This window comes from Sabethes cyaneus, chromosome 1 (assembly GCF_943734655.1).
Source record: "Sabethes cyaneus chromosome 1, idSabCyanKW18_F2, whole genome shotgun sequence".
Classification (NCBI taxonomy): Eukaryota; Metazoa; Arthropoda; class Insecta; order Diptera; family Culicidae; genus Sabethes; species Sabethes cyaneus.
In genome coordinates this window covers 139,314,507-139,458,685 of record NC_071353.1, presented here as the reverse complement: position 1 = coordinate 139,458,685, position 144,179 = coordinate 139,314,507, and the positions used below count along the sequence as shown (strand labels likewise).

Below are 144,179 nucleotides of genomic sequence, written 5' to 3'. Positions count from 1 at the left end.
AGTTTTTGCAAGGATGTTAAATATTTGCTTCTGGTTCATCAATATTTATACTGTAACTAATTGTTTGATACAACGCCAAGCTCCAATCGGCCTCCATTCCGGTCGAGTGGATGTGCATTCTTTCCGGTGTCCTTCCTGCGGTCAGCGAGAACAGCCAATCTCCTCATGCGTTTAAGTAGATTCTTCCTGGCTGTAGGTGAGGTGGTGTAGCAGTGCGTTAAAACAATTGAAGAAGAAGAAGAGAAAAAATTTAACAACAGGTAGCAGCTGAACGATGGTCCAAAATGATTTCACATTAGCAAAAATATTTCATAGGCTAACGGACGCAACAGTTGAAGTCTGTTAAAACACTGTTCACTGTTTTCCAGTTGAATAAATAATGACAACATTCATTGTTTGAAATATTGCGATTGGCGTTGCATCTTTTAGTTGTTATGTGATTGTCGGGCATGTATGCAATTAATGAATCCATATGCTTTAGTTCGTTTTCTAAAATTTAATTATAGTAACAAAAATCAAAACACTCTACATGAAACTGTAAATGGTGAATGGGTAAACTGGCTTCTGTTTTAATTTGTATTATTCTATTTAAAGCGTAATTTGTTTTCAACCCAACCATGAAGGAGTTTCGTCTCGAACTTAATATTTATAATATTATTCTTCTTGAATCATATAAACCGAGAAAGAGAAAAATAATGCCTTGACACGGCTAAATATACTAGCGCGCTCAGGATGGTTCACACAGTATGATTTCCGAACGATAAGGATTTTTATATCCATTAGGTTTTTTTTGTCAGAAGATTAGCACCACTTCGACCATTAGTTTGATCTACTGTGGTAATCAATTAAGTATTCAGTATGGAATTGCTCATAAAAAAATACTGTCGAAATTCAAAAGTGCTCCGATTCAATTGAAAGTGTGTGTATACTTGTTGTTTTTATTTGGAACCTAGGGTGACATTTGTTGGGGTGGTTTCAAAAGTAATCATTTTGCTAACTTTTCTTGCTATGAAAAATCTTAACTTTTAAATCACTAAATCACAGGGGGCAGCGTACAATAGGGGCAGCGCACAATAGCGACTGATTCGGAGCGGGGGCTGTGTCTCGCCAGGTATACTCTAGACGGCAGACTTGTCTGCGAGACTAGGCATCGCAGCCCTAGTAAGGCGGCATGCTGAAAATAGTACTCGAAAAATTTGACAGCCCGGCATCAAGGCGCGTATAAAATGCATTTAGGGCATGCAACTTTACCTCTGGTATCATTCTTTTATGTGTCAGCCCATGGACATGATTACTGAACTGCTGACAGTACTTGTCTTTCTCAGCTTTATGACAGCATCCACGTCGTCCGCAAAGCAGATAAGTTGGCTGGATTTATTGGAAATCTTGCCCCGTATTTCGATTGCCGCTCGTCTTATACCATGCTGCATGAAAATCCGGACGGTACCAATATCCGGACGCCTTCTCTAATTTATCCTCAATAAGCAATAATATATACAATTTATGAGGTGTAGCTATGTGGATTACTTTGCAAATATATCTAAGATCCTTTCAACATAATCGGTGGTTAAGTAGGCTGCGCGAAATAACTTTAATAAATCCAAACGTAACGTTTGTGTGAAACAGTGTCTTTTTTCTGCGAGTTTTTTCAGATTACTAAAAAGTAGTGCTTTCGCGATTTAAGGTTTTGGGAACTTATTATTACGAAGAAACCAACTTTTTAGGCTTTGTATCAACAAAGAAGGTTTGTTTTAATTAATTGAGACGGTGTCATTGATTAAAGTGGTAAAATAAAGTGCATTTTTATAAATAATTACGCTGTCCGGATTTAAAACCATGTTTTTAACCTATAAAGCACTTTATAGGCGTCATTCATGATAGTGATCGCTCGGTAGTTCTCACAATCCAGCTTATCGCCTTTCTTGTAGATAGGGCAAATAACTCCACTCTTCCGGTAGTCGTTTCGTATCCCACATCTTGACAACCAGTTGATGAAGACAGCAGACCAACTTGTCCGAATCCATTTTAATAAGTTCTGCTCCAATCCCATCCTTTCCAGCTGCTTTGTTGTTCTTCAGCCGCTGGATGGCTTCTTTAACTTCCCATCTTGGCACATCTGGGGTGGCACATCTTCGTTGCTTCCTACACCAATGTGTCACTTCCTCCGCAATCAAAGGTCTTCCGCCTGCACGCTATTCAGGTATTCATCGTTGTGCTGCTTCCACCTTTCGGTCAAGATACTTCCATCTTTATCTCTTCACATTTCGGCCCGCGGCACAAAGCCTTTACGAGATTCGTTGAGTCTCTGACAGAACTTCCGTGTGTCGTGCAAGCGGAACAGCTGCTGGAGTTTTTCGTACTCCCTCTGCTCCTGGTGGCGCTTCTTCTCTTGGAAGAGTCGGATTTGAGATCTCTACCTCTGTTTGTATCGCTCCACATTATGACGGGTGACTCTACGCAGCACTCGTACCCGCGATGCGTTCTTCTCTTCCAATATCTGCTGGCACTCCTTGTCAAACCATTCGTTATGTCGATTCGGTGCCACACGGCCTAGGACGTTCTCCGCAACGCTGTTAATGACTGTTTTCAAGGTCGTTTCCGGGGCTTCATCCAGCTCATCCTCTTCCAGCGCGGATTCGACAGATAACGCGTAGCTTTCGGCGATATCCGGTTGCTTCAGTCGTGTTAGATTATACCATGGCGGGCGCCGGTATCGTAAGTTGTTCACAACAGATAGTTTTTGACGTATCCTTACCGTCGCTAGGTAGTGATCCGAATCAATGTTAGCCCCCGGATGGGTTATGACGTCGGTAATGTCTGAAAAGTGCCGATCACCTTTTGGAACGTGTTCTGGTTGGGCTTGGACTTTGAATTGGATTTGAAATTAGACATGAAATCGAACTGGCAATGAGTCGTAAAATAATATAAATGTCTGTCAAGAAAACTGCGGCTACATTCCATTTGCCAGTGAAGATGTTTAATCTTTGAATCAGTTCTTTGAGCTTTATATTAAATTTATTGGCATCACGGCATGCGAAGGTCTTACGATTACAATAATATAGCAATAATATAGCAAATAGTATTTATGCTCGCATTGGATTTTATTTGTATTTGTATTTGTTTTGGCTAATTAACTGAATAAAAACATTATCTCCACTGTGCTGATTGTATAAGTGAAAAAAATGGCTCTTTTGTGTGAGTAGCTCGGAACAGTCTATTTTCTGCTAAGAACCGATTCAAATGAGCAAATCGCAACGAGCAATCGAGTCGAGCATTCGAATCAAGCAGTCGAGTCAAGCTGTTAAGTCGAACAGTCGTGTCGAGCAGTCAAATCGAACAGTTGAATTAAGTTGTTTAGTCAAGCAGTCCAGTTGAGCTGTCCTGTCGAGCAATTGAGTCAAATTATCAAGTCGAGCAGTTAAATCGATTAGTCTAGTCGAGCAGTAGAATCAAGCAGTTGAGTCAATTGAGTCAGTTAAATCGAGCAGTTGAATCAAGCTGTCCAGTCAAACATTCCAGTCGAGCAGTTGAGCCGAACTGTCAAGTCGAGTAGTCGAATTGAACAATACAGTAGAGTAGTTCAAAGGAGCATTTAAGTCGAGCAACCCAAGCAACAATGTGAGTTTTAATGTTCTCTTATGGTGGTCTTCAAGACCAATTTTGATCTTGAATGCCATCATAAGATTGTAATAAAACCCAAATTATTACTTGGGAATGACGTCGAGCAGTCGGGTCGAGTAATTAGTCGAGCAAATGAGGCAAGCATAACTGCTATTCGAGCTGTTCAGTCAAGTCAATCTGTTCAATCGAGCAGTCGAATTGAACAGTTCACAGTCAATAGTCGAGCAGTTCAGTTGAGCAATCAAATCGAGCAGTATATTCGACCAGTCCAGTCGAGCAGTCTTGTCGACCAGTTGAGCAATCGAGTAGTCCAGCAGTCGATTAGTGAGGTGACTGAGAATAGCACCCTTTGCGTCGAAAGCAAAACGTCATGTGCTGTCAGGGACCTGTTTCAAGTTACCGATAAGCCTCTTATGAAGTCCTGTCAGAGATCTGGTTTTGGTTACAGACAAGCCGCTTATATATATAGAAGATAGAAAATAAAAGATGCGAAAAGTTTAAAAAATGGCGAATATTTATTTTTGTTACTTTTGTTTTGATATTGATTTACAGTCATAGAAAATCAATGGCACTGTGGCATTAGGCAGTAAAGTGTAATGATCCATACACAAAGCATTTGGTTTTTTCATGGATTTTCTGTCAAATTTTCGAAATAGCTCCAAACTTGACTACCTTATTGCTAACAATACTAATGTCAAGCTATGAAAATAAATACTAATGTTAACAAATGTGTTGCTCTGAAAACGAAGGAGTAAGCATTCGAAACATCAGCTGAAAACGACAAATAAAGTTTTCGTAAGAAACCGAAGACCGAAAAGCTTTAAATGTTTTAACTATAATAAGTTAAGTGGTTTATTGTTGTCATCTCGCTGTTGATACTTTTTATTTCATTACTTTCTTCTACCATTTCCTTTGTCTATTGTGAGGACTCGAAAAAACAAAAAAACATTCGAGTATCTCACTTCATCAAAATTCAACCCAATAACAGATGACTAAATCTATATCAAGGGACATTATAGTAACAAAATCCCAAACAAACTGAATGATACAATTATGGTTAAACCTTTTGTTTGTAGCAAATTTATATTTCATGTAATATTAACCGGAATTAGCGTGGTAAATGACCAAATGGTTTAAACCACATTAAAAGGATCCCCTCAGTTTAATTTGTGAAATGTAACAAAAGTATGTAATGCGATTGATTGATTTGTGAAATGTAATGTATGTTACGATGATTATTATTGTTTGCGAGTTTTACGTAAACTGTGAATAAATAATAGGAATATTGTATTGCGGATTTTCGGCTTTCCAGTCAGTTTTATATAGAAAACGGCTTTTTTACACTGCCTGACGTTTCGGCATTTGGTTTTGGCCTTTTTAAATTCGAACTTCCTTCCGTTGGCAATCAACGATTAAACAAGAAAACGTAACCGTATTACCTTTGAAAAAGGCCAAAACCAAAGGCCGAAACGTCAGGCAGTATAAACAAGCCGTTTTCTATATAAAACTGACTGGAAAGCCGAAAATCCGCAATACAATATATGTACTTCAGTCGATCTTAACAGCATTAATAGGAATAGTTTATAGCATGAAATACTTTGGCAGTTCTGCGTGACCACAATCAACTTTTAGTTGATTAATGATAGACCTTTTTAACATATTTCAATAGCACATACTATCAGAAAATATTGAAAGCATCCAAGTATATAAAATAATTTGAATGAATGCACGCGTATATTTACAGCTCAATGTGCTTAGACCAATCATGATAATACCTTTTATGATTATTATATTTAATGTACAGCGAATTAGCTATTATGTTATTAATATGAATGAATAAGTTATTACTGTTACATCTAGTGATTTTTTGATAAGATTTTTTTTAAAAGAAACTCATTTTTATATTCGCCAATAAAACGCACAGCTCCGCATGTTTGGTACAAAGCCACTCCACGTCGCGATACATGATGAACAGGTATTTGAGTTTGACAGACAACAGGAAAAGCATGACATGTACAGCGGCACATGATACAGCAAATTTGGACTAAGTATAAAGTGAGCAACAACATTCGGTCGTCAGCACGGGTGGTACAGGTGTGGAGAAGCACATTCAGTGTAGGGGTTCCATAACGTGTGCTGAAGTTCATTGATAAGAAAATATTTACCTCGTAATGTTACTTTCCATGCTAGAGTAAAATAGTATCGCTAGAGTTAAATCGTATATCGATTTTACGTGTATTACTCGTTGTTTAGCTACCTACGGTAGCCCTTCAAAAGAGTTGAAATATTTACGATGAACGCTGCCTATATGGTGTAGCAGATTATTGATTCAGTTACTTCTTACATCGTAAGCATAAACGTTTAAGGGGCAAAGGGGAAATCAATAAAAAAGCAGTTTCTTACGTTTGTAGTGTTGACAGGAAGGAAACGGTTGCCCGATCGGACGGTAAACATTGACCAAAAGCCTCCAGTAGTAAAGGTTCCTCGGCTATTGCATCCTGGTAGTCTTGGAATGAAACCTAAAACAACAATCAACGATAATTAAATAACACAATCACAATTCTAACCCCATCCAACCTTTCCATCCTTATCCATATCCAACTTTCTCAAAGCAATCTCCACCAGATCCTTGACACCTTCATCGGGATCCTCATCCTGTGGTTGTTTAATCAAACAATTCCTAAGCAGGGCAAACATTTCATCCTTGGTGATAAAACCGTCACTGTTCAGATCGTAAACCCGAAAGCAGAACGCCGTCTTCTCGGCTTGCGAGCCCTTCAGAAACGTCGACAGCCCCAGAATCCAACCCTCCAACCGTATCGGTAGACCCTCGAAGCCCTTCTCCCAGGCGCAAAAGATCCGCTCCATCAGCGTTTCCTCCGTTACGATGTCGAACGTACTATGCAGAAGCTCCCGGAAAACGGACCGATCGATGCCGTCCGTCGACGAGCCCGCCTTGGCAATCACACCGGCGTTGTTCGCCGCCAGCGCTTTCGAGTTCAGGGTAGCGTTCGTTACCAGTTTGCGGAAGATTTTGCACAAGGCTTCGACTTCGATCCTGTGCGAAAGAAGGAACAAGAAAAACGGTATTTGTTTATTTTTTAGGCATTGTTTGCTAAGGAATGGAGGCGTTTTTTTTCTATGTGTAAAACACAATCTAGCGTAATTTGTACCTTTTGGTTGAGGTGATAAATTGGTTTAGATCACGCACTAGGACTCACCCTTTTTTTACTATTAAATGTCGTGAAAAAGATAAAAGACAGAGTAACCAGTAACCTAATCTGTGCCCCTTTGAATGCGGAGGATTTACTTTTCAGTCTGACAGCAAAATTGCAATTCACTACGGGGTACGGTACCTGTTGTGCGGTAAACACGAAATATTTATGGGCGAAACATATTCGAAAGGCAAAGTTTGTCTTGGTAAAGCATATTAATGCTTCTGACAGCAGCCTGTCGTGACACAGAGCAATTTCATGTGGTTAATTATCAGAGTTTGGAATAACAACTTTAACTATGTCAGGGAGTCTTTATCAAACGGTAACGGTTTTAACCATGAAAAAAAATCTGACTGTCTTGTGAATTTGTAGAGCACAATGAATGACCTAGAATTTGTTTTTTTGATTGACGAGAAAGTAACAAAAATGTTAAATTAGCGCTAATACAAAAAGTATGTTAGCTAGTTCAATTCAGTTACTTTGATTTGAAAGCTTAGAAAACTGTACTGAAATTTTGTACTGAAAATTTCTCTCCCAACTTTCTACTTCATTAAATTTAGTAACTTTTCAGAAGCAAGTAGCTGTGAAATAAGTGTTTCTCGAGGCGATTTCATCAAATTTCTGCTAAAAAAGTGTATTAAAGTTGATTGTTTTTATCTGCCAATTTGAAACTCTGGTATCGTTCAACAATCCGTTCTTTGGCGTGAAACGACTAGTTCTTTTAGTTTCGTTGCAATTTAATTGTATCTTTTTGGGTGTTGAAATAGTATCTGAAAATTACCCGAATTCCTACATCACGCATTGCATGCTAGATCACCGCGTGCGATCAACACGATATGACATGTATGAAAAACAACAATACTAACAACAGTGTATTTCATAAATTGAGTGTTCGCCTCCACTTTTGCTTGCATTATTCTGCAAAACTCAAGCCACTTAGGTTTATCCACAGGCAGCAGCTGTTGAACCTGTAGCGTGGAAAGAATGCAATTTTATCCGGTGCAGCACACTTCACACCTTCCAGTGTGACGTGAGGCTGTTGCACAACTTGACTTATGCTTGCTTGAAATCAAGCGAGGACTCATTGCGTTCCTCTGACCAGTATACTTAAACTATAAGAGTGACTTTTGCACTGTCAAGGGGTAACTAACATCGGAGTAATCCCTTCGAGACATGTGCTGATTGGGTAGTGCCCTCCACCTCGACGCGCACTCCGTCAAAACCACCCTCGCAAGGTTCTCCGCCAGTTACGAACATTGTCCAATATTCAGGGGTCCATTGGGTACAGGGATTATTTAGGGTGCAAAACCCATCCCAACACATATGAGTCTGATCAAGGGTTTTACCGTGCCCAGAACCGCGTTGCTTTGGATCAAGATGTCAAATGCGGCCCAAGGACGTTTGTTCAATTGGTTACATCGCCGTCATTATCCGCTTCGCACTGTTGGATATCTGACGTTAGCTGGTGCCATTGGAACGCTGTTCAGCTCTCCATATTCGCTGCAGATCGAACAAGATTTGTGTTATCACCCATCCATATATTCCCGTCTCTACACATCTCACTGACTATATTATCTGCATTAAGATATGGTAGCTCGCTTCGCACAGTCTGGAATATTGGATAGACGAAGACTACGTGCTCGTGTTTCCTCCTCATTATCGCACTCAGGACATAGGGGAAACCTTGCTTGTTCGAACAGTGCCAGTGTAATGCAAATAGGGATCATTCCGGTGGTAACACAAGCTACTTCCAACGAGATGGTTCGGTAGGCAGTAACAACTCGTACACACTTAAATTTTTTCACCGAACACCGCTATGTTTTGACGAAATTAGAATTGCTGAACGTTCGGCAAAAATGTCGATGATGCCAAACGTTACTAAAGATCCAAATACATTGAAATCTATCACCGAAATTTTTACCGAACGTTCAGCAGTTCTAATTTCGTCAAAAAATTGTGGTGCTTGATAAAAAAAATTTAAGTGTGTATGGCTATCAGCCGAAAGGTGTGGTTCAACTTTGTCGTATTCCACTCGATTTTCAGCGTTGCACTCCATGCTTCTTCTTCTTCAGCAGCATAGATCCGGGGTGGCTCGTGCTGTTTCAAGCACTCGTCTCCATTCAACTCGGTCTTGGGCCACTCGTCGCCAATTTCCTAGTTGTCTCAGAAGTCGCAAATCGCTTTCGACCTGGTCGAGCCATCGTGCACGTTGGCCCCCCCTGTTCCTGGTGCCGGTGGGGTTGTTGAAGAGGACTATTTTCGTCGCACTGTCGTCCGGCATCCTTACGACGTGTCCGGCCCACCGTAGCCTGCTTACTTTCACTGGATGTACGATGGAAGTCTCCCCAAACAGTGCCTGTAGCTTGTGATTCATACGCCTCCGCCACTCTCCGCTTCCAGTTTGTACTCCGCCAAATATCGTCCGCAGAACTTTCCGCTCGAACACGGCAAGGGCGCGTATGTCCTCCGTGAGCAGCGTCACGGCTTCAAGTCCATTAAGAACTACCGGTCTAAAATGGGTTTTGTACATTGTTAGTTTCGTACGCTTCTTGATCATAGCGTTTTCCGAAGGGCAAAGTAGGCCCGATTTCCCGCTTGGATGCGCCGCTGGATCCCCTTACTAGTGTTGTTGTTCGCGGTCACCAGCGATCCCAAATACACGAACTCCTCTACCACTTCTAATTCGTCGCCGTCAACGGTTACCGTCCGTGGGAGACGCGCGTTTATTTCCTTTGAGCCTCTTCCTCTCATGTATTTGGTCTTCGACGCATTTATTTTTAGCCCAATTCTCCTAGACTCCGCTTTCAGTCTGGTGTAGATTGCCTCCGCCGTCGCAAAGTTCCTGGCTGTGATATCGAAGTCATCTGCAAAGCCTAGAAGTTGGCCACCCTTGGTAAAAATCGTGCCTCTCGTTTCGATGCCCGCTCGTCGGATCACCCCCTCAAGAGCGATGTTGAACAGCATGCAGGATAAACCGTCACCTTGTCTCAACCCTCGCCGCGTCTCGAGTGTCCCAGAGATGCGTACGAAACACATCACTCGATCCAATGTAGCTCTGATCAGTCGCGTCAGTTTGTGCGGAAAACCGTGTTTGTGCATTATCTGCCATAGCTTGTCTCGATCGACTGTATCGTATGCTGCTTTGAAATCAATAAAGATGTGATGCATGAGCACGTTGCGCTCCCGACATGCTGGGCCCGCGTATTTCAGTATCGCGTAAGATACGTGAGCCAAAAGACGCCTCTTAATGCTGCTTGGACCAGCACTATTCGACATAATTCTGGAGATTGCGTTGAAGACCTTGGCCGTCTTGTTGTAGGCATAGTCGATGTGGCTATTGAAATTGAGCCGATCGTCGTCCATCACACCCAAGAATTTCAGCACACGCTTAGAGACTATAGTACGCTCACCAACGTTGAATTTCAACCGTTGCACCGCTCCACAGTTGCTAACTAATAGCACCACTGTTTTGTGGTGGGCAGCCACGTAGCCAGAAGGGGGGGGGGGGGCGGGGGCCCAATTTTAATTTAAACTGTTTTATATGCATATTTTTGCGTTTAGAACTACAATACATTTAATGTATTTATAAGCAGTAAGATATGCATATAATGTATTAGGAGCCAAGATAGGGCTCCTGGCCCCCACCTCTGGCTACGTGGCTGGTGGTGGGCTATTTGCAACTCCACTCCTTTCATCCAGGTTTCGATTATGTCTATTATCTAGGACGGCAGAATGAAATCTCAGCTCGTCTTCCTCATAATCGACGATTTCCACACCTCTAGGCAGTTTCAGTATTATTACTATTTTCAGTGTTATTACTCCGTTATACATAGCATTCCCTAGCGACAGGCCGATGAGTGAGCCTTGTGAAACTCCCGCGGTAACCCTAATCGACTTCTGGCCAATGTTCGTTTCATAAACCTGAAAGCGGTTCTGGAAATAGGTACTGAGGATTACAGATAGACATGGACCCTCATTGTGTGCTATTGAAAACGTTCTTGACGTCAATCGTGATAACAGTGCTGTAACCGTCGGTCTAGTCTCCGCCCAAGATTTAGGAGACTGTCGCGCGTGTAAAATGTATGATAAATATCACGAAATAAAACGTCAAGAAAATAGTTGAAATACTGTATTGCAACCAGCTTTCCCCGGCGACGTACGCAGCCACGCGTCAACGGTTTCCACCCACCCACCACCAGGGGGCGGAAAAATGGAGTCGAGCTAGCATGGATTGACTATAGTAGGGTTCGTGGCGCGAAGAAAGGTCATAGGTCGTTGGACATAAGATAATTGAAGCCATTACCTTGTCTGAAGCCAAACCGTTAAAAGCTAATCACTGTTTCACTGCTAAACAGAAAGATGAAATTAGATCAAAAGGTTCTATAGGAAGACAGAAGTGAAAGACAGAAATACTCGAAGGAGGAAAGGAAAGCCGCGTATAACAAAGCAAATAACAGGTATGGCTATTCAGAGATTCTTCTACCATAGTCCCGACCTTGACCGCCTCGAACTGGATGCTAAAAAAAACTCCTCTCGCTCTTAGGACCCCTGTACTTATTCTGTACTTACCCTGTACTTACCCTGTACTTACCCTGTACTTACCCTGTGCTTACCCTGTATTTACCCCGATTACCTGACGGTATCAACGTGATCCGGAGCTGTACCTGAGTGTATCGAATTTGGTCCTCACGTCCGCCGCTGCCACCACGATCGTCAACCCCGAAGCTGAGAGAGCGTCCCCGCCATCGACGCCATCGCAGTAACGTCGCGTCGTCGCCATCGCGCTTGACAGAAGCCCTGAGTGAGCCCGCAGTCGGAACGCCGGAGGTTAGCCGTCGAACCCCGTTCCAACATCGCCGACCTGACCGCTAGTGGATCCCGGTCAGCCTCGAAACCGGAAGTGAAACCCCGAAGCCAAAAGGTAGGAGTTATCGAAGTGAGAAGTCGTGAATAAACGGGAATAGTAGAGCAGAAGGTTTTCAAGTGTTTTCTTGACAGTAAGTCGCGAACGTTTGCCGTCCCTGAGGCTTGATTTGGGGGGGTCTCGCAGATGCTGGGCAGTTACGACCCCGTCAGTTACAGTGCAGTGTCCATTTCCTCTTATCTTCCGCTTAATTATCTTCTCAGCTCTTTCGATCACTGTACGTACGGCGTTTACCGCACACATTCCTTTCCTGAACAAATTGCCTCACTGACACTTCACTTTCTGTGTATTTTGTAAGCCGGTTGAGAATAATCCTCTCTAGGAGTTTATCAAGTGTGTCCAGCAGATAGATGGATCTGTAAGTTGCTGGTTCTCCCAGGCTCTTTCCTGGTTTCGGTAAGAGTACTAACTTCTGTATCTTCCATGGCCATGGAAAGTAGCCTTCCTCAATAAATGTTTGTAGCACCGTTCTAAACATGTCTGGAATTGCCTGTAATGCCGCTTTCAGCGCTACATTGGGGATTCCATCTAGCTCAAGCTGTTTCTGAGCTTTCATACTTCTCGCGGCAGCTACGTATTCCTCGTTGGAGACTTGTCTATCATCGGTGTCAACTCCTTCAACTTCACCTATTGGACAAGGTGGCCAGATCGTCATGTTATGCTCCGGAAAAAGCCCTTCAATGTCCCAAGGTTTCTAGTAATGATGTCGAGGTCTTCTGCGAAGACTAGGAGTTGTCTACTCTTGCTGAAGATCGTTCCTCTCGTTTCGATGCCCGCTCACATCTTCAATGGCGATATGGAATAACATACAACAGTCCTTCTCCTCGCCGAAATTCTCTGTGCGATTCGAATAGACTCGAGAGCGCCCCCGAAACGCGCAGGAAGCACCTCACTCGCTCCAAAGTAGTTTCGATTAGCTGCGTCAGTTTGTCCGGAAAGCCGTACTCGTACATTATCTGCCATAGCTGTTCGCGTTCAATTGTATCGTATGCTACTCTGAAATCCACGAAAATATGATACGTAGGCACGTGGTAACCCCGATATTTCTGGAGGGTTTGTCAGAGAGTAAAAATTTGATCCGTAATAGCACGGGCCCCCGTAAAGTTCGCTTGATACTGCCCTACGAATTCTCTTGCTATTGGGGATAGACTACGTAATAAAATTTAGGAGAGCACCTTGTACGCGGCGTTGACCGGCGTAATGCCATGGTAGTCACAGCAATTGAGCCGATCGCCCTTATTGTAGCTGGGACAAACCACACCTTCCATCTACTCTTCCGGTAGTTTCTCCTCCCACATCAATAAAATTATCTAGTGAAGTGCCGTTGCTAGCGGTTCTTCGCCTTTTTTGTAGACTTCTGTCGGGAGTTGATCGTTTCCGGCGGCTTAATTATTCTTCAGCTGACAAATTTCGTGATCGGAAGTCGGTACGCTGTTATCGTTTGTAGGCACTCCTAGGTTAACTTCCTGCGTCTCCTTCTGTTATAGTGCCGTTGAGATGGCCATCGAAGAACTGGTTCCACATGTCGACCACCTCGTGCTCGTTTATTTCCATCCTCGTTCCTGTACATATCAGGTTTCGGTGAGGATCCTTTACGAGGTTACGCGCCTTATTATGTGCAGTTCGCAGTACTTATCCGTTTACCAGCATGGATTTTTCCCTAGAAGATCAGTTGCCACTAATCCAACGCAGTTTGTTTGTCGTTTTGCTTAAACATCATGGAGGAAAATGCGCAAGTAGATGTTATATATACACGCTTAAAAGCTGCCTTCGATCGGGTTGATCTCGCGAGATTGTTGGAACGGATGCAAAAACTTGGAATTTCTGTCGCTTTCATCAGATGGATGAGGGTTTACCTCACTGACCGTAGTTTATGCGTCAAAATCGGTCCGGTAGAATCGGAACTATTTTGTAATCTATAAGGGTTGCCACAAGGAAGCAACTTGGACCCTTTGCCGGCGAGTTCCGCGATCCGTTTTGTCTTCATTCGCTATACTGCGCATTGGTACGATCATTATTCGAGCTCAATAGACTGGTGCCCGTTTCAAGCTAGCTGGATTGCGAGAATTGAAGCAGTACAAAAAAGTTCGTCCGTTATGCTTACCCGATCTCCGCTAGTGATGCTCGTATTCCGGCTGGTACCAAGAGGAGGCACGGATAGGAGTTACTAGATAAGAGGGTAAAGATCACTATAGAGTCTGTAATACGCATTATCCAGCCATTTAGCAACCCTTTTATTGTTGAGACAACGTCAAACGTTGTCAGCAATATAAACAATATTGAGGCATTCTTCTTCGATGCGTGATTGTTCAGCAGATTTCTTGTTTCGCAAACTCTAAATTACCAATTCGTTTAAACTGGGCGTTGTTTCATTTCTCACTCCACAGCTGACTGACTACGGTGGTAATCTTAACCTCTTAATGCCAGGTTATTTTAATGCAAACTGATCCACCATGATAAGTTATAAAAAATCATCGTTAGTTTTCTTGGAATAAGCTTCAACCCACCTTTTTTTGCTGTCAATAAAAAATTATTTCTGATGCTTGCATGAAGAATTATGACTCCGACAAAATAACACTGGTAGAAAAGGGTTGCAAATCAACTGAAAAATACACCCATTTGAGCGTTTGACAGCGCGGCTGTTCGTACAAATCGGAAACAGAACGCGCGCCCGTGTTTCTTGGAAAAACAACGGCGAAGCTTTCATTCGCCACCTTCAGCCGCACCGCGACTCCAAAGAACAGGTGAAACGCATTGAAAGTTTGATTTCCTGTCAGCGGTAAATTTGGGTGCTTACGCTTCCGTTTCTTGTTGGGTGGTCGATTTTACCTTCGATTTTGCAGGACAAACTGCTGAGCTGTAGTAAAACAAAAACAACAACAGTCTTGGCAGGTGGAAAATTCTTTCGCGTAATCCTTTCCCATCCCCCACATGGAAGATATTACGACGGCCGTCAACCGAGCGCACAGCTGTTGGTTCTAGAGGGTTGCTTGTTTCTTTACTGAACGGGGTAACGATTGAAATGTACAACCCCGTGAACATTTCCATAATATTGATTTGGTTACCAGTCGAGCCGGTGATTCGATTTGGCCTAGACCGACCGAACGAGGGCCGCTTATTTTTAAGGCAATAACAAATCAAATTAAAATGAAGAAATGCATGTCGCGTGAGGAATCACTGCCGAAAACTGATGTATGACAATGTAGAACATTTATTTCTCCCCCACTCACTCGAGCCAAGAACTGAAATGCCGCCGATTCTGAAAGTAACTGCTGTTTGAATTGCTGTTCTGTCAGCAGTTATTTATTTCTTTCGGTTCAAGGGGGATACTTTGGGTAATTCACGGAATCCAAACAGGAGCCAGGATTTTTTTTCAAGAATTTGTTCGTGGAGGTTTGTCAAAATAATTCAAGAATATATAATTTTCAGAAAAATTTTGGACCCAATCATTTACTAAATGTCGCCCCATGTGACGGTAACTATCACTTTTATTTGACTAGTCATGAATGAAGATTTGCGTGTGAATCTGATGATGGTGATGATGATTTAAGAACACAAATCAATCAATTTTTGATTCACTATAAATTCAACAATGATAGAATAGTAACGAGTTTAAACTTTCCTTACGGATCTTCATTACGAACTTGGAATTCCACCATTCTTGCAACATTCAAACAAAGCTTAGTTAAAAATCTTTTAAACGAACAAATAATTATTAAATGGCAAGTAATAAGACAACCGTTCAATGATTCACAAAACCATGAAACACCAATTTTTCATAATTTTCATAACTCACTTGGAAAAATGTGTCTTCCGCTTGTACATCTCCAGCATCTTTGGGTTCAGCTTCCCGTTCAGCTCGTCCATTTTGGCCAGTATACGCCGATTGCGTCGCGATTCACGTTCACCCGGTTTCAGCTGCTGCTTGTCCGCTTTGGAACCGCGCGCCGATCGGTCGCCGGCTCGATCCGGTGATTCTCCGGGCACGGTTCGTTTGCCACTGGCCAAAAATATCGAAACCGTTTTTATTATCACCGAGCTTCGGTTGTTTAGGGCTGCCGCGAGGTCGCCGCGGCGACCAGCGTTACCGCCTCCGCCTCCTCCTCCGCCACCGCCTCCACCTCCTCCTCCTCCACCTCCACCGCCGCCCATGGCATCAACGGCAAAGGAAAGTCTCGCAGCGGCAGATTGTTGCGTTTGGCTGCTGGTTCCAGCAGCGTTCGGTCGGCTCATGGTTTTGGCTACCAAGGATGGAAACATACGCCAAATAGTGCTATGGAAACCCGACGGCCCGAGCTAACCCCGCGGCTTTGTCTATTTAATGGATAAGCTTTCTGGGTTAGTCTAACACCAGACGTGGAACCTGTATAATCAGGAGGGAAATGGAATATAGAAGCTGCAGTTAGTATATTTTTGCGCATTTTCGTAAAATGTGAGCTATAAAGTTTAGTCTGAAAAATAATTGTACAAGCTAAGTCAAAACGGCAATTTGACGATATAGTGTGCCGAAATGTTCCTGCGAGGAACCAATTCCTGATTTTTTGGCAAATGATCCTTTCGGCGTTTTGGTGCTCTGCTCTGCTCTGCTATCATTGCAATTCAAAAGTGTTCGCATTCGATAATGTAAGTATTTATTCCTTGGCGAATTACCACCACGCAAAAATTCCTGTTACAAATCTACAAATTTTATTTCAATTTGTTTAAAATCAGATCAAAAATGTGGTCCAAAATCTAATAAAAAATGAAATCCAAAAACTGGTCAGGGGGGCTCTGTAGCCGCAAGGTTACCGAGTCTGCTTTGACAAGCGAATGGTCATGGGTTCGAATTTTAGTAGAATCAGGCCATTCGATGGCAAAGCGACTTTAGCATGGATTTATTCCCAGGCCCCTCACCAGCACCACTCTTCTTTCGTGCTAAATTCTATGTTATCCCGTTATGGCCTATTGACAGTGCAAAAATGACACCCTTATAGTTCCAGGGATGGCTATAATTGGGGACAGCGCTGTCATGTGGAACGAGGTGGGTAAAGTAGAGAAAAAGCATTGAAGGAAGGGTACTCAAATTACACACAAGCACGCATAAAATTCAATAAGCATATCGCTCAATCAATAGCGACTATAGCCAAAATAAATGCAGTGCGGGTTATACAACAAACACCCGGGCGATATCACAATAGATCTAACCATACTGGTCGCAGTGATGAGTCCATACAGGAAAAAAAAACCTGGTCAAGTTTTAAAATCTGGTCTAAAATTTGATCCAAAATGTGAACTAAAATTTGATAAAAAAAATGTGCTCCAGAGACAGATCCAGGCTCAAAATCTGGTCTTGTTCCATTATATGGTTCAAAATTTGGTCCCACATCTGATCTAATCGCGAAAAGAACGGGCTATTCGAGCCACAAATGCTGCTGCTGATCTAAAATGTGGTCCAAAAAAATATCCAAAACCTGGTCCAAATTTGATAAAAATGTGGTTTACAATCTGGCCACACATTTGATGGAGGTCCAGCATCCGATTCAGGTCCAGAATCTGGTCCAAAATGTGACCAAAATTTGGTCCAGAATCGAGTTGAAATCTGTTCCAAAATTTGACACAAAATCTCTTGTCCAGGATCCAAAATCTGGTTGATGGTTTAAAATTTGATGAAAAATGTGGTCCAAGATCTTCGGTTCCAGACCCAAATTTGATGTAGAGTCAAGTCCAAAATATGATAAAAAATGTGGCCCAAAACCCAGCTAGCACCAACTCGTATATCAATGTACGAAAACTATCGTAAATATCTCCTAACAAACTCGAAATCGTAACTAAAGCTGGATAAAGTGGGATCAAGTTGATTTTTTGTCGTATATAATGATAATGCCTGACATACATACGATTTTCAGCACAAAATCGTAGAGTAGTACGGAGCGACTCGCGCTAAATCGGATATTATCGTATATAAATACTTATATAGTCGTAACGCTCAAAATTATTCGTAATCACGTATATCGCCTCCAAAATAGTACGGATATACTAATTTTGCGCATGAAATACGATTTATTTAGCATGTATATCTGTACTTAATGCTGATTTTTACCTTTTTTATACATATGAAAATGCTAGCTGGGAATCTTATTCAAAATCTGGACCCAGTGTGATGTGGTCCAAAATTGGATCCACAATTTGATACAGATCTAGAATGTTGTGCAAACCCGGTCTAGAATCTGGGTCCAAGATCTAATTCAAAGTTTGATTCAAATAGTCTGGTGTAGTGTACAGCCACCGAAACAGATGTTCTGCCGATAATACCCATGTCATTAGATGTTATCGTCCATGATTTTCCATAGCTCGTTTCTGTAGATGGTATCGTATGCGGCTCTGAAGTCAACGCACAGATGGCCCGTGGGAACTCTGTATTCACGGTTCTTTTAGAGGATCCGCAGCAGTATAAATATTAGACAGGCTTCATTTTCGATATTTTGCTCATTTGACTACAGCGCCTCAGCGAAACAGAATTCGAAAAATAGTCTAAAGGGCAATTCCCTCGAAAACCCGCGCCGAGAAACGCGGCTAACACAGGCTGACAGACGAACAACGTCACATGCAGTACCTTGCAAGTCGTAAGGGCCGACATAGTGTCGTCGTCCTGAAAGTAAATTAATTAAAACTTCTCGCTCGGTGGTAATCTGCAATTGATGCAGGAAGCGGCACAATATGAAGTAATTTGCGGTTTCGTCACCAACGAGAATGACATTTGCTGAGGATCGCTTATGTAGGAGTGAGAGGGGAGCAAAGAGTGGAGGAGGGGATCCGGGAGTTTGGAATTTGATGTTGTTGATATTACTCCTACTGCAAACAGCCTCAGCGAGGGCCTCAGCTAATGTCAAAAAATCTTTATATGTGTGCGTGGTGGAATACTTCATGTGTCGATAACCCAACCAAAACGCGTCGCTATTCTTGAGAAGTGGATTTTGCGGTCTCCTTTTGTCCAGCGCCTCTATGGTTCAAAGGTACAAGTACCAGCGAACCACATGCCCTGGCGGGTGTTGTGGGTTCGAATCCGGTTGTAATCTTAGATTACAGCTTGGTTCGACTCATGCACCTTCCAGTATTGGACAAAAGGGACAAAAGGAGTCAAAATGACTACTTGCCAAGCATAGCTACCAATACCCCCCCCCCTTCCTTCCCGCTTTTCCCCTCCTTCACCAAAAATTTTCGTTTCTTTCCCCTACCGTCCCTTCATCAATTGTAGAACCATCGTTTCAAAAAATATTAATTTATATGTATGACCTCATTTCAAGGTCAAGACTAAAAACTTGAGATTAGTCTAAAGGGCAATTGTAGAGTCAATTATTATCGACAACATTGTTGAAGAAAGTTGAAGACAGCTACAAAGAAGCATTGGAAACGGTAATCGCTCAATAGTTCTCCCAGTCGAACTTGTCACCCTTCTTGTAGATCGGGCAGATAACTCCATCTTTCCACTTCTCCGGTAGCGGTTCTGTCTCCCAAATCCCAACAATTAGCCAGTATAGACAAGTGGACAAGTGGAAAAGCTGGTCCTATTTTAATAAACTCCGCTCCGATACCATCGTTCCCGGCCGATTTATTGTTTTTTAGCTGTATGATGACCTCCTTTACTTCGCATATCGTTGGGGCACCACTTCTCCTTTTCTCACGCCATCGAAATTGCTTTTCCGCCTGAGCGCCAGTCAGGTGTTCATCGAAGTACTACTTCCACCTCTCTATCACCTCAACATCATCCGGCAAAATACTGCTTAACATAATCCGATTCATTTCAGCACGCGGCACAAAGCCTTTGCGAGATCCGTTCAGCTTCTGGTAGAATTTTCGTCTCAGAACGATGAAGCCGCTCTAATTCCGCATACTCCTGCTCTTCCAGTTTCGCTGCATCTACTTTTTTTGTGTCCATCACCTTCCTACATTCACCGTCAAACCAATCGTTTTGTTGATTCCGTGCCTCATGCCGATGGAACTCTCTGCTACACTGCAAATGGTTATTTTGATGGTGTTCCAATAGTCCTCAAGAGGGGCTTCGTTCAGGTCGCCCTCTTCCGATAGCGCAGCTTCGAGTGAGTACGTGTAGTTTACAGCGACATCTGGCTGCTTTAGCCGTTTTGGCTGCCGTCGTACAGTGGGACGGATTCAAAAATAGTGAGACATAAGTAATAGCATCGAAACCTTAAGACATAACACAATAGTTGCTTCAGAAAAGATTCTTCATTCAAAAAGCAAAGCGCTTTCTAGTGGCGAAATTTTTTTTGAACATTAGCGTGTTCCTAAGCAGATACAGGAAATATTTACTTGATTTCAGGTGAAAAATGGTTGTTTTCTTAAGAAAATTTGTAGCTAAACTATTTTTAATAAACTTTGTTGAATATTGAAGATTTCTATCTCTTACGTGACAGGAGTTATAGAGCCAAACTCTAGGGGACACAATTAAAAACAGTTTTTTCGATCCAGCTCTTTAATAGCGCTTCGTACGTTTTTCTAATGTTCTAAGAAATTGTTAATCAAATTAAATTACATATTTTCGTCGAAGATAGTACATCTCTATCTTTTTCACTTTAGAAGCAATCAAGGATTTTTTTTTCTATTTTTATATGTAATTTTCAAGGGAGTGTATCTCGGGGGAGAGCAGCTATGAGCAGCTAATCTCGCCTGTTTTTTATGAATCAATTTATGCTGTATCCCACCATGTACAACTTAGTGTAGAACACTGTGGAACATATAAATAAAATTAGTATGAAGTCAACTGTTTTTAAAGCCTAAAACTATGGAAACTATAGTTTTGAACCGTTTTCGCAAAGCAAAAAACTTTGAATCCATCCCACTGTGTGTCGGTACAAAACGTTGTTGACAACGGAGAGTGTTGGGCGCATCTTGACCATCACTAGGCCCGAGACAACGTTAGCGCTTCGATTGGATCTGACATCGATAATGTCTGAGAAGTGCCGACAGTTGATCAAAACGTTGTTGATCTGTGATTCTTTCTGATTTGGTGAATGAACCACCTCCTCGACAACGCTATCTTGGTCTACAGAGTTTGACAGTACCCCCATTAAGTTGGACCCCTCACTATTGTACCCCAAACAACAATGGCCGTCGCATTGATTTTCTATGAAGGGATTTCCCGCCCAGCGATTTTGACGTTTCAGTTTCAGTCACAGAAAAATGGCGACGTGCCGGGGGGTCGGAATGAACTGATCCAGATGAACTTATTTAAAAGTCTGTACCGGAAGAAGGTGCTACGTACGGTTAAGAAGTCGATAAGTCTTAGGCCCATCTCTTTGGTCAGCTGAACCCAGCAACCAATCCTGGTTTGTGGCCCTCCTCCTGCTGACCGACCTGAGCTTTGAAATCCTCGATGACGATCTTGATACCATGTTTTAGGCAGCGGCATATTTTATTCACGCTCCAACTGCGCGTAGAGTTCCTTCTTGTTGTCGTTGGTAGGGTAAAGTGGTGCAGAACGCACCGCTTAAGCAAAACATCATTTTATAGGGCAACGGTGTGTTTGTTCCACGTTTTTCAACCTCTAGAAGACTCTGGGTCTTTTTTACACTTACTCCTGGTGAAATTTTTTAACGAAAACCTGTATTTTTTGTTATTTTTGACGATTTTTAGCAAGAGTCAAAATCATTATGTTGGGCAAAACGCCAAAACCCGTGGGTAAAACGCACCAAGTTTGCCCAGCCAGGCGTTAAACGCTACCAGCAAATTTACATATAATCACGTGTTGTGTAAACTCCCAAAACTAGGCTTTCAAACTGGCGAAGGCGTTTGTTATAGCGTTTGTCCATACCTTTGTTTGGTGGGATATAATGGGTTCATATCTCAACACAATGGGCAATAAAATTTATTCATTTATTTTTTTCCAACTGATGTGTGATGAAATATTGTAAGTTAAACAATGTACAGTTAGGTTTAAGGCAAACTCTAAGTCCTATACAATACATAATATTGCATAATATTGAAACAAAAGATATACTACAAATTAAAAATATTTTATAACTGTTCGATCCCGCTGTGGTACATTCTACCCCTGTTTTGTATTTTGAAGTTTTTTGCAATTTATGTGAAAAACATGCCTAGTTAATGTTGTTTTTGTGATGAATCATCGAGTATGACAGTATATCAATTAGATAGACTGTTTTTAATTAATAAGGAATTTTGCATACCGACTAGTGGTAAAAGCTTAAGAGAAAACCGCGATTTCTTACATGTGGAATGAGATCGCAGATAATCGCTTTATTTTATTGGATGTGGCTATGTTTGATGCTATTACATGAATTAGCTTGTTTTACACCAAAATAAAATGCGCATTCATAATTTTATAAAATAGTTTCCGCGTTTTTTAAACAATTAATTCTACTCCCCGGTGTATTCTGGACAGTCTTCCCCTACTTCTGAAGTGAGGGCTTTGCACGTTGATGATACTTATGTTGAAGAACCGACCCTTGATTCTCAACCTACACATTCGAGGATTGCCCAACAAAAATACCTTGTAAAAATCCAGTGATGCTAACACCAGTACTTGTCTAGTCTGTATGAGGTCTGTTCTTCAAAGATATATTTTTTAAACAACTATGCTCAAGTAGAAGACTGACTTTGTTCATAACATTCATCCCGTTTCGCACGAGAAGAATTTATTTGATTCCTTTTAACAATACTTTGTGCAAACCTCGATTACCCGCAAGTTAGGTAGGGTATGTTGCTACATCGTCGTAATTGCCTATTCCCGTCCTATCCAACACAAATTATTAAAAATATCAGCATTTTTATGACACACAATGCAAAACTAGTTATTCCCTAATATTTTAGTTAGTTGTCTATCATACGCGATCAATTAAAGTGAGCTGAGATCTATTTAAATGCTTTTTATCATTAAAGAAGTCCTACCAGCCAAATTTCCTACGTTTTTTCGAGCGACGAAGAAGACAATGTTGACTAATTGTTTTAATTTCCGTCATTCATAAATGAAAATAACTCACGCAAGCCATTGTCATTATTCTACAGCCAGAAAAACTTGCCTGACCTGCAGAAATTTTGTAGAATAACATTTGTCATGCCGTCCTACACAAATACATGCGCGTTAGCTTCGTAAACATTGTTGTGATTTTTAGTTCGGACGATGAAAAATTTTGATGGACGTATTTTAAAACGGTACGACGAATTTTAGAAATAAAGTCAGTTGCGTAATTTCAATAATATGCTTTAATAGTCGCTTTTCAGTGATTTCAAAGCTCACGGATCGGAAGGTAAGTGTGTTTTAGTCAAATCAGCACAAGAACTTTTGGAGTATTCATTAAATCCATCCAGCAAATGATGAAAATTAGAATGGGTTTACTTATTACGACGGGAATTAGAAAAAGACCCTACATAGCGAAATAAATTCGGAATAAATCTTAAGGCCCCCATACACGTACGTACATGTTGGCCAAAAATGTTGGTGAATTCATGTTCGTCCAACACGCTCGCTTGTGTGTGAGTGCCACGAACCAAACTGGCAGAAGAAAATGTTCGGCTCGGCGCTCGGTCGGAATGAACCTCCAACATTTTGTTCATTTCCAACCCAACATATGCGTACGTGTATGGGGGTCTTTACACTAGTAGGTACCTGACAGTATGACGCTAGCGGTTGCTATGGTTTGGTTGGAACAAAATCGTACAAAGTCATTTCGGTTCATGCAACAAAACAACACGACAAGTTGAGTCCATGCAACAAACAAACAAGCCTCGGTAGCTCATTGGGCTTTAACTGTATCCTTTCGCTAGCGTTCAACTGCTTTAATGTAACAAACACAATTGAATTAAAAACACCAACAATAAAAGTAATAATAATTTTTTTTAAATTGCCTTTTCTGGCGATTTGTTATTTGAGAGTTATGCCTCTCATAAAATTATACTCATATATATTATACCTTTTATCGTTGAATAAAATCAATGTATATTGGTCAAGCATAACAATTTCAATGTCTGATTTGTTATTCTTCAGCTAACGAACAAACAAGTGTTGATCTCTGTGATAAAACCACCGTAAAATGTACACCGTACTCCCCTAAGTTTTGCCCGGTAACGAGCTTTACCGTTTGCATTCCAAGGTTTACATAACTTTAGGCGCACACAACGTTTCGACTGAAAGCTCGTACAAACTTCACATTTACTATGTTGGGACGACGGACAGGTTTTACGCTCCCACAAGCTATCAACAATGCTTACCGGCTTTAGTGGAACGGCAAACTTTTAATTACCCCAAGCAGTGGCACTAAAACTATGTGTGGTTCTTATATGGGCGCTGAATTATCGTTTTTTCAGTTCCAAAATCAGCGTTTTTATTTTACTGTTTCATACACAAAGCACACAGCACCCTGGCACAGTTGATGATGAGCCAACAAATAGGTGTTTATTACAGCGAGAAGGTCACAACCATACCTACAGCTGCTGTTAGATTAGATTCGTTTGAAGGACGATCACAGCACAGTCTCAAACTTTCGGTGCGTTTTCACGGCAGATCTTTCGCCAAGGTCTTGGCCGAATGGAGAAAACTTTTTTTGTTCCGCAAACACTATTTTGCTTTGAACGAAGCGATGCAGAATCGATCACTGGTTCACGTACATACGTTAGGTACCAAGTGAAGTAGCATCACGTTTGTTCATTATTATTGATATAAACAAACTTTTTTTTTGTTCTGCACCACGTGGGTGGTGATGGTGATGGTGCAGCGCACGAGAGAAGTTGCTATCTTTTTGTGGCGGTAGGTAAGGCTTTGACCTACTTCACCTGCGGTGAACCTGAATAGCCTATTTATTTGTGTATCGTCGAGTCACTTCGAAGACTTTAGACTTATCGTCGTGATCGAACAGTGGGCGTTCTGGTCGTGAGGCCGATAGTCGCAGCCTCAACACCATTAAGTCGGGGGAGAAAGCAATTGTGACGTTCACAAGTTGAGTTCAGATTTGTTTGTAGTAGATAGTGGAAAGCCCAAATTCGCGTGCTGAACCGTGGCTCAGCACCCGAAAGCGCTGCAACTGCACTATGCCCTTTAGTGTGGTGCATACCGGAATGATCCCTTTGTTAAACCTTACTGTTAAACTGGACTTATTTAGAAATAAGTAGAGACAACCTTATCATACTTTGACAAGCCACTGACTTTAAAATGTTTATTTTCCAGAATTTTGCCAACTTATTTTAATAAATCTGAAGCAGCACAGTTTTTAGACTTCTGGTTGAAGCAACATATATGGCTGAAATAAGTCATATATCGGTTGCAACAACTAATTTTTAACAAATGTGCTATCAGGGGTGTTATGTCATGGATTGGACGTTGATTTGCAAAAAAATATATAAACACGTGTATTAAATGGATAATCTCCCCAAAACTTTACGTTCGAACTTTCCCAACAAATTGTACCTTCGCTTGGGACAACACAATCGCGTGTCGTTTATGCAACAATGTGTCATCCTCAACGGAGAACAATACCAAAACCGGCCAAAGCGTGCCAAAAATCACATAACTAGCCATGTCAATGCGCCATAATCCGCGGTCAGTCTGTAAAACGAAGGGAAATAGCCATTTTCACTGCCGGCTATGGCTGGTTGGTCGCAGAGTTTGATGGAATGCAAACCGCATAATGCTGCTACTAACAGCACACTCCAAAACTTTTGGCATGCCATCAGAAGCTAACAGCGGGAGTAGACGGATGACTATGTAATGTCAACCGGTGCGGTGGTCGCTGGTGCTGTGGTGAACTTTACCGGTCGCTGCCGCCGCCACCGGTACAATGCAAAAAAGTAAAAGTAATTGTTACGCTACCGAACTGCAGTCACCCGTGATTAACAATAAAGCCGCGCCAGTTGATTATTGTGGGAGGTTCAAAACAATGGCCTTTTCTCCCCATACATAAGTCAAAACACGATTCTCATAGGTGTTGGAAAAAACTGCAGTTCAATTCAATTCAGGGTTGCATGACTTAGTGAAACCTAAACGAATACGTTACGTCTCGGTTGTTAAATTCCATAGGAAATATCTTCAATTATATCTAGACACTATCTGTCAACTAATCGCTGCTCTGCGATACGTAAAAATCGTAAAAAATGCTTATTAAGCATTTTTTTAGCCAGCTGTGGTGAGTTGTATTAGTGCAACATAATATCATTGCGATAGATCTTAATACCAATCATTATTGCAATGCTTGGTTTGGTGTTTGTTGAGTTGTAGAAAAAGCATGAACCAAAACAGCATTATTCTTTACCACAAGTCCCAATACAGATACAGACCAGTGGATTCATTGAATTCGTTCTACAACGGTCCATTGTCGGAACTGGCATAGTTTGGTACATATAAAGGCCAACCTCATGTTGGTTTTATTGCGCATAGTCAGCAAATGACGTTTAATTTTTGACAGAAGATTCTTCCACTAGCATTTTGTGTGTATGTATGTATGTTTGCAATTTTAAATCTATATTTATGTATCGAGTTGTGTGACCTTTTAAAACTACAACTACACAGTACTATTTCCTTGTGAAGAAGAGATAATGAATGCAAAACGCACCTGGCCTGGCTGAGCAGCTGAGCAGATAGTTTGCCGCGGGTGTGAGGGTGTATGAGTTGTGTGATGATGAGAAGTGAGATGAAATTTCATACTGTGGGCGACAACCGTAAGCATGCGCTGGCTTTGAATTGCTAAAGTGGTCGATACGTACGGTTGTGACTGATTCCATGGTACAGCTGAAACTCATTTAAACTAGTTTTATAGATAGATAATCTTTTGAATGTTTATTTTTTGTCGTTCACTTCATGTTTGGAATCAGCAGCTTCTAAAAAAATTTATAGATGGGTAGCATGCCATCCGAATCTGGAGTCTTCATAAGTTCAAAGGAGCTCATTGGCCAGTTGATTGATGTCTAGCCTAAATAGTCGGCGTGCAAATTGCACCGAGTCGTTAGACACATTGCGTGGTGACTCACACTACTGCCTACCATCGATGTCGCCTCCAGAAGTCGAACCAGGGAAATGCGTGTTCATAGGAACTTCCAACGTTTCCCTAGTACACTGTACAGTGAGACTACCATCCTCTTTTATCAATTGCCCTAGGTCATTGTTATGGTCCTTGGCTAACGCGCAGCCTCAGGCAGAGTTTGGATGCTTTCGTAAAACTCCTTTGGCTCCTCTGGACCTCCTTTTGGTCTAGCGACGTTCTGCGTTGTATTTGGTGAGAGATGCTCTGTAGGCTTCTCAGTTGGACGTGATGTTGAAGAGACGCTTAGCTTCCCGACGGAGGTTGCTGAGTGTCGTATTCCACTAGGGCACGGCAGATTATCCGCTTGGTTAACGGACAGTTTGCGGTAAACGTGTTAATGGTCCTACTGTAACGTCCAGCTCAGTTGATGTGCGTATATGAATATGACAGAAATTCCCTGTACGAACGCCAGTTGGTCTTTATCGGGTTTCTCGGTATACAACCCGCCCCCTCAAGCTTTTCTCAATATAAAAAATGAAATGCCGCTGGCGTGATAAACTGGGTTCATCAGAGGCATGCCAGTTTTGAACTTCTCAGGCATAAAAGTGCTGCACAAGTGCTGCAGCTTTGGACCTCATCTCTGATAGCATTAGCAAAACTGGGGACGTTCTATACATTGCATATATTGACATTGTTAGCAGTTAAGTCAAATAGGTACTCACCCCTGTTGTTTACATCCATTCTGTCCCACACCGTGTGGTGGGCGTTGACATCGCAACCGATCAGGAACGGCACGTTGATGGCCCTGCAGTACCGCACGAGCTCAGCAACTTCGGATGGCGATATATCGTTTCTGTCACCCGGGAAGTACATACGTGGATGCCACGACCTGATTCTCCGTAGTCGTTGGCACTTTCAGTTTGACGGCGACGACATCGCGTTGTATGAATTCTGTAATGGGAGAAAATTGCTTTAGTTAACAGAATTGTAACCTTACGTTTAGACGGCGTGTTACAGTAGATTAACCTACCGAAATTTCCTAGGCCGTGAATTCTCGTACCGTGAACCCAAAGTTCTTGAATGAAGGCAGCTATTAGCTGATGGTTTACGAACCTCTGACCAAGACCACTGGAAGCGCCCTTGGCGTGACGAAGGTTCACTTGCAGGCAGCGAAGGCTGCCTGCTATGCTTGAACTGTGCCTTCCTTGGTAGAGTAGTTAGACTCGCAAACTGGAGGACGGCGGTCAGTGGTGTAAATGCCTTGTTGATTAGCCAGGCTAATTTAGCCTTCTTCCCTACATCAGAGCGCTCTGGTGGCTCCCTTGGGAGGTTCCCCCACACGTACCTTCGCTTCCCCTGGCACAGTATCCCCTAATCGGCAGTATAGTAGCCGCTCCTCGAATGACGAAGTACACGTCACGCTTGCGTAGAGAAGCCGTCGTTCTGATTTTGGAGCAGATGGAGGATCCTCTCACTCGAAGTATCCACGCTGCTCTGAAAATACCCCATGAGCACTAGAGGCCTCGGGAAGTCCTTCATGGTGTATGTTCGTAACAGCGCTTCATCCTACGGCGTAAAGGTCGGTACCGTAGTCTCCAGCCATTTTACTGTCTCATCGTAGGTACAAACGAGGAGCAAATAGCTATTCTTGAGTCGGCAGCTCCTGAACTTAGACCGTATGGCTGGAGAATCCTATTCCGCAATGCAGTTCAGGATTTCGTTGTGAATAGCCGTTATCTGATCCGTGGTAAGTATAGTGGATGGGTAATCACTCGATGTGATTGGAATGCCGTAGGAATCCACCATTTCACTATATGAAACCCCCGTTTGGGGTTTGGGCGCAGACAGCGCTTTATTTTTATGTACTCTAGGTCATTTAGCACTAGGACCTTTTGCGCTAGTGTTAGTTAGAGAGGTTGCGGTTGTTGATTGACAGAAGGAAGGGCCAGTTTTCTGGCCTCTTCCTGTGTGTATCTTTCACTGAGATACAGCTTGTACTGCCTTTTTTGTGCACTGGAGAGTCGTTTGAGCGCAACACGAGACGACTGGCTGCGTTGCCGGCTGCGTCGTCCACATGTGCTTTTGGAGAACTCAGAATCAACGAAGACTGCGAAGGTCCTGCATACAGCGAGTCGCTGTCTAGATTGAAGATTTCCTGCAGCTCTTCCTCCTTAGTAACGAGTAATTACGCGCGGTTCCGTAGAATCGCGTGCAATAATGTCCTCTGCCTCCACTGGTTTCTGCCTCCATTGTAAGGCAAACGGTGGCGCTGCCTAAAAATTTTGAGGGGAAAGAAAAGTGCACCGCATCACAGCCCCTCATGATGTGGTAAGTGCAGGTTACTGTGGAGGGCGCCCTGGTACTGGTACCCTCCCCCCATACATCTCTCGGCACGGGTCGCATGACACCTTGGATAAGGGATTTATCCATTCAGCTTTTTACGTAACAGCCATGAATAGCGGCTATTAAAACCATCCTCCTTTTAGGGGCTCAGTAGTTTCAAGTTCAATTGAATATGATCTTACAAAAATCCGTCATTTGCAAGAGGAGAGTTTACTCTCAGCATTCGCATGAGTGCCTCTTTCCCTGCCTGCATACGACCGGTAATCTGAATTTCAAACAAATTAACATTACTTATTCGGTCTGCATGAAAAATTGGCAAACTTTGGAGTTTACCCTTGCCATGAGGGTCAGTGCAGACTTGTTGGCAACCAATTTAGCTGCGTTTGTCCAAGATTTTCGAAATTTATCTATAGTAGTTGCTTGTTGTTTGTGCTGGTACAGCTCTTTCATCACCAAAGCCCAATACCGCTCGATGGGGCGTAACCCTGGACAGTGGATTCGCCTCCTTCGGTACAATATGGACTCCATTAGCATCATACTATTCCAAAACATCTTTGGCGTAGTGACAGGATGCCAAATCAGGCCAAAACAGCGAGGGTACATCATGGCTGTGTAGGAACGGTAACAATCGTTTTTGCAGGCATTCTTCACGGTATATTTCCTTGTTAACCGTTCCCGTAGTGATGTAACTTTTGCTTGCTCGACCACAGCTACATATGGCCTGCCATTCTAAATATTTTTTGAGGAACTTGGCTTTCTTATTTGTCCTAAAATGCTCTGCAACGCCATTCCGTTTCATGGCAGTGTAAAAAGACATACCAGAAAACTGTTTAGTCTTCTACGACGTACGTTTCATCGTCCATTATAACGCATGTAAACTTCGGTAAATATTCGCGATAAAGCTTACGAGCGCGTGTTTTGGCCGTCATATTTTGCTTAACATTACGGGTTGGCACAGTCCTCACCTTGAAAGACTTCATGCCTTGTCGTTGCTTAGAAGTGTGCACGAATGTTGGCGACATTTTTATTTCACGAGCAATTGTACGTACAGAAAAATCTGGTCTCCTCCGTAATATTTGTTTTACCTTCGCATCCTTGTGCTGGTTCCTCAGATCCGTTTTTGTTCCACTTCCCTTCTTCCTAGCTGTTGTCAAGCGAGTATCGAACGATTTTAAAACACTGTGAACAGTGCTTGGAGAAAATCCAAGCTTTTTGGCAAGATTTTCTTAACGAGAGACCCGGATTTTCATTGCGACCGGACACAATTGCTTTTCGCAGCTGCTCGTCTTTCGACGACATTTTACGCTTAGCGCTTGTAGTATAAACAAGTGTTATATTTTCAGAAAGAACAGACATACTTCTACCACTCCACAGTGGTTCAAAGAGCGAAATACGTGATCGTGTGATATTGCGCCGAAACGTGAAGTTTTTCGTATGTAGTGTCTTTAAGAACATTTCTTGGTTGACTCTGCAAAATATTTCACTCATTGTTAATGTGTTTCCGAAGCTGTGTGTGTTTAGGAGTTTCCAAATTTTGTCGCGAACAAGCCTTAAACCGAACTTCATTCTCAACAAAGAACCGTTAATATTTGTAGTAACTTGAAAATTCAGCATGCAACTTGAAAGTAACCAAGAGTTCGGATAATGGTGTTTAGGGAAGGTTAACAAGCTTTATGTCTAGCTCACTAAGCAGCATAGGTTATAAGTAATTAACCGAACTTTAAAGTTGCCTTGAGTTTGCTGCATAAAACGCTAAGCAGCTGGTGTCTGGTGTCAAGGGTAACGTGCAGGCATACGTTCATGGAAACGAAATCCAATGAAGCAATCAAGTAGAAATCTAACCATAATGTTGCAGTTTATTATCTGATAGTTTGAAGAGATCCGATTTAAAGTGAATTTTAGGTGACCAGTTTTGTTTGCCTCACGTTTTTTGAGTACATATAACTTTTTGTGACTTCCAGGAGGAAAAGTTTGGGTTCCATAATATTTAAAAACCCTGCCGCGGTGCCCCAAGGAACTATTCTGAGGCCCATTCTGTATAACATATATATCCGATTGCACCACACTGCAGGTTTTGCGCTCAAAATAACAATTTTGTTCATGAAAATGTATTCATTTTGTGCTAAGATAGTCAGAAAGAATGCAGTGAATATATTTTTATGAACAAAATTAATATTGTGAGCATAAAAATAGCTTTTAAAGGAAACGCGCTGAAGGAGAAACGAGTCGTCATTGATTTTGTAAATTTCAAAAGCAATTTTTTTGTTTGAAACAAAAATTCTGTTCATGAAAATATATTTACTGTGTTTAGATTGGCAAGAAGAATGCAGTGAATACATTTTAAAAACAGAACACCTGATTTGGACCTAAAAATCGCCTCCGAAATTGGGCTTTCCGACCAAAAGTGATTGCTCATTTCCCCTTAAATGCCTTTAAAGACATGTCCCTTATCGACGATCCTACTGGCTATAATCTAGATGCATCATCCAGCCTAGATTCGAGGATGCGTCGATTGGCTTGTTAGCCCAACATCGTACTTCGAAGCTAATTGACAGATTGGGTTATTTGTTTAAAATCGTGTTAAAATTGTGAAAGAAATCCCAATGTGCACGGCTGTCGCGTAGTCGACTCATCGTTGAATGCTGAATGATTCATCATTCACCTGTGCACATGACATGACGGAAACCCACACCAACATTTCAATGAATGAATATTTGCCAGTGACCAACGTTTAGATACACTAAAGGTACCGTACAAACGACTATACAAACACAAACCTCGCGATGCGGTGAGTAAACAGTGCAAACAACACGCTCACCTGCATGAGAATGTGAGAAAAATACCTAAAGAGAGAACTCCATCAATGAAGCTGGAGAGCAAACAGTCATTATTCTCGCTTCTCGCTCGACTTCCAATTCCAGCTTGTGCCGTTGCCAAACGCGACGCAATCAACAGCCAGACAAACGGTAGTTACACTCGCTTCTGAATGGACGTATCGATTCGACGTCGTCGGTTTGCATACGATTGATACACCTGAGCCAGCCCCTATACTGTGACTGGCGATTTACAGACTTTACGGGTGGTTGTTGGTTGCGCGATGTGAATAATAATAATAGATCGGTTAAGCAACTCAACTCAGCTGTGTGTGAGAGCGTGCTGCTGGGATAATTCTCGGATTCTTCCAGTCGAGTGATTTTTATTGTGAAACCAATGAATATAAAACATTCCTTGTTCGAATTCTAATTTACTGCATCACCAAGCGAATACGTACTACACCTATTAGTGAACGAGATTGACGTGAAACAAAAGCGATTATCGAGAGTGGTTTTCAAGTGTTTGAGAGCAGCAAGATCAAATCTGTGTGTTATATCTGCGGTTACGCCAGAGTGTGTTTATTTGTATAATAAAATACGCAGTAGATTATCTGTTTCTGGACAAATCCAGTAATTACTGCACAAACTGAATGCGCTAGTAGGCTGTACGTCCCTGTTTTTGCTTTTGCGTGAAGAAAAGGTTATTGTGCAAAACTTCCCTTTTCCCGTGTGTGTGAGTGAAAAACTGACACAGTAGGCTGCAGCATAGAACGTCAAAGCAGCAGTAGCAGGAAATAGCATCGAGAGTTTATTGACATTTTGACTTCGTACCGTGCTTGTCATCATACATTCCTCGCTTGTGTGAAAATTGAAAAATTGCTCAACCAAAACATCGAGCATCATCGTTTCGATGAGAAAGTGAATTAAAACACCCGGCACTGATGAAATGTAGCAGCAGTGAAAAGCAACGCCAAGTTTGCTAAATATCAAAGCTCATCCGTAGTGGTGCATGATGGAAGCAAACGTCATGCTGCTTTGTTAGTCCACATAAGGTTAACATTGAACCTCTTCCCGGACAAGTCAAACGAACAAGTGAAATGTGAATTGTGGGAGGCTCAATTTTGGCTTGGCCCTTCTGCCTGAGTGCTAGGAGAAGTGACTATAAAACAATTCAAACACCGCCTACCGTACGTGTTCGCGCTAATGAGCTTTCAAAGAAAGAAGGAAAAAGTTGGCCCATCATCTATCTGCATTATAGCGTGAGGCGTATCAACGAACGAACCGAATGGAAATAACGCTGACAATTCACGCGAGTGAAATTGCATAAATGGAAGCAAACATTGATCGACAATCGGCAGTTTAATTGTGGCTGAAACGGTGCACACATGAAAACGGTACAATTCCTGTACAACAAAAAGAACCACAACATAACAATTGCGCATATCGGAAAACACACACGCTGCACGCTGGTGGATGCTGTCAATGACACTTTGGCGAGCGGCGTAAACACAACAACAGACGGCGGTGTTTTTTCCAGAGCCAGCACAGCGGGCCCCGCTACTGAAAACCGTACAGGTATAATAGAGTGAACTGTTTTGTTGTATCATAAATTCATAAACGGTTGGAAACAGCTGAGTTCTCACTGTTTTATTTTCTTTTTTTGCTGCGGAATGGTTCCCGGGAAATCCATTATTCAGTGACGGGTTGCTCGGAACGGGGATTCAGCCCCGATATGGGTTTTTTAATGGTCTACTAACGGTTGTAGACAACCGATTGAAATGTACCCTAATAATGCTGATCAGAGCGAACATTTGTTTTTGGTTTTGTTCTGTACATCCATGTAACTTTCTACTTATTTTTCGATTTTCATTTTTAGGCTCTAAGCTGTTTTTCGCTGTTTAATATTTGGTATTTAATGATTTAATCGCTCTAATGAATAATGAACTATGGAACTATGAAAGATTTTAAACAACTTTATAATTACTGCATGAAATTCCACCATCACTAAGTCGGTGGACAGAAAAAATATCCAGCACTTTAGTTATTTGATGATTAAATTTTGTAAGCAAAAAAGTAACAAAGTCTCTCCATTCCAACTGGTCGGGGATTGCTGGCTTGGATTGAACCTAGCCCAAGTTGATGTCCTGAAAGTAAACTGTGTTTAGAAATTGGGGCAAACAGCAGACAGAAATCACTTTCTTATTTGATTTTCGATATGCTGTTAGGGTTTTGTTAGAACTTAAGATTTGTATGAAAACGTGGTTGACGGAATGTAACATTTTGTGTAAAGACGGCTTATTTTATAATTTTTAGTAGGAACTAACTTTATTATGGAACAAATTCATGAGTTTGGGTTATGCGTTAGTATGTATCTAAGGAAATGCAAGAAAAAAATAAGCAGTAAAATTTTTGAAGAATGCTCTAACTTTTGTGAAGAAGCATTTGGAAATTTGCACTAGTTTAATTTGAACGAAACGTGTTCCGAAGATTTTTGAATGACTGGAAAATCGTTTATTGCAAACTAACTAAATAGTCTTCATCCATCGCTACTGCGATATGTTCAGGTTATACGACCTGACTGACTTCCAAATGCAAAATGAAATCTGTGACAAGAATATTTAACCCAATTTTGTGGAATTTTAATTACTCGTTTCATAAACACGAAAAGGTTTTAATCAAATGACTATAAAATTCCGCACGTCGGTTTCCCGCAATTGCACTTCTGATACAAGTGTTTCTCCCGCACGTAGTACCCAAGAAAACGTTCAGCCCTGCGAAGTCCTCGATTTGTCGTGTCAAGCAACCAAGGATATTTTTTTCCTTACTCCGTTAGAGCTTTTACAGAGACCTCTAAGTGTGCGGTTACATGGCTAGGCAGCCAGCTAGAGAAACGCTCGTTCGAGGAAAGAAAACTACCGTGCAGCTGCACACAATTCCTAGTACCTATCTACCTAGCTATACCTGGTACTGCAAGCAAGAAACAAAACTTTTCCATGCGACTCGAAACAGCTGTGTGGCCGCGCCGTTCGGTTAGAACACAATCCGCGCTGCTCCTGCTGCTGGCTGCAGGCAAACAGCCCAGTGAGTGGAGCACAAACTGGTACTGCAGTAACCTCAATTTGGACCGTTTTCAACCGGAGCTAAAGTTGAATTTGGCCTCCTTATTAAATGGATTATCCACAACTGGCACCCGGGCGGTCGTCGGTTGGTCCGGTGATGGTAAATCACAGGTACTCGTGGTTCTGGTGCTCTAGCCGTTGCATGTTGTGCCGTTTTGTTCGGATTTTGTTTTGCACTTTGCCGAACGAACGACATCTGTGCGGTTCCGATAATTGCATTAACATTTGATCGAAGTTTTCAAGCTTCGTTGTGCAGCAGTTTTTCAGCAGTAGTTTAGTGCACTACGCTAATGCAGAAGTTTGACAGTGCAGTCCAATCATAAAGTTACGCTTGTGATTAGTTTGAAATTCAGAGTCTGAATTTAGTAGATTGAGAAAAAGTTGTTTCCAACCAGCTAATTACAGGTTTCCCAAAAGTTTTCTGAGTGACAAAAATAAGTGACCAAAGTGAAGTCCTGAAACTAGTTTAATCATCGACATATGTCTAAATTTTTATCGAAAAATAGATATAGAAGAACATTGGAAAACAGGTCTCAACGAATCTGCTCCAACAAGCCAGTTGCCGTAGGTTCGAATTTCAGTTGAAGAATAGCCTGTTTGCGTCAATAGTGTACCCGGACATAAACAAAAGGTGAGGCACCCGGCAAGTAATCAAGTCAAGTCATCGTAGGATGTAAACTGTAAAATCAATGTTGAAATCAGACTAGAAACTAAACTTTTAACTAGAGTTTAAATTGGACTTGAAATCGAACTTGACTTAAGGCATTAAATTAGACTTGAATTTCAACTAATTCGGGCTTGAAGCTTTATTTCCAATTGAACTGGAAGATGGACTTAAAATAGGATTTAAAATTGGACTTGAATTCGGGGTAATTTGGACTGGAAGTTTTACTTGGAATTAGATATGAAATCGGACTTAAAATGAAGTTTGATGTTTTAATTTGAAACAGGCCTTGAAGTTTTACTTTTACAGATTTAAATTAGATTTGAGTTTCGACTTGGAATTACATTTGAAATTTGATTTGAAATTGAAATTCAAATTGTACCAGAAATTTGACTACAAATCAGAGTTTGAATTCGACTCAAAACTGGAACTATATTAAACTTGAATTTGAACATGGACATAAAATTAGACACGAAGTTTTATTTGGAATTGGCATTGAAAGATTTAGTCTTACTATCTCACACGATTTACTACTATTCTGCTCCATTTTTCCTCGTCCCAGTCCCAATTTTCAAATTTCGTTTCTTCTTCTTTTTCGTACAATTTTTTTTGCATTTTTTTTTACAAATTTGGTTTTTGCACACTCTTTTCGTATTTTTCTTCCGTTTTTCCTATCTTTCTTAGTTTTTTTTTCGGTCGTGTGTGATTTGTTTCACTGTTCCGTGTTTTCGTTTCCTCTTGTATTTTTTCTCATTTTCTGTCCGGTTTTTTCTGTTTTGTTTTTCTTTTTATAGGAAACCGAAGAATGATAAACTAAGGCTAAAAATATATTGGGTCGTTCAATGGCAGGTGGCACTCCAATCGATTGGTTGATACCCAAAGGTTTTATGCAATTAAACTACCGCCGCATCCTTATATTAGATAGTCCCATAGCCAATTTGGTTCCTCCAATTTTTATCATTTCATATACGCACCATCCGCTCAGACAGTAATACCACCGACAGTAATTATTTTTTTGTATGATTGCCATTTACTTCTACCACCGATGGGATAGACGGTTCGAACCAGACATTCCCTCACTTTCCTATGAAGAGTTTACGTTGGACCGCAACAGGGTCAGAGACAAGTTTGTCAGAAATAACTACTTTTCTTTCCCGTTTTCTCACTTTTTCTGTCACTTTTTTCTGTGCCGTCTTCTTTCTATTTGTTTCGATTACCTTCCTTGCTTCTATCAATTCTTTTTGTTTTCGTCTGTTCCATCCTTTCCATCCATCCCGTATTTCTTTCGTTTTCTTTTCTTTCTTTTCTGTCCTGTTTTTTCCTTTTGTGTTCCGTTTTTCCTCCTTTCCTGTCCCGTTTGTCTTCATTTTTTTACCGTTTTCTTTCTATCCTGTTTGTCCAGTTTTTGGTCACACTTCCTCCGTGCTTTTTTCCGTTTTTCTACAGGAACAGCAAGACGGACTCAATATCAAAGTAGAAATTGGACAAGAAATCAAGAACTTGACATAGCACATAATTTAGAATTGAATTTGAACTAATTTGGTCTTGAGGCTTTACTTCAAATTGAACTGGAAATTGGATTGAAAATTGAACCTAAAACGAGTTAGAAAAAGACGAAAACTGCCAACTGGAAGTGAAAAAGGAAGGAGAAGTTGGAAAACGAAAAAGAAAATAATATAAAATGAGTGAAAAGAGAGAGTAATTCGCGCTGAAACGGGGCCACTACTGACACGACGTCTTCAAATATTGGACCTGTTGCTTAACTGGTTGAAAATGGTCAAAAAATATGTATTACACTTTTGATACCTCGAAATAGTGGACCCCTCGTTCGCCAAGGGTCCTAACAGGTTCAAAAAAAGTTGAATTTAGTGCAAACCTTGAGATCTATATCATGTGATTTTTCATAAATTTGCCATGAAACAACTAACAAATGGCCCGGTTCTGTTAAAAAAAAGAACAGGGCTTTCAAATGGAGTAAAAAATTTCTTGGCGACCATCTTGGATTTGGTCGCCATATTGGATTTTATCAATAAATCGCCGTTTTCACCATGAGCCCCCCCACCGATTTTCATTTCAAGACCACTATTGGAAAGCTATAAGCACTATTAGGTGTGCAATAGTGCAATGTTGATAAAATCCAACATGGCGGCCAAATCCAAGATGACCGAAAATTTTTCTTTCACCTCGTTTATAAGCCCTATCTCTCCTCTTTATTAAACTGTGTCGTTTGTAGTTTGTTTCATAGCAAATTTTGGAAATATTACAATATTTATATGAAAATTGCTACTAATAACTTATTGTTTTATTCAGTTAATGCCATTACACACCTAATTTTATGAATGTTTCTTATAGCATTCCCAGGTAACAATCTGGGTTTTATTACACTCTTATGATGGCATTTACGACCAAAATTGGTCTTGAAGACCACCATAAGAGTACAAAAAAACTCACATTGTTGCTTGGTTTTTTTCTCAGCTTTCCAATGGTGGTCTTAAAATGAAAACCGGTTGGGGGGCTCATGATGAAAACGGCCATTTTTTGATAAAATCCAATACGGCAACCAAATCCAAGATGGCCGCCAAGAATTTTTTTACTCCATTTGAAAACCCTGTTCTTCTTCTTTACAGAACCGGGCCATTTGTTAGTTATTTCATGGCAAATTTATGAAATATCACATAAACTCAAGGTTTGCTCAAAACGAGGGGTCCACTATTTCGTGGTATCAAAAGTGTAATTCTAATTTTTAACCATTTTCAACCAATTAAGTGCAAAAGTTCCAATATTTGAAGACCGCGCGTCAGTAGTGGCCCCGTTTCAGCGAGAATTACTCGAACTGAAAATAAAAAAAGAGACAGTAAACGAAGATTAACGGAATAATAAAATGAAAAAACACCTGACAGAAAGTAAGAGAAAAAAAAAGGAAAAACGGAAGGAAAGTGAGTGCTAAAAGCAAGAAAAAGGTACAGAAAGATAGAGAAAACGGAAGTGGAAAAACGGGACTGGGAAATTTAATAATTTAATTGAATTTAATAATTAAAATAATTTAATTTCAATTTAAGCTCTGATTTTAAATCGAAGCTAAATACAATTTGTGTCAAATTTCAAGTCCGATTTTAAGTTAATTTTCGAGTTTATTTTCAAATCTAATACACTTCCAAGTCAAATACAATTCCAATTTTAAATCAAATTTTAGGTCCCATTTTAAAGAAAAACTTCAAATTCTGTTTTAAAATCGATTTCATGTCTAATGGGAATGTGTCTAAAGCGAAACTTTCAGTTCAAATCTGCTTTCCTTCATGTTTTTCGTGTTTATCTGTTCTGTTTTTCCCCTTTTTGCTGTGCTACTTTTTCTCTTTTTCACTATTATTTTTTTCCCTTTTGGTTTCTTTTGTTTTCCGTGGGAACTTCCTGGTCTCGCTTTCCCTCCTTTTCTCTTTCGGTTTTTCCTCTTTTTTACCCGCTGTTCTTCCTGTTTCTCTGTTCTTTTTCTCCTTTTTTGCTGTTCGCTTCGCCTTTCTCAAAAGTTTTGATTTTCTTCTGCTCCGGTGTTCGTTTTTTTTCCTTTCATTTTTCGTCTGCTTTCTTTCCTTTTTATTCGCTTTTAAACACGTTTAGTATTAATTCTATCCTGATTTCTGCTTTCTTTTTTCTCTTTATAACTTCTTTTCTATGCCATAGTTCGTTTTCGTCTGTTCCATTCTTTCTCTTACTATGTGCTGTGTTGCCTTTTTTCTGTTACGCTCTATTTTTCTTTTCCGTTTTCATTTTCTTATCTTCATGTTTTTACTGTCCAGTTTTGCTTTATCTGTTCTCGTTTCTCCATTGCCTTAGTTCCATATTTTCCGCTTTTATTTTCCTCCCATTCTATTCAGTTTTTTCAACTCTTCTCTGGGTCTTTTTCTTTTACATTATTAAACTTTTTCTGTCCAACCTCCTCGTTTCTGGCCTCGTTTTGCATCTTCTCTCGTTTTCCTCTTTACCATTTTTTCTCTTTCTATGTCCCGTCGCAGTGGCCTTTTAACCCAATGACCTTCTGGCATACAAAAAAAATGTCCCGTTTTCCCTCCCATTCTTACACGATTTTTCTTTCGTTTATCTTCTTTTCATACAGTGGATTCTAGGAAAAGTTAATCGATTGGGGATTGGGTCAATTAAGTTTTCCGCAGTGATGGTAAAAACTCAAAATCTCAAAACTCAGCAAAAATCAAAATCAACTGTGAATTATGTCAGCTTGATCCTATGCAGAATAAAATCACACGTGAGTTTTTCTGTTTTCATAGCAAGAAGCACAAAACTCACATATTTCTTCCCGCATGATCACATTCTGCTTAGCTTCAACTGCTGCCCGGATCTATGTACATGTACATACAAAATCCTTGTTAAACAGCATAGGCATTCTCTCGTGCGATACGTAGCTGTTAGCGAGCGCGAGGGAATGAATCTCTAAATAAATAGCAAAGTTAAACTAAAACGCACATTTAAATTACATGTTTATCTAATTCTCATTAGGCTTGCTACTTTCTAGTTAAGAAAATGTCGATTCCCGCGAAGGAAAAATGTAAATTCCGCCAATATGTTTCCTTTCTTCATTCATGAATGTAAGCTGCGCTTTTCGCTGCTGATGTTTTCTCTGTCGGTAGATTCTTTTTTGCTTTCTGGTTCGTTGTGTGAAATGCCAGCTGTGGAATAATTAAGCAAAATGCTCACAGCTGAATTTGGTTCACATCGCATAGCAACAGAGACATCCCGTATAATAGCGAGAGAAATTCATAAGTGAATTTCGCGCTTGTGATCAAGGTTGAAATTTCATGTGCTTGAAATCTCATTGAGTTTTTTGCTGCTATGAATTTTTCAACACTGCTTTTCCGAATTATAAACTTTTAAAGACAAAAGCGAAAATAGAACCGCGGATATGGGATGCACATTTTAAAGTATGTGTTATGTGTAAATTGCAATGAGAGGGAATATGTAGCAAAATCTTTATAAAATAATACTAGTTCCTTTCATCAAGTTTGAAATAATCTTTTATACTAGTTTCCTTTGTTCTTTCATAGTCTACGTTTTGATAATGTTCACGCAAATTTTCTGTCCCTTTTTTTGCATTTTATCTGAGTTTGTGCTTTTTTAGCATGTTATCAAAAATCCTGAAGTAACTATGTGCTCGTATTGAACTATAGTTTTTTTTTTTTGTTAAATTATAGTCACTTTAACAGCTTGAGTCATTCGTGATTCCTGCGGGGTTGATATTTGAACCCGGGTCCTTGGCGTGAGAGGAGTGAATGCTAACCACTACACCGGGACTGACCTCTCTATAGTTGCAACTGTCCGGTACAAGATTTTAATTTAATCCCTGCTATGGTTCAACTCTGTATAAACGTTAGAAAGGTGACAATAAACCAAAAATGAAAAATAAAGATAAAAGGAAAACACACGTGTGTGAACGCTGCTGCTTCTGTCCCATTTTTCTTTTTTTTGCTTCTTTTTCTGGAGACCAGCCGGAGTTGGACTACTCCCATCCATCAGTAATCCATCTGTGAAGATTTAGTTACATTTTCTTACTAAACTATTTGCTCGTACAGCGTAACTCCCGTGTAAGAATGCTGGTTCTACTGCACTCTTATGAAGGTTCTGATTACTAAAATTGGTCACAAAAACAGCAACAAGAGAGTACACACTTTAGCAGCCGTGAGCCGGGGTGACTCTTGCCGTATCAAGAATTCCTCTCCATTGCTTGGTCCTGGGCTACTCGTCACCAATTCGTTTCGTTGCGCGTTTGACACACGCAAGTCGGCTTCGATCTAGTCGAGCCAACTAGCACTAGCACGGATTTCACTGCACAGTCGTCCGGCATCCTTGCGACGTGGCCGACCCACCGTAGTCTTAGTCTTCCAACTTTCACCAGGTGTACGATGGGAATCTCTTCAAGTAGTGCCTGCAGCTTGTGATTCATACGCCTCCACCACTCTCCGCTTTCCGTTTGTACTCCGCCAAAAATAGTCCGCCTACACTTTTCGATCAAATACGGTTAGTGGACGTATGTCTTCCGTAAGCAAAGTTGCTGTCTTAAGTCCGTAGAGGACTACCGGTATAATTAACGTTTTGCTCCTAGATCGAAGCGTCTTGCGTAGGGAACAGTAGGCTCCATTTCCAGCTTGAATGCGTCGTTGGACTTCCAGTTCATCGACCGTCAATAGTCACTGTCCGTGGGAGGTAAACGTTGCTTTCTCTGGAGCGTCTTCCTACCTTATATTTGGTCTTCGACGCATTGATTTGTAACCATATTCTCCGAGCCTCCGTTTTTAGTCTGGCGTAGATTGTCTCCGCCGTCCCAAGGTTATTTTCGGCCATAGAAATTGATAAACAAGGAAAAATAGTTCGAAAAATGTTCAAGTGCTCAAAGTGGCCCGACCTTGGTAAAGGATTGTAGCTCTAGCACTAGCCTGAATAGGATTCTAGTACTAGCCCCGCAAGCTACTAGTGAAGTATGTCGGCTAGAAACTAGGCTTTGTTTTACTTTGCTTTTGGAAGAACTTTCAACTACTCACCCGGTTATCAAATTCTTTCCGAGTACACAGCTGTACTGTGTTAGCCCATCACACGGTCAGGGACAGAGCTCGGACTTGACTGACTGACTGACTGATGGACGCGGGTCAAAACGCGGTGAAACCTAAACAAGTTGCCATAATAACGGAAACACTGTGCTCGTCGGTAATAAGCATTGCATAAATACGACATGTATACGAGCGAGCGATGCGATGGTGTGGAAACCAATTCAAACCATTTCCTTCTTGTTATGCGACACATGGGGACATCATCCGTGTGAAGATATCGATTGCGTTGCAGGGAGCGAAGAAATGGGACTAATTTATTCAGCTCCCGCTTTGTGTATTTCCTTCTCAAGCTCGATCGTCCGATACGGCCGGTTTCCGGCCGAAGTTGATTGTTGTAGATTGGGTTGGTTCGTATACGATGGCAATCGGAAGTCAATCAGCGGAGGCCAACGCCAATTCTGCGGAAATCGTGCTGGCAAAATATTGTTAGTTACAGTTACCAACTGGTTCCATCGTTACATTTTCTATTTTATCGGCACGAAGCACTGGCTAAGTTTTCAACCTCCAATTTCCATCGGGGGTCTCTTCCCTCAACACGACAGCCAACACACATCAAAGTTCATACACGCCTGAGAGCCTCAGCGTAAATGATCCAATCTAAATCGACTTGCCTCCATTTCACGGGCACGAGCTGAAAAGTTACACCGAAATGCAAATGCGCGCATCTTAGGAGTGCGGAGTGTGGAACAGCACGAAAACAAAAACAAAGAGACTGCATGATTTTTCCAGTCAAGTTTCTCACCTATCCGATCACAGGCCCCCGAGCGCGGGTTTATCCGCTTTTATCTTTCTACCATCGCATCGGATGACTGATGCAAAGTGCAAAATACCGATTTCTAGACAATAGAATCAGTTTACCCCTCGTCGCCGTCACACATCTCGTGGTTACGGAGACGGTTTTCCGGTTTCTTCCTCGTCAGTCAGAAAGTGAAAACGGTGAAAATACTTTTTCCCACCACCACCACCTCCACGGATCGGATGGCACGGGGACGCGAAGGCGTCCCTCATCAGTCAGCACAGTAGGTACGGACGGTGTGTTGACGTCCGTCCGTCCGGAATCGATAATGATTTTCCCAGCAGAAGCGCCCGAAGTGACGGGGTGGAGGTGCCGTGCGGTGGCGATGCTCGGTAGCGAAATGAACGATGTACTTTAATCAGTGGAAAAGTAAACAATTAATGTGTGTTGTCTGTTGGGTTGAAAACTGAAAGCTTCTTTGTTTTGTGGAAAAGGATTGCTCGGGGTCTTTTTAAGCTGAATAGATAGACGACCCAGTTAGACGGGCTGCCAAAAGCTTTAACGACGTTCAATCAAGTGACGGCTTGTACGGCCTTGAGTGGCTCACTGCCAAAGCTAGTCATCTATAGAACCAGCAAGACTCTTGCCCTCGACGATGTCAGTGGCAGGTTTTGTATTAGGGTAATTGATCTTGAATGGACCTATTTAGCGCTTTTTAACACCACCACTCGCACTCCTGCTCAATTTACTCGTCATTTATAAATAATATGTGGTGATGTTACTATTTGTTGGAAAGTACCACCTTTTTTCTACATTATCAGTACTTTAAAAATGTATGTATGTGATGAAACTTTTATTAAATATATCGTTTTTTGCCAAAGCCTTTTTTTGATCTTGAATGGACCCAACATGATCTTGAATTGGACCTATTTTTGATTTTGAAATGGACCTAAATTTGGATTGTCATAGTTTCTTCCATGTAAATGAACAAAATAATAACAAAGAATTTTTTTTAATAGTACAACTACACTACTGTTATTTATTAATAGGACACAAGGTTGAACAGCTTTTACCTTTCTTATACTCTGTTAGAAAGGTATGAAAGTCGGTTGAAAAATTTGAAATCGGTCACAGTCACCGAGGGTCTTGTTTTTATGTCAGCCCAACAATTGAACAATGTTTCAGTGACTTGATATGCGTTATGTATGTATCTGTGTGTGACATTTGTATATTGGGAATTTATTATTACCTGTTGTTCAGATATGGTTGAAACGATTTCTACGTCATAAAAAAATCATGTCGCCTATTAGTTTCAAAAATTTAAACCATTCATTAAAAATATGTAATATAACTTGTATTAAACGTAGTTTATCAAGTACAGTGGGGTTCGAGTTTTTATTTAGTGACTACATATTTCGAAAGGTCAGACTTTTACTGACGTAGGACTACGTCTTACTGCAAAGTATCTAAAGGTTTGCGACAGCCCCTGTCGAACATTTTGAATATAAAACCGTTGCAATCGTGAAAAATTCGTTAATTAGTGGTAATTATACAATTTTTGACACATTTATATGCAATTTTTTCAGTTAAAAAATGGTCTAGATTTTGCCACGGTTTTGATTTTGGCAACATAGGCGACACGCATCTGTTGTCAAATTCGAAATCATACTGTAAATGGTGCTTGAAAAAATTAAACTTGGTAATTCTACTAGGTTTAAAGGTAAGGTTAGATACTAGGTTTTAATTTTAAATGATAGTCGATGAAGAACTGTACCAGATAGAAAATAGGTGAACCTTCCTATTTTCTATCTGGTACAGTTGAATATTTTAGATCTCAGGGTCACTCAATTTCGGTGGACAAGGAGGTATTAATTTTGTCACAAGTCAGAGGGGAGAGGTGCTTAAAGAAAACTTTACATCCCCCATGAAAAAAATCAGAGGGGTTGTGTATAAGATACGACCATGGATGACGTACTACAACGTTAGTCCGGTTGCATGATTTTGAATATTTTACTAAACTGATTTTTAATCTATCTGTCAATCGACCAAAAGGCGATGTGAAGTCAACCTGCTTACTTATCGGCGGAATATAAGGCCTTTGCAAAATATTTTTTAAGTTTTTGTCACCCCCCGTTTGGAAATTGGCTTGAAAAATCGGGGGGCTAAAAAAATTGTAGGATATGAGTATAAAATCAATTGTCTGTGGGCTCTACAGCCTGAAAAACTCGAAAAATGAGTGTACTTAACACTTCTAGCACGAAACAGAAATGGAAATTCGAATTCGGAGTTTCCGAAAATCGTCCAAAAAAATTCTCTCGTTTTTGTCTTCTTTTCGTACATTTTTGCATGGAAAATAATACCGTATCTATTAAAAGCAAGAACAGATTTGGTTTTCACGCTTAAACTTTAAATAAAAATGCCTAAAACCCATGTTTTTTGCTCGATAAAAAAATTCACTTTGTTCCCCCCTTCAGTGGCCCAACACCGGAAGGACAAAAACTTTATAAAATATTTGTAAAGGCCTAATTTTACTTTATTCTGAGCCTCATAATTATTTTAACTAAACTATTTAGAAAATGATCAAATACAATATTATTTTTTTAGGCATATCCACTTCGAAAATGGTCCAGATATTGACCCAAATTTTATATTTTTTGCACCATATCATTATCCAGGCCTTTACCTAATTTCTAAATCCTCCATTGACGCACAGATGATTTTATTGCCAAACCGAGTAATTTTGTAGGACGGTTGGGCATCACAAAGTTTCACGAGGGTGAGGAAGTTGGCGTTCTTAACCATCAGAAATGGCTGCTTCTTTTTACTCAGACGAGTCTGGTTTTGTGACTACAGGATCCGGTTGAATTTTATTGGCCTTAGGGTTTTCGGTCAGCGCGCTAAAGGTGTTTTGGTAATGCTTGATTAACGTGTTTAAACTATTTCTCATCTGAGTTTTGTCAAAACTTAAACTTACAGCAAAACTTTTTGCTGTATTTATATGGAAAATACAGGACGTTATTTGTCCATGAAAAAAAATTTAGATTCCAACCATTTTTACGATGTTGCTCGTAGATAGTTAAGCAGGGATAACCACTTTAAATAGAGTTTGGAATATTAGCTTCGTAACTCAATTCGAAGTTCCAATATTAGAATTTCCTATACAATAAAGCTATATATAAATCTTTAGAATTGTATTCTCAAATAACTTGTTTCATTCTTCTGTGCATTACTTGTAATGATACAAGAATTGTCCCGTTTAGCATAATTTGGGATTTTTTTACATAGGGCGAACAAATTGGGAAAATTTTACTCTACTTACATAGATTACTTATATAGATTATATAGATTACACTTTTGCTTCGTGCTAAAACAAATACGTAAAATCCAATTGAAAAATTTAAGTGTAACTGGTTTTGTGCTAAATGCAAATGAAGCAAAAATAACTCTTTTTTAAGGGGCACAGTACCTTTTACACCATATATTTTGCCTAATTTCAAATAATTTTTTCTCGATAACGTGAAATTGAATCGGGTTATTTGCATTCGAAACATTGCATTTTATACTAATATTTGCAATTTTGTTTTCATAAGGGAACCTCTTCCACTTGCCCCTACGGTTCCTTGAAGATAGTCGTTCAAAAAAAACATGAATTGCGGTACCATGGATTGGCGCTGGGGGCTTTTCCGAATTGAAAAATTCCAAAACGACATGAAAGAACATTTAATTATCTCGTGTTTGATCCATCCTTTTTTAGAATCCAAACACATAACAAAAGGGCGGACATTGATACATAAAAGTATGGTTTTTAAGCGAAAAAATTGACTTTAAACATTTCTAAAAAATACAAAAATTACAATATCAAGAAAAGGATGGGTCAAACACTAGATAATTTTGTTGGCTTTCAAACAAAAAAAGAATCATAAGAATTGCTTGAGCCGTTCTTGAGATATTTATGGTACCGACTTTCAAAACCTGGTTTCGAGAAAAACGACGTTGAAGTTTTTACTCGTTGTTTAATCGCTCCAGACATGCGCGGTACAAATTGCTGTAACTTTGTCAATATTTGGAATTCATGCAAACGACTTCAACCACATATGGTTAAAATGTTAATCTTTCGAAATAATCAATAAAAAAAATTAGGTTTTAATAAATTGAAAAGGTACTATGCCCCCTTAACAGAAGGCAGTTAGTATCCCTCTTATCTTTTGATCCATCTTATCTTTTAATCAATGATGGTTAAAATTTTTGTACAATACTGATTTTGTACAATTTAAGTTTATATTATTTTAAGCATAAAATGACATATGTTAGCTAACTAATTAGGAAGACTTTTTAGTTTCAAAACTAGAAGCTACAATGTACAAACACTATGAAGCAACTACGAAAAAGGATGAGTGATAGTTAGTTTTATCAATATAATTAAGTTTTTATTTAGGCTATAAATCAAGCCTACTTTCAATATCCCGTGCTTATAGATTATTTATAAACGGAGATACTATAGTGACAACAAGCAGTTTTATGGAATATAGAACGGCGTGTTCGTTGGTGGTAGGCAATGATAGCTACCGGCAGTGATGTCTCGGAGCGCAAAACTAGGTCCATTCTAAAATCAATACTAGGTCCATTCAAGATCAAAAAAGGGGGTTAACATTTTTAAGGAATTTGAAGATTTTACTGGTTTTACTGAACTTTTAAATACCTAAATTGAAATTACAAATATTTTAGCATCATTTTAAGAGCATTGTTTTATTTCAAACCAGAAGGGTTCCGGGTAGTAACAGTTTGAAAATACTCTATGGTGACTGCCAAAATGCTGAAAAACAGCTACTTTTAAATACGCGGCAATAAAGTAGTTTTGGCTATAATTTTAATTTAATTTTAGTATATTTACGTTCAGAAATGATTAAAGATAAACATAAAAGCAAAATACAGTACAAAGACTTGATAATTATATCCTAAAATTCTTATTTATAAATAGGTCCATTCAAGATCAGAATTCGACTAGGTCCATTTCAAAATCATTTACCCTATACAATATAAGGAACAACGAACAGTACCATAAACAAATGGATAAAAAGCGGAACTCTTTTGGCAGCAACTTCAAGCACATACATATGTGTGTACATAGTTATGATGGAACTGGAAGCCGTATTGGCACGATGCCCTTATATGAGAGTGGGTGCCAATGCCAAGGAGGTTTGGGCCAGTAGTGGTATTGAAAAACGTGTTCTCGTAAATAAATCGATACCTGAATGTCGCCGCCGGGAGGAAGTAATTTGCGACGGGTTTAGGCGATTGAATCCATGTTGGGTATGTTCAAGATCGATTCAATGGTAAAAGATGAGGTTATTAGCTTCTTTAATATCATGTCAAGTGTTGAAATGCATTGTTATCAATACTTGTTTGGTGAAAATTAGGAAATTTTGAAGAAACATCTTGCCATGCTAGTTTGACAAGCAAGATCAACTTCGATTGGTACACCGTATTGTATTGTTACACCACACGTATGGTAAGTTTATAAGAGACGTGGTTCAGCCAACAAGTTTTATTGTGGTAATATAAGCAACCAACTCGAATTTGCTCTTCAAACAGTTTTATTATGATTTTACAGCTAGCTATTAGCGTGTTTTGTCTCTTATCCTCTTGGTATTGCGTAATACCATAATAAAACCAGAGATAATAATTAAGACCGTAATAAAACTTTTATAAAATTCAAGTAAAACCAAGTGGCTTTAGTATTTCAATGCTAATCTCTACCTATAAAAATGGATTTCTGTCTGTTGGTCTGTCTGTCTGTCTGTCCGTATGTTCCTTAAAGAATCGAAAATTATTGAACCGATCAACCTGAAAATTTGCATGTAGGGGTTCTTGGTGCCGGGAAGGTTGTTATTATGGTTAGAGGAGGGGGGGCTGCCATTCAAATGAAACACAAATTTCTGTCCGTCTATCCGTATGTTCCTTATAGAACCGAAAAGTACTGAACCGATCGGAGTGAAAATATGCATGTAGGGGTTTTTGGGGCCGGGGAAGGTTCTTATGATGGTTACAGACCCCTACTCTCACTAAGAGGAGGGGCTGCCATACAAATGAAACACAAATTTCTATCCGTCTGTCCGTATGTTCCTTATAGAATCGAAAACTACTGAATCGATTGGCGTGAAAATTTGCATGTAGGAGTTTTTGGGGCCAGGAAATGTTCTTATGATGGTTAGAGACCCCTCCTGACACTAAGAGGAGGGGCTACCATACAAATGAAACACAAATTTCTGTCTGTCTGTCCGTATGTTCTTTATAGAAACGAAAACTACTGAACCGATCGGCAGGAAAATTTGCATGCTGGGGTTTTTGGGACCAGGAAATGTTCTTATGATGGTTAGAGACCCCTCCTGTCACTAAGAGGAGGGGCTGCCATATAAATGAAACACAAATTTTTGTCTGTCTGTCCGTATGTTCTTTATAGAATCGAAAACTACTGAACCGATCGGCGGGAAAATTTGCATGTTGGGGTTTTTGGAACCAGGGAAGGTTCTGATGATGGTTAGAGACCCCTCCTGACAATAAGAGGAGGGGCTACCATACAAATGAAACACAAATTTCTGTCTGTCTGTCCGTATGTTCTTTATAGAATCGAAAACTACTGAACCGATCGGCGTGAAAATATGCATGTAGGGGTTTTTGGGGCCAGGAAATGTTCTTATGATGGTTACAGACCCGTCCTGTCACTAAGAGGAGGGGCTGCCATACAAATGAAACACAAATTTCTATCTGTCTGTCCGTATGTTCCTTATAGAATCGAAAACTACTGAATCGATTGGCGTGAAAATTTGCATGTAGGAGTTTTTGGGGCCAGGAAATGTTCTTATGATAGTTAGAGACCCCTCCTGTCACTAAGAGGAGGGGCTGCCATACAAATGAAACACAAATTTCTGTTTGTCTGTCCGTATGTTCCTTATAGAAACGAAAACTACTGAACCGATCGGCAGGAAAATTTGCATGTTGGGGTTTTTGGGACCAGGAAATGTTCTTATGATGGTTAGAGACCCCTCCTGACACTAAGAGGAGGGGCTACCATACAAATGAAACACAAATTTCTGTCTGTCTGTCCGTATGTTCTTTATAGAATCGAAAACTACTGAACCGATTGGCGTGAAAATTTGCATGTAGGAGTTGTTGGGGTCAGGGAAGGTTTTTATGATGGTTAGAGACTTCTCTCCCCACTAAGGGGGGGGGGGCTCCAATACAAATCTATACCTGTAAAAATGGATTTGGCTGTCTGTCTACCCGTATGTTCCTTATAGAATCGAAAACTACTGAACCGATCGGAGTAAAAATTTGCATGTAGGAGTTTTTGGGGCCAGGAAAGGCCAGGGGGACTCCCATACAAATCTATATCTATAAAAATGAATTTCTGTCTGTCTGCCCGTATGCTCCTTATAGAATCGAAAACTACTGACCCGATCGGCGTGAAAATATGCGTGTAAGGGTTTTTGGTGCCGGGGAAGGTTCTTATGATGGTTAGAGACCTCTCCCCTTACTAAGTGAGGGGGCTCCCATACAAATGAAATACAAATTTCTGCATAACTCAACAACTAAGCAATCAAATGGAACCAAATTTGGCATGTGGGGTTTTTGGAGGCAACATTTTTTTCTATGATGGATTAGGGCCTCTTACCGCTGTGGTAGGAGGATAAGGACTCTCATACAAATAAAACAGAAATTTTTGCGTAACTTAAAAACTAATCGAACTCGAGAAATTTGTAGACTCTTCCATAAAACATTAGTCAATAACAAGACCACCAAAAACTATCAATAGTAACACTAGATGATCCAGGGTAAGACGGCTGCAGGCCGCGAATGTTGCCGGCAACCTGCCGTCGGAAGCCCTGGCCACCGCGGGGGCAGCCCTTCGCAGAGATCACCTCTATCTAGGTTTATTTATTTTCCTAGGTCTACTGACCGGTATTACTTTCCTTCGGTTGGGTATGAACGAGCAACAGCGTGGAAAATTAAATTGCGACAAAGGTCATCCGAAATTCACGATTTATGTACAACACAGTTTAATTTGAGGCAATACGAAGTTTGTCGGGTCAGCTAGTTACATATAAAACTTCGTGTTTAATTTCGTGTCGATGTCCAAATTCAAGTCTAAATTAATTCCAATTTTAGGTCATATTTAAATTCTGATTTCAAGTACAATTTCTAATACAAATCGAATTTAAATTTCTAAGTTCAACAAAATATATCAAGCCCAAATTAGTCGAAATGCAAATTTTAATTTAATGCCCTATGTCAAGACCGGTTTCAAGTCCAATTTCAATTCTAATGTCAAAACCAGTTTCAACTTGGATTTAAAATCCAAATACAACCGAAAGTTTCCCGGAGTTTTTAACGTAATCAGCCGGTATGTTTGTGATAAGCAATAATAGATTCGCAATCCTACGATAAATCGATTCTTTGGCCAAAACATTTTTCTAAAAGGCCGGGTGGGCCGGGCCCACCTTTTGTTTATGACTGCTAGTGATCACTAGTGATCCTATTGACTCTAACAGGCTCTTTCAGTTCAGCTCCGGTTGAAAACGGTTCAAATTGGGGTTACTGCAGTCAGCTGGAACCGCGGATGGTATTCTAACCGAACGGCAGCGCAGCTGTTTTGAGTCGCATGGATAAGTTTTTTTTCTCGATTGCAATACCTAGTGTGCAGCTGCACGGCAGTTTTTCTTTTCTTCGAACGGGCGTTTCTCTAGCAGCCTAGCGGTCCATGTAACCGCGCACGGAGATTGGTGTAAAAGTTCCAACGGAGCCGAATAAAAAACCTTGGTTCTATGTCACGACAAACCGAGGACACTGCTGGGTTGAACGTTTTCTAGGGAACTAAGGGGGAGGGAGGAGAAACACTTGTGCAGAAGTGCAACTGCGGGTAACTGACGTGTGGAGTTTTACAGCTATTTGGTTGAAACCTTTTTATGCCCTCCAGAATGAATGCATAAGATTCTTTTCTTTATTTTATCTTGTGCGGTGCGTTTACCTATAGTAATAAAAGTTCTACTGTATTGTGGATCACTGCATTGTGCACTGCACTAGTGTAGTGGCAAAAGTTATATGCTAAACTGCAGTTACAGTAAAAACTTTATTTTCAAACTGAGATCAATGTCTCGTTTTTATTCGTTTTAAATAGAACTTACTACCAACCATTATTGCTATCTTTTATGATAATTCTGACTAACCCTAGGCTCGTACTGTAAATTCATTCCCTTCATTCGATGCCGTTACTTTGCATTTCAAGGCATTGAACTAATTCAGATATAATAAGACACTACCATCATGTCGGTTTAAACAATTGAGATATGTATATCTATGTAAAATTGGAGAAGATTTTATATTTAATTATTATGAAATGTTAAAAAAATCAACTTCAATCAAAACCGAATAAAACTACTGTACTTTTTCACAATTCGGTACGAATCCAAATTCCAATTTAGTATTTTCAGAAGTAACGACTCCTTTCGATGAGAAAGAGGTAACTAATTTAAATATTTCTTCAACCGACCCACTTCTGCCAATTTCTTTACTTCACTTCCAGTATATGACTGAAATTTTAATTTCTTGTCAAAATTTTAATCGCACGAAAAGCCCAGCCAACGAACGACATCTGTGCGGTTCCGATAACATGCATTAACATTTGATAGAAGTTTGAAAGTTTCGCTGCGCACAGTTTTTCAGCAATAGTTTGGTGCACTAAACCAATGCAAAAGTTTGACACCGCGGTCCAATCATAAAGTTACGATTGTGATTACTTTGAAATTCAGAGACTGAAATTGAAAAAAACTTGCTTTCAACTAATTGCAATTAGTTTGCTGAGTAACAAAAAAAGCAATCGTTCTGGGACTTGCGAAGTTATTGACATATTTCTTGATTTCTACCGAAATAGAGAACTTGGAAATTAGAAACAGATGAACATTGGAAATCCGGCCTCAAGGTACGACGCTGCGCAAGCCCAACAAACCAGTATTCGTATGTTTGAATTTCAACTTGAAGACCCTGTTAGAGTAAATAGAATCACTAAAGTGTTCAGGCATAAACCAACGGTGGGGAACCCGACCTTTCAGAAGAATGTTTTGGCCTAAAAAGTCGAGTAATCGTAGGATGGCGTATCTATTGCTAATTATCATAAAAAACTGGCCGATAAGATTAGAAACTCCGGAATAACTTTCGAGTGCAATTGAAATTAGACTTGAACTTAAACTACTGGACTAGATATTAGAGTTGAAATTCGACTTAAAATCGGACTTGACATAGGGCATTTAATCAAACTTGCATTTCAACTAATTTGGGATTGAAGCTTTATTCCAATTACATTTTAAACTCAGACTCAAAATTGGAAATCAAATTGTAATGGAGAAATTGAACATAAAATCAGAATTTCAATTTGATTTAAAATTGGAATTAAATTAGATTTGAATTTGGACATAGATACGATATTAGATTCGAAGTGTTATATGAAACTAGCTGACCCGACAAACTTCGTTTTGCGACAAAATAAACTCTGTTGTAAATCATGAATCTCGGATGATCTTTGTCACAATCTCGAGTTTCTGAGTAGTTCAACCTTAAATGACTCATTTTGGCAGTTACGTAACAATGAAAGCATCCCAGGTAACCAATAAGCATGCTATTCAATACCAACACGAATACCAATGCTATTCAAGTCGCCTTAAATGCTGCTTAAATGCTATTTTGGCAAAATATACAGCTACTTTACTGCTGAAACCTTCTTATAGTGTTAACAATGCTATAATTTGCAGCTAATTACCGACACGAAGAATTTGAATAAAATTTTGGAAACCAATTTACAGCACCTATGCACTCAAAAAGCTAATATACAACAACGTGCAGTATAAAATGCCAGATATGCTGATTTGCTGCTTATATTAATGCTTATTGGTTACGTGGGATGGGTAGTTCAATATACAAATTCACAATTTTTCCTCACAGTAAAGTAGAACACAACTCCCCTCATTGCTTAGTCAGAAAGTGGATAGTAATATTCGCCGTGATTGTACGACATTTCGTCGAATACCATTTCGCGAAAAACTTTAAATGGAATGTACCATTTCACCGAAAACTTTTTCGTGGAAAGTACCATTTCGCAGCGGTGATCCTCTCCTTACTCGCTGTCATTCGTTCGGACCCAACTGAAGGACAGTAATAGAGGTCAGTAGACCTAGGAAAAATAAACCTAGACAGTGGTGATTTCTGCTTGGGGGGGGGGGGTGTTGGTCTGCCCCATAATAGCCCCACAAGCCAAATTGGGTCAATATGCTTGATTAGTTCTCTAGTTATGCAGAAATTTGAGTTTCATTTGTATGGAAACCCCCCTCTTAAGGGGGAGGGATATCTAACTATCATAAGAACCTGCCCCGGCCCCAAAAACCTCTACACCCCTAAATTTTCACGCCGATCGGTTCAGTAGTTTTCGATTCTATAAAGAACATACCAACATACAAACAGACAGACAGAAATCCATTTTTATAGATATAGATTAGTATTGGCAAATTTAGTCTTACTCTCTACTCGTCTCATTCAGTTCGTTTTTTCTCTTTCCCAGTCGTAGTTATCCACCTTATGACTCATTTTGTCGTTTTTTTTGTACCAAGAAAACGGGTTTCGCTTTCACTTTTCTTCTTTTCCTTTCCATTCGTTCACTTTTGTCTCTCGTTTTAGAAACGGTGGTTCTACAATTGATAGAGGGACGGTAGGGGAAAGTAATGAAATTTTTTTTGGAGGGGAGAGGAAAGAGCGGGAAGGTGAGGGGGCTGGGGTTATTGGTAGCTACGCTTAACAAGTAGTCGTTTTAACTCCTACCTTTTGTCCAATGCTGCAATGTGCATGGGTCGAACCAAGCTATAATCTGAGATTATAACTGGACTCGAACCCACAACACCCGCCAGGGCATGCGGCTCGCTGGTACCCATGTACCTTTGAACCGCAGAGGCGCTGGACAAAAGGAGACTGCAAAACCCACTTATTAAGATAGCGACGCATCTGGTTGGGTTGTAGACACAAATTGTGCCTCTTCCTCCGTCTACTGTAGATAACCACCGACCGAGAAGATTTAAATCTAACTTGTTTTTACTCGCAGGACGACAACACTATGCAGGCCCTTACGATTTGCAAGGTACTACATGTGACGTTGTTCGTCTGTCAGCGTGTTTGCCGCGATTCTCAGTGCGGGTTTTCGGGGAAAGGCCCCGTTCTTATGAAATATTTTCTTTCCCCTTTTCCGTCTTTCCTCTTCTCTTTTTCCTATGTTCGTTTCCAATTTTCGCCTTTTTCTAGCTCTACTCCTTCTCGTTTTTTATCTCCCTCTGTTCTGTTTTTCCTCTTTTAGATGCCCCATTTTTCTTCTTTCCTGTCATGTTTATTTTATTTTTTACTCTATTATCCTTTGCCCTTTTTTATCTGACCCTTTTCGTTTTTTAACTCTCCAAATTTATCTCTTTCATTTCCTTATTATTTCACCTTTCTCTTTTTATCATCTAAGGGGTGGCTTCTTTTCGTCGTTTTCTTCATTTTCTCTATGGGGGTTTTCTTTTTTTCTCACTAATCTCTTTACTTTTGGTTTCTATTTTTTTCTGTTCCGTTTTCCCTTTTTTGTCTCATTTTCTATCCAATTTTCCCACTTTTTCTGTTACGTTTTTTTTCTTTTTCTGTCACGTTTTCCCTTTATTTTTTCTGCCCGCTCTTCTTTCATTTTTTTTCCTGTCATGATTTTCGCCCTATTCAGTCCTGATTTTCGTCATGTTTTTCTCTTCCTATTCCTTTTTCGATTTTCTGTTTTTCCACTTTGTTCTATTTTTACGTTCCGTTTTGCCCTCCATTGTGCCTTTTCCTTTTTTTCATGCCAGTTTTTCTTCTTTTTCTCTCTCACTTTTTTCCTTTTTATTATCCCACGTCCAGTTTTTTCGCACTTTCCCCTTTCGCTTCTGCGTTTTTCTCCAGGAACAGCAAGAGACGGACTACATCGTTATTGTAGCTTTCGACCGAATATTATTTTTGAGGTTTTGTTTTCAGTCTGTGGCTGATTCGCCTTTTTTTTCAGAGTTGTCTTTCGGCTTTGTGGTGCTTGTGTGTGTGTGTGTGTGTGTGTGTGTGTGTGTGTGTGTGTGTGTGTGTGTGTGTGTGTGTGTGTGTGTGTGTGTGTGTGTGTGTGTGTGTGTGTGTGTGTGTGTGTGTGTGTGTGTGTGTGTGTGTGTGTGTGTGTGTGTGTGTGTGTGTGTGTGTGTGTGTGTGTGTGTGTGTGTGTGTGTGTGTGTGTGTGTGTGTGTGTGTGTGTGTGTGTGTGTGTGTGTGTGTGTGTGTGTGTGTGTGTGTGTATGATGGTGCTACGTTGTCATAACCATTTAAAAAATATTCTCCTTGAGACGATGATTGTTGGGCGCATTCCGAAGAAACTGCTTTTGCAATCGGCTTTTTTAAGCAGTGCGGCTATGATCTATCTGGACTGAAATTACGTCTTTTTTTAAAGGACCTCTGAGTTTGAGTAACACCCAGAAACCGCGGACAGGCATAACACAAGTGTTGCACTATAAAGCCCATTTTTGTTACATGGATATTTCAATAAGCAAAACTATTATATTTGATATAAAGAGGTGCCATTGTCTATAAACCGTTGCATTCTGAAAAAGTCACTGCTTGATGCCGGCCAGAATGCGTCAGTTGATGGTGACCGCCATCAGGGCCATTATCGCCACTTTTTTGTACCACAATTGATTACCATTAATGTGAAGAAATTGTGATTTCAACAAGACGGCACTGCATGCCACACTGCGCGCGCCAAAATTGATTTGTTGAAAGAAGTGTTCTGCGAATGCATAATTTCGCGTAATGTTACCGTGGATTGGTCTCCAAGATTATGCGTTGGACTGTCCTTTTTGCCGCTGCTCTTTCAGGTTTTTAGAACCATGTTTTCCGAAATTTGCGTAAGAATAGTTACCCAAAAATGTTGCTTAAAATCCGAATTCAGTGTAATCGGATTAAAGATTAAATTTGTCGATGTTCGGCAACAGAATTAGACTCGCCATCGAAACGGTGGTGAATATGATAGGAGCGACAATTAAAATTAGAATTAAAGGTAGTATTTATTTCAACGGTTTGAATAACCTGATAAGCAATGTTCGTCACAAATCTTTTAAATCATGCGGAAAATCACCAGAAAATGTCTTTTCCAACTAAACGTCGATCATTCGTAGGTAATGAATGACATAACTGTTCTGGTACGTGGTTGTGCTGCAAAAATCCGGCTTTTCCTTTTCACTAATTTGTGGTTGATGTTATACTGTTGACTCTCTCGAAGCCCCACGCAACAACGAGGACGTTCCATCAATCGGAAGCATAAAAGTTCTGTGGTAGGTGGAAAGCATTTCCTCCTGTCAATGTAATGTAGAGGATTATTCCACCACCATCACCACCATCACCTTTTCAGTTGTTCAGTTGATGATGACGGTTAGATGGATGTGCTTGAATGGATGAACTTGAAGCTGTACCAATCGGTCATAGAAATATGCTAAGTAGTCACGCGATTGAAAAGAGTCTTAACGTTTTGTTTGCAAAGTAGATTGTAAATGGCTAATGGATGAACAAAAAAAAACATTAAATTACATTCATTTCAGTAAGTTGACTCATCATGAACGCATTGCTTTATAATGTTTTGGTTGTCTCTTGATGGACTATGGTTGTGAACGCTTCAAGGTGAATCAATTGCACTTGATTTGCGTTCCATCACTGTGGTCCGTTCCAACCAAGTTAGTGTTTACCCTGGGAGTATACTTTCGCATCAACGAGCAGTGAGAAACCGATGAGTTGGAAAGGTACTGAAAAATGGTTAATCGATTGGAATGGATTGAATGGATTAAGTTTGCCAATTTTGCCACAGTTTAGATTCAAAATTCACGCTGGCTTAAGAAAATCCCACTTTCACAAAAGTTGCAAAAATGCTATTTCTTTTTAGATCTTTTTGATAAGAATTGCTTCTTTTAAGAAATGTTTTCATTACTCAATGAGCTGAAATATTTTATACTGAAAAGCGGAAATTATTGTTAGGTTTATCAGCCTCAAAACCATTGCCGTCACGAACTGTTGGGCCGTGTAAACTGGACTAGAATGCCGACACTAAAACGATATGGTTTGCTAATTGTTATGAATAAATTACGTTGTGCTCATTGACATAACCACGACGCTTGAAACTTGCGTCCCGAAATAGAAGACAAGATAGCTTTTAGCTTTGTCTAGAAATGTAATCTATAAACGTGGCTTTTTGCCGTTTTTTGGTAAGAAATACATTATTAATGATTATGACACCCGAATGGAACCTGACGACGTGTCTGCAAAAAAAACAACTGGAATCTAAAACAATGGCCACGTAGCATTATTTCGGTTTTGAACAAAACAAAACTTACAGGCTGTACAGGACAAAGAGCGTGAATGTTTAGCTGGCTAGGAAAACATGGGGACACAGTCACTGATTAGTCTTTCATCTCACGTTCCAAGTTTGGTTCAAAAGCCATTCTTTTTCCCTTCACCATGTGCGACTGGTGGAACATCAATCGCTATTTCGTTTCTTTTAATTTTCTACCATGTAGTGCCTAGTTCTAAAGTATTTTTTTTCTCGTATTCCACAGAACCCGCTTCGTTTGACATCCATCCAATTGCTGTAAGTATCATTTAGCGCGGGAACATTAACCATATCCGGTGGCGCTCGAGCGTAATCAAGCCCGGTCGAGACGAGTGGCATCAAAGCCTGGTGGGTGCGGTTTCGACTTTGATTAAAACCCTACAACGGACGCTGAAGCGCTGCCATCGAATCCACCTACTGGGTTACTGGAGTTTTGCTTGCAAAAACCCTACCTCGTAATCACATCGTATTTCCCACGCGTGAGCATATGTGGAAAATGACAATGTCGGCGTCTCCGCTAGCGGGCGCTTAGTTCTTGTTTGAAAACAAACGACTTCGGTGCTTTGAACTTTGCATTTGCAGTAGCTGGTGGATTAGCTTATCTCTGCAATACTATTTATTTATGACGACGTATAGAGTGCACTTCCACTAATGATCGGGTCAATGAACAAAAACTCGAATGCAAATTGAGGTTAGTTTTGAACAATTTCTCAAGCACCCACTAGTCGTAGGCTCGTAGGTTGTGATCTCTGTGAAGACGCTTTCTACGCCCAAAAAAGTTGTGTTATTATTTCGGTTTATGACTACAGCAAACTTAAGTACAACAAGTGGCGGGATGCTTTTGCTCAACAACGCTTAAAATCTACATCAAACAAGTGTGTTTAGAACGCCCCCACAAACCGCCGCCGAGGAGGAAAGATAAACAGATCGTAGGTGTATTTCAATTAGCACAGTTTGTTTTCAACTAAAGTGCGGACATCATTTAACCATCCACCGTCCGAGTGCGTCATCATCAAAAGGAGGGGGCCTGTCATGGGGCGGGAAATGTTTGCACATCTTTGCCTAGTCGAACATGATGCGGTCGCATGGCACTTTTAAATGAGGCGTAGGTGGCGCTTTTAGACAGCAACGACTTTATCGATAAAGAAAAGTGTAAATCCTAACTTGTTCCGTTGCGACTTTCAATAATAGTGCTTATGCCATTTTGTGGTAATGATCTGCTGCATTCGTGGGGGCCTGTGGCGTATCGAGACCTAAGTATAAGGTGGGACATGAAACTTTTGCAACAAGTTTGGTTCATTTGAGTTACTTCTACTGAGTTTAATTTTAATCCAAGTTTGTCAACAATCTCGTCGAATTTATGATTGCATCGTTCATTACTTCAATTTTGTCCTAGTTTGGTTTGAGTTTTACCCAATCTCAATGTCAAGTTATTAGGTCAATATTATTTCAAATTTGCAAAAATATAGCCACGTGAAATTTCACTGTAATAAAATTCAAAGCGATATCCTAACTCAAATTTTAGGAAACAAAACTGAAATGATATTGGACGCATCCGGAACCGAGCAGAGTAGTAATTTCATTGAAGTACAAGACGAATAGCAAAGGCCCCAAGTTACTTCCTTGTGGAACCCCAAAAGTATTACTGAATGCTCATGAAACTGTGGAATCCAGCTTGGCACGTCAAGTACGGTCTGTAAGATATGAGCTCAACCATGAAGTTAGATACATCCAGTTTAGATCTACTGTGTCGAAAGCGGCCTTAATATTTGTTCACACTGCGTCGATTGAGAGATCCAAGTACTAGTGAAATTCATCAAGTGAAATGAAATCCATCAAGAAGATTTTCATTCAGCCAAGTGCAAATAGCATCGCAAAACCGCAAGGTCATATCATCTATGTCGATCTTGTCCAATAATATGGTTCAATCCAGAGACAGAAGGTGCTCCACATGTGCATCAAAATTAATACAATGATAGTTTAGAGGCGCAACTCCGAAACTGACAGCAGGAACTTCAACGGGTCGTGGCAGTGTAGCCAAGAATTAAGCCAGTGGAGGATGGAATAAATTAACAGAAAGTAGCGGTGACATGACCCGGCACACGGAGATCTCTTGTTTAAGAGAGTAAACGATGTCCAGTGTTTGTCCGAGGTAATTACGTAGCTTGTTTTAAGTTCAGAAATTCAAAGCGGAAGAAAATTGCCGTCCTCTATTTCATTCTTTCCATTAAATCAAGAAATTTGCGGTTGGTTGTAATCACCACAAATAAGAATTCTTTCGTCTGAAGACCCTTTGCCACATAATTCACGGAATGAAAGGATATGCTCGTCGACAAAATTGATAACCTAACTTCTGTCAGGTGGGATGTAAACTGCAGCAAGCAATAACTTCATTCCATTGATGATAACATAGACAAAGATACACGTTGCAGGCAGATCCAAACAGCTATGATTACATAATAGATCATCAATCAATAGATGCAAGCAATAGGTTGTCTACCTTAGTCCTTAAGCCTCGGTCATTCTGATAATACGCACAACTACCATCCGCGTCATTGGCGTGTGAGTGTGTAGAAAGTTCCAAAACAGAGCTCGCTGCGCGTGAAGATCCCAAGTTGGAAGCGGGAAATACATCCACGGAAGGAATGTTCGGATTACAATTGCCTGTATAACTGGGTTAGAAGACCCTGTTACCACACCAACACACAGGGTAGGGACGACAGTTGGCCGCTGGCAGAAATTGCACGACTGTGACGAAGGGATCGAGGGCTTCTATAATACCAACTTCATTGTGACCATTGTGTCCCGCGTGACCTTCAAGTGATAATCGACGAGGAGAAATTAGTTGAGATGAACTGGAAGCGGTCGCTGGATCGAGAGAAGTCAAGTTCAAAACGGCATTGTATTTGCCTGAAGGTGATTGTTGGGAGATCCCGTCACCAACCACGACCCCAGGACGACTTTGTTGGCAGAAACTATCGGAAGCAGAAACTATAACTTGAAACATTCTGTGCTTTTGACGTAGAACAACGTCTTACCGTAAGGTGTCAACCAAAAATTTGAATTCAAGTCACGAAAGAATGAAAGATTTTGAAAGCTGTTCCAATTTAGAACGGATATTGATAGTCCGCGTACCATTCGATTCATAAAAGATACAGCAATTGTAAGACTTTCTTGAAAAGATTGTTTTCTACTCGCTACACAGTGCAAATCAACGGAAACTTAAAAAAAGTTAAATTTTTTCCATGCATTTTCCATGTCGACGGACGACGATTACATTCATCAAGCTTGTGGTTGTGGCTGCTGCTGCTGCTGCTTCAAGACAGAGAAGCAGAATAAATTTGCGGCGATTGCGTACTCCAACCTTCTCGACATGTAAAGACTATCGTTTGGCTGTTTTTGGACAGCTACATAACGTTGCAAACAGGCGACATTTGCAGTCATGGACTGGCTAATGTAAATCAATTTTCGTGCCTTAACGGTCGCAACCGCGGAATGAGACAGCAGACAAGAGCGAATATGTTCAGATGACAAAGAACAGAATTAAATGGCATCTGCACGGCAAGCTTGCTTTTTGATCTTTGTCAGTGCGGACAAAGGTACGCTAAATATAATTTTATTTTAATTTTGGTAAAGTCAATCCAAGAAATGGCATTAATAAGAATGCCAATAACATATTATTTTGAAGATTTAATTTTTTTCCGAGAATGTTGTTAATAGCTGAGTGTGTGAGAGAGATTTTATATTGTAAAATACAGCAATGATTCGCTAATTGAGGGTTCATTAATTTGGTGTTCGTTAGTTGGGCTATGCTCCAACTTGAATGTCAAAATTCTATTGAACTTTTGAGTTTAGAAATTTCTAACAACTGTCAGTTGGCCCAATTAGCGAAGCAGCTGGAGTGCAGTCGTCACCCAAATTAAAGAATTTAGCCTGTACTGAAATAGCAATATCATTGAGATACTGTCAATATCATAAATGCGCAGAACAGAAGGAGAAGTCCGAACGATTCGGTGATCAAAACTGGTGACTGAGTCTTTTTTGTTTTTATTTTTATTTTGGAAGGTTTTCGTATAGAAGCGAATAACAGCAATATAAGCAGAACGCTCGCTGCCAATCGCATAGCACCTTTCACATGCTTTCGTGTGCATTCGTATGCGTTCGTGTGTTTTCGTGGAAAGAAGTGACTCGCTACCGCCAGGTTCGCTAGTATCTGTAGAAAGTAGCATGTACGTGTTGGGATTTCTACTTCCATTTCTATTCTGTGATAAATGTCTTGGAAGAAAAATCAACAAAAATTATATTACCACACATTTTGCCTGAACACTAGCACCATCTGTAATCGACATTCCCAAATACAAATAGCAACAGGAGTATCCCTCGAACTAGCAAGTATTTTTTATAGGGCAATCCCCTTCTTTCGTCAAAAAGCGCCACTTTGACCAAAACGGAGGCATTTCGAACTAAGCCCAAATTTGAAATGACGGTTTAATCGATACGAAGAATGGAAAATGAGTGTTATGTCTGTTTGTCTGTGATTAAATGCTGAAAAATTATTGTATGATTCAATAATTGGGTTAGATAATATCAATGAAATAAGCATCACAACTGTTGGGTTTACTTTTTGGATTACCTACGAATGGCTGAAATACCAAATGGTATAATATATCTAATGGCCGAATCACACAAATGGTCTAATCACGAATGGCCGAATCACAAAAGGTCGAAACATGAATGGCCGAACGTTACATTCGTACCCAACGTTTGTGCAGCTTGAAGGCCGTGAATATTTTCAGCTGAATGTAACATTCGGCCATTCGTGTTTCGGCCTTTTGTGACTCGGCCATTCGTGATTTGACCATTTGTGATTCGGTCGTTAAATGTATTATGCCATTTGTTATTTCGGCCATTCGTAGGTAATCCAAAAAGGAAAACCTAACTGTTGTGTTGCTTATTTTGTTCTTTGTTTGATTAAAGTGCTTACTAATTCATGTGTTTTTAATTTTATAGAATACACTAAAGTCTTTTTTTAAACGGTTTGTTTTTTTTTTCAATTACTCAAGAATGGTGCAACTTAGGAATCATTACAAACTACGTGACGAATGTCGGGCCTCTCCCTAATGCATTGAGCAATAAGTGAATAATTTTTGAGTAACACCGTTCCTAATAATCGAAAAAACAAACCGTGTAAAAAAGTACTTGAGTCTTGAGTGTAGTATTCCGAGTAAATTTGGACTTTCGTGATTCGGCTGAAGGGAATTTCGGCCTTTTGTGACTGTTGTTGAAATTTGGCCATTTGGATTTCGGCCAATCGTGATTCGACCATTCGGTACCAGCCCTACTTTTTCTTATTAAGGTGAAATTAGCAGTCATCGATTCTGCCAATTCCCAAAGCAGTTTTTTTGTTTGAAACAAAAATTTTGTTCATGAAAATATATTGGCTGTGTTCAGATTGACAAGAAGAGAGCAGTATTTACAATTTTTCAAACAAAACCCCCCGTTTGGGCCCAAAAAATGCTTCCGAAATTGGGCTCTCCGACGAAAAGTTAATAACTGCTAATTTCCCGTTAAAAATGTCGATTCTCGCGTAGAAAAACGCAAATGTCGCCATCTTAATTCATGAGAGCGGGAGGCCTTTTTCGCTGCTGAATCTTGTCTAACTATCCTGTCCGTCTGGTCTGTGTTTTATAAGCTTAAAAACTACTGAACCGATTTTCACGAAAATTTTCAAATGCAGTTTTTAGATAGTGGAACAAGGGATAAGAAGGCCCGGCGGGGTAAGAGGGACCACATCGATTTCGTCAAGAAATCCTTAAATTTTCTACAAATGCCCCAGTATGTTTTGTTTATTAGCCTATCTAAACACTTTCGAGACAACCTGTGGCACTCGGCCGTATCCAACGTCAAAACTAGAATCAAAACAAACTTTTCGTTCGCAGTGTCTTCATGCGATATAATTTCAGCAGCAACAAATTTAAGGTTTTTCAGCAAAAAAAGCTATGTATTTTGTCGTTTCTCTTACCACTGACTTTAATTGGGCAATTTTTGTTCTGCGTGTGGCGGGAAAGGTATATAAAATAGTACGGATTGAGAGATAAAAGCAAAATAATGTAAATTGTTAACTAGGGGTAAGACGGGCCATTTTTCACGGGATAAAAGGGCCATACGTGATAGTGCTTATAATTGCCTAAGGTTCTTCTGTTTAATGTCTTAATAGATTTTAAAAATATTGAATGAAAAAACCAACTTTTTCCCTGTGAAATTTGACTAACTTTTTTATTATTCTGACAGATACGCATTTCGTTTACGACTTGCAGGCTTCATCAGTGTCTTTTTTGAAATAGAGTGCACCTGTTATAAAAATTATCCCTGAATCTGAGATCATCCAATCTAACACACAGCCTCCCACGTCAAAAGAAGCCAACAACTACCATTCGAATAACACAATCAATGTAAATTTGGATCTAACGGAGTCAAAATTCGATGATTCCAATTCACTTACCGGCTCATTCAATGTGTTGCCTTCTTTGCCTTCACCTAAAGTGAAGGGTATTCAAAATGTAAACATCCTGCTGACAAATCAACAAAAATAGCGCCAAGAAAAGAGTAAATAAAAACCAGTGGAGTAAAATAACGTCTAATCCTATTTTCAAAATTGAACTAGTAGTAAAATTCCTTCTTTTAGCAGGTGTCTAAATTAAACTATACCTTCTTTTAGCATATACCTAAAATCCCCTTAAGAACTTATTCTTACTTAGTTAATAATATTGAAATTGTGCTTACAACTCAAAGAAACCTTCAAACCTGACACAATCTGCCTTACTCCGCCCTGGTCCGTCTTACCCCTTTGGTGGTCCTTTTTACCCCGCCTGGTTGTGAACGAGTAATTTTTAGACGTTTCGAAAATCGATGAAAAATCACGGAAAAATAGACTAATTAATTCTTTATATAATTTTTAATGGTAGATAAATGAATGCTTTTCCATGTGTGGAACAAGAAAAGGTGAATTTTCGTACACATTTTATGCTAGCAATTTACTCACTTAGGGGGGCCGTCTTAGTCTTAGCCCGTCTTCCCCTACGGGGAGTCTCTTAGTGCTTTCCGTTTCGTTCTATCTCAGTGGAGTGGAGCAAGATGGAGGTTATTTTTAACTTTACTGAGCGGCAAAAATATAAAATTAGTGTTCCAGGTAGTGGAACAGGTTGGTAGTGTTCCAGTGACAGTAGTTTTGCTCAGTGAAATACTTAAGGGGATAAGGAAGGTAGGGCGCATTAGGAGCCACTTCCTGATAATTGAGAATACGAGTTTTCGAATAAGTGGATTGTTTCTTTGTTGACTGTGATAAAAAAAGATTTGAGTGTACTCATGTTTCAACCATTTTTGAGTCCTACGAATGAACTTTTACTTATTTTTCGTCCGCTCGTTGATTTACTGGATAATTGCCAAATTATTTCCAATTTTGTAAACTAGGAAGAATCTTTTTGGCATGCCACCCTGCCATAAATATAATGACCGAATTTTCAATACTTCACAAAACAAACAAAATTATTACTTCATCCGTGAAAATAATGAAACGACTTTCGGAAGTTAGCGACGGCGGCACCGCCTAAGAAAAGTCGCGCTAAAGCTAAGGCATTATCAAACAACTTCCATCGTTATCTTGATAGCAGCGCAAGCAAACACGTGAACTGCGAAGGTATAGATACCTACCCAATAATGATGACGACGGGATGAAAAACAATTTCCATAAATTTTCAACATTTCCCGCCTCAATGGCTTCGGGGCCACTTATTTACGCTTTCTAGATTGACCGTATCGGGTGAATGAATTGTTACCGACGACGACGACAGGGTGAGCTGGAGGTGAGGTGGAGACAAAATTGAACTACACAAGAACCAGCCATAAAACTTTTTGAATGTGTCACTTTTACGTTCGGGGAGCCCCCAGTCCTGAGGGCAGGACGACGAGCGAGCAGGATGCGGTTTTTGCGGTTTTTCGATGCCGGTAAGGACCGGACAAGCCGGAAGATGAACTGTGTGTGCTTAAAAGTTTCCTCATTAAAAATATTTAACCCCAAAAATCCGCCCGGCTCGTTACAGTGTTCCTATCTTCGATCACCGAATCTTGTCGGGAGTCTTGTTGGGGTGGGGAGAAAGGAACTTGCAAGCTTGGAAAGTTATTGACTGTCATTAGACTGCTATTCAGAACTGGGGACGAGTTGTGGGTAAATATTGAAAACTCTTTCGGGATCACATTGGCCATAATTTACAATCTAAGTTTTGCTTCTAAGCTAAACAGAAAAGCCGTAGATTGTAGAAAAGAACTCGGCTGTGACCTGTAGTGCAAGTAAGAAGTGACTAACAGAGAGCTGGCCCCCTCGTGGAGAAGATCATTGTTACCGCGCCTCCGTAGGTCAAAGTCAGGTGAGTAGATCAAGCGTTAAAACGAGTGCAAATAACTCAAAACCGGCAACCATACCATGGCATGGTTGCACGACGTGAGCAGTGCTTATCGAATCGACCATGGGGTAGAGCAGGCACCACCGCACCGCTCTGCACCGGTGTCGGACGCTTGAGCAAAAACTATGTTTTTATGCTTCGTCGAGCATTTCGACTGACGGCGGATGAATGGATAAAACTGATGGATGTTCGAAGTTCCGTCGCTCACCGGCAAAACACTATCAGAAAGAAAACATAAGACTTTCATCGGTGGTGTGCCTAGGATGGGACACACTGGGGCACGTTACCCAGCTTTTGTTTGATGTCGTACATAATGAGTGGTGATTCAGGCCCTGTGTTTTATTTATTAAATATTTAAAAGAGAAAATAGTGGATTTAAGAGGAAAAGTGACATCTTGTGTCGAGTGCACTATCCAATTCACCATCGACTAATCGATCCCGAGACAGCGTCTAGAATTGACGTCTCTCGCGCCGTCAGGTTTAAATCTCAACCCCCCAGAAGTCACGGATGACTCAAGCAGCTTAAAGTGACAATAAAATAATTTAAAAAAATAAAAACGAGTGTCTTTTGCGGTCGCATGACCAAAAATAACAAAAACTAAAACAAAGAAAACAAAACAAAAAAATCTTTCAAGAAATTATAAAAAATAACACAATAACAAAATAAAAAATATAAAACAATCTGAAAAAAGTACAAAACAATTACAAACTGACACGGAAATGACATAAAAACATAAAGAAACGAACAAAAAAATTCACAAAAGCAATACAATCATGATAGACATGATAGATAGAATAATGACACAAAAATTTAAAAAAAGGTAGAAAAATATCGAAAAATGATAAAAAATAACATACAAATAAACAAATAAAAAGATACAAAAAAGCCTCAAACAGGTGCGCAACGCCTCATAACGCGCAAATAGATATTGAAATAACTCATAAATGATACAAAAACTATACGAAAATGAATCAAAAATTATAGAAAAATAAAACAAAAAAATAAATAAAACGACACACAAAAATACAAAAAAACCATAAAAACTGTCACGAAAATTTAGCACTTAATAAGGGGAGGGGGGTGACAGAAACTGTAAAAATAATTTGCAATGGCTCAATTAGCTGTACGCATTTTAAGCGACAATTAAAAGCTTTTGAACTTTAAGCCTTTAAGAAGACACAACAAAATTGTGATAAAAATGACTAAAACACGAAAAGACAAAGACGACGAAAGTGAGCAAAAAAAAAGTATAAAAAAGTGATAAAAAGATGGCGAAACTACGATGAAATCCGAAGTGATCTGCGATTAGGGCGCAACTAGCAAAATGTATATAGTGAGAAATATCATTGTGATAGTTTGCAAGTACATTTTCAAGTCGTAATTTAAATAAAAGTGAGAAAAATCGAGTTTCAAGACATAAATGTGTAGAATCAAGCAATCGTATAGTTTTCCAACTATACTGCATTAAATCTGTGCATTCAAGCTCAAAATCTAAGTTTTCCAGTTGAACCTCTTGAAGTGAGCCTCAAAGCATTTTGACAATGAGATTCGCCGGGTGAAAATATGACGTGTAAAAAGTGTTTAAAAGATGACAAAATACGCAAAACAAAATGGAATGCTAGGTGAAAATGAATATACAACAGAAGGAAGGCGAATATACGATTGAAAGACGACAGAGGAACGATGAAAAATAAACATTTTTATTGTCCTTACAATTGAAAAATAGCAACAAAGTGACGATAAGACTACAGTGAAAAGGTGACACAATAATTAAGGTTGATGAAAAGATGACGAACAAACGAAGAAATGGAGACAAAAGGACAACGAAAAGATGCCAAAAAGAGCCAAATAGCGACAAAAATTCCAAAAACCAAGAGGTCAAAAAACAACTGGCAGACGACGAAATTCGAAACTACGAAAATAGATGGCAAAAAGACCAGGAAAAGACTGCAAAAATACGATGAATACAAAAAGAAAAGATAAACAAATGGAGATAAACAGAGGTGGCGAAAAGGTGTTGAAAACACAACAACAAGATGATGAAAAAACGATGAAAAGATGACGAAGAAGTGATGACAAGTAGTGGGAAATACGATGAAAAAAGAAGAAAAACAAAAAAATACGATGAGACGCCAAAGAAGTAACCAAAATGTCCAGTAAGACAATACAGGACGAAAAGTCTATAAACAGATGCAAAAAAGGCGATGACAGTGACAGTAAACAAACGGCAAAACTGCAACAAGAATTGCTAAAGTAGATTACAAATGGCAATGCAAAGAAACCATCAAGAGCAACCAAAACGACACAGAAGACAATCGATATATGGGTTATTCCATCTCAAACGTACACAAGGTTTGAATTCGACCATGAGCGATTTCAGCCAAAGTTGGCATAATTGTTTATTCTGATCCCACAACCAATTTCCCAAAGTTTAACGCCAATTGATCAATCCCCCTAGCAGTGGCGCTACTTCATCTTTTACAGATTTTCAAAAAAAGTCATTTTTCGGATTAAAAAATCTCTGAAACAGTTGAAAAGACATGCCATGGGTTTTATGGGTTTTTATCTAATTTGTCAACATCATACATTTTTTTGCAATTTAAAACGAAAAATGCGAATATCTCAAAGCACCCCCAATTTTATTTTTAAATAAACATGCTTAAAATGTTCGCTAGAAAATTCGACATAAGAATCACTTCACTAGAAAAAACTAGATTGGTAGTTTGGGGTATATGGCATTTTGAATATCTGGGGCAAACGTAATTCTATCTGAATCTCGTCTGCTTACCGCTTTCGGACATTTTCATGACTAAATAATGTATTTTAATGAAAAAGATGCATTTTCAACTTAGAATCAACATAATGAATTTTCATGCTCTTCACAAATTAGATAAAAACTGATAACATCATTCGATTACGCGGCCAAAACCCCATAGAAAAAGTATATTGGCATGTCTTTACATCAAACTGTTTCAGTGATTTTTAATCCTGAAAAATGACTTTTATTGAAAATCTGTAAAAAAGAAGTAGCGCCACTGTTAGGGGGAAAGATCAATTAACGTAAAACTTTTTCTTAAATTGGTTGGGGGTTCTGAATGAACAATTATGCCAACTTTGGTTGAAATCGCTGATGATCGGATCCAATTTTTCTGATTTTTGTGTACGTTTGAGATGGAATGGCCCATATGTAAGAGGCTCGGCTGTAGCCAATACCAGGTCTCTGACTGCACGTCATAAGAGGCTTATCTAGCGTGAGCGTGAGTTTGTTTGTATGTTGCTGCACCATAACTCCAGAACGCCTTGACCGACCTCAACCAAACTTGGCACACATATTCCTTGATATAAGGGAATCAATACTGGAGGGTTGATAAGACGGCCGGGGGGCGGGGGGGGGTGTTCGTAACAGGGGGGAGGCCCTAACTCCGAAACGCCTGGACGATTCTTCATCAAACTTGGCACACACGTTCCTTGACATAAAGGAATCAGAATTGAAGGGGTTGACAATGGGGGAGGCGCTTACTCCGAAACGCCTGGATGGTTCTTCACCAAACTTGGCACATTTGACATAAGGGAATCAGCACTGGGATGATTCCAAAAGGAGGGGGGACCTAACAATAGGCTAAGTAAAAGGGGATGCGTTTCTCTTGCATTTAAACCGATTGCAGTTGTGGAAATAACTTTGAGAAAAAGGGGGTTCCTTCGAAGAGGAATAAATGGTAAAAAAGACCTTTGTTTAGTTTCCATTATAGTGATTTTCATATGGCAAACCAATGCATAATTAGCTACGTGACTGGGAAAGAATCGACAAGTAGGGGGATGAAGAACGTGAGTATGAATGTGTGTTTCGCCATAGCTCCGAAACTTCTGAACTGCTCTTCATTAAACGTCGTTTGTCAAACACATGTATTTTGGCATAAAAGAATCAGCGCAGGAGGGTTGACAAAAGAGGGACAGAATGATTCAAATGGGTAGAGGGGTGCGTTTCTCCTGCAATTGGAACGATAGCAGTTGTACAAGTTGCTGGGTTTCTGAAAGACAGGGGTGACAGGGTGACCATTAACAAAGAGAAAATTCGAAAATGGTTTTTTGTCGATTTATAGGCATTACCGAGAAGAAGTTAAATTTACAAGTTATTTGGGGACAACATGAGGGAAACTGATAAAGAGAGTAGACACATTACAATGAAAAAAGGGTTTGGTTTTTTGCACTGTGAGAATTTTCGTTACAATAATAGATGTACAAGTGACTGAGAAGCAAAGGGGCCCGAGTAAGATCGGGTATTCAGCTAGTAAATTAATAAAGCTTTTCGCTCTTGAAAAAACTAAATCAGTTCGCTAGCTTTGTCAACCTGAAAGTACATCCGTGAGTAGAAAAGTTAATGTTTTCCGGTCAGATCATTCTCACCAATTTGGTTTATAGCGACCATAATAAAATATCCCATAGAATCTATACCTATAAAAATGGATTTCTGCCTGTCTCTCTGTCTGCCTGTCCCTATGTTCCTTATAGAATCGAAAACTACTGAACCGATCGGCGTGATATAGGCATATAGGGGTTTTGCATATAGGGGTTTTTGGGGCCGGGGATGGTTCCTATGATGGTTAGAGACCCCTCCCCCCACTAAGAGGGGGGAGGCTCCCATACAAATGAAACATAAATTTATGCATAACTCGAGAACTAATCAAGCAAATGGAACAAAATTTTACATGTGGGTGTTTTTGGAAACAAGAACTTTTTCTATGGTGAATTGAGACCCCTCTCCACTTTAGGAGGGAGGGGGGCCAAACAAATAAAATACAAATTTCTTCATAACTCGAAAACTAATTAATCAAATGGAACCATATTTGGCAGGTGGGTGTTTTTGGAGGCATGAATTTTTCCTATGGTGAATTGAAACCTCTCCCCACTTCAGGAGGGGGGGCTCCTATACAAATGAAATACAAATTTCCTCATAACTCGAGAACTAAATAATCAAATGGAGCCATGTTTGACATGTGGGGAAGTTTTGGAGGCAGGATTTTTTTAAATAATGGTTTGAGACCCCTCACCCCTGTGGTAGGGGGATAAGGACTCTCATACAAATAAAACAGAAATTTTTGCGTAATTCAAAAACTAATCGAACTCGAGAAATTTTAGACTCTTTCATAAAACATTAATCAATAACAAGACCACCAAAAACTATCAATAGTAACATTAGATAATTCAGCGCGAGACGGCCACAGGCCGAGAGTGTTGCCAGCGACCTGCCATCGGAAGCGCCTCTACTGACCTCTATTACCTCTACTGACCTCTATTACTTTCCTTCAGTTGGGTCACCCCTGCGAAATGGTACTTTCTACGAAAAGATTTTCCGTGAAATGGTATATCCCGCGTAAGGTTTTTCGCGAAATTGTATTCTGTGAAATTCTATGTGCCGCGTTATGGTCAACCGAGAATTGGTGTTCCGCAAAATGGTATTCGGCGAAATGGTTTGTAATGATGGCGAATATTTAAATGCTATCCGCTTTATTTTATCAGGCTAAGCAATGTGGGGAGTTGTTTTCTACTTTACTGTGAGGAAAATTTGTATATTAATACACGCATGAACTCCCCAGAAACTTGCAAAACTCAAGATTGTGACAAAAGTCATCGGAGATTCCCGATTTATGTACAACACAGTTTAATTTGTGGCAATATGAAGTTTGTCGGGTCGGCTAGTAAATAATAAATTTTTAGCAATCTTAGTTCGTTTGCAGCATATGCGCATTAAATTTTATCGTTCATATTGATATGATAGGTGGATAAAATCAACGCGCCATTGAAATTTGGCAATTTTCGAAGACTGGTTGTTTAAACAAAATAAACATATTTCTGTTAGTCAATCTCAATTTACAGCAAAATCATTTTAGTTGCTTCCTGTGTCAGGAAAACCGATTGATATTAGCTTTCTTTCTACTAAACACTTTGCTTTGATGAATTTTTGTTTGCAAACTAAAACAAAATACTGCAATATGGTAATATGGCCTCGCACAAAAAATGATTTTGGTGTTGAACTGTAGTGTTTTTCATAATAGCAGCAATAAATCTGTTTGACCAGGCTGTTACCGTTTTAATAGTTCTGTAAAACTAACAGATTTCTTGCGGTTTGACAAGCAACCGCGATAAGATCTATTCTGATTGGTGCGCCATTTCGTATTGCTACACCACACTTATGGTAAATTTATAGGAGACGTGGTACAGCCAACCAGTTTTATCGTGGTAATAAGAGCAACCAAAATAAATTTGCTTTATTAACTGTTTTATTATGGTTGGATAGCTTGCTATAAGTGTGGTTTGACTCGTATCCTCTTGGTAATGCGAAATTCCACAATAAAACCAGAGGTAATCATTAATTCCGTAATGAAACCTTTATAAAATTTAAGTAAAACCAACTGCAAGAAGGCAAGAAGACGACACCAAAACGTGACGCAATCCACGTAACAAAATAAAGGCGAGAAATAAAATACAAAAGATAAAAAACTAAACGATACAAAATGAAAAATGAAAGACGGAAAAACAAAGACGAATTATCAAAAACGAAGAGTCGTTAGTACTTGAATAATGTAAGTCAACTGATTTGATTCAAATAACCGTCAAATGAGGCTTAAATGTCGGTTTAATCTTTATTTAAACTAAAATTTTGTTAAATTTGGCTTCTTTTTTGAAATTGAAACCCTTGCTTCGGTGATAAAAGCACAGAGGGTAAAACTACGGATTTTTCTTCAGCGAAATCTGGTAACGCTGATTACAACATGTGGCCGAGCATTGTCATGATAGGAAATCACTTGGAATAATACTTGTTTTCCTTTATAAAAGTACTGTTACGTGTGTTAACTGTACCAATTTAGGCCATTTAAAAGGCTGTTAATTTACAACAGCAACAACAATAAAGATCGCGGTACTGATCCTTGTTGAATATTGTGCTCATTAGATTTACGTCATTCAGCGGCAGTACCTACATTACAAGCCGGAACTTTGTTGCTTTGAAACCTCAGCAGCAATGCCAAAATCGTTAACATTTTTACTGTAATCACTATACAATTTAGCATTCAATTTTATGTAATAAGCCTTCATAAGTCTAAAATGTTCGCACACGTGCAAGCCACACGCTTATAATTACATAAATTAGTATCCATTATATCGCACATACAGAGTAGAGTAATGGATCATTTAGCTTTATGATACCCACTGTGCTGCCAAAAGTGAAAACCAAATTAATGAATGACTTAATAAAGCATTGAATTGGTCTGCGGAAAAAAAATCTCGTTTCACTGATCTTTCGTCTGCTATCTGCTGCCTCTCATTAATAAGTTGAAGTTAAAAATAACTTCGATTGGGTGGACTTTGGTGGCCACCTGATGTACTTGCACTCGCTGGATTGTAACGAAAACTGAAACAATGGACGAAAAGGAAAATTTATGTCGCAAAGGCACACGCGAAAAATAATTTGACCAGTGGGGGCCATCGGCCCGTAGATTGGCTGGCTGGCTCGGATACGGACCCGGGCTATGGCGGACGATAAAAAATAACAAACTCATGATTAGCAGCAACGTGCGGGGGAATTAAGAAATAATAGTGGTCATTCATCTCACCTTTAGAGTTCGGATATACGCTCGTGTATCATTTCAATTTTCATCCGCTTGATTAGTTTTTTCGTTAATCGGATGCTGTTGTGTAATTCGATACGTGCTTGTGTAAGTGTTCCCTCTAAGCTTTAATCGGTGAAATGACCGGACAACAGGAGGAGTCCTAATCAGTGAATTTAACCTTCACTTTTTGGGTTAGTAGCGGGGTTTAACCTAGCCAACAGAAAGATTAATTATGAGACGGTCTAAAAAATTGCCCCAAATTCCGAAACAAGGCAAGTAGGTACCCGCTTATCAATTAGTTCCACAACCGTGCGGTTTTTCATCACACTGAACAGCGGTTGACAAAGGTGTTGTATCACACCTCGAAATGCTCGAAACAGATAACCGATAACATTCATTATGTGACGGTTTCCGCTGAAGCTTTTCTGGACCGGGTGAAGATTGTGATGGAATCTTTCCGTGGTTGTAACAATCAACGTGATTCACTGAAATGAAAATATCGGAGAAGAAGGGGCTTTTGAGAACACTTACGAGCTAGATTATAAATTATTGACCGGAAACCTTGTTTTTTTCTTAGGTATTGAGTGATCAATTGAGCAAATTTCTTTGTCTCTAGACTATTTAAATAATTTAATTTAATCAATTTTATTCAATCAAAATTTGCAGCGTTTAAGCTAAATCAGATATTCTTAGCAACTTGATGGGAAGTTGATACAGCAAATAAATGATGATGAGTTTCAATAATTAACTGTTGTTCGCCATTCCGTCGACGCCTTAAACGCATTTCGAACCACCCCCGCACCAAGCAGGGGAGTTCGCGCTTCGACGGTTTAATCATTTCCCACTTGCAACCCGCTGTATCACGGCCTTTTTCGTTTGCATGAATAAATTTACATAATTTTCTATTAAAGCACCTCTCTTCCTCCTCTCTGTTTCGTTTCGCAAAACTGCCATCCATTCCGCCCGGCTGCCAGCCAGCATGAAAATGCGTCCACCCGCATGCGATTGTCGAAAACAATGCAATGCAAGCCGCTGTGCCGCGCCGTGCCGCACCGAGCCGGTGGGCTTAGTGTGTTGCAATTTACACATTTTGTGCTGCGTGATTTTAATTTATGAACCTAATACCCTTACCTTGCCGGTGTGCTTCCACCACACCACCCACCAGGAGGGGCGAGTGGGGCCCTGTTTTGAAAAATAAAAATTGAAAACTTCTTACTGGCCGATGCGTGTCACGCGTTCGGCACCGCGGCGGCACCGAAAAATTGCAGCATAGCGTGTCGTGTCACCGCCCTGCGAAGGGGGCGAAGGCCTCCCCAAGCCATGTTCGCGTGCGAGTGTGCGGCTCCTCTGTGCGAAAGTGAACCGAAAAATACCAATGAAATCGAAGAAATAAACACGCTCGGCGCATATCAAAATTAGAGTCGACTATCTGTCATGAATATGCAATTTTACGATAACGCTGACGATTGGTACCGGATCGCGTGAGTTCCCACGCGATGTCAAGGATTGCACACGAAAACCCGGTCTCAGACCGTAGTGAGAGCGAGTCGAATCAATTAATATTGGCAGGCAATCCATCATGCTGGAATTATTCATCAAAGAAAACGCAAACAGCTGTTGGTTTGGTAAAGGTTCGAGTTTTTCCAGCTTCGACTTTTGAAGTGGATTACACAGCCTTAGCCACCGTTTACCAATAATCCCATCAACAAACAAATGGTTCAATTTAGTGAAGCACATCGTGCGCCAACCGATAAAGAAGAAAAATTAAGCTCAACCTCAGCTCAATGAGCAGCAATCTAAAACGAGGGAAAAACAAGATAATCCGTTTTGTTTCGATTAACTCACTTCGACAGCAAGGCGACTGTGTTGTGTGTAGGAGCATATTTCCCATGAACCGTATTGCTTTCATGAACCAATTAAGAAATCGCAATAATCTGCCACTAGATAGGACACCGCCTCTAGTTTCTAATAATAAATAGCAGAAGTTGGCGCAAGTGTCTCATCATGCACCATGCGTGAGAGTATGCTTGAAACTATCAATGTTTCCCTGTTGAAAACAACAGATGTCGTTACTTTGCAACGCATATTGTACATTTCGGAAACAGTCCAGATTTGCGCGACAATAAATTTACTCAACGCAGAACCATTACTCTCTCATGCATGTCAGTTTCGTTTGTGTTTATCGCTAATCGCAATATAACGTTTGACACCTGAATCAATCAATAGTAGGTAAACATTGTTTTTATTTATTGCGTTAATGTTGCGAAATTTAATTTTTTCAAATTGAAATGTCGCAAACAGTTACAGCTCCTGGTTCTCGTACGGTATCAAATCACCTTTCAGGGCTCTCAGATGACTGGTAGTAAGATGCTATGGAAATTGGAGATGTATAGGAAATCAAAATTAGGCAGAAGTCATGAAAATTAAGTATAACAGAGTAACTGTACCACAAATAAAATATGATTAGTGATTGTTTTTTCAGGTAGGTAAACATAAACAAGTGAGAAATTTTGATTTTACTACCACTAGAAAAACACCATCTCTTGAAAAGCAACGGTTCGTATGGTTTCCTATTGCATCGAAAATGCAGCAGCAGCAGCAGTGCAGAAGCTGGTGAAACGACCACGTCTAGGTTTTTATGTGTTTTTTAAACTTGACGCGTGTGCCAAAACCATTTCTAGTGATTGTCGACACATTTCTAATGATTGTCAAGATTTTTGCTTTCATTTAAAACAATTTGCTTGCCCGGTTTTATTGTCTGTCATAAAACACGAATTTTGCCAGAAAACTTCTCACAATCAAGTCATTTAGTTGGATTATGTCTTTTGTAAATGCTAGTTTTATTTTTTGGTTTATGTGGATTTCATGAAACATCGCAGTTTTTTTTGAATGCAAAGTTTTCAGCAAAAACCCTCATATGTTATGTTTTATGATGCATTTTTAGGGCGGTTCTCAGAAATGCTACTGCTCTCTTTGCGGTGATGTTTATTGTGGGTTTTGTTACTTTTTTGCCTGCTGATAAGTTTTTGTCTTTACTAAGTATGAATAAAAATTATAAAAGAAACTTACTTTCTTTTATTGATCTTTATATTTCTTTCTTCGACTGTCAAATAAATTCAAAAAATCGATCTAAAATGTTGATTCAGGATTGCATCACGAACAAAATAAAAGATTTTGAACAACTTTTTATTGGATTTTGACGGATCAAGTGCGATTTCCTGCATTTATGAGGCTATTATTATTATTATCATCGGCCTAGCTGAATAGCCGATCTTGTTCGGAAATCAAAATTATCTTGAGTTTATGTGCTGAATGATACTGGTAGAGCTTAAACTGGTTGTCTAGTACAGCGCTTAAAAATCTTTTTCTATTTATGCAATACGCCTGAATTGATGCAATATACTGCTCATTCTTTGCTTTTCCTAGTAGGGTTTATTTCTATTTCCCGTCGTAGTAAGTAAAGCCATTCTAATTTTCATCATTTGTTGGATGGATTTAATGAATACTCGCAAAGTTCTTGTGCTGATTTGACTAAAACACATTTACCTTTCGATCCGTGAACTTTGAAATCACTGAAAAGCGATTATTAAAGCATATTACTGAAATTACGCAACTGACTTTATTTCTTAAATTCGTCGTACCGTTTTAAAATCCGTCCACCAAAATTTTTCATCGTCCGAACTAAAAATCACAACAATGTTTACGAAGCTAACGCGCATGTATTTGTGTAGGACGGCATAACAAATGTTATTCTGCAGAATTTCTGCAGGTCAGGCAAGTTTTCCTGGCTATAGAATAACGATAATGCCTTGCGTGAGTTATTTTCATTTATGAATGACGGAAATTAAAACGATTAGTCGACATTTTCTTCTTCGTCGCACGAAAAAACGTAGGAAATTTGCTTGCTAGGACTTCTTTAATGATAAAAAGCATTTAAATAGATCAGCTCACTTTGATTGATCACGTATGATAGACAACAAACCAAAATATTAGGGAATAACTAGTTTTGCATTGTGTGTCATAAAAATGCTGATATTTTCATTCATTTGTGTTGGATAGGACGGGAATTGGTAATTACGACGAAGCAGCAACATACCCTACAATGGAATTTCGAATTTGGCATGGTTCGATTTCGGCATGCCTCGATTATGGCAACAAAAGTATCCATTTTGGCCAATATTTCACTTCCAAAAATACGCTTAAATATCAGTCAGTTCCCGCATACATGCTTTAAATAACGAAGAAATGATGCCCTCAGTGTGTTCATAAAAAAAAAGTTTGCGGTTATAAAATGTTTCGAACAATATTATTTTTATTGCCGTAGGACTACGTCTTGCCGCAGGTTGCGAAAAACTTATTTACACCAGACGGATAGCGCTTGGCGGACTTTTTAAACATAAAATGGTTGCAATTGTTGATTAATAATATTAGTCAATTTTTACGGCAATTAGATTCAATTTTTTCATATCGAAAAAGGGTCTTGATTTTGGCAATAGGCGAAACGCATTTGTTGTCAAAATCGAAATCCTACTGTACAGATGAAATGAACTCAGCATTGTCAACCTGCGTATTACTAGCGTTGATGTTCGTGTCGTTCTCTAAATTCACTCCTACTTGGTAATAGTGAATCGAATGAAATCAAATGCGAATCTATAATTCATTTTTAACTGCCGACAACGACAAACGAAATCACAATATACGTAAATTCCAAAGTTTTAATTTTGTTTTTCAGCCAGGTTTTGATTGATTTTAAAAAGCAAGCAGCTTAAAAAAATTAAACTTTGAGATCTAAAATATCAGTCAAGAGCAAGAAAATTGACTGACAGGTTGGTCGAGCAATCAGTCAGCAATGCAATTCATGAATGAATTGTTTTGAATAGTAGAAAACTGAGAAAGACAAACACTGCCAGTAGTTCAATAATCATGTTCATGGGCTGACAGATAACAGAATACCACCAGGGTTTAATCTGTAAACACTGAATGCGTTTTGTATTCGCCTTCATGCAGAGCAAAATGTAATAAAATTTAAGTTTAACCAACTATTTGAAAGTTTTTTTTTGCAGCAAATCAATACTCTAAGCTAAAACATTAGCATCGCTTGCTTTTATGCCTCGTTCGTTGCAAAAACACCAACCTTTTTCCAATTCGAATCCAATTCCAGTTTTAAATTCGAGCCAGCAGAACAGTAGTGTGTGTTACTGAGCACGTGAACTAACACTAACGACATGTGATAATTTATAATAATGTTTGTTTCATGTGGAGAATCGAATATAGGAATCCCGGATCGCGGTGTCCGACCGCCCAGATACGTTACTTGCAAGATTTTTCGTCCTTCATTGTCTTATTGGATATTTTGGTCGCTTCTTTGGCGTCTTTTCATCGTATTTTTCGTCTTTCTTCCTTTTTTTGCCGCTTTTTTGCCTACTTGTCATCACTTGTTCGTCATCCCTCCAACGTCCCTTCGTTGTCTTATTGTTGTCTTTTTGTCATCTCATTGCTGACTTTTTGACACCTTTTCGTTGCTTTTTGTTATCCCTTTGTTGTCTTTCCTGTTTGTATCCGTCGTCTTGTGTCGTATTTTTGCAGTCTTTTCCTGGTCTTGATGCCAACTGCTATCGTCACTTCGAATGTCACTGTTTTTGACCTCTGTTATTGGTGCTTTTTGTCGCTTTTCTCGAGGGTTCTTTTTATCGTTTTTGTTGTGGAGTTTTAGCGTCTTTTTGTTGTCATTTTGTCTTCTTTTCTTCGTTTGCTCGTCATCTTTTCATTGACTTTTATCGTCGTTTCATCGTTTTTGTAGCCTTTTCGTCACTTTTTTGTTATTTTTGCATTATCCTTTTCATTGTCAGGCCAATAAAAATGCTTACTGCCTTTTCCTCGTACTTTTGTCGTCTTTCAATCGTATATTTGTATTCACTTAGCATTTCGTCGTTTTTTGGATATTTTGGTTACTTTTTACTTTTTCGGAGTTTAGGCGTCTTTTTGTTTTCATGTTATTTTAGTCTGTAGAAATAATAAACTAGAAACTAGAAATTAGAATTAGAAATAATAATAAATATTAAAAGCAACAACAGATTTGAATTTCACGTTTAAACTTTAAATAAAAATGCTTGAAACCAATATTTTTTTTACTCGATTAAAACATTCACCGCTTTTTTTCGCCCCCCCCCGTTCAGTGGCCCAACACAGGAAGGACGAAAACTCTATAAAATATTTGTAATGTCCTGAGTGAAAAATGAAAAATGAAAAATGAAAAATGAAAAATGAAAAATGAAAAATGAAAAATGAAAAATGAAAAATGAAAAATGAAAACTGAAAAATGAAAAATGAAAAATGAAAAATGAAAAATGAAAAATGAAAAATGAAAAATGAAAAATGAAAAATGAAAAATGAAAAATGAAAAATGAAAAATGAAAAATGAAAAATGAAAAATGAAAAATGAAAAATGAAAAATGAAAAATGAAAAATGAAAAATGAAAAATGAAAAATGAAAAATGAAAAATGAAAAATGAAAAATGAAAAATGAAAAATGAAAAATGAAAAATGAAAAATGAAAAATGAAAAATGAAAAATGAAAAATGAAAAATGAAAAATGAAAAATGAAAAATGAAAAATGAAAAATGAAAAATGAAAAATGAAAATGAAAAATGAAAAATGAAAAATGAAAAATGAAAAATGAAAAATGAAAAATGAAAAATGAAAAATGAAAAATGAAAAATGAAAAATGAAAAATGAAAAATGAAAAATGAAAAATGAAAAATGAAAAATGAAAAATGAAAAATGAAAAATGAAAAATGAAAAATGAAAAATGAAAAATGAAAAATGAAAAATAAAAAATGAAAAATGAAAAATGAAAAATGAAAAATGAAAAATGAAAAATGAAAAATGATAAATGAAATGAAAAATTCGGTTTTCACGTTTAAACCTTAAATAAAAATTCTTAAAATCCATGTTTTTTTTTGCTCGACTAAAAAATTCACTTTGTTTTTTTTCGCCCCCCTTCAGTGGCCGAACACGGAAAGGACAAAAACTTTATAAAATATTTGTAATGGCCTTATTTTCTGTCTTGTTTGCGTCATTTTTGTGGTTCTCGCATACTTATTTTCTAGTGTTATGTTTATAATTTCAGTATGATTCATGTATATTTTTGTGCTTTTTTAATCTGTTTTGTTTCATTTTGCTATCATTTTTGTATTTTTTTCGGGTCAGTTTTCTTTCATCATGTGTATGTTGTTTGGTAGTATTCTCATGGCAATTTTTTACCATTTTCTGCCTTTGTGTCAGTTTTGTGGTATTTTTAAACATTTTTGGGTCTCTTTTCGAATAATTTTATTTGTTGAGTTTTATTTCTGTATCATATGTTTTAATCTTTTGGTTTCCCGCCACCTTGCTTCAAAACCATCTAACGTCACGGACGAGTCCGATGTGTCACCCGCTATTCTGACGCTTGATTTTGAACCATCAAAGGTAGCACGTCTCAGTTTAATCCGTTTTCTTGGAAGCCCTTGTTCAAGCATAATCCTTCATAGTTGATTTCATTCAACTGAATCGTACGTCGCCTTGAAGTCTATAAGAAAGATGAGTCTGCGTCGCAAGTTTCCCAAAAACAAACAAGCACGCAAATTTTGAACAAAATCGGAGCGTTTTTGAATTTTGGAAGGGATTTATTCGGTGGAATGGTTGTATTTGCATACATTTCGGTATATCATTACAATCTACGCTTACGTATTATTAAGAAATGAGTGCTCTTATTACCATTATTCCAGCAACAATTTGCGTTGACCTTCCGGGTTTTTAAACTCACTCACCGGTTGATTGGCCCATTATAATTCAATCAAAAATTACGCTAGACACGATGGTTCATGCTCCATCAACGGTTGAAATTGACTATTTTGCAGCCGCCTTTCCCAAGACCAACGAATGGTCCGTGGAAATCCGTAGTGTGTTGCATATACATAGTAGCTGTGGCTGTAGGTACACATCTCCTTCCAACAGCAATGCCGCATGTAGCATCATCTTGTTAGCATATCGCATCAGCATAATCGCCATGCATCCGCCGTTTCTTTTCTTGCCATTTTCTTCCCTCTATACCTACCTACAAGACGATTTGATGCGAAAGCACGTGCGCTCTCATCTGATTGTACCGCTGGTTGCTGTCCTGCCCTGCGCTGGGCTGGCAGTCCATCTTTGCATGGTACTTCTTTCGGCGACTGCAGTTGGCCCCCCGTTGCAAGATGGTACTCGGCGATGCGATGGCACCAAGCGATGTTGGGGAGTTAATCAAATCGCTTGCATCATCACTACCACCACCGCCACCACCACCACCACCAGCAGCAGCAGCTCACCGTGCTGAAATTGAAGGCCATTTCACGTGGTGAAGCGATTATGAAATATGGTTTATGAAGAAAGTTGCAACCAAGGCAGAAGAATAGGATCAACGCGAAAAATTATTTTGCCGTTTTATATGCAGGTACGAGAAGAAGTGTAAGCTTTCTATCAATGTAGGGTACATCAACTTCAAGCAATTCCATGCTTAATTTACCTTCGGCGTCTGAGCTGAAGCCATTCATTTTGAATCACGGCAATGATGTGGAAATATTACGAAACGTGATTGAGTATATCGTCTATAAAAGTGACATTAGTTTAGTACGTACAAAGTACGAAGCTCTGTTGAGCTTATTGATGATTTCTGCGACATTGCATTGGCACTTTCCAACTTTTCAGACCGTCAATTTACAACCATTTGAAACGACTCTCATACGGGATAGCCAAAAAACCCCACATTAGCTGTAATAAACCAGCCCTAACAAAACCCTAACGGATATCCACCGCTTGGAAAGTACTTACGGGCCACACTTGTGCCGGATCTGCTGGATTTTTTTCATTTTTTGTTGGTTGCTCTTCACTTTTTCTCACACGAGTTTCACGAGCGCGGCCACCGCCGCCGCTACCAGGTCGCACTCAAGCGTGAAATTTACCCTCTATGACCATGAAAAGCGCGTAAAAGCTTAACCTTCGCAGTTCGCGAAGCGTTTCGCCCGGGATTGTCTTTCGAACAATACACATATGTGTGCTTTGCTCTGCTGCAGGCGGTCGGCCGATTTTGGGATTTGTGATGGCGAAAAAATTACTCTTCTTTGCGCCGCGCCGCGCGGCGCCATGCCGGAAAGATTTTTCCCTTGTGTATTTTGCTGACAGCTAAGCTCTGGGCTGGTGATTACTCACGAAGTCGAATGATTCATCGCTACACTGGATTTAGGTTCGCGAAATGAGAGTGCAGACTTCTGCTACCCCTGTGATTGTGATTCGTTACCCCACCCGGTTCCTAGCCAGTTTGAGAAATTTACATAAAAAATGAGAGATGTCATTGTTTCGGCAATGATTCATATTTGTTTTTGCGCTGTATCAATGCTGTGTTTACCTAACTCCCAAGCACTAGCGTGCCCAGACATAAACAAAAGTGGGGGCACACGACCTTTCAGAAGAATATTTTGGCCTGGAAAAACGAAATAATCGAAAGAAGGCGAGTCTATTATTTTTTATCACAAAAATACCGGCCGATTAGATTGCAAGCTCAGGACTTTCGTATGCAATTAGATTTCAAATCAACGTTAAAATTGGACTTGAAATTAGACTAGCAACTGGACTAGAAATTCGATTTCAGTTTGGACTTGAAATCGGACTGTTTGGACTGAAATCGGACATGGAACATTGAATTTAAGCCAATTTCGGCTTGAAGCTTTACTATATACTGAACTGGAAATTGGGCGTAAATTTGGACTTGAAATTAAACTTAAATTTAGAGTAATTTGCACTGGAAGTTTCATTTAGAATTAGACATGAAATCGCACTCAAAATGGAATTTGGAATTGGACATGACATTTTATTGGAATTAAATTCGGAATTGAATTAGACTTGGATTTGAAACTAAAGTTAAAATATGACTTGAATTTAGAATCGAAATTGCACTTAAAATTTGAATGGTAGTTGGACATAAATTGAATTTATATTATTTAGACATGAAATTATATTTCGATTATACTTGAAATTGGGATTCAAATTGGGCTTAAAATCAGAGTTCCAATTTGACTTAAAATTGGAAATAAATTAGACTTGAAATGGAGCTTAAAATCGGACATACAATTGAACTTGATATTGGACATTATTTTGTAAAGTGGAGGAGCGTTTGGTGAGAAGAACTGTAAACTGGATGAAACTGAGAAATTTCGATATGAGGTCAAAAATATATCGGGTCGTTCAATGGTGGGTGGTCCTCCAACCCACACTCTCTCGGTTGGAACCCGAGTGTTTTGACAATTAAACTACAGCCGAACCCTTCTATTCGATAGTCTCATGTCTAATTTTTCTCCCTCCAGTCGAACAATTCCATATATGCACACATATTTGGCTGTAGTTTAATTTGCAAAACACTCGTGTACCGAGAGAGTGTGGGTTGGAGTCCCACCTGCCATCAAACGACCCAGTATCTTTTCATATTCATATTTTATTCATTACTTATCAAAATTTCCCAGTTTCACCCTAATTATCATTCGTTTCACCAGACGCTCCTCCACTTTACAAAACACAAGTTTGCGTTGGACCGTAATAGAATCAGAGACAAGTAAAACAGAAAAAAATTAAATGTTAAACTAGACTTTAATTTGGAATAATTTGACTTTAAAGTTCTACTACAAGCCCGATATGGACAGAAAATTAGACACGAAGTTTTACTTTAAATTGCAAGTTAAATGTTTCGTCTTATTGTCTCAACGTTTTACCTTTTTTTTTGTTTCGGTTTTCCAGTCCCATTTTTCCACTTTTTGTATCGACATTTCTCCTTTTCTCTTCTGTTTTTTGTTTTCCGGTTTTACCTTAATTTTTTTCGTTTTCCTTTTTCCGTCCCGTCCTTCCTGTTTCATTGTTCCGTTTTCTTCTGTGCCTCCTGTCTCATATTTTTCTAATTTTGAGTCCTGCTTTTCCTCATGTTTATTACCCGCCTTTGGTAACGTTCTTTCACGTTTCTCTTCTTTTCTTTTTCCTTTATTTTCGATTTCAGATTTCGTCTTTTTCTAACTCTTTTCCTTCTTCGTCTTCATCTATTCAATGTTTCGTTTTCTGTTTTTTGATACCTCCCCTTTAACGGGTTTTCTGTCACGTTTATTGTGTTGTTGGCTCTTATTTTTCCTTTCCTATGCGATTTTCCTTTTTTATCTCCCGTTTTTCGTCTTTTTCTCTTCGTGTGTTTTCTTTTTCTTTAGACCGTTTTTGTTATTACTATTTTTCTTTTTTTTGTCCCATTTTCCCATCACTTGTTCCATTTTTATCCATTTATATCCCGATTGACCCATTCTAACCCGTCTTCCTTGGTTTTTATGGATTTTCTTTTTTCTCTCTCGTTATTCTTTTCTCTTTTGGTTTCTCCTGTTTCTGTTTCGCTTTATTTCTCTCGTTTCTATTTCCTTTTTTTCGTTTTTCTCTTTCCTGCTTCCTCTTTCTATGTTCCTTATCTGTTCTTTTCTCGTTTATCGTTCTTTTCCCGAGTCCTGAGTCTTTCTTCTGTTCTGTTTTTCGCTTTTTTTCTTTAGATTTTCCTTGTTTTCAGAAATGGTTTTCTTTTTTTAGTGTCATTTTCTGTCTCGGTTTTTGTCTTTTTTGCTCCTTTTCTATCCGGTTTTTTGTTTTTGTCTGTTCCATTCTTCCTCTTATTATGTTTAGCTTTTCCCCTTTTGCTGTCTCGTGTTAGTTTTCTTCTCCGTGTAATCACTTTTGTATTTCGTTTTAATTTTTTTCTTCTTCTGTCTCGTTTTATCCTCTTTTTCTGTTTTTGTTTCTCCATTTTCTTGATGCCGTATTTCTCCTTTGGTATGGCGTTGTTTCTCTTTTTTCGTCTAATTTATCTACATTATCTTCGTTTTTTTTTATCTTCTTCAGGATTTTCTCTTCTTCAGCTTTTTCCGTCCAGTCCCCTCGTTTTCCCAGTTTTTCGCTTTCGTTCTTACCTTTTTTTTTGTACCGTTTTCCCTCTCATTCATTCACGTTTTGTCTTTCCTTTTTTTTTCATTCTAATTTTTATTCTCTTTTTTTTCTCGCATTTTTTTCCACTTTTTCTATATCGTTTGTCCAGTTTTACGGAGGACTACGTCTTACGACAAGTTTTGGGATAGCATTCCAAGAAATCAAAAACTGCAAGGTATACAGCCCTAAGGGTTGTACGAAAGGGTGACGTAGGACTATATCAGATCATTAGATCAAAGACTAATGTAAACTGCATTTCAGGCATATGTATGTTTATAAGAATCTGTGAGTGCCATTAAGAGCAAAAGTGAAATAATCAGATTCAATTCTTCATTGAATGCAATGGTGGCTTTGACAATACGTGGACGGGGGTTCATAAATACAACGCCTGCAACCGTTGAGGTAAAGAAATTTCTTTTAAAAAATACTTGTCAGCATCGTAGAGGTTGAAATAGTAATGAATGACCAGCCCACAGATTATTGTATTAAATATGATTATGTAGCTTGACACGCTCCAATAAACTTACTCTAACTCCCTTGTGGCCTTTAAAAGGGCCATTGGTTACAAGTAACATTAAAGCCAAAGCACGTTCATCGTAAATATGACGTGCCATTCGAATGTCCTTCTCTTTTAACATGAATGGCAACAGGCACGTAAGGTAACGGCGTCGATTCACTATCTTTTGCTTCGAGAAGGTTTAACTAGTTTACTTTCACACCTTACCGCTTGTTACATAGCAGAAAATATGGCACATACGCAAAAAATTCTGTTTATTTGCATGAGAGTCCTTATCCTCTTAGCACAGGGGTGAGGGGTCTCAAACCATCAAAAAATAAATTCATGCCTCCAAAAACCCCCACATGCCAAACACATCTGTTTTCGTTTTCACAAAGTGCTAACCAGTCCCAGTATAGTAAACAAAGACGTAGGCCTAGGTAAAAAAATTGAACATTAAACTAGACTTTAATTTGGAATAATTTGAATTCAAAGTTCTACTTCAAACCGAAAATGGACAGAAAATTATACATGAAATTTTACTTTAAATTGCAAGTTACATGTTTCGTCTTATTGTCTCACAAGTTTTACCTTTTTTTTGTTGCGGTTTTGTCTCTTTTCCAGTTCTATTTTTCCACTTTTTGTTTCGATATTTCTCCTTTTCTCTTCTGTTTTTTTGCACTTGATTTCGGGTTTACCTCTATTTGTTTCGCTTTCCTTTTTCCGTCCCGTGCTTCCTCTTTCAATGTTCCGTTTTTCTTTGTTTGCTGTCCCATATTTTTATAATTCTGACCCCCGCTTTACCTTATTTTTATCACCCGCCTTTGGGAATTCTCTTTCCTGTTTTCAATCTTTTCTCTTCTTTTCTTTTTCCTTTATTTTCGTTTCCAGGTTTCGTCTTTTTCTAACTCTTTTAAACTCTTTCTTTCTCCTTTTTCGCCTTCGTCTATTCCGTGTTTCATTTTCTGTTTTTTGATGCTCCGCTCTGCCGGTCACGATTATTCTGTGATTAGCTCTTATTTTCCCTTCCCTATCCGATTTTCCTTTTTCATCACCCGTTGTTCGTCGTTTTCTCTTGCGTGTTTTCTTTTTCTTTAGAGCGTTTTTGTTATTACTAATTTTTCTTTTTTTCGTCCCATTTTCCCATCACTTGTTCCATTTTTATCCTTTTATATCCCATTTGACCTTGGCTTTCCTATGGGTTTTCTTTTTTCTCTCTCGTTATTCGTCTCTCTTTTGGTTTCTCTGGATTCTTTTTTCGTTTTTCTCTCCCCTGCTTCCTCTTTCTATGTTCCTTATTTATTCTTTTCTCTTTTATCGCTCTTTTCCTGAGTCCCGACTCTCTGCTGTTCTGTTTTTCTTTCTCGATTTGCCATGTTTTCAAAAATGTGTTTTTTTTTGTAATTTTTTATCTCGGTTTTTGTCTGTTTTCGCTCCTTTTCTATGTGGTTTTTTGTTTTCGTCTGTTCCGTTCTTCCTCTTGTTTATGTTTAGCTTTTCCCCTAGTATTGGGCAATACCTTATCGATACCCGCGATATCGATACTCGAAGGCCAATATTTCGATATATTTAATCGATATTTACGACGTCGATATGCTGAAAAAATATAGGCTAAAACTAGGCCAGGAAAAGCTTAAGAAAGCAGTATTTTAAGGATTTTTTCTCACGCAGTTTTCTTTTCAGGTATCTACTAAGCTTAATTCTCAAATTTGCTTTGTTGGAATTGACTTTTATGCAAAACTTTGAACAATGTCACTTACTTGTTTAACGCTTATTTAACAGTAAGTGCATACGATACGCGATTTTCAGCAATTCAGAACTGACCAGAGAGCAGAGAGTTTAGTATTGGGCGTTGACGGCATTAAAAAAGACTTTCCAGCTTTTTACGCGCCATAATAGCGGTGAGAGTGGCAGAGGTGGGACAGAGATCGATAATAGCTAGAACCGGCAAGGAGCAACTCCCGGCGGAACTCTGTAGGAGTGGCCAAGAACCGCCATGTGTGGTTTCCGGGGCAGCATAAGATTCAGTCTGGCGCGAACAGCTGTGGCAGGCGGTGCACGAGTGCGATTTTCCGTACAAAGCGACGTGTCCGAATACCTTTTTTTGTGTAGCATTTCCTAATTCCAGAATGCCGCCTTAAATAGTATCGATAAATCTAATATCGATGCTTCACAAACGATATATCGACGGTATCGATAAAGCGGCGGATTTGATATTGATATTCAATTATCGATACTTTCGGGAATTTTGCCCAATCCTATTTCCCCCTCTTTCTGTCACGTGTTATTTTACTTCTCTGTGTTATCACTTTTGTCTTCCATTTTAATGTTTTCTTCAGATTTTATGGTTTTTCTGTCCCGTTTCATCCTCTTTTTTCTTGCTTTTTACTTTTTTGTGTCCGGTAGTTCCTTTTTCTGAGTTACTTTTCTCATTTATCGCCTTCTTTCTGTATTCCTATTGTCTAATTTCTAATTTTCGCCTTTTTGGTCTCGTTTTTCCTCATTTTCATGTCTGTTTCTTCTTTTTTTTGTCATTTTCTGTCTCGGTTTTTGTTTTTTCGCTCGTTTTCTATTTATTTTTTAATTATCGTCTGTTCTGTTCTTCCTCTTATTATGTTTAACTTTTTCCTCCTTCTCCGTTTTATCACGTTTGTCTTTTGTTTTATTTTTTTCAATATCCCGTTGTTTCTCTTTTTTCGTCTAGTTATCCACATTATCTTCGTTTTTTTTCATGTTGTTCAGGATTTTCAGCTTTCTTCTGCTTTTTTGTACAGTCTCCCTGTTTTCCCTGTCTCTCAATTTCGTTTTCTTCTTTTCCACTTTTTTCCCTTTCTGGACTCTAATTTTTTACTCTAGACTCTAGTTTTTGTCATGTTTTCCGTCGTGCTCTTTTCTGTTTCTGCTGGCTCTGTCTCATTTTCCCTCTTTTGCTTTTTTTTGACGTAGGACTACGACTTACAGCATGGTTTGGAATATGGTGGCATTCCAACAAATCAAAAAATGCGAGCGACACAAAAAATTGAATTGAAAGTTTTTGAACGCTAATAGCTCTGCCAATTATGAATGGACGTTGATGGTTTGAATACCAATCGATTTATAATAGATGTAGCAATTGTGTGGTTTTTATTACAAATTTTATTTTTTAAATCACTTACTTTACTTTACTTTAGTGGCAACGGTCCGTTACCGATCCTGCGCCGAACGAGTTATAGTCCTCCAGTACCGTCGGTCCTGGGCTGCCGTTCTCCAATCCCCACGAACACCAGCTGAACGGGCATCGTCTTCGACAGCACACACCCACCGGGTGCGGGGTCTGCCTCGGAGTCTACGGCCTCTTCCTGGTTCTCTGCTGAAAATAGTTTTGGCTACTCTTTCATCGGGCATTCTGGCCACGTGTCCAGCCCACCGCAGCCTGCCACAGCATGTGAGCATTTCGTGATGATAGTTCCATTCCTTTCCACGTTTGCTCTTCGTAATGCACCTTCCAAGGCAATGTTGAATAGCAGGTTAGAGAGTGCGTCCCCTTGCTTCAGTCCATCCAACGTCACGAAAGCAGCTGAGGTCTCACCCGCTATTCTAACGCATGATTTGGATCCATCCAGCGTCGCACGAATCAGCGTAACTAGTTTCGTCGGAAAACCATGTTCTAGCATTATCTGCCACAGCTCATTTCGTTTAACTGAATCGTACGCCGCTTTAAAGTCCACAAACAGATGGTGTGTCTGCAAGTTGTACTCCCGGAACTTGTCTAGCAACTGGCGCAGGGTAAACATCTGATCCGTCGTGGAGCGACCCTCACGAAAACCAGCTTGGTACTCGCCGACGAAGGACTCCGCTAACGGTCTCAGTCTCCAGAACAGGATACGGGAAAGCACCTTGTAGGCAGAATTGAGCAATGTAATTCCTCGATAGTTTTTACACTCCATTCGATGTCCCTTTTTGAAAATTGGGCAAATGAGGCCATCCAACCACTCCTCCGGCATTTGTTCTTCCTCCCAGATCCTGACAATGATCCGGTGGATTGCTTCGTACAGCCGCTCGCTCCCCGCTTTTAGAAGTTCAGCCGGGATACCGTCCTTCCCAGCAGCCTTACCGTTTTTCAGCTCACTGATTGCCTTCTTCTTTTTTTTTTTTGTTAATTAATTTTTTTAATTTTCTTAACCTCCTCCTGTGTTGGTGGCTCCACAGCTTGACCATCGCTTACAATTTCTATCCTGTCCCTGCTGATCTCCTCATTTACCGCTCCATTCAATAGTGTCTGGAAGTGCTCCTTCCACCTGGCTGCTACCGCCGTTTTGTCGGTAAGCAGGTTGCCAGCACTATCATTGCACATCACAGGCATGGCAAAATTCCTGCTTCTCACCGTTTTATAGAAACTCCGTGTGTCGTTGCTGGCGTATCGCTCCTCTGCGCCGGCAAGCACGTGCTCCTCGTACTCGCGTTTCTTTAGACGATGGATTCTTTTTTCCGCAGCTCTAGTCTCTCTGTATCTCTCTCTGTTTTGACGCGTTGCCGCAGTGAGCATGCGACTCCTGGCCTGGTTCTTTTCGTCTGTCACTCTCTGGCATTCGGCATCAAACCAGCTGTTACGCTGTCTTCCACGCGTCGCTGTTGTTTGGATGGCACCATGGATGTTCCTCCACAGCCCATTTATATCTTCTTCTTCTACCTGCTGTTCTGCGATTCGCTGGTGAAGCTTCCTGCGTACTCCACTGCTACGCCGTCTGCCGTTAACCGCTGTATGTTGAAACGCAGCGTCCTTTCAGTGCGAGCTTTCGCCGTGTTCGACAGCCTTGCGCGAATCTTACTCACTACGAGATAGTGGTCAGAGTCGATATTTGGTCCACGAAAAGACCGTACATCGATAACATCCGAAAAGTGTCGACCGTCAATCAAGACATGATCGATCTGAGAGCTAGAGTCTCCATTTGGATGCCTCCAGGTTTGTTTCCGAATATTCAAACGTGGAAAGTAGGTGCTACAGATGGCCATCCCTCTGGCCGCGGCAAAATTTATGAGCCTCAGACCGTTATCATTGGTCGACAGATGCAGGCTATGTCTTCCAATAACTGGACGGAAGAATTCCTCCCTCCCGATCTGCGCGTTTGCATCTCCGATGATGATTTTCACGTCGTGTTTTGGGCACTCTCCATAGGTCCTCTCAAGCTTGTCGTAAAACTCGTCTTTAGCATCATCGGATTTATCATTTGTCGGTGCGTATAAGTTGATTAGGCTATAGTTGAAGAATTTGCCCTTAATCCTCAACACGCATATACGTTCATCTACGGGCCTCCACCGGATAACTCGTTGCTTTTGTTTTCCCAACACTACGAAACCGACTCCATGTTCAGCTTTCTTACCGCCACTGTAGTAGATGTGGTACTTAAAAGAAGTGCCTGCAATAGGGTCTACTGCACGGAACTCCCTTTCTCCGGAATTTGGCCGCCGAACTTCCTGAATAGCAGCGATCTCCACTCCGAGTTGATGCAGCTCTCGAGCAAGCAAGCCAGCCCGTGCCGGTTCATGGAGAGTTCGGACATTCCAGGTACCAAGTTTCCAATCGTTATCCCTTAATCGTTTCCTTGTCCCTTGCCGTGTCCTATACCGATTGTTCCGTCCTGAATTTCTTTGTTCGTTGTTCGTGGTAATTGAGTTTTCGGTATACTACCTCACCGGGGTCGCGATACCTACATCCCACTGATGGGTCTGCCATCTTAGGTATAGCTTGCGGGATACAGCATTTCATATTCAGCCGCCCGTTACGAGACAGACGCTGTGAGAGCCGCCCCTCACCTGGAGAACAGGCGCTCTAGTTCGCACCTCCTAGCTTAGCTGCTTCAGTAAGTACGTGAAGCATTTCCGGGTAAGGCCATCGACCGTCATCATTTGACTTAGATCTGCGTGGAGGCGCCAGGTGGGAGCTTGAGAGAGCCAGAGCTATGTTTGACGCTCCTTCCAGGTAACTCTCTCCATTTCATACCCTTTTAAATCACTAAATAGTGAAAATTGATGAAAAGTTTTAAAGCCAAATTTCCCCATACATTTTCTTCGTGATTTACTTGTTTCACAGGCAGGAACGACAGTGAAACACACCATTTTACAAAAAAAAAGAAACTAAACTCCCCATCCCAAACAGGTCGAAGATTCTTCACGACGTTTAAACCTATACCCATTTGATATCTGTGCTTGGGAAGTACGTCAGAGTGAACAAGCATCCCTTTTCTTCAACCGATTTTATCGTTTGAACATTTAAACTAGTTCAATTTGCAATGTCCTGAAGGTAAACAATTTTGTTAAAGTTAAATCCCCTCTTTTTCTTAACCTAATTTTATGTTTAAACATTGACACTAGCTCAATTTGATGTCCTGAAAGTTAAACGCCATAGAAAAGTGAGCGGTCATCCTTGCCTATGGCCAGATTGTATACAATCAGTACAGGTACTGCAAGAATCTGTTCGGAACTGTTGTCTTGCACGGAAAAAGGGCTCAGGGCTGACGGGATATTTGTGCATGTGACGTGACGCAGCTATTCTCAGAGCGAGGAAAATCAGCGACTGTGTTATTCGAGAATAGTTTTTGAGCGTTTCATTTGCAATTCTTTAAGTAGTTTCAATTGAATTTTTTGTATTGAATAGCTGAAAAGTAGACTGTCGAAAGGAACTATTAAGATGCAGAGGACGTTAGCTAATTGATATTTTAACTGGCTGTCCACATGTTAGTTCTAACTGTAAGAAACTGCACTGCAAATCAATCTAACACAATGAATGGTGTTATCAACAATTTCGTGGAAATTGACGAGTGCGAATCAGTGTTGTAAATATAGCAAATTCACAGATGGATTACCAAGATGGATCTAGAGGTAGTCCGTTGCCTGCTGCTCTTCAGGAAAAGTACGGAGGTCTGTGCTAAAAAATTCCCTGTGACAGAATATACTTTTTTTCGACTTTTCTTTGTACTTTGCCCTTATTACTTTGAATTATTATTTTGCCAGCAAATTTGAAATTGGCGTTCAAATCCGACTTGAAATTATACTTGAAGTTTGACTTAAAATCAAAGTTGAAATAAGACTTGGCAATGGACGTGGAAATGGACTTGAAGAAATTGAGATTGGATTTAAATTATCGCTTGAAATTCTATTCGGAATTGGACTTAACCGAAAATTGGACTTGAAATCGGTGGGGCACGTGCTCCAGTGTGCTCCAGCCTGAGCACGCTAGTGCTCTTAAGTACATTGAATATGTCAAGAACGCCATAGCTCATTTTCAAATAGCAATAAACGGCGTTTTCGTTTCAAGAAATGACGAAAAAAAAACGAAAAGCAAATTTTATGAAATTTCAGTCTATTTGTGGAGATTTAATTATTTTTTCAATTTGTCAGTTACGAAACCATAGAACAGCAAAAAAATAATAAGTATGCCAATTTTCTGCCAATCAATCGTTGAAACTACCATCGGAAATCTTCACGTCAAGAGTCCACTGCTGCGGTTAATTACGACGACGCACAGTCGTACAGACATACAGACAATTTCGCATAATAACCAATTAGGTACTTGAACGATCGATCGATCGATTGCCAATCTTTCTTAAACTTCAATTACCAACTCGTGTAGACTGTGTGGTCAGTCCACTCAGTCGAGTGGCGGTAGCAGAAGTCGCCGCTACCGATGCGATGTGGCAGTCGAAGCGTTGCAGAAAACTGTTGCAATTACCGACAAAATAGTAGCTGGTAATAGCTAATAGGTATCTCTGCCCCTGGGCTGGCAGATGGGTTCCAACAACAAAACACCTTTCCTCGAACAATTCTTGCATCAGTCCATGATCGATCTGTATTCGAAAACTGCGATTAATGGGTTGATTGTTCGGCTTTTTTTTATTTAGCATTCATTTATTTTGCGCCTTTTGGCGCCACGCCATCGGATCCGAGTCATACTTCATCGAGGCTTCTTTCGTCAGTTAGTAGTGATCGGAGATTAGCATTTCTTGCGAGACGAGTTAAACGAGAATTGCCAATAGTTTTAATTCGATTTCGAAACTTGCGTGTTATAGCATACTAAGAAACGTTCTTTGATTTTTTCTATACTCTTTCAGGTGTTACATGCTAATTTCACCGGGAACTGGTTGCAAAGGACGTGCCAGCATTGAACACTGGTGAGGTATGTTAAATCACTGCATCGACGCGTTAAACATGAATTATTTGCATTGCTCGAATTCACAAACACTCGGTTGCCAATCGAGTTTTGTTGAAATTTTTAAATTTTATTCAAGTGATGGTTGGTAAATGGCCTGGTGAGGAAAATCTTAACCTGTCGCAGATTAGGCAGCAAATTATACTTGGATTGGACCTGAAATTGCACTTGAAATTAAATTTGAAATTGGGCCTAAAATTAATGTTGAAATTGGAATTGAATTAGAATTGAAATTGGTGCTACAATGGGACATGAAGCAATTGGAACTAAAATGATTGTATCTGAAACATAGACTACAATTTGTTAAAATTTATGGCAACAAATCTTGTTCATTTACCGTACATTCTGAAGTATCACAAGGTAGTCACTTAGGACCAGTATTGTTGGTGATTCTAATAAACAAATTGCCTGATGATAGCTCCCACGCAGGAATTCTAATTTACGCAAAAATCTTTTTTCTAATCAAGTCCATGGATGATCGCCCTGAAGAGCTCAATTATAGTGATTTTCAGTGGTAACAGCTTGAAGAACTAAAATTAACATGAAAATTGGTATGCTGTTATCCCTCGGTTAGTCAACCCGTCGCATATAACCAATCAGTGATCAACTTAGACTCCTTAGTTTCCTTACTCCACGTCGCTGATTTTAATTAATATTATTTTAAAATGTTTCTATGTTTAAGAACAAAACAAAATCATTTTAAAACGTATTGTGTAATTGCTCTCTTACTCAAAATCGCAAAAAAATCTTCAGAAATGGTGGTACAAATTGAAATCATTAATCACAATTAATTACAGATTTCTGTCCTCTTAGGCCCTCAATTAGGCTTAATTAGGTCGTACCGTTCCTTCCGCGGGGGTGCACCAAATATGGTCACCACCAGGCCATCTTCTCATTCCGGTTTGTGAAACTGGCAAACAAAGCACGGTCGTCGGTCGGTCGGCACACTTCAGGCAGGCATCCCCCGGAATCACCATTTTCGGATTAACTTTCGAAGGCTTAAAGTGTGTCAGCAGGCATACATGAATAAATGATCATTTTCCTAGAAGAGTTAAAATCAAAACAAAAGTTTCCGGCGTCGTTCACCATTTCATCTTCGGTCGTAAGTATAATGGGATGGAGGGCCTTGTTTTCGGAGTTCGAGTGTAGGAAGAACGATTTCTTTCCGCACGCTGACTTTGGCCGTTCCTTTCGGATGAATCCTTTGTCTGAGTCTGAGGCTCGTGACGTGACAGTTCAGCGAAGCGGATAATTTCGCCGGCTGCTCACTCACTGGCTGCTCAGGTTTTCGTCCGAGAGCATCGCCATCGGCGTGGCCCCCACACAAGACACAACACCTTTGATTGGGATTTGCTTCGTTTGGGGCACGGGTTGGAATAAATTTTACCCTTTTCTAGACATTTCAAAGTTATTTTTTGTTCGACCTGCTATGGCAGTGAGCAGGTGTTTCTCCAAAGTTGAGCCGCATTAGTCTAAAGTGGTACACTACAAGCTGATTAAATGAATTGTTTTTTTTTGCCGACGAAACATAAAACTAGTCCAAATCTAACTTCCATAACATATTCTAACAATAGTGAAAAACATTGCAAAAACAATGGTTCCAAACATTTGCTATAGGAACGTGACGAAAAGCCAAACCGAGTACAGGTAAGCACTCCGAGCCTAATGGACCGAAAATTACTTGCTTTTCCCCCCCGGGCAGGTACCGATTATTATTGGGCCACCATAACGAACGTCATGGCGTCATGGAACTGCTGGCTGATGGTTTGGTTTCGCTCGAGGGCTGTACTGTTTTCCACACCGCATTCATGAATGATCAAAATAATAGGTACACATTTTATTAGAAAAAAAAAGCCGTGCACTCTTCCGCACGCCGGTATTGCACAACTGCTGCATCGGTAATTGGATTTTGCATAATGAACGGACGATTATTATTTCTATTTTTCGTTCACAACCGGTGCAGTCATGTTGACTGACGGCGATCCCGACAACCGACGACGACGACGACGTCGCGTCACGGTGAAACGTGCATGTAGGACGGTGATTACTAACGTTTTGTTTGACGTGTTTAAGCACCACGAGAAAAAAAACGAACGAACAGTAATCAGGAGTTGCTTTTATTTTCGCCATTTGCACTCTGCCCTAAAATAGAACTAAAACAAAACGATTCGAAAAACGGAGAAAATAGGTGCATTAAACATAAATACTGACAGCCTTTCTGCTGGCAAAATTAAAATAACTAGTAAATGGTTTACCAGTTTCATTCGAAAAGTGAAAATACCGTTGAGCCGTAATAAATTTATTTGGAGTCGAGTTTACAGAATGGAGCGTTATTAGTTGGGAAAAAGGACCTACATAACTCACTCCGCACCTCTCTTTGTTTATTTTATGATGTGCTAGTTCCCGATCTTTGCAAATCCTTCAGGATTTGAGAAATTTACAACACAAGTTAAAAATAAAATCTGTGTGATCTGAAAGAGACTAAGTTGTCGGTTCTGGGTAGTCGTGCTCCAAATCCTAACATCAGCTCAATAATTCAGCAACAATTCGGGTTTTATTGCAAACCTATAATGGCTTTTATTGTCAAAATTGGTCACGAAAGTCATCATATGAGCATGATAAAACACATGTTTGCATATTTCTCGATAGTGCACAATTTTAAAACCTTCAAATTACCTATACTTAAGAGTTCGATAATTTTCGAATGGCTTTTACCTACCATTCGACTTCGAAATAACGCGTAAAATATACTTTTGGTTTCTCCAATTACTGTCAGCACAATTACTTAACTATCCATTAAGTAATTCTCCCAGCTGGTCTCGGTTTTCGTTTGTTTGAATCTCGGCTAGGAGAGGCTGTTGGTGGCAATAGGATCCTATCACTAGTCCGGCAATTGTCCTGTACTCTTACAGCTGTGCGTGAAGCCTGTCTAATAAAAACAAAAGGGCAAATTCAGAAAACGGAATGTAGCAACAGTCATTCTCATTCCGAAAATACCCAAACTTCACGGATTTTCATATAATTTTTACTCTTCGAAAGCAAAATGACACCAAATATCATTTTTTTACCTGTTTCAAGTCATCCTCATTCCGAAAATACCCATTTTCTAAGAATTTTTGCATTATTTTAAGTTTTATTTCGCTTTTGGGTTTTTCGCACCTTCAACTTTCTAAAAATAACTCTTCTTGGATTTAAAATGCCAAATATCATATTTTGGCCTTTTTATAGCCATTTTTAGTCAATTGCAAAACTTTTTCTAATAATTTTCTAACCAATCAAGTGATTTTGCCATTACTTTTTAGTTATTTTCTAATCATTTTCTGGTTGTTTTCAATTATTTTTCACCCATTTTCAAGCTTTTGTGTAGCCAGTTTCTACCTATTTTCTATTAATGTCATAGCTTTTTGCTGGTTATTTTCTAGTTGCTTTTAAGCCATTCTCTTGCTATTTTCTAATAATTTTTTAGCCAGTGTTTGACGAATTCAAGCGATTTTCTAATAATAAGGTTAAACGAAACATCGGACCACGAAACAATTCAATAGTGATATACTAGGCAATAATACCTTTCAAATAAGACTTCTTCTTCTTCTTCAGCAGCATAGAACCGGGGTGGCTCGTGCTGTTTCAAGCACTCGTCTCCATTCAACTCGGTCTTGGGCCACTCGTCGCCAATTTCATAGTCGTCTCAGAAGTCCCAAATCGCTTTCGACCTGGTCGAGCCATCGTGCAAGTTGGGCCACCCTGTTCCTGGTGCCGGTGGGGTTGTTGAAGAGGACTGTTGAAGAGGCATCCTTACGACGTGTCCGGCCCACCGTAGCCTGCTAACTTTCGCTAGATGTACGATGGGAGTCTCCCCAAGCAGTGCCTGTAGCTCGTGATTCATACGCCTCCGCCATTCTCCGCTTTCAGTTTGGACTCCGCCAAAATCCTTCGTAGCACTTTCCGCTCGAATACGGCAAGGGCGCGTATGTACTCCGAGGGCAGCGTCATGGCTTCAAGTCCATAAAGAACTACCGGTCTAATAATGGTTTTGTACATTGTTAGCTTCGTGCGGCGGCGTATGCTTCCTGATCGTAGCGTTTTACGAAGGGAAAAGTAGGCCCGATTTCCTGCTTGGATGCGCCGCTGGATCTCCTTACTAGTGTTGTTGTCCGCGGTCACCAGCGATCCCAAATACACGAACTCCTCTACCACTTCTAGTTCGTCGCCGTCAACGGCTACCGTCCGTGGGAGGCGCTCGTTTGTTTCCTTTGAGCCTCTTCCTTTCATGTATTTGGTCTTCGACGCATTTATTTTTAGCCCAATTCTCCTTGACTCCGCTTTCAGTCTGGCGTAGATTGCCTCCGCCGTCGCAAAGTTCCTGGCAATGATATCGAAGTCATCTGCAAAGCCTAGAAGTTGGCTACTCTTGGTAAAAATCGTGCCTCTCGTTTCGATGCCCGCTCGTCGGATCACCCCCTCAAGAACGATGTTGAACAGCATGCAGGATAAACCGTCACCTTGTCTCAACCCTCGCCGCGTCTCGAAGGGACTCGAGAGTGTCCCAGAGATGCGTACGAAACACATCACTCGATCCAATGTAGCTCTGATCAGTCGCGTCAGTTTGTCCGGAAAACCGTATTCGTGCATTATCTGCCATAGCTTGTCTCGATCGATTGTATCGTATGCTGCTTTGAAATCGATAAAGATGTGATGCGTGGGCACGTTGTACTCCCGAAATTTCTGCAAGATCTGTCGGATAGTAAAAATTTGGTCCGTAGTTGCGCGAGCCCCCATGAAACCCGCCTGATAATTCCCTACGAAACCTTGTGCTATCGGTGACAGGCGGCGTAACAGGATCTGGGAAAGTACCTTGTAGGCGGCGTTTACCAACGTAATACCACGATAGTTGCAGCAGTCTAGCCGATCACCCTTTTTGTAGATGGGACAAACCACTCCTTCCATCCATCCATTCCATCCAACCCAGTGTATAGCCTTTGCTAGCGTTTCCATGTTTACAAGCTCTGCCGGTAGGCGGTCTTTCCCAGCGGCTTTATTGGTCTTCAGCAGCCTGATTTCTCGTTTGACTTCTTGGAGATCAGGTGCTAGGACATTACTATCGTCCATGGGCGCTCCTAGGTTAATTTCCGTTCCGCCTCCTTCTGCGACTTCGCCATTGAGGTGTTCATCGAAGAACTGCTTCCACCTGTCGACCACCTCGCGCTTGTTTGTGATTAGATTCCCTTCCTCGTCCCTATACACTTCAGGTTTCGGTGTGTAGCCCTTCCGAGTTTTGTTCACCTTCTCATAAAACTTGCGCGTGTCATTAGCTCGGAATAGTTGCTCTAATTCTTCACGATCTCTGTCCTCCTTTTGGCGCTTTTTCTCCTCAGGATCGTGGTCAACTGGTTCCTAGCTCGTCGGTATTTGGCTAGATTCTCTCTAGTGGCAATACTTAGATAATTTTTCCAAGCATTTTTTTCTCCTCCACCGCTTGTTGGCATTCCCCATCAAATCAATCATTTTGTGTACTTCGAGGCTCAATACCTAGTGCCGCGGTAGCGGCCTCTCCGATGGCCGAGCGTATTCTGCCCCAACCGTCTTCGAGGTTTGAAACACCTAACTCCTCGGAAGAAGGCAGTGCCTCATTCAATTCTCGCGCGTAGTTTTCAGCAGCTTGTGGGTTATCTAGCTGCCTGATGTTCAGCCGAGGAGGGCGGCTTTGACGTGTCCGGTATACGGTGGACAGCTTTGAGCGCACATGTACTGCTACTAGGTAATGGTCAGAACCAATATCCGCACCCCGACGGGAGCGTACGTTCGTGATGTTAGAGAAAAACCGGCCCTCTATGAGAACGTGGTCAATTTGGTTCATTGTACGTTGGTCAGGTGATCTCCAGGTGGCTTTGTGGATATCCTTGCGCGGGAAAAAGGTACTTCGGATCACCAGGCCTCGGGAAGCTGCGAAGTTAATATATCGTTGGCCGTTATCGTTTGTGTCGGTGTGCAGGCTATGGGGTCCTACCACCGGTCTATACATTTCTTCCCTACCGACCTGGGCGTTCATATCCCCGATGACGATCTTGATGTCCCGTGACGAGCAGCTGTCGTACATTGCCTCCAGCCTCGCGTAGAACGCTTCTTTCTCATCGTCGGGTCTACCTTCGGGCGGGCAGTGCACGTTAATGATGCTATAATTGAAGAAACGATCCTTTATCCTCAATACACGCATTCTCTCGTTGATCGCCTTCCAATCTATCACGCGATCCTGCATTCCGCCCAGCACTACAAAGCCCGTTCCCAGTTCGTTGGTAGCGCCACCGCTCTGGGAAAACTGGGCCTTTCCGCCACGGGTCTTCCATACCTTCTCTCCTTTGCGACAGATTTCCTGCAGTGCTACGATGCCGAGTATGCGGGGTTCCAGCTGTTCAATCAGCACCCGCTCGCAACCTGCGAAATTTAGCGATCTGCAGTTCCAAGTTCCGAGTCTCCATTAGTCGTCCTTGTTCCGTCGCCTAGGTCGATGCCGAATATTCCGCTCCGAATATGCTTGAATATTGTTAGTTTAAATTTAGTTTAGGTGTGTAGCCGTACTGGGGCAACACTACCGAGTCTCGCGATGGGACTGCCATCTTATAGTGCCGAGACTCACTATACCTCCTTCCCGGTTAGTATACGACCTTAGTTTCCACCGGTTGGTTACCCGATCTCCGCTAAGGTTGCTCGTATTCCGGCTGGTACCACGAGGAGGTCGGGATCGGAGTTGCTGGATAAGAGGCTAACGACCACTATGGGGTCTATATTCCGCATTATCCAGCCGTTTACCAACCTATCCAATAAGTTTACCAAATAAGACTAATAGCGTATAAATCGGTTCAGCCATATCCGAGAAACAGACGCTAGAAAATGAGCTGCACACACACACACACACTCACACACACACACACACACACACACACACTCACACACACTCACACACACTCACACACACACACACACACACACACACACACACACACACACACACACACACACACACACACACACACACACACACACACACACACACACACACACACACACACACACACACACACACACACACACACACACACACACACACACACACACACACACACACACACACACACACACACACACACACACACACACACACACACACACACACACACACACACACACACACACACACACACACACACACACACACACACACACACACACACACACACACACACACACACATACACACACACACACACACAAAGTTTCAAAAAAGTCTATGATGAACTCGAAATGAGTCCAAAAAAGCATAAAAAAGAGTTTAAAAAGACTGAAAAAAAACAAAAGGATTTAAAAAATGGTATAGCTTAAAAGGTATCCAAAATGAGACCAACATGGTCCAGAATAAGTCTAAGAGTCCAAAAAAGTCAATAAATAAGTCTCCAAAGAATCCAAAAGGATCCCAAAAGAATTCTAAGAGTCCAAAAAGTGTCCTTAGAGTCGACCAAATTTGGTGATTTTAGTCATGACCTTGAAATACGGCCAGGCATACATTAATATTTTTTTTGAAACGATGGATCTACAATTGATGAAGGGACGGTAAGGGAAAGTCACGAAGGATTTTTTGGAAATAGAGGGGAAAGAGTGGAAAGGAAGAGAGGGGGGGATTAGGTAGCTACGCTTATCAAGTTGTCATAGTGGCTCCTACCTTTTGTCCAATGCTGGAAGGTGCATAGGTCAAACCAATCTATAATCTGAGATTATAACCGGATTCGAACCATCAACACCCGCCAGGGCATGTGGCTCGCTGGTACCCGTGTACCTATGAACCACAGAGGCGCTGGACAAAAGGAGACTGCACAATCCCCCTTATTAATGTAGCGACATGGGTTGGGCTATTTTTAGACACAAATTGTGCCTCTTCCTTCACCTACTGTAGAAACCACCGACCGAGAAGTTTTAATCTAACTTTGTGTTTACTGGCGGGACGACGACACTTATAAGGTACTGCGTGTGAACGCTGTTCGTCTGCTGGCGTGTTAGCTGCGGTTCGCAGCGCGGGGTTTCGGGAGAAGGCCCCGTTCCTGTGAAAATCGACCAAACCTCGTGATTTTAGTCATGACTTTGAAATGCGGTCAGGCAGTTTTATTATGCTATACAATTCTGTACTGAAAGTCGTAGGTCAATCACTTGCTATCGTCAAATACGATAGAATATAAACTTATGTACGTTTCATTAATCTATATTTACGATACTGAATTTATTAAAAGTCAATAACGATAATTTTCGTACATTGTTATACGAGTTGGTGTTTGCTGGGGTGTCAGCCAGCGGGTCAGCACAAGAATACTGAATGTATGGTAAATGAAATGTAAGCCAGGAAACACTGCCATAGAATTTAAAAGCCGCATTGCACAGTATCTCAACACTCTTGGAAAAACCATTTTCCTTGAGCTACGTCCTTTCACAGAGATTAATATTCATCAAGTGATTAATCGGATTCGGACGTAGACGTACACACGGATACGCTAGACAGAGGCCGCCTTTGGTTTTCAATTTACCGCGACTCCGCCGATGATCGCATGCCATTGAATTCAACTAAATTGCTTCACATTTTCGCCATTCAAGAGCCCGGGCTTTCAGTTTCGTTTCGATTAGATGATTTTTTTTGCTTTAGTCGTTTTCCATTTTGTAGGAGTCAGTCAGTCGCTGTTGGGCTCTCCAAGCGTGATTGAAATCGTCTCGAGTCCGCGAAGTCCCGTGCAACATTAGGTGAGCCTAAACAAACAGTAAATGTTCGGAAATAAAAACAGAAGAAAAACTTTTAACATATCAAAACATTTCGCTTTCGTTGAAAAGGAAGCGTGCAATGCAAAGAGAAGATATAATGGCTTGTAATTCAATAATTAGACTACCGTTTCGAGTCGACTCCACTGACTGACTTGACTGTGCAGTCGAAAGTGAATGTCTGCCTGTGATTTAAAGTAATGCCGGCTAGCTAGCAGCTAGCATTCGCAATTCAATTTACGCTGTCAATTACCTAGTTGAAAGGGCAGTAATTTCAGCCAAATCTAATTTCTGTTCTTCAGTTCCAATTTCAAACGGTAGTATGAGTGATGAATGGAATGCTGAACTCGCAGATTCACGACTGGGGATGATACTGCTGCTGCCGCTTGGTCTGGTTGTAGGAGTCAGAAAACCTTCACTCGGAGGCAACTATGTTACGCCCTCCGCATGCTGGTGGCTGACCCAAAAAGCTTAAGCACACACGGTGCTTTGGGTGCAAGCCAGTTGGTTGCTTTCGTGCAGTTTAGTTGGTCGAGGTCAGTAAAATCGAACCATGAAGAGCACACAGAAAGCAATACACCAACCGAGACACATTTATAGGTCAGCACGATTAATCGGTGACCGTGGATGTTGGTATTATTGCTTCAAGTCCCAAGTGTGCTGCAGCACCCAAGCAAAACGGGTCGTGAAGGCGGAGACGATCTGCCAACCGACGCCGACGATGTAATGACGATGACGACGACGGTTGGCCTTCGTTTCCGTGCGGAAAGCGGAAGAAGAGCGTTTGAATGGACGTTTGAATGCTGACTGTAGGCCTAGGAGTCTGCCGTTGCTTCACATGGCTTCGTTTTGGGTTTTCAAAAATAGTAGGTAAAATAATCGCCTATAAAAAAGTATGGTATGACAGCACAGTCTCGAAACGAAATACTCAAAACAAACTTCAGAAGTTTGTTTTGTTTTTGTCATATTTCGATATTGTTTAGTATGATTAGCTTATTTCTTTTTCGTTGCTAATCCGATTTTGCGCTCTTCAACTCATTTATTTTGAAATTGCTTCCGTTCAAATGAGATATTCTTTATTTCTGGATTAGCCCCATTCCTGCTTAACTTCCATTATTTATGAAATAAACGGTCGTCTAATTTTGCACCATGTTCCTCGCTATTCGATTACCTATTCAAAAGTACCCGAAAAGGTGTCGAAAGTTCTCGCCGGTGGCGCTCGTAGCGCGAACGTTGTTAGATCTACAATTTTGTTTTTGAATTAGACAGCAGAATGAAGTTGGGGCGTTAATCAGATTCAATTTTCACAACTGCAAAGGTCTATCCAGCACCCGTCGTGACCCGAATGGGCCTTGCCTTGACACAAACATTACACTAATGCAGGCAGGAAATGTTAGCGTTTTAAATGTCACTTCAAGTCAGCCCAATTTGGCGCAAGTCTGCGAACAAAGCTGGTGCTGATTCTGGAAACAATTCACCCGAACCGGCAATCGGCACCTCCAAACTCGCTAACCAGAAACTATTGTTCAACCGCCTAGGTATGGGAAATTTTGTGGCTCGAGAAGAAAATTTTCACAAGTCGCTGCGAATAGCGACAAACAACAAAGTCTTACGTCAGATTGTTGTTCGGACAGCCCCACCGCGACGACGTGACACACTGAACTGCACTGCAGCAGCCGAACAGCGCGCTGTGCAATTTCAAAGCATGCTCTGTTAAACGTTTTCACGTAATATCGGCCGTTCACTGTGTCACACAGTATGGAGCAGTCATTACCTACCTAACAATAAGTGTAAAAGAATTGGAAACAATCGGCACACTCTATGATTCAACTATTTCAAGACTTAATATGTTAGTGAATGTGCAAAAAATTGCAACATTTTTCAATCTTATTTTACAGGTTTTCATTTTACTGTTACTGTATCCACTCAATTTTTTATCGTAAATTTCAATTACTTTTTAACTATCGTAGGTAGCAGTTTTTACAACCTGAATTACAATAAATCGAATAAAATCTAGATCATGTCTGACAACTGCACTCCCGGAGATTGCAGCTGTTCGGAACGTTCGGTGGTCAAATTCCGGAGCAAAGCAAGCGAGTTTCGTCCCGCAGGTTCTATTGTAGGCAGTTTATTCAAGTAATGAAGCAGAACGCGGAGACGATTTCTTTCTGAATCGGAAATAACCACAACGGGATATCCAAAGGAGGTCCGTAGGTGAATGAACGAAACGTCTATAGGTGGACAGACTTTTTTTGTAATACACAACCGAATCATTTTTTTTTTATTTTTGGTGTTCTTATAAGCGTGGCTAGAATCTCAATAGTAAATCCACCCGTATCACAAATAACTGGACTATTTGTCATAGCAGAGATGCAACTGTAAAAGTCTATGTGTGTATTGTGAGTTCAGAGACATATTAGGATATTTTGGACTGCTTTTGAACACTTTATAGACTCCTTTGAGATTTCCTGGGCTCATTTTTTCCTGAAAATGTTTTTGAATTCTTGTTTTTGACTCTTTTTCCATATTTCCGTTAACTTTTAGTATTTTACTGTGGTGTTTTTATTCTTTTTAGATTCTTTTTTTACTCTTCATGGATGCTGTTTTACACTTTTTGAATTCTTACAATATTTTTTGTACTCTTGCACTCTTTTTGGACTCTTTTAGGATACTTTTTGTACACCTAAATTTTTTTGGATTCATTCTGGAGTGTTTCTGGATTGTTTTGAACACTTTTGAGCATCTTTTTAAGTTCGTTTTGGACTATCTTCGAACCTGTTTTGCATTACTTGCTTTGAAGCACATTTTTAGCTATTTTTGGACTCTTTCCGATCCCGATTTTTATGGGCTTATTTTGTATTCAATTTACCCTTTGTGAACATTTCATGATCAGTTTTCAAACTCTTTTTAGACTTATGTCATTTATATTGGTGGCTTTTTAAACTCTTTTCGGACTATTCCCTGATACTTTTGGAGCTTTCTGGATTTTTAGTACACTTTTTAGACTCTGTTAGAGTTCTTTTGGAATAAATATACTACGGGTAGTCTACCTAAGCTAAGCTAATCTCTTTTAGAGTTCTTTTAGAATACTTTTGGAACGTATTTGAATTCATTGTTGATTTTTTACCTTTGTTATAGTATATAACAAAGGATTAGAAATTGATCGAAAAACACGGAATTGATCCGAGGCCCGGAAGGGCGAGTGTCATATATCAATCGGGTTCGACCAACTGAACAATGTCTCTGTGTGTGTGTGTGTGTGTGTGTGTGTGTGTGTGTGTGTGTGTGTGTGTGTGTGTGTGTGTGTGTGTGTGTGTGTGTGTGTGTGTGTGTGTGTGTGTGTGTGTGTGTGTGTGTGTGTGTGTGTGTGTGTGTGTGTGTGTGTGTGTGTGTGTGTGTGTGTGTGTGTGTGTGTGTGTGTGTGTGTGTGTGTGTGTGTGTGTGTGTGTGTGTGTGTGTGTGTGTGTGTGTGTGTGTGTGTGTGTGTGTGTGTGTGTGTGTGTGTGTGTGTGTGTGTGTGTGTGTGTGTGTTTGTGACACTATGACGCCTACCTTTAGTCGACTGTTTCTCGGAGATGGCTGAACCGATTTGATCGCCGTTAAGTTTATTTGAAAGGTGTTACTGCCTTGTAGATCACTATTGAATTGTTCGGACGGTTTGTTTAAAAGTTATAAGCAAAAATGTAAAAATCACATGACACGATTTCTCCGGAACCACAATTGAAAAATAAAATGGTATAACAAAGGTTCCTTTCACCAATAGGTGAATTTAATCTGGTTTTTTGAACTACTGTCGGACCAATTTCGCATTCTTTTTCAACTGGGTTTGGGCAAAATTTCGACTGTTTTTGACTTTTTTATACGTATTTGTCTGTGCTCATTTTGTATTCTTTTTAAACTTTTTTGGTATTTTTATGTACGCTTTAGGACACTTTTTGAATTCTAATTTTGAATAATTTTTAGATATTGTTCGATTCTTTCAGGACACTTTAAACTCTTTTTCGATTTTTAGATGTTTTTACTCTATTCTAAGAAACTATAGATTCTATTCAGACTTCTTTGGGCTGTTCTCGGACACTTCGTAGACTCTTTTGGAGGTCTTTTGGAAAGTGTTTGAATTCTTTTCGTATTTATTTACACTCCTTTTAGACTATTTTGGTATTTTTGTGCTCTTCTTCTGAATTTTTATGGACTCATTTTGAACTCTTCTTGGACTTTATTTTGATTTGCGTAGGTTTTTTTTTCTGAATTCATATTATACCCTTTTTAACTGTTTTATGTGATTTTTTGGACTCATTTTGTGTTTTCTTTGATATTTGTTAGATTTATTGGACACTTTACAAACTCTTTGGAGTTTTCTGATTTCGTTTTGCTCTTTTTGGATTTTCTTTGTTCCTCTTTTATACTCTACTAGCTGACCCGACAAACTTCGTATTGCCACAAATTAAACTGTGTTGTACACAAATCATGAATCTCGGATGAACTTTGCCACAATCTCGAGTTTTGCAAGTTTCTGAGGAGTTCATGAGTGTTTTAATATACAAATTTTCCTCATAGTAAAGTAGAAAACAACTCCCCCAACTTCTAGAGTTATGAGAAAATTTGTATTTCATTTGTATAGGAGCCCCCCCTCCCAAAGCAGGGAGAAGTTTCAATTCACCATAGAAAACATTCTTGTCTCCAAAAACACCCACATATCAAATTTTGTTCCGTTTGCTTGATTAGTTTTCGAGTTATGTGGAAATTTGTGATTCATTTGTGTGGAAGCCCCCCTCTTAAAAGGGAGAGGGGCCATTATTCCCCTCCTATAGAGGGGAGGAATCTCAATTCACCATAGAAAAAAAATTGCCCACAAAAACACCCACATGCTAAATTTGGTTCCATTCGCTTGATTAGTTCTCGAGTTATGCGGAAATTTATTTTTCTTTTCTATGGGAGCCCCCCCTCCTAAAAAGGCAAGGGGTCCTAATTCATCATAGAAAAAAATCATGCCTCCAAAAACACCCACATGCCAAATATGGTTCCATTTGATTCATTAGTTCTCGAGTTATGAGGAAATTTGTGTTTCATGTGTATGGGAGCCGCCCTCTTAGTGGGGAGTGGGGTCTCTAACCATCATAAGAATCTTCCCTGGCCCCGAAAACCCCTATATGGAAATTTTCACGCCGATCGGTTCAGCAGTTTTCGATTCTATAAGGAATATACAGGCAGACAGACAGAAATACATTTTTATAGGTATAGATTTGTATGGGAGCCCCCCCTCTTAGTGGAGGGAGGGGTCTTTTGCCATCGAGAGAACCTTCCGTATCCCCAAAAACCCCTACATGCAAATTTTCACGCCGATCGGTTCAGTAGTTTTCGATTCGAAAAGGAACATAGGGACAGACAGACAGACAGAAATCCTTTTTATAGGTATAGATAGATTTGGGGTCTTTCTAGACTTCAGTTGAACTTTTCAAACTTTTTGGACTTATTGAACTCCTTTTCAGCACGTTTTGAATTTTCTTTGGACTTTCTAGACATTTTTGACTCGTTTCAGATTCTTTTTGGACTCATTTGGAATTCTTCATAGACTCTTTTGAGACTTCTTGGATCCCTTTGGAATGTTTCTGAATATATTTTGATTCTGTTTGAACCTCCTTTTGGTTTCTTTTGTATATCACTTTAACTTGTAGGACTCCTTTACTGCCCATGGATGCATAGTCGACGTAACGACCAGTACCATGATTGTTGAGAAAACGCATTTTTATCGTGAAAAACGTTTAAAGCCATATAATCTTTGCTTTAAATATTTTAGTAGAGTTTATTAATCAAAACAGGACTGATACGGTTTTATGATTCATTCGTTATTTATTGTGTTTAAAAAATGCGAACGCCAGTTTATGCGAATAAACAGACTGTTTTTTTGAACGATTATTCATATAACTTGGCGTAAAGCTGCAAAAATAAATAGCAACCATTAGCATTAGCATTACGTGAAACCAATAGCAGAGTAGCTTAATTTTCCTAAATTTCTCGAATATTTTCGAACAAACATATGTTGTTTGAGTATTGGGCATGTGAACAACATAGTTAAGAGTGTATAGGACCGGAAAAAGTACATTTTGGTCATTTTGGTTTTTACGTCAACTATGCATCCATCGGTAGTTTAGTACTACTTTTAGGCTCATTTTGGATTTTTGTCGACTGTTTTTATACTCTATTTGCATTTTCTTTGGACTTTATTCGGACTTTTTCGAACTTGTTGGACTCCTTAGAGTCTTTTCAAACTCTTTGGATTCGTTTTGAGCCTATTTTGAAATCTCTTAGAATTGTTTTTATTATTTTTGCATTCTTTTTGATATTCTTTGAACTTTTGGACTTTTTGGACGGCGCAGCTATTTTTAGACTGTTTCCAAACAGTTTTTGGATTTTTTGGACTTTTTTAAGATATTTTTTCAGCTCTTTCATGCTTTTTTGTAACTGTTTTTGAACATAATTTGTATTGTGTTTGACTTTTCTCTCTGCGGATTTATTTATTCTCATTTTGTATTTTTTTTTAACTTTTTAGCACTGTTTTTGGTTTTTAATGTATGCTGTTAGGACGCTTTTTGGATTCTTAAGAATTTTATTTTGAACAATTTTTAGATTTTTTTCGGTTCTTTGACGACTCTTTATACACTTTTTCGTTTTTTAGATGCCTTTACTCTTTATAAACTACTCTTGGATGCTTTTTGGACTCTTTTCAGACCGCTTTGGACTGTTTCCGGACAATTTGTAGACTTTTTTGTAGTACTTTTGGAGTTCCTATGACATGTTTTTAAATGCATTTGAATTCCTTCCGAATTTATTTACACTCCTTTTAAATTGTTTCTGTATTGTTTTTGGACTCTTTTTGACCTTCTTCTGGATATTTATAGACTCTTTTTGAACGCTTCCTGGACTCTATTTGTTTGCTTAGGATTTTTTTGGACTCATTTAAGACCTATTTGAACATTTTTCGAACTTTTGGACGTGATTTTTTTGGACATATTTTGCGTTCTTTTTGATTTTTTTTGCTGTTGGATACGTTGTAGACTCCCTTTGCAGTTTTCTGTTCTCTTTTTAGACTCTCTTTCTTTTTGGAATTCTTCTATACTTGATTTGCAATTTTTCTGGACTTTATTTGGACTAATCAGAACATTTTTGAATCTGTAGACTCTTATTGAACTAATTATGGATTTTTTTTTTAGAATTTCTAGACTTTTTTGGACTTTTTTGACTCTTTTTAGATTCTTTTTGAGCTCTATTTGTACTTTTAACTGTTTTCTTCAACAGATTTCGAGTTCTTTTTTGAAGTATTTTTCGATTTTATGAATTCTTCGGACTTATTGGACTCCTACTTTCTTACTTAATCATAAGAAAATGACTAGAAAATTAATGGAAAATGATTAGAAAATGGTTAGAAAATTACTAGAGGCCGCGGGACTTAAACGTTCTTTAAAGACTTGACCTTTCGTTATCCCTTCGACAGACTTTGCAGCCAGGACAGTTAAGCGGCTATTGCAACATTCCTATTGACTATAGTCTAGCAGCACCACCCAGCCGAGATTTGAATGTACCACTGGCTTACTAGACCAGTAACATATCTTGAAGCCAGTTAGCTTCAAGTAAGGTTTAAGTGGTTAGAAAATTACTCTAAAAGTTAGAAAATTGCCAGGAGTAAGAAAAATGTCTCAAAAACATTTAGAAAATAGCATGAGAGTGGCTAAAAAGAGAATGGCTAAAAATAATAAAATAAAAACAGGAAAATTCAAGAAAACTGAATAGACAAAGGCTTAAATATGCGTAAAAAAGGACTAGATAAAAGATAGAAGATAATTGGAAAATTGTTAGAAAATAGCCTAGAAATATTTGGAAAAAAAACTAGAGCACGATTAGAAAAGGGCTAGAAAATTGATAGTAGTGACTAGAAAATGTCCAAAAATAACTAGAGAATTACTAGAAAATGACAAGAGAATGGCTTTAGAGCAACTTGGAAATAGCAAGAAATAAACAGAAAATAACCAGAAAGAGACTGGAAATTTACTAGAAAATGGATAGAACATTAAAAATAAATAAACATTTATTACAAAAAGCAATAGTCATTTAGAAAATGGCTAGTAAATAATAGGAAAATAATTTAAACATGTAACCATGTACCACGAACACGGAATTTATACTTTTTGTTTTTACCTTTTGGCTTTTAGCTTCTTGTTTGTGGCCTTTGATTTTTGATTTTTGACTTTTGTTTTTAAAATTTTTGGCCTTGATCTTAAATTCTTTTTCAAGTCCAATTCCATTTCTAATCTTAAGTACAATTTGAAGTCCAAATTATAATCCAATCTCTAGTTTATTTATCTAAGATGGGCTTCGATTATAAACTATTAAAATGGGTCAACCACACCTTGTGGTGTTCCACAAGGCTTCCATCTTGGTCCACTACTGTTCATCTTGCTTATTGATGAAGTAGAAAACATTTGAAATCATCCTAATTTAATTTAATCCATTTTAATTTAAGTAACCGATAAGAAATTCTTTTTGAAATATTTTACTACAGGAATCAGACTCTCCACCATCAGGCTCTAAAAGAAAATAGCTCTCGTTTGAAGAACAAATGTCGAAACTATTAAGGCGGAATCCAGAATGTCCCCACTGTGCAGTGTGTACGAAATTTTACTTAATTAAAGTAATAAGCAGTAAAGTAATAAGATTACAGCAGCTAAAAGCTTACAGTTTACAGTAATGGAACTAAATCACTAGTTTTGCTCTAAGCTGGTTTAATATTCGCTTCCACGGTTCCGAAGCTTCAATTCTTCTCACACAAATTTGGCCAGACTGCTGCTTTTCTGCTAAGTATGTAGCTGTTTCAACACCAAATAAACAACACATTAGTTCAAAGCACACCTGGCTGCTCGGGGGAATTACCGCCGATGCTGAGCCTGACGCAAAACAACAACCCACAATACACTCTCTACTCTACACTCTGCCGTGGGGCTGCGGCTGGCTGGGCTTACAGCATCCCATCGAGACCCGGCAGAGGATTAGAATCCGTACAGCTCTCCGCCCTCAAGGGTGCTGGTGCTCTGCTCATTTTGCGTGATGATATATAATTGAATTCAGTGGAAATTGAAAAGCGAGCGCCTCGTTTCCTTTAACATCTTACGTTACGTGTGTTCCTTTTGTGGTGGAAACTGTGCTAACGCGGTTTTTCATCTCCGGTTTCTTTTTCTTTTTTCAGACATTTTTCTTCTCATCGAAAGGATAACTGCAGAGTGCACACTGAAGCGGGACTTAACCAGATCAACTGAGAAATAATTTCAAATGAGCGGAAATGATAGCGCTGAAGGGATGATAATGGCAATAAATTAGCGTCTGGTTGCCCGGGAGAGCTTTACACTGTGTTGCAGACCGAGCCCGAGGCGGCGGATACTATCCAGGTGCAAGCATCGTGGGTGCGAAGCGTGAAAGATATTCCATAAGCAAAATGACTCTCTACTGGTGGAATCATTGGTTCTGGATCACCGTCTGCGGTGGTAAGTTTGAACGAAATTTAGTGGGTGCTTCCTTTGGGTTGATGTTTAAACTTTTTTACATTGCAGTTGTGCTGATTGAATGCACCCCGCTCAGTTCGATCGATTCCTATCCCAGCAAACTGGCCAAACTAGAGGAAAACAGCAACAAATCAACATATCTGAAACGGGCTGGTGAGTTTGCCAGCTCAGCAGCAGGAGCAGGAGGAGCGACAGGTGGCGGCGCTGGCAGCGGAAGACCTGGACCCCATTTCATATCATCACTTCCACCAATGGCAGCCGCCGCCAGCGGAGTGCTGCCCTTGCCCGCAAACGGCGGCGGATCACAAACGGCACCAACCGTCAACAGTATCGCCTCGGACGAAGCTTTCGTTTCAGATCGCCAAATGGACATCGATGACACATTCGCTGGCGGTGGAAGTTTGGCCGGTTCGGACTTCGCACCGGGGGCGGGAGTGATGCGTTACACGCGAAAGGACAGTGATGCGAGTGGCAGCAGCAGTACGACACCGACGACGGTTGAGAGTTCCAGCGTAGGTGCTGGAGCTGTAAGCGACGATCCGTCGGTGTCCAGTACGACGGCGGCGGCAACGGCCGCCCTAGGCGGTTCCGACCGGCGGTTCAAGAAGAACGGAACAATATTCACTCGAAACGAGCAGAACATCACGACACTGAAGCTGAAGAACTACAATCGAGGAATGGAACGAGAGTAAGTTGTGTTAAGTTAAGAATCGGTTATTGAAATTGAAAACTGGAATGCTATTGAGTAATTCTCGTTAAAACGGGGCCAATACTAACACAAGTTGAAGACCTTATTGGACCTTATATAAGAACTTTTGTACTCTCATTTGCTAAGGGGCCCGACATTTAAAAAAGCTAAATTCTTAGCAAACCTTGAGATCTATATCTTCTGATATTTTCAAAATTTGCAATGAAACAACCAACAAATGGCATGGTTCTGTAAACAAGAAGTGTTGCCATATTGGATTTTATCAAAATCCATCATTTCCGCGATGAGCCCCAGCAGATTTTTATTTCATTTCCCAATACAATTCTAAGTGCAATTCAAATTTAGGTGGAACAAAAGGTGGAACACCCGACCTTTCATAAGAGTATTTTAGCCTTCCATAGGAATATTTAATTATCACAGAAATACTGGCCGTTTAGGTTTACATTTTCAAATTTTCGAAGGGCAATTTAATTTAAAATCAAAGTTTAAATTGGACAACAAATTAGAATTGAAATCGGACTTCACATTGAAATCGGACAACAAATTAAACTTAAATTTGGATTAATTTGAACTTTACTGAAGTAACAACTAGTACTTCAAATCGGACATGGACTTGAGACTAGGCTTCTAGTACTAGGTTTTAGCTTTCTATACTACTTTTCCTCATTTTCACTTGTTTTCCTATTTTTCTGTCCCATGTTTCCTGTTTCATTGTTCCGTTTTTCTTCATTTCCTGTTCGATTCCGCCCTGTTTTCCTCATCGAGCGAAAATGTTTTTCCGTATTCGACATTTTTTTATTCATTTTTTCCCTCTTTTCGTTTCTAGTTTTCATCTTTTTTTCTCGTTTTTCTTCTTCGTTTGTTCCGATTGTTACGTTCTTTCTTCTTTAAGATACCTCGCTTTTCTTTCTTTTCAGTCACGTTGACTCTGTTTTTGGCTCTCTTTTCTTTTCTTTTTCTGTTCTATTTTTCGCTCCTTTTCTTCCTCCATATATTTCTCTGTTCCTTTTTTTTTTGTTTTTTAGCATTTTGATGTCCGTATTTCCTCTTTTCTTGTTTCCGGTTTTGTCATTTTCCGTCCAGTTTCGACTGTATTTTTTTCTTTTAGGTCCCGGTTTATGTTTTTTTCTCTTTTGAACTTGTTTATTTTTCAAGAAGGAAAACGCTTCTTTTCTATCCCGTTTTTCGATTTTATCTGTCACATTCTTATTAAGTACTGCGTTGTATCCTTTTCTGTCACGTTATGTTTCTCTTTTTTTATTTATCCTTTGTCTCCGTTTTTTACTCTCCATTTCCTGTGTCATTTTCTTGTTTTTTGGTTCACGATTCTCTATTTTCCTACTCGTGTGGTTTCCTATTCGTGCGTTCTTGTATTTTACAACTTTTCAATCCCTTTAAAACCACTCTCTAATAAAAATCAATACCAACCAACCAACTTTTCAATCCCGTTTTTTCACCTTTTCAGTCTAATTAGTCTTCATTTTCTGCCTTGTTTTGTAGGTTTACTTTAACGTTTTTATTCTTTTTTCCTTTTAACCTTTTTCTTTAGTTTTTTTCCATCTTTTTCTGCAATTTTTCCGTTTTTTGTCCAATTTCTTTTTATTATATCCCCTTTAACCTGTTTTATTTTCTTTTCCCTGTTTATTTCTCTTTCTTGTCTCGTTTTCCCCTGCTTTTCTCTGTCGTCTTTTTCTTTTTCCGCTGTTCATTTTCTCTATTCCTGTTCTGTTCTATTGATTATGTGCCTTTTTCCTGCGTTTTGATTTATATTTTGTCTTTTTTCTTCCGTTTTCCTGTCTCGTTTTTTATTCGTTTTCCATCCCGTTTCAACTTTTTCCTTTTTTTCTGTCCCGATTTTCATCTCAGTTCGCGTTCGCAAATCCTTTTCTATCCTCTTAATATTGCGTCGTTTTCTCTCTTTTACTTTTACTCCAATTTTTCTCGAGTTTTTCTTCGTTTTCTATCTTATGCGTTTCTCCAGAGTAAGAAGCAAAACAAAAAAGAAAAAATAGAGCAGAAAACACAGAAAAAGCACGAGGAGAACGTGCCAAAAACTAGACAAGGATATATGAGAAGAAAAAAGGAAAAACGCGAGAGAAACGAAAATCAAAAACAAAAAATCAAGAAAGAATGAGAGAGAAAAAGTGGAAACAGAGAAACCGAGAGAGAAAAAGAAAGAAAACGAGGCAAAAAATTAGGAGAATGGACAGAAATATATTGAAGAGAAAACAAGGAAAACCTACAAAGAAAGCGAAGAAAATATAACGATAAATTGGATAGACAGGATAGTAGAAAAAACTGAATAGAAATTGGGGGGAGAAAATATGTGACCAGGAAAATGGAGAAATGAGAAAAAGGCGAAAAACGAGACAATGGGAGTTGAACAAATTAAAAGAGAACGTGACACAATAATCGAGACATGAAGGATATAAAAACGGGATATCAAATAGGGGAAAAACGGAGCAGACAAAAAGACGTAAAACGTAAAGTACATATGAGATACAAAGAGTCAGACGAAGAAAATGGAATGAGTTGAAAACATGAAACACAGGACTGAGAATAAAAAATGAGACAGGAAACCAAAAAAAAATTGAGGAAGGAGAAAACACAGATAAGAGCACCAAGGAATGTGACAAAAACTGAAACAAGAGTGACAAAAACTGGACAGATAGAAAAAGTGAAAAACACGAGAAAGAAAAGAAATAAAATCTGGCATAAAAAAAATATCAACGAAAAACATGACAAAATGTGAGGAAATATGAGACATAAAAAGAGAGTAAAAGTGAAAAAGAAGAAAACGGGAGAAAAAGAGGGAAAACGTGGCAAAAAACGAGTTGACTGGACAGAAAAAGATTAGGAATGGAAGAGAAGAGAAAAAAATGAGAGAAAAGAAGGAAACACCTCAAAGAATACGAAGAAAATGAGGATAAACTGGACAGAAAAGTAGAACAAAATGGGGGAAAACAAAAGGAGAAAATATAGGACCAATAAAATAACGAAGGAACGGAATAGACGAAGTCGGAAAGTGTGAAGGAAAGGAGATAAAAAGAAATGGCGTGAAAAACAAACGAAGTAAAAAACGTGCTTGAATGGGAGGGAAAATGAAAAAGACAATGAGGAAACGAAAAAGAGAAAATATCCGAGCATGGAAATGAAGAAACGAGTATAGAAGAAGAATAAAAACGGGACAGAAAGAGAAAAAATTAAAACGGAAGACAAAAAGAAGAGAATGGAAATGAAAAACGGAACGTGACATAAAGGGAAGGGAAAGCAAGACATCATAGAAGGTGGAACAGACGAAAACGAGAAACGGTATAGAAAAACGTAATAAGACCTACACTGGGACCGAAAAACGAAAAAAGTCATAACGGGACAAAGAGTGATGGAAAACCAGACGTCGAAAGAGGAAAACTGGTCTGAAAGAGAAAGAAAAGAGGCGAGAAACGGAAAAAATAAATCAGGACTCAGAAATAGCATTCAAAACGGGGAAGGAAAAGAAAACACAGAGCAAGAGTAAATAGCGGACTGAAGAAGGAAATACGAGAGAGTGAAAGCGAGATAAGAAAGGAAATACAGAACATAGAACAAGAAAAAAGAATAGCGAGAGGGTAAAAAATAAATAGAGGAAACGAGGAAAACTAGAAAAGGGGTCAAACAGGATATATAAAAGGAGATGGGATGGGACAAAGAAACGGAAAAATGGGACTGAAAAAGTTGGAAAGAGCAACAGGAGACGAACTAAAGATATATTTAAAACCAAATATAAAAATATCTAAAACGAGTGATAAAAGGGAAAATTGGAGGGGAAAGGGGAAAAAGGGACCCAAAAACAGAATAAACGTAACAGAAAAGAAGTAATAAATGAGCATCAAAAAGAGGAAACATCTTACGGATGAAGCCGAAAAACGAAAAAAAAGGAGACGAAAACAGCTAGAAAAAGATGAAAACGAAAAATAGGTAAAAAAATGAAGGAAATATGAAAAACGGGGAAAACAATAGCAAAAATGAGTGAAAATTATTATGAAAAACATAACTGAAAAATAAAAAAATGATACAGGAAGCGAAGAAAACCCGACCGATGAAACAGGAAACACGGGACTAATAGGAAAAACGGAAAGAAACGTGAGAGTGACAACCAACAAAAAAACAACACAGTTAGTGAAAGGCTGCCGAATCCTGGAATCTAACCGCAAATAATTTTACTTCTACCGATACACAGTTTCACAAACAATTTTTATACTTTTAGTGATCTCAAGGAACCGGCCCGCGTCCCAGAGCGTGGAACTCGCCTGGTGGAAACCCTCCTGCTGACGGCCGTTGACAACAGTACCGATGCAGCGCTGCTGACCCTCGAGCACGGAACGGAACAAGTCGAAATGGACGAGGACATCGGGAATGGTACTGCCATGAACGTGGCGAGCAACATTCCGGAAGATCCCCCCGAAGGGGATAACGCAACACTGCTGGTAGCCGCCGCCGCCCGGCCTGTGCCGATGCCGATCGATGACGTGAACCCATCCCGACCGCCGCCGCCCTCGCTGTCCAGTGACAACCGCAGTAGCTTTAATACTGGTAGTAGTAATAGTAGCTTTAGTAGTAGTGATAGTAGCAGTAGTGGTGAGCGGGATATTCCCGACGCTAGCCATAGTGATAGTGCGAGTAATGTCAGTGCGAGCGATCGGCGAATCGGCAAGATTCTGTCGTCCGATTTTCGGGACTTTGTCGGCAGCGGAAACAGCCCGAATGCCAGCAGTTACATCTCGAGAGCGATAGCATTTTCCACCCAAAATCTACAGGAAGGAATTGACGATCAAGATCATCCGCTGGAGGATGACGATTATCGGCGCAGTTCGCGGGCCCAACAGCGGTTGAATTTGGGTGCAATATCCGGCATATGTTTGGCTTCGCTGGGATTGCTGTCCATCATATCGGCGGTCCTGATCATCCTCTACCGGAGGTATGTGTACATTAACAAGCCGCAAACGCTGAGCGAACCGGACTCCAGCGGGTACATCGACGACAGCACCATTCGGGACAACTCCGACGAGATGTACAGTCTGGATAACGATTCGTTCTTGAACTCGCTCGAAGCAATGACAATTCAGAACTACTGGACCGACAACGTAAAGCATACGAAGTTGTAAAGCTTCGCTTTTTTTCGGAGAAAGATAACTAAATTCAACACTAAATGACACTCTGTGAACATACTATTTTACACTTAGTACCTACGTTATTTATAGATTACAAATTTTTTGCAATCGTTCCATCATGAGCCGTCCCTAATAGTGATTGATAATAATTAATACCTACTTAGTTATTGAGTTAGCATTACATTACTGATAACATTCAAGCTAGAATTTAGTGTCAACTAACTAGGCAGAAGAAAAATGTTTTCCTTCGTTTTCGGTTACCTCGTTTTAACTTAACATTCCATTCGTTCGTTTATATTAATATTAAAAAAAAAGAACAGACAAAACGGTGTTCTAATGCCGAACAAGCATAATTGTAAGACAAGACATTGTGATTCAAGTTGGTACACAGAAACGTAACAGAATGAAACTGGAATGGAGTAGGATACTTATATTTATAGGTGGTACGTATCATTCATTGAGAGCAGCATCAAACCGGACGAAGGTTTTTTTTTACCGAGATTTGAAAAGCTGACTAGTAAAATAGAAAGAAGTGCATAAAATATTGCGTCTCTTGTGGTTCAAATTCGATTATAAGCAAATAGCAAAAAGAAACAAACAAAAAAAGAAATCAAATCAAAGTACTTAGCATGTGTACTGTTGTAGTAGCGGAAAGAAAAACAAAGGCGGCTACGACCGTTGTGTCATGAAAAATTGTACAACTCTTTCAGATTTACTTAGATTTTTTGTGAAATAAACATCACACTGAATTGGAATGGAGGTGTACTTTGTTGATTTATTTGAGAACAATACTGTGTAATTTTAGAATTTTAGACTCGCTGAGTCACTGGATATAACCCAAGTAACATTTTTGTTGTATAAAAACTTATCAAGCACTTGTTCCACGGGAATAACCTGTACAATAGTTTAATATGCTCTTATACAACAAAAATGTTGCTTGGGAAAAGCAAGATCTTACGACCCAGTTTCATTTGAAGTGAGTGAATCGCGTTCGTTTTTACTGAATCCATGAAACTTTGTTTGACCAGAAAGGACCGGGTAGATATAATGGTTATTGGCAAAATTTCCCATATTTACCTGTTTTTGTTTTCTATAAAAATAAAAACATTTTTGTGAAGAAGGTAGTTTATCTTAACATTTCCAAATTCCGCTTGTCTAGATTTATAATCTTTTGATGCCAAACAAAGATACATATTCGTTTAAGGAATCAAATGGTAAGATACTTGTTCAAGACACAGTTTTTGACAAATGAAGAACTGTTTACCCCACTTTTCTCCGTTCACGAAGATGTTATTAATCTATAGATTAATATCTCTGTGATTCACCGGGATTATAGACCTTTTTCCGCCATGAGAACAACAGGATATTTGATTGCGGCAATAAAAGATATATTTACTCAGTCAAAGTCACGAAAATTTGGCTAAAATGGTTTTAGTTTAGCCAAAACTACAATAAATAAACGGGGGCTGTGAATCAATTGTAATAAAAAAAATATAAAAAAAATTAAATATAGGAAACCAGAGATATTTACTTTTACATTAAGTTAATTTTGGTAAAATTTGATCAAAATGTCAAGAAACAACCATTGTCCTACATTACAAAGCATTTACGCATTTTCTCGTCTACTTCGGGTGGGCAATGCGATACCTAATGCAACAACCATGAAGATGTGGGTGGAAAAATGCCACAGAGCTTGTGCATAAACCCTATAGGGTAGTTGATCCAATAGTTGTGGTAGTACCAATAGTTGCGTTACTATTCATTAATGCATTTTTCCGTCACCGTAGCATTTTAGATAAAACAATTACATTCATTATATAAAACAGGTTTTTAGAAGTATTGGTAGTTAGACTACACCATTTAAAATTAAAGCATTATTTGCTAAAATGCCAATTTTCCAAAATCCAACGCGCAGTTGGAGCGCACAACTATAGGCGCTCATCTATAGTTTTGCTACGATGTTTTTTCACTTAGCAACCTAGCAATGTATATGGAATACCACAATTAACCTTTTATAAGGCCGTGGCAATTATATTGCCACCAACGAAAAATATTTGTTTTGCGTCTATAATGACATCAATATAATTATTGGAGCAAAATAAAAAAAATTTGTTGGTGGCAATATAGTTGCCACTGCCTTATAAAGGGTTAAAGGAACATCAAACTTAATTAAGGAAACTTTAGCGCAACTGTTGGTACAATTTAATTGAATCGGAAAATTCATTTTTTCTTTATAAAGCTTCTCGTACAACGAAAGCAACTGTCTTACCTTGTGACAAATACCTTTTATTTGATAAATTTATATCCCACAAGCATTAATTGAAGCATATAACTCAATTAACAGGTAAAATGAAGTTATATTGTGCTTAGTGGCGCAACTAATGGATCATCTACCCTATATGATTCAACCCGTGTTGTTTGCTTTTACCACAGTTGATTGCTTCAGTCAAAACGGCGCCAGAGAGTGCTGCGATTCAAAGCGTTCGCCGTGCCCTCTTCTGGTGAAACGGAATGCATATATTTTTCCTCTGCTAACGAAACCACTTACTGTCAGAGACATCTTGAGTTCTTTTTCTATAACCGGGGGAAAGATGAATAAAACAGCAGAGGTCGCGATAATTTATTTTCGTTGGTGGCTAATCTGGCAAATTGATGCACACTTCCGTTTCAACATTTTGGAATAGGTATCTGTAACAGAAACAGAACGGATCAAGAAAATATAAAGGAACACGTGAGCACCAGAAACAGGGCTGTCTAACATCACCGCACAGAGGGACCGTTCTAAAACAGACGGTCAAAAATATTTTCTCGCCTTTCCTGACGGTTTTGTGCTTAGGTATCTTCGGAGAAGTTACTCTTTTACATCTTATAATTTTTTCTTACAATTCGATATTAAGGAGAAATCACACTTGAAAAAATTAACCGTTTGTGGGAACTAGACTAGAAATTCATGAGTTCAACAAAACTACAAATTTTTATCACACTTTGCTGAAGGTAGTAGGTATCTACGTCGTATGGTTTGCGAGATATAATTGTCTCTCTGTTGTGACCACTTAAAATCAGTTTATTAACCTTTTTGCACATAAAACCTTTTCTAACTGGTTTGACATGTTCTAGAAACATTTTTGTACCATTGAAATACATAACTTTCTAAAAGATATAAATATCGTATGTTGCTTTATTTGCATTTTAAACTGATTTCAAGCAAAATTTTTATTATTTTTACAAGCAACTTTTTTCGTTAACACATCTTGAACAGCTATAATATATAGTAGAAGTATGCCGAAAAATCACGGCCGGGTTTGCTCAGACAAATTAGCTTTTTCACTAATGGTTAGTTGAGTTATTTATTTACTTTTGAGTTTACTAGATTTATTAAAAAATTAAATTGCACCGAGATTTCAACTTGTTTGGATATCCCATTTTTTACAGTGCACAATATAGATGGTCATTGATGGGCAGGTAGGGGTAAATTTACTCGGAAACCTCACCTGTACCCGTACCCGACGGGTACCAGCAGCAAACAAACTTTTTCAAGAATCCTAGAACGAACTTTCTGAAACAGATAGTGAAAAAGACATAAACGAAACCTTATGAAATCAATTAACACTCGAGTCTCCAGCCTCAATGCCCCCTGGCATCACCTTAAGGGTATTACTTCAGGGAGGGGCTATTGTGCTTAACGCACCCTCGTAGATAACTACTGGACTATGATAGTTAAGCTATTTACTCGCCGTTGATCGGCTCTCCAGCGGTTTTGTAGCTCAAATACAATCTGGGTAGCAGCCGCATAGACCGCTCTCCAGACGTCCGAGCTAGAACATATCCTTTGGACTAAGTTATCCGGAGTAGTGTCCTGTCCGCTCACTGCCTGCATGTTGCTTCTCGCGCCCACGAAACGAGGGCATATAAAGAAAATATGTTCTGCAGTTTCTTCTACAACCACGCATTCGGGACATGCGGGGGACTCCGCATGACCGAACTTGTGCAGATACTGTCTAAAATAACCATGCCCTGACAGAATCTGTGTCAGGTGGAAGTTGACTTCGCCGTGGCGCCTGTCGCCCCACCCGGACACTTCCGGAATAAATCGATGTGTACACCGGCCTTTTGTGGAATCCGACCATGCCCGCTGCCATGTTGTCATCGAGGCCGATCTTGTGGTACTCCGTATGCCTCTAGTTCCACGTTGGTTAAAGCACTCTACGTCCTCACTGATGATGATGCTGATAGGCATCATACCCGTTAAGACGCAGATTGCGTCATATGAAACTGTACGATACGCACTCGCCACTCTCAAGCACATGAGACGATAGGTACTTTCCAGCTTACCTAGGTAGCTTTTGGTTCCTAACGCCGATGACCACACCGGTCCGCCATTCCCAGGTATGGACTGGACCACGCTGGCTAATAGCCTTCGCTTGCTGCCATATACCGCAGAGCTATTAGACATCATACGAGACAATGCCGAAATAGCTGTGGAAGCCTTCCTGCAGACATAGTCGACGTGGCTCCCGAACTTGAGCTTGTCGTCGACCATGACTCCCAGGAGTTTTAAGAACCGCGTTGACGAAATAGTGCAGTCCCCGACGCTGATCCTTGCTTGCTGCACCGACTTGCGGTTGTTCACCACGATAACCTCCGTTTTATGATGCGCTAGCTTCAGTTTCCTGGAGCGCATCCAACCTTCGACAATGCTTATAGAGTGGGCAGCCGTCAACTCAACCTCTCTGATAGATTTCAAGATGATATCGTCCGCAAAGCCGACAATCACCACCCCTACCGGGAACTTTAGCTTCAACACCTCGTCATACATGACGTTCCACAACATCGGGCCCAGTATGGAACCTTGCGGAACCCCTGCGGTGATTGGAACGCACTTCTGACCCTCCTCCGTTTTGTAGCACAGCACATGATTCTGGAAATAATTTTCCATTTGTACAGCGACACCGGCACTTGGACGTTCTAAAGCGAATTGACTATGGAGTCCCAGCTAGCGCTATTAAACGCATTTCTCAGCGTGACAACTGCGCAATAGCGGATACCTGTCCTCTTACGCTGGATTGCCACCTCGGCTGTCTTAGTGACAGACAAGATGGCATCCACCGTAGTTTTGCCTTTTCGGAAGCCGAATTGGTTTCTTGACAGACCGTTTGTACCCTCCGTGTACTGTTCGTTATAGTCTGTTAAGGATAACCCTCTCCAGCACCTTGCCGGCAGTATCGAGCAGATAAATCGGCCTATATGACGAGGGGACACCCGGAGGTTATCCCGGCTTCGGCAATAGGACCAGGTTCTGTCGCTTCCATCTGTCCGGGAAGTGGCCATCTTCCAGGCATTTACTCATTGCTGCTCCGAATAATTCGGGAGCCTCCGAAATAGCCGCTTTAATGGCCAAATTCGGGATTCCGTCTGGTCCCGGTGCCTTGCTCACCTTTAGGGATTTAGCGATCTCAATGAGTTCCTCGTTCGTAACGGTCACTTCCTCCCCGACCTCTTAATCGCCGTCACCCACGTTACTTTGGATGTTCGGCTGAGAGGCCGACCTAGGTCGACCTTTCCTAGGCATGGTGGCGTCACACGCTCGCGACAGTACCTCAACCAAGTGATCAGCGGTCGGATCGGGCATACCGCGATAACCGCACTCTCTTCGGATCGCTTCCACAAATACTTCGGGTTCGAAGTATGATGTCTTCAATACTCGGGTGGTTGGAGTGTCGGCTCTACTCGCCGCCTGCCGCCTCGTTATCTGACCGACACCATAGCGGACCGCCTGATGATCACTGTGAGTGTAGCCATTGTTAATCCTCCAGTCTCTTATCAGACCAGAAATGCCGAAAGTCACGTCGATGATAAACTCCGCACCGTTCCTACTCAAGGTACTTCTGGTGCCGATATTGGCTAGCTCTACGTTAAGCTTTGCAAGAGCCTCAAGCAGAATCCAACCCCTATGGTTCGTGCGACGACTTCCTCACTCTACCGCAAAAGCGTTAAAGACGCCCGCCATAACCAACCACCGGCCTTAAACCAGTCAGCACAACTGATACTCGGTCTACCATCCGCGTAAACTTTGGCAACCGCAAATCCCTCGCCTGCAGTTGACACAATCTCCTGAACCGGAAACCTGTTTGTAGTCCATATAGCCGCCGTCCCGGACCTATCCGAGACCCAGTTGCCTTTTCCGGCATGTCCATTGCTGACTCAGAAACTGTTTGGTGTAACAGCTGCTGAGTGCTGCAGTGGTTCAGGTTGAGTTGTGTCACTTGCACTATGAACATGGCTTAGTCCCCGGCACACCGGCCGAGCACCTTGGACCTCCCGTTACGTGCTTTGCGTCTCGTCTACCGTACATATCAGAGACTTGGGAGACTCCGCGCAGTCTCTCGCTTTATGGCCAACACTGCCACATCTACTGCACAATTGGCTCCTATCTGTCTCCTTGCAGTTCCAGGCTGTATGTCCGTGCTCGATGCACTGGAAGCAAGCTTCCGACTGCTTGAGCACGCTCAGTGGGCATTCCGACCACCCCACTTTTAGTCTAGCAGCTTTCAGAGCTTTGTTTCCGTCCACCAGCGGAAGTCGTATGGTGGCTACCTGGGTCCCGGCCGAACCCTTGCGTAAGCGAACCGCCTCGGTTGCAACCACCACTTCGCTTTGCTCTTTGAGAGCTTGTACGACCTGGCGCACTTCGGTGATCTCAGCCAGGTTCTTAAGCTGGAGAGTCACTTCTGGTGTGAGAGCACGTACCTGCACTCCGTCCCCAAGCACTCCTGCCGCTATGGACTTGTATGCGAAATTCTTCTTGGTGGCGTCCTCGAGGATCATAACGCTCGTGTGTGAGCGGCGGATGCTCCGTACGTCCCAGATCCTTGAGTAGGGCGTCTCCTCTCATGGCCTTCAGAACCTCCGAGTATTTCGACCCGTCGGTTTTCAGGATAAGACAGTCGCCCTACTTTGCTCGCTTCCTTGCCAGCTTAGGTGGAGCTGTTTTTTTACTTGAGCCTCCTCCGCCATTTCTCTTGGCCTTAACCTCGGTTCACGGCCTACCCGTCTTGGAGCTTCCCGCCGGTTCATCGGTTAGCTCTGCCAACCCGCTAGCCTGAGGGCTTTTACCAATCAGGAGTTTTTTCGGTCCACCAGGGGTGCTATCCCCCGGGGACTGTCTCAGACGCTTGGTGGACGCCTTATCGCTGCTGGTAGCGCTTTCCGTGGCCTCCTGGGCCGCGTTGCGACACTCCTTCAACGGGCAGGCGTCCGTCTGTACTGCCTTCGACACGTTCACGGTCACCTTCTTCGCCTCTCCTGCACGTGTCACGAGGTCGTTGTGCGTTTTGGTCGCTGCATTCAAGGTTCTCCGAGGTATGAGCAAGCTCTGCTTCAGGTCCTTGGAGAAATTGTCGCGACCTGACGTGAACTCGATTATTATATCGAGCTGCTGTGACGCTGCTACCACTTTAGGTACTGCGTCTCTATTCTTCTCCATCGCCCTGATATGCGCTGGGCTGTTCATCGCTGTGTCCGGCGTGGTAGGCATACCGCTGCCCTTGCCACCCACACTAGCGCCCCTAGTTGCATCCTTCTCCACCGTTGGTGGAGAACGCTGGATACCTCCTCTCGCGACCGGGTTTCCACCGTATTTGCACTTGTTGTATTTTTGATTTTGTTTTTCAAAAGAATCCCACGAGTTGAGGGGAAAGAAAAGTCCGCCACATCAGAGCCCCTCATGATGCGGTAACGGCGGATTACTGTGGAGGGCGCCCTGGTACTCCACAGGCTCCGTTTGCGGTTGAGTATTTGTAAGCCACCCCCCGCCCTCCCCCCGCCATTCTTCCCACGACCCGCATGACACCTTGGATAAGGGTTTTATCCATTCACTTTTTTTTACATTATAGCCATGGATAACAGCTATAAAAACCATCTTCCTTTTGGGGCTTTGGACCATCTGCTCTGGTTTCTAGTATTTATAGATTCATTCGAACCTGTCCGCATACGACCCTAGTTTCGACCGGTTGTCCGATTTCTCCTAAGAACCGTATCCCTGATGGTACCACGAGCAGGTAGGGAGAGTAGTTGCTGAATAAGAGGCTGTGGAATTCCGTGGTATCTATTTTATAGCTGCATGTATAAAATAAACCGCGAGGTTCTGGAGCGCATTATAAAACCATTTACCATCCCCACAGTTCGGTGTCAAATGGGTGAATCGCATTCATACTTGACGCCAGCGTGCAAAACTTGTATACAGTTATTACAGGGCCTATAGACTACCTTAAGACAACCAAAGAGTACTCAATTTTGAATTTAATTGTCAAAATTGCGAATTTTCCCTGTCTTAGAGCGGTATATCTATTATAAGCTCTGTATTGGTTATGTAAAGTTAGTGCTAATTCCCGTCGTACTAAAAAAAGTCAGATTTAATACGAATTTTCATCATTTCTTGGATGGATTTTAACGAATAATCGAAAAGATCTAGTACTGATTTGACTCAAATACGTTTTCCTTCCGATCCGTGATTATGATTTTACTAAAAAGCGATATAGTAATCGCATTTTATTAAGATTACGCCACTGACTTTATTTTTCAAATTCATCGTACCGTTTTAAAATTCGTCCATCTAATTTTCCTTCGTCCGAACCTTAAATCACAACAATGTTTACGAACTGAGTGCGCATGTATTTGTGTAGGATGACACGACAAATATCATTCTGCAAAAATTTCAACCGGTTATGTAAGGTTTTCGATAATGCAGACAAAAACAGTTTGCTTTGCTTTTCCCGCTTAAATCGTATGGAAGCATTTGCTCTAACTCTTTTATTCATACGGCCTAAGGTATCACGTGAGTTAGGGTATGTTGCTGCTTCGTCGTAATTGCCTATTCCCGTCCTATCCAACACAAATTATTAAAAATATCAGCGATTTTTATGACACACAATGCAAAATTAGTTATTTCCTAATATTTTAGTTTGTTGACTATCATACGCAATCAATCAAAGTGAGCTGAGATTTATTTAAATGCCATTTTTCATTAAAGAATTCCTAGTAGCCAAATTTCCTGTCGACTAATCGTTTCAATTTCTGTCACTCATAAAATGACAATAACTCACGCAAGGCATTGTCGTTATTCTACAGCCGGGAAAAGTTGCATGACCTGCAGAAATTTTGCACAGTAACATTTGGCATGCCGTCCTATACAAATACATACACGCTAGCTTCGTAAACATTATTGTGATTTGTAGTTCGGACGATGAAAAATTTTGAAGGACGGATTTTAAAATGGATTTAAGATATAAAGTCAGTTGCGTAATTTCAATAAAATGCTTTAAAAAACGCTTTTTAGTAAATTCAAAGTGCACGGATCGGAAGGTAAGAGTGTTTGAGCCAAATCAGCAGCAGAACTTTTGGAGTATTCGTTAAATCCACCTAAGAAATGATGAAAATTAGAGTGGCTTTCCTTAATACGACGGGAATTAGAAATAAACCCTACTTTCATTTTATGTATGACGGGCATTGAAACAATCTGTCGACATGTTTTCGTTGTCACATGAAAACGGTAGGACATTTGGCAGCTAGGAATTCTTTAATGAAAAAAAGCATTTAAATAGGTCTTTACTTACTTTTATTAATCGCGCATGATAGCTAACAAACAAAAGTATTAGTAAATAACTAATATTACATTGTGTGTTATAAAAAATGTGGATATTTGAAAAATTTGTGTTGGATACAACGGGAATAGGCAATTACGACGAAGCAGCACCAGACCTCATATTGATTTAACTGTTATACTTGTTATGTGTATGAAATTAAGGTACGGTTCTACAAAATAGTTGTAGTGAAAAATCCAGAACGTTGGGATATGCAATAAAAATCTAATCAGTGCTAAAGATAAGTGATTAGCAATTGAAAATACAGCTAATATTTTCCATTATTTAAGAATCTTGATTAACCAAATAATTTTTATTAATCGCATGGCTTTCCTCACACCAAGTCGAGCTCACTCTGTTCATCCCTGCATAGTATTTTTCCTCGCAAACCACCGCACTCAATACATTCTAAATGGTCCGAACCGATCTGAAAACGAAAAGATTTATTACACCCGAAACATCACCGCAGCAGCAGTGAAGCGGTAGTTAGGACAATTATTTCCGAAGCATCAGCATCTTCGTTGCTGGGGAGCCACCGCACCGCACAGTTTAAGCTCCTTTGGCGATGCTGCTGCTGCTGTTGCGTATTCCTGGAGAATAACAACGTGATGCCACCCCGAAAACCACCGAGATTGGTGGTCGTAAGCGTACGCAACATTTATAACTCGATAGAGCCTACACCCAGGAAGGCACAGCGCGACAACGAACCGAATTGCGGCCAATTTGGGAGGAACAGCGTGTGACGCAGTGAACATCGTTCGGCATCCTGTCCTGGATCGGGGCCGTAACGATGGCTGAGGCCATTGATGACACCATGATGGGCTTCTTCTTCCTCCACGGTTGGTCATGTCGTTGGTGCCGTACCGGATCCACGTCCGGGAAGAAATGGCCATTTTGCCCAAAACATGCGGAAGATGGAAAGCTTCCCAATTTGATTCATTACCTTTTGGCGGAGATATATTGCCCAGGGGGTGGACAGGGATCGAATGCAAACTGGGCTGGAAATGGCTGCGTGAATGGTTCGACTTGTACAGCGCTGCGTGAAGCATGGCCGGAACTCGGTTGGACAAACCACGTTGGCTGGTATGGTTCCAGTGTACGCTTGCTGACATATTTATTAAACCAGATCGGAAACTAAAGTGAAAATCCAATATTCACTACTTTTGAAATTTTTGTTTGTTGAAGTGAAACGTTCCAATGTTCAAAACAATCGTTACCGTTCATCACTGACTGAGGAAACTCCATAATTACCAATTCACAGAGTCATATATTACAAGAGTTAAGCTCACGAAAAACTTCCACATTCCATCAGTTGTTGCTCTTGCTCTGTTGCAAAAGCTAAGCTCGGAAATCTGTTCAACCCGTTGTTGCTTCTATACGAGATAGAAACAAAGTTCGCCCGTGCCCATGTTGTGTGCTTCATAAAAATGAAATATCGCCCCCGGAGCAGCTCGTCTAAGTGGATCATTTGTTTGACTAAGTTTGGTTTATGGTAAAAATATTGGCTACAGTGCAAAATATGCTTTGTTTTATGACACGCGGATGCAGGCTGGAATGCAGCTTGCCCATGTGTTTCCAACAAAGAATTCGAATCGGGAACGAACAGTCAACCTGTCTCCGAAAGCCGGTTAACCTTCTTCCACTCGTAAAGAATCCAAATCCACCAAATACAAATCTTTTAATTATAGAAAATCGGACGCCAAATCTGTGTTCATGTCTATTTATCTAGTGGCGAGTTTCCACCAAGCCACTGCCACCCGGTCCCGGTTTCGTTGGCACCCACCGAACGGGGCTGAAATGGCTCTGCAGCTTAGTCAGTGTTATTCTAGTTTTATGACTATTGTTTCATTTGCCAGGCACGACTTGTACGCGCTGCTCTCAAGGCACCGCCAGTACTGGCCAGTCTTCTCAGTCGAAACGAAAAGAGGCAAAACGAACAGATCGTCCCCAAAAGGATACAAATGACATAAATAGTGCAGAAAAGGGAGCAGCACCCGGCTAGGAAAATAGTGCGAGGTTAAACAAGTGCCAGCTAGAAGTACCAAAAGTAAGTAAAATGACTTTTATATGGTGTGTCCTCTGAACTGCCGCTGCTGCTGGTGTCTTGCGAAAGGACACATAGCACAAGAAGTGGAGCACATAAAAATCGCATTTAGCCCCGGAGCACAAACACACACACGGACTCACCGACGGGCGAACGGTCGTTTGGAGACACCCGAGACACCGATAGTGCGATTGTACCATCTGCTAAAAGCTGGGCCATCCGAGGAAGGGCAACATAACATTAAAAGCATGTCACACAAACCTCCGCTCCCGGTTTCACCCGGAGGACCGGAGGACAACCGGTGCGGTGGTGGGTGGTAATGGACTAAACTGGGGGGCCTGCTCGTTCAATAGAACTAGACTGTGATGGCGAAAAGCGCTACTAACTAGCTCCCATGATCCTGTGCTTGCTGCTTCGCCGATGTGCCACAGCGGAAACAAAGGCGACAACATCGAATACCGGGAGACTGCCGTTTGCGGCCGCTCCGTTTGTCACACGTCCGTCCACGTTCACGGATCCACCGGGCACCGGGAGCAGAGAATGCCAGCAGAGCGCCAATTTTTCCTATAAAACTAAAAAGTAAAAATTTGCTCCACTCCCAATAAACCACATTTAAATCCTTTGACCATTTTTATTCACTTAACTTCATATTCTTAGATCCCATTTTTATGTACTTTTCTGATCCTGGAAGCCATATTATTATCCGGTGAACTTAGTTTTTACAGCATCCTGGCACTGCCGTCACATCGCGTCGCTCGCCCGCTGGATAGGAAGTTGCTGCGACATTTACTTTTACACTCGTATGCTTAAATTGGGAACAAGCTTGCTGTGTGGGTTTGCACAACCAGGTTGGAATAGTTGGGCTTTTCTGGCTGCCGATAGGATTCTCCCACAGAAGAGATGATTATTATTTACGATTACGGAAGGGTAATCGAGTGAAACCGATGCAAACAGGATGCTTTGGTTGTGCAACCTTGCAGCAGCGTTGTGATAACGATAGGCAATGCTTTTAACCCTTTATAAGGCCGTGGCAATTATTTTGCCACCAACGAAAAATATTTGTTTTGCGTCTATAATGACATCAATATAATTATAGAAGCAAAATAAAAAATGTTTGTTGGTGGCAATATAGTTGCCACTGCCTTATAAAGGGTTAAGGTACAATGTTTCACGAAATTGGAATTAACTCCGACAAACTGTAATTAAATCTCAGTGGAAAAATTTCACTGAATTATATTGGGAGTGTATAGAATCGCAGTAGGCATTTATTGTTAGGATCAGTTAATTTGCTTACACCTTAGTGTCACCGAAACTAGCGCGTCGCAAATCGTTCCGGGAGGCTCGCAATGAAAATCCCAAGACTGTCCGCTCGTACTGTTTCCACAATGTGTGATGCTCGGAAATGATTTGGAGAACATTCTATATTAACAGGAAATCAGAACCGAAATTGAAATCAAAACACACCTCAAAAATTGCAGGTAATCCAGAAAGCAAGGAATTCAAAAATATAAATTGTAGGTACCGGAAGAACGGAACGTGAAACAAAATCTTGAGACATAAAAATGTTCAAGTAAGTTCTATGAGCATTTACTAACAACATACAATTGCGTCATAATGGATAATAACGTGCACTGCTAGGCCTTTATCTGGACAATTTTCTGAACAAGAATTCTATTGCCCCGGAAGCTACTGCAAACTGAAAAACTCTCTCACTCTCTCTCTTGCCATCTTTCTCTTTTTCTATCGCTATTTTGTTCTCTCCCTTTCGCGTCATCTGTTTCTCTCGTGCTCTGCCTCTGTTGCTCTCTTTCACACTGTTTCAAGCAGTCGTCTCCATTCAACTCGATCTTGGGCAAAGAGTCGCCAATTACCAAGGTGTCAGAGAAGTCGTAATCGCTTTTAGCCTGGACCAATCATTTTGCACGTTGGACCCCTCTGTTCCTGGTGTCGGTGCGGTTCTTGAAGAGAACCCTTTTCATCGTATGCTGTTGTCCAGCAACCTTACGACGTGTTCGGCCCATCGTAGTTTACGACTTTCGCCAGATGTACGATGGAAATCTCTCCAAGCAGTGCTTCCAGTATGTACTCCACCATATATCGTCCTCAGCGCCTTCTGCTCGAACCCGGCAATGGTGCGTATGCCCTCCGAGAGCAGCGTCACAGTTTCAGGTCTATAAAGAACTACTGGTCTAATAAAGGTTTTGTATATTGTCAGCTTCGTATAACGGCGTGTTCGGCAAACCGCGTACGTACACTATCTGCCACAGCTGGTTTCGTTAGACTGTATCGTATGCTGCTTTGAAATCAATAAAACTATGATGCGTGGGCACGTTGTACTCCCGCCATTTCTTCAAGATCTGTCGGATTATATAAATTTGGTCCGTAGAGATGCGAGCTCCCATGAAACCCGCCTGATAATTCCTTACAAAACCCTGTGCTATCGGTGACAGGCAGCGTAACAGGATCTGGGAGAGTATCTTGTAGGAAGCAATCACCTGCGTTTTGCCGTTATGTTGCAACAGTCGAGCCGATCACCCTGTTTGTGGATGGGATAAACCTTTTTCTTCCATCCATTCCTCCGGTAGCTTCTCCTCCTTCCAAATCTTGGAAATAACCGAGTGTAGAGCCGCTGTCAGCATTTATCGGCCAAGTTTATAGAGCTCAACTGGCCGGATTGATCCTTACCGTAGGCTTTGGTGGTCTTCAGCAACCCGATTTTTCGGGTAACTTTTTGGAGTGCTGGGATCATTACCAAGTTTACTATTTTACATTACTAATTATTTTCGCTCCGCCCCCTTCTACAATTTCACCATTGAGGTATTCATCGAGCTGCTGCTTCCATCAGTCGCTGCTGCTTTCCATCAGATTCCCAGATTCCCTACGCATGTAAGATTGCGCTATGCAGCCCCCACGAAATTGGTTCACCTTCTCGTAAAACTTGCGCATGTCATTAGTTCAGAATACTTTTTCGAATTCTTCATAAGCTGGCCTCCTTCTGGAGGTTTTACTCCTCAGGATCATAGTCAGCCGGTTCCTTGCACGTCGGTATTTGGCTAAGTTCCACCACTTTCCAGGCTTGACATACACTTTTCGCTTCGATTTTGCTCTTTTGATTACTGCATCTCAGCCAAGCAAAATTTGAATAAGTGATGTATGGGGCGTTTGTAGAATTTGTTATTATCTACAATATTGCTGAAGTAAGCATTACTGTGCATTTTGTATTTATGGCGCTATAAGGCTGCTACCCTCTTGGTAGCGAAAAGAGCGCTCTTTTTGCTACCAACGGCATTGCTGCCCTACAGCGCCGTAAATACTAAAGATAAAACTTCACTTTCTTCAGCAATATTATAGATAATTACTAGCTCTACAAATGTCCCCTACACCACTTTTTCAAATTCTTTTTGGCTGAGGAGCAGTAATCAAAAGAGCAAAATCAAAGCGAAAAGTGTATGCCAAGCCTGCCACTTTCTATCGCTTCTTGTTGGCATTCACCATCAAACCAATCATTTCACATATGTACGTAACGGCTGATACCACAGTAGTGGCCCTACGATGGTCGAGCGTATTCTGTTTCAATCGTCTTCGAGGGTCTTGAAGCACCTAACTCTCGGAAGATGCCAGATCGGAATATTACCGGTCTCATCCCGTATTCGTGCGTAGTTCTCGGCAGATAACGGGTTGTTCAGCTGCCTAATGTTTAGACAATGTAGACGGGGCTTAGACGTGTCTGGTATACGGTTGACAGTTTTAAGCGCACATATACTGCTACTAGGTGAGAATCAATATCCGCGCCTCCTACGGAATGTATGGTCGTGATGTGAGAGAAGAACCGAGCATCAATCAGAACGTGGTTAATCTGGTTTATTTTTCGGGTGATCTCCAGGTAGTTTTGTGGATATTTTGGAGTTCTTTCACCGGTTTAAGTATACATTTCTTCCCCGCCGACCTGAACGTTCACATCCCCTATGACGATCTTGAAGTCTCGTGGTGAACAGCTGTTGTACGTTGGCTCCAGCCGCGCGTAGAACGCTTCCTACTCAACGTGCGCGCAACCAGCTGTTAGAATACAGGACAGTGCGGGGTCAGTGTTACGATCCTATTGATTCTAACAGCCTCTCCCAGCCGAGATTCGAACATACGACGACTGGCTTATTAGACCAGCGTCTTACCTCGAGGCCAACTGGGAGGCCAATTCTAAAGCCACTTGATTTTATTTGAATTTTTTAAAGGTTTTATATCAGTATGAATCATTCCTCTTGCCTCCTCTTAATAGCAAACAAACTTAATAGCGGATCTTTCTGCCAAACTTTGTTGCTTAAAGGTATTAAAGCGGTTTCACATTCTAAAAATAGAATTGACACCAATATGCGGAACCGGCTATTTAAAAGCACGGAAAAGCCTCTATTAAGCTTCACAGCAGCTTGTTCAAACACCATTTAGGTGCTTTGGTGGAGCTTAGGTGCAGCTTTAATCGTTTCAAACCAACCTATAAACAGCAATTGGTTTTGCAATTCAGCTTCCGTTGTTACTTGGAAACTTAAGTTGATCTGATTACGGTTGCCTGTTAAACCGCAATAAAACTGTTAGTTTTATGGTGCTAGTAATATGGTAACATCCTGGTCCAACAAATTTATCACCGCTATTAATATGTGAATGCTCAACGAAAAGACAACGATCTTCCGTCAGCAATGTTCTTTGGAAACGACACTGCTACTGATATGGATATGGTTTGTCAACTATTCTCACGGAAATTCTCCAGTGTCTTTGTTAACGAAAGGCTGTCTGACACAGAAGTATCGACTGCACTAGAAAGCGTTCCCAGTCTCGGCGACTCTCTCAATCACCTGATTATTGACGATGCTATGATTAGGCTGGCCGCTCTGAAGCTAAAAAGCTCTTCCTCCGGTGGACCGGATGGCATACCTTCAATCTTTCTGAAGAACTGTATTGAAGCCTTAGTAGCCCCAATCCGTCGTCTGTTTAGCTTATCGATTAACTCAGGAGTATTCCCTTCTGCCTGGAAATCCGCTTATATGTTTCCAGTTCATAAGAAGGGTAATAAAAGAAACGTGGACAATTACAGGGGAATCTCCGCCTTATGTGCATTATCAAAACTCTTCGAGCTCGTCGTGATCGCACCAATTTCCTCGTTTGTCCAGCAGTATTTGGCCGATGAACAACACGGATTCATGCCCAAGCGCTCAACGACCACCAATCTACTAACACTCACTTCCCACATAATGGACTGCTTCGACGACCGTTCTCAGACAGACGTCATCTACACGGACCTCTCTGCTGCCTTTGATAAGCTGAATCATCAAATCGCTATCGCTAAACTGGATAAACTCGGTTTTGGAGGGCCGCTGCTCCAATGGTTTAAATCGTATCTGTCGAATCGTCTCGTCAATGTATCTATCGACGGCTCCATTTCGCAGGCTTTCACCGCCTTCTCTGGAATTCCGCAAGGTAGCCATCTTGGTCCTTTGGTTTTCCTTATCTATTTTAACGACGTCAATATAACGCTCAAAGGTCCTCGGCTTGCGTTTGCCGACGACTTAAAATTGTTTGCAAAAGTAAATGACTCGTCTGATACTCTTGCGCTCCAGGACCAGCTGTCGATATTTGCCGAATGGTGTAAAAACAATCGTCTAACATTGAACCCCGATAAATGTGAAGTGATTACGTTCTCCAGAAAGCTGAATCCGATAATCTTCGAATACCGACTGTCAAGCATGTCTTTACGACGTGTAGATTGCGTCAAAGATCTCGGTGTACTACTCGACTCCAAACTGACCTTCAAGCAACACGTTTCCTTCATTGTCGACAAGGCCTGCAGGAATTTGGGATTCATCATGCGTATCGCCAAAACCTTCAATGATATATACTGCTTGAAATCACTCTACTGTGCGTTAGTTCGTTCTAATCTTGAATACTGCGCACCCGTATGGAGCCCGTATTATCAAAATGGCGTCACCCGAATCGAGGCAGTACAGCGGAGGTTCATTCGCTTTGCGCTCCGACGGTTACCATGGAACGACCCGATCAGACTACCAAGCTACGAACAGCGTTGCAGACTAATCAACCTGGACTCTCTGCAAAGACGCCGGGACGTAATCAAAACTGTTTTTATATCAGATGTTTTGACGTCTCGGATCGACTGCTCTTGGATACTTGAGAGAATCGACATCTCAGCTCCGCCTCGCTTAACACGGAACAATTCATTTCTACGTATACCACACAGAAGAACCAACTACAGCACCTTTAGCACTATTACTGGCTTACAACGCAATTTTAACCGTTTTGTATCCTGTTTTGACTTTGGCGTTAGCCGCAACGTGTTGAAATCTCGCTTTAGAACATTAGCTAGTAGTTTTTATTAGTCATTAGGATCCAGAAATCTGTTGACTTTTTTACCAAATAAACAAATTATGAACAATATTAGAGTTCAACACCGAAATCATGTTTTTGTGCGAGACCATATTGCCATTTTCTAGCAAACTGCAAGTTGCAGAAAAGAAGTTATTAATAGGTTTTCATATCAGAATGCAACTAGAATGATTTTGCTAGAAACTATGATTGACTAATTGAATATGTTTATTTTGTTTAAACAACTAGTTTTCCAAAATTGCAAAATTTTGATGGCGCGTTCATTTTAGCCACTTATTATTGCAACATAAAATTTAATGCGCCTATGCTGTACGACTTAGGAAACTACTGAAAATTTATTGTATATTCTTTCGGTTATTTTCATTATGATCGCTATATACCAAATTCTTTAGTATGATCTGACGGTAAAACTTCAAATCTTCTTCTCACGACTATATATTTTTGCAGGATCGTAGTAAACAAGCAATAGGTATCCTTGACTCCCTGTAACTAATACGGAATAAATAATATTTTCATTCCGGTTTGGATCACCAAGCAGTGAAGATTGATTTTCCCTGTTGCTATACGATCTACTACGAATTTTTTACTACGATTTTCTAGTTAATTTTACATTTTACATTTATTTATTCCACCCGACAAATTGTCTTAATGAACTATCTTATTATCTAAATACAAATCGTAACAGCCTATTTTTAAATTCATTGTTTGTCATATCAAAATCAAAAAGGTGCGATACTTCGTTAAAAACAACCATCATCGATCCAACAGGCTCATTTATGGTATAATCTTGTCTACCCAACAGAAGTTTCAGGAACTCTGCCCGGCAAAGCTGGTACCCGGGAACGGTCAGATCAATGAGTTCAAGAAGCTTCGGTGCATCAATATCACCAGTTAACAGTTTTCCAATAAAGATGGCTATAGCCTGTTTTCTTCGCTGTTTTAGAGTTTTCATGCCAATCAATGTGCATCGATTTTCGTATGGTGGCAAAATCAGGGCATTCTTCCATGGCAAGTTTCTTAGGGCGAACCTCACGAACCTTTTTTGAACGGCTTCAATTAGCGCGGTAGTGGAGCTGTAATAAGCTGTAATAATATTACTGAAGCGGTTTCCAATAACCTTGTTACTTCAAGATCTCGAACATTTTGTACTCTGTTCAATTGTTCTCTGTTAATAGTGTAGTCAAATGATAAGATGCTCTTTTTACGATGGAAGCTAATTGTGCAACACTTAGCAATACTAATTTGCATTCCATTGACTCTACCACTCAGCAAATTTGTCATGTAAAGTTTGGAGTAAATGACAATCATCAATGTTGTCAATAACTTGAACACCCTTAAGTCGTCAGTTATAGACTAAACAGGAGCCATTTCCAAGACAACTTATTTCATCGTTAATGAATAGCGAAAACAGGAGTGGGCCTAAGTTGCTACCTTGTGGCACGCCGAAACGGTTAGTAAACCATCGTGAAACGTACCCACTACCCACCAATTTTTACCGCCAACTATCTTCCGCTCGAATAAGAACGAAGCCAAAGCCAACCAATGAACGCAGGAGAGCATCCGATTTTGTTTAATTTTGCTAACAGTATCGAATGGTCTACTTTGTCGAATGCTGAGATCGGTATAGACCGAATCGATTTGTCGCCCTTGTCCAATGTTACGAAGGCAAAAGGATGTGAACTCGCATAGGTTTGTCGTAACACTTCTCCCAGGAAAAATACCATGCTGATTCGTTGAGATGTAGTGCTTAGTTCAGTGAAACAAATACTTCGATACGATGATATCAAGAAGCAGGCTTGCTATTCCTCACTCATTGTGCAAAAAGCGCAACTTTTTTCATTCAACACAATGAGCAGAACTGCTGCCACAAATGAGAAATACATCCACGCAATGAAAAACAGACCAAAAATAAAGAGAAATATAAACAAACTTTAGATTCTCATTGTGCGAAAAATGGGAAACTTTTGAAATCGCTCGTACTGCAGCAATCTACGGCACGGGAATTACATTGTTGCCATATCTATCATCTACTATGCGTCATATGCAACATTTTTTGCACTGTTGCCACTGCGAGAAGTCTAAACAGTTTTTTTGTGCCATATCATGGCCAGCCAAAACGTGTATTAACACTTTGTTGCTCAGTTTATTCCTCAATGAGAAGAACAACGAGCAGGTTGCTGAGCAATCGCGATCAGTAAAAAAGAGAAAAGTTCAAACAAAATGGAGCAGTATAAATCGCGACTGAGTAAAATGTGAATTTTTCTCTACTCTTTTTTTACTCTGAGGAGGAATCATCCCTGTCCAGAGATGCCAATGTTCCTGATATTTGTGCATGCATAAATTTGGGACCCTGTGATTTTCTCCTGAGTATTTTATTTTCTCAGTCTAATCTTTTGTATAACAAAAATACCTTATGGAGTACCTTAAACTTCAGGTATGTTAGTAAAACAAGAACTCACAGGAACTAAAATTATTAATGGGTCCCAAGTTTATACATGCACAAATATCAGGATCATTGGCATCTCTGTCCCTGTCAAGAAGCTTGCTGTCTGGGTGATTTAGGTTTTTACGCAGCAAGCTTTATGCTTTATACTTCATAGCTTTGTCGAACAAAGCGAAAAGCTTCATCTGATTATAGCAGTTGCCGTCAAACAGCAAAAAGCAAAATCGGTTTAATTGCTGCTTTCTGCAGAGCCTAATAAACCTACTAGACATTATGCCCTGACTCGTCAAGAGGTTATAAAAACCTTTTGAAGAGTAAACCTGGTTGGAAGGAAGTTTTATAGCGGTCATCAGAAGGTTCTAGTGGAGATAATAGTTTTATTGGCGGTTTTATGAAATTAATCATAAAAACCACTGGAGGAACGTAATAAAATTCAAATTGCTGCTTGAGATACATAGCTATTGAAGATATTTGTTATGTAAATCGGAAATTGTTTCCAAAAAGATTTAAATACCATCGTGTTATCGTGCTACACATTATTAAAGGCCTTTTCCATATTCAAGAGTGCCATTACTCTCGTCTTGAGTGCTGGCTTGTTCCACTGGATAATGCTGATAATTCCATTGAGCTTATGGATGGTAGAAAGAAGTCCCCGTTGCGTGGAAATCAACATGCACACCAGCACGTACCGCACTGCTTAGTGGCGTTAGAAATCAAATTTTGTGCTTTTCTGGATATTGAAGGCGTCCTTCAGATCAACGGATCTCTTTCAAAAGGGAAACGACCACATTCAATGAGCTAGATCGAAGCAATGCTTTCGAGTAAAGAAATCACAGCATCATCGGGAGATATTTCGGTGATCAAAAGATATTCACAAGGAGTGCTCTCACCTTGCTATGAACACTGGTGGCCGACACACTCCTTCGCAAGCTATCGCAGCTTAAAACTGTTGCAGTACTGTTTTGTCGTCAGCGATGGTTCGATCACTTTGACTCAGTTTTGATTCAGTTAACAGTAGTGTCTCAGCCGAGCAAAATTTGACAAATTTATATATGAGACATTTGTAGAACTAGTTATTATCTACAGTTGGGACAGGCGAGGTTGTGCTGGGCTGGACGGAAACCAGACGCTGTTTCAGACTGCAAGGAACCGGATGCTCAGCATTTATGGCCTGAGAAGTACGCTCCCCACACAATTGTGGAACATTTATGTCAAGGGGGCCGTTCATTGGGTTGCTGAATGTGCAAAGGCGCTGACTGTTGAGTGGTAGCGGCAGGTCTAGTTTGGGATCTGCTGACGAGGAAACTGAAGTGCAGAATTCAGCACGGTTCAAAATACGGTTGGTCAGCACCGTTTGGGAGCTGGAACAAAGCTTCCATTCGACGCTCTCGTTTTTCTTCAGAAGGAAGAGGATATTGTAAATGCCGCATTGGATATCCGGCGGGTACAAAGTGCCTCACGATCCCGAACTTCTTCGCTCCGAGGTGAAACTGGTAGTACGAACAAAGCATCGAGCGCAGTTGCTTGTCTGTTTTCGCCATGGCTACTGCAAATCAACCGATATCGCTGTTATATTTTTATGTACACAATAGGGCTGCAGTAGCCTTTTAACCCAATACCCTTCTGGCATACAAAAAAGGGCTGCTACGATTGGTGAAGCGTAGGTGGATTCACCACTAAGTAAGAAAAACCATTATTTTTAAGGGTGTACGTTTCGAATTTGTTGAACTATTAGCGTTTTAAATCTTTCATTCTTCCGGGACCCTCGCCTGAATTTAAATTTTGGATTGACAGCGGTAAGATGTAGTTCTACATCAAATGAGTAATGTCCCAGTAAACCATTTGGTTTGTATATCTCGATTGCAACTGAGGTATACGAAATCATATCTGAACGAAAAAGTTATATTTCACGCCAAATAAGAACATATATGTACCAAAGTGCAGGCGATATACGTGCGAAAATTTTGACAACTATTTGTAATTCTATTTGGCGCAGTTTTTATAACACGCAACTAAATACTCCTGAATATATCATTAAGATATAATCAAATATTGCAATTGTCTATCCTGCTTTATAATTCACAGTCATGAATTGTATATGAAGACACGCACGACTGCAAAACAACTTATTGTTCACTTCGATTTGACATACTCTAATCATTATACAATTCCAATGTGAAATTGACATGAAAACGATTTAATGTGAACTTTCTATTACGATTTTGTGTTATCTGGGGTGCCTACTTAACCCTGCTGCAAATAAAAATTCATACCCAGCAAGAAGCTCAGAAAAAAACATTAATTAAGTTTCATGTTATAAATAGTAAGGAAAGTCCAACCTGCTGGCCAAATTATTGAAATTATTAGAATAAGATCTACTTTCTACAGACCTAAACAGGTATATGCATTGGACAAATTTAGCCCCCGCTGCACAGCGCCTTTTCATTTACTAAACTCATTTAGTAAATTATAACATTTGCCCGTTTCTATTCTCTACCAGCTCGAAAACATCATTGACTGCGAGGCCGCCGGAAGACAATATCTTTTTCGTTCTGTTTCATTTGAGACCTGAACCTTATCAAGCAGCAATTTCGCAACGATCCTTGCAGCTCTGGTTCACTCTCTGTCTCTCTCGCCTCTGTCGCCAATAATACTAAGAGGATTGCTACAAATGGGAAATGTGTGCTACGCAATCTGCCTTAACCAATCGACCCGGGCAGGGAAAAAACGACAGTCGGACGGTGCCCGTGGCTGTGACGGAATGGTAGAAAATGGTTTCCTTTTAGTGAGCTGGTATTACTCAAATCATTTTTCCGCTTTTGTGAAATTTCGTTTTCTTGAAACACCGTCCTCTTCCGGAACGTATGCCACGAGCTCGAGAGATATAGGAAGCCAGCAGACGCGAAAACCCATTGGAGTGTATAATTTTGTATGGCACACAAATTTGCTGATATCTCTGGCCTGGGCTCGGTCGTTGAATACAAGATTCACTTTCCCTGTGTTACATACGCATTCGTGCAGGATGCTTTCCCACCCGCGTCACCCGTGCTCGGGTGGGTGCCATCCAATTTCGTATAGTTTTTCCGCCCTCTGCCTGGGTTGGGTTGAGCGTCTTCGACGCAGAGCTAGTGTGGTATCTTAGGAGGACAAATACCTACCTACAGCGAGTCAGCGACAGTCGACAGTCCCTTTTCGCACCCCTCGATGCGTTTTGTTGCCAGTGGAATGAATTTATATACAGTTCCGTCGTCGGTCGTTTCGAGCTAACAGCAGCAGCAGCAGCACTGTAATAGACAAAACTAATAACAATCAGAATAAATTTCGTAGAAAATATATTCAAATGCGAGTGCACATTCCGCCTAATTTTATGCGATCTTCTCTTGGTGGTGCACGCAGGAAGAACTCGTGACAGTTGTGTCGGTAGTTTGGTGACGGACTTCCTTCATGACAGATTCAAACAACTTCGTTGTTGGTAATGCACTACAAAAGTGTAAGTTATATTTTAAATAACTTACTCACAATAATAATAATTCTATTTTTCTATTTTTGTACATTTCAGATTGAACTAATTGTGGGTATAGACAGAACTCAATTTCCACTAACGATTCCCACAATATATAATTCATTATTTTCAGCACAATTGCCACCACAATCCTTACGAAAGCTCTGTCAGCTCTTTTATCTAACAACTGCTGTCAGCAGCATGGAGGCAATTTGGCAGAAAAGCTTTATTCTTCATACTGCCTAAGAAAATCAACGCCATCACAGAGAATATGCCATTTCCATCTATGCCTTACCTTGGCAAAACGATAGAAAACTCTTCTTTTGGTTCACCTAACGGTGTGAAATTACATTTTCTACGATTCCCCCAACGTGCTATTGAAATTATAGAAATTATTTTCAACTAATACTAAAAATATGGTTTGAATTTTTGGTACAAATCCTCAAAAATAAATAAAAGTAATTTATTTAGTAATTTTCCAGTCATTTGACAAGAAACATATAAGAAAACTCCTTCTTTATTCCATCATACGCGAATTCGAAGGTTGATTCCATCCCACATCCAGTGTGCGCCTAATCCTAGCGCAATTTTCCGTTTTACTTGTTTTTCGATTCTTGATCAAAATTCATATGCTGCGTGTTATTTTTTCGACGCTAGGAGCGAATACCGTCTGCCATAGGCATCATCCGATTCTTTTACTCAATATCGTTTTCGTCAAAATTTCTATTTTACCAAAATT

General features: G+C 40.2%; 2 protein-coding genes across 3 annotated transcripts; one reads left to right on the top strand and one right to left on the bottom strand.

Moving 5' to 3' along the window:
* Positions 1-6,020: 6,020 nt before the first annotated feature.
* Positions 6,021-15,993, bottom strand: LOC128746299 (calaxin). Its single transcript, XM_053843347.1, has 3 exons — positions 15,557-15,993; positions 6,199-6,679; positions 6,021-6,140 (listed from the first exon to the last, which is right to left on the bottom strand). The coding sequence occupies exons 1-3, from the start codon at positions 15,991-15,993 to the stop codon at positions 6,021-6,023; spliced, it is 1,038 nt and encodes a 345-aa protein (XP_053699322.1).
* Positions 15,994-32,050: 16,057 nt separating this feature from the next.
* On the top strand, positions 32,051-120,180 carry LOC128732948 (uncharacterized). 2 transcript variants are annotated; one of them, XM_053826472.1, is made up of 6 exons: positions 32,051-33,457; positions 58,690-58,721; positions 95,129-95,193; positions 113,255-113,549; positions 113,616-114,255; positions 118,523-120,180. In XM_053826472.1, exons 4-6 carry the CDS (start codon positions 113,501-113,503, stop codon positions 119,418-119,420), a joined length of 1,587 nt encoding a protein of 528 aa, XP_053682447.1. In that variant the 5' UTR covers positions 32,051-33,457; positions 58,690-58,721; positions 95,129-95,193; positions 113,255-113,500; the 3' UTR covers positions 119,421-120,180. The 2 variants fall into 2 exon arrangements, with proteins under 2 accessions (XP_053682447.1, XP_053682533.1); XM_053826558.1 differs by lacking the exon at positions 95,129-95,193.
* The last annotated feature ends 23,999 nt before the right edge of the window (positions 120,181-144,179 follow it).

Coding starts and splice junctions, on each gene's coding strand:
- LOC128732948 (XM_053826558.1), top strand. CDS start 113,501: ATGACTCTCTACTGGTGGAATCATTGGTTCTGGATCACCGTCTGCGGT. Junction 113,550..113,615: donor CTGGATCACCGTCTGCGGTG/GTAAGTTTGAAC, acceptor TTTACATTGCAG/TTGTGCTGATTGAATGCACC. Junction 114,256..118,522: donor AATCGAGGAATGGAACGAGA/GTAAGTTGTGTT, acceptor TTATACTTTTAG/TGATCTCAAGGAACCGGCCC.
- LOC128746299 (XM_053843347.1), bottom strand. CDS start 15,993: ATGAGCCGACCGAACGCTGCTGGAACCAGCAGCCAAACGCAACAATCT. Junction 6,680..15,556: donor CGGAAGACACATTTTTCCAA/GTGAGTTATGAA, acceptor TCTTTCGCACAG/GATCGAAGTCGAAGCCTTGT. Junction 6,141..6,198: donor ATATGGATAAGGATGGAAAG/GTTGGATGGGGT, acceptor TTGTTGTTTTAG/GTTTCATTCCAAGACTACCA.